Source organism: Bactrocera dorsalis, chromosome 2, assembly GCF_023373825.1.
Source record: "Bactrocera dorsalis isolate Fly_Bdor chromosome 2, ASM2337382v1, whole genome shotgun sequence".
NCBI lineage: Eukaryota > Metazoa > Arthropoda > Insecta > Diptera > Tephritidae > Bactrocera > Bactrocera dorsalis.
This window is the reverse complement of record NC_064304.1, coordinates 19,736,057-19,876,127: the sequence shown is the minus strand read 5'-3', so window position 1 is coordinate 19,876,127 and position 140,071 is coordinate 19,736,057. Positions and strand designations below refer to the sequence as shown.

At 36.1% G+C, this 140,071-nt stretch overlaps 13 protein-coding genes across 13 annotated transcripts; 8 read left to right on the top strand and 5 right to left on the bottom strand.

The window, feature by feature from the left end:
* Window positions 1-19,914: 19,914 nt before the first annotated feature.
* Window positions 19,915-25,976, top strand: LOC105229873 (probable LIM domain-containing serine/threonine-protein kinase DDB_G0286997). The gene is made up of 3 exons (XM_049447119.1): window positions 19,915-20,095; window positions 21,441-22,170; window positions 24,931-25,976. Exons 1-3 carry the CDS (start codon window positions 20,081-20,083, stop codon window positions 25,155-25,157), a joined length of 972 nt encoding a protein of 323 aa, XP_049303076.1. The 5' UTR covers window positions 19,915-20,080; the 3' UTR covers window positions 25,158-25,976.
* Window positions 25,977-35,877: 9,901 nt separating this feature from the next.
* LOC105229874 (putative uncharacterized protein DDB_G0268364) lies at window positions 35,878-37,826 on the bottom strand. Its single transcript, XM_011210363.4, has 2 exons — window positions 37,355-37,826; window positions 35,878-37,274 (listed from the first exon to the last, which is right to left on the bottom strand). Exons 1-2 carry the CDS (start codon window positions 37,376-37,378, stop codon window positions 36,120-36,122), a joined length of 1,179 nt encoding a protein of 392 aa, XP_011208665.2. The 5' UTR covers window positions 37,379-37,826; the 3' UTR covers window positions 35,878-36,119.
* A 9,082-nt stretch (window positions 37,827-46,908) lies between these two features.
* On the top strand, window positions 46,909-48,808 carry LOC105229875 (uncharacterized). The gene is made up of 2 exons (XM_011210364.4): window positions 46,909-47,054; window positions 47,462-48,808. Exons 1-2 carry the CDS (start codon window positions 47,037-47,039, stop codon window positions 48,725-48,727), a joined length of 1,284 nt encoding a protein of 427 aa, XP_011208666.2. The 5' UTR covers window positions 46,909-47,036; the 3' UTR covers window positions 48,728-48,808.
* A 1,509-nt stretch (window positions 48,809-50,317) lies between these two features.
* LOC105229876 (RNA-binding protein 14) lies at window positions 50,318-51,412 on the bottom strand. Its single transcript, XM_011210365.2, has 2 exons — window positions 51,343-51,412; window positions 50,318-51,270 (listed from the first exon to the last, which is right to left on the bottom strand). Exons 1-2 carry the CDS (start codon window positions 51,355-51,357, stop codon window positions 50,452-50,454), a joined length of 834 nt encoding a protein of 277 aa, XP_011208667.2. The 5' UTR covers window positions 51,358-51,412; the 3' UTR covers window positions 50,318-50,451.
* Window positions 51,413-71,207: 19,795 nt separating this feature from the next.
* On the bottom strand, window positions 71,208-72,171 carry LOC105229877 (uncharacterized). Its single transcript, XM_011210366.2, has 2 exons — window positions 72,040-72,171; window positions 71,208-71,935 (listed from the first exon to the last, which is right to left on the bottom strand). Exons 1-2 carry the CDS (start codon window positions 72,052-72,054, stop codon window positions 71,282-71,284), a joined length of 669 nt encoding a protein of 222 aa, XP_011208668.2. The 5' UTR covers window positions 72,055-72,171; the 3' UTR covers window positions 71,208-71,281.
* A 15,479-nt stretch (window positions 72,172-87,650) lies between these two features.
* On the top strand, window positions 87,651-88,689 carry LOC105229878 (uncharacterized). The gene is made up of 2 exons (XM_011210367.4): window positions 87,651-87,805; window positions 87,901-88,689. Exons 1-2 carry the CDS (start codon window positions 87,791-87,793, stop codon window positions 88,519-88,521), a joined length of 636 nt encoding a protein of 211 aa, XP_011208669.2. The 5' UTR covers window positions 87,651-87,790; the 3' UTR covers window positions 88,522-88,689.
* Window positions 88,690-96,038: 7,349 nt separating this feature from the next.
* LOC105229880 (uncharacterized) lies at window positions 96,039-97,062 on the top strand. Its single transcript, XM_019991644.2, has 2 exons — window positions 96,039-96,096; window positions 96,155-97,062. Exons 1-2 carry the CDS (start codon window positions 96,082-96,084, stop codon window positions 96,899-96,901), a joined length of 762 nt encoding a protein of 253 aa, XP_019847203.2. The 5' UTR covers window positions 96,039-96,081; the 3' UTR covers window positions 96,902-97,062.
* Window positions 97,063-99,953: 2,891 nt separating this feature from the next.
* On the top strand, window positions 99,954-101,083 carry LOC105229879 (uncharacterized). Its single transcript, XM_011210368.3, has 2 exons — window positions 99,954-100,061; window positions 100,132-101,083. Exons 1-2 carry the CDS (start codon window positions 100,047-100,049, stop codon window positions 100,963-100,965), a joined length of 849 nt encoding a protein of 282 aa, XP_011208670.2. The 5' UTR covers window positions 99,954-100,046; the 3' UTR covers window positions 100,966-101,083.
* Window positions 101,084-103,727: 2,644 nt separating this feature from the next.
* LOC109579801 (CCR4-NOT transcription complex subunit 3-like) lies at window positions 103,728-104,885 on the top strand. The gene is made up of 2 exons (XM_049447120.1): window positions 103,728-103,867; window positions 103,936-104,885. Exons 1-2 carry the CDS (start codon window positions 103,853-103,855, stop codon window positions 104,746-104,748), a joined length of 828 nt encoding a protein of 275 aa, XP_049303077.1. The 5' UTR covers window positions 103,728-103,852; the 3' UTR covers window positions 104,749-104,885.
* Window positions 104,886-107,884: 2,999 nt separating this feature from the next.
* On the bottom strand, window positions 107,885-110,251 carry LOC105229881 (putative uncharacterized protein DDB_G0282129). The gene is made up of 4 exons (XM_011210371.4): window positions 110,013-110,251; window positions 109,766-109,928; window positions 108,241-108,930; window positions 107,885-108,162 (listed from the first exon to the last, which is right to left on the bottom strand). Exons 1-4 carry the CDS (start codon window positions 110,013-110,015, stop codon window positions 108,032-108,034), a joined length of 987 nt encoding a protein of 328 aa, XP_011208673.2. The 5' UTR covers window positions 110,016-110,251; the 3' UTR covers window positions 107,885-108,031.
* A 4,575-nt stretch (window positions 110,252-114,826) lies between these two features.
* On the top strand, window positions 114,827-116,999 carry LOC125776185 (uncharacterized). The gene is made up of 3 exons (XM_049447123.1): window positions 114,827-114,959; window positions 116,457-116,583; window positions 116,829-116,999. The coding sequence occupies exons 1-3, from the start codon at window positions 114,945-114,947 to the stop codon at window positions 116,918-116,920; spliced, it is 234 nt and encodes a 77-aa protein (XP_049303080.1). The 5' UTR covers window positions 114,827-114,944; the 3' UTR covers window positions 116,921-116,999.
* Window positions 117,000-120,333: 3,334 nt separating this feature from the next.
* LOC105229882 (serine protease Hayan) lies at window positions 120,334-126,382 on the top strand. Its single transcript, XM_011210372.4, is given in 7 exon segments — window positions 120,334-121,046; window positions 121,115-121,230; window positions 124,133-124,242; window positions 125,563-125,727; window positions 125,802-126,010; window positions 126,013-126,053; window positions 126,120-126,382. Coding segments are annotated over 7 exon segments (1,413 nt in total). The 5' UTR covers window positions 120,334-120,463; the 3' UTR covers window positions 126,309-126,382.
* LOC105229884 (uncharacterized) lies at window positions 126,327-138,427 on the bottom strand. The gene is made up of 15 exons (XM_049449397.1): window positions 138,271-138,427; window positions 137,920-138,123; window positions 137,770-137,846; window positions 132,063-132,175; window positions 131,836-131,985; window positions 131,683-131,771; window positions 131,440-131,597; window positions 131,196-131,373; window positions 129,111-129,320; window positions 128,944-129,020; window positions 128,758-128,870; window positions 128,328-128,480; window positions 128,166-128,251; window positions 126,650-126,807; window positions 126,327-126,573 (listed from the first exon to the last, which is right to left on the bottom strand). Exons 1-15 carry the CDS (start codon window positions 138,320-138,322, stop codon window positions 126,415-126,417), a joined length of 1,977 nt encoding a protein of 658 aa, XP_049305354.1. The 5' UTR covers window positions 138,323-138,427; the 3' UTR covers window positions 126,327-126,414.
* Window positions 138,428-140,071: the final 1,644 nt, after the last annotated feature.

Sequence of the window (140,071 nt, the reverse complement as noted above, 5' to 3'; positions counted from 1 at the left end):
GCTTTCGAAATTATTTAAATCTATTTTTGATTGGTGTCCGTCATACCACCCAAGTACTGCCAAGCAACGCGGCGCGTCCGTAATTGTTGCAACATCAGCAGAGAGCGGAAGATACTGAAGCGTTGATTGCGGCTGCTAAGTACTCACCAACACATGCACATGTGCTTGTAAGTAGTCAATTAGTTATGATGTCTCATTTAAACCGTTTCCTAATTTTCTTTCTAACACGCACCGCGCTTCGCCCACTTGTAGATTCATTAGCCGCATTGCAGAGGAAAGGCGAGCGCTGCTCTTAATTGCTTTTAGGCCTATTTCTGCTTCGTCAACCGGTCTCTTATCGCGTGTTCTCTATTTCAATCTTATTTCGCTCATTTCTTGTATTTATTTCAAAGGTTTGTTGCTTGAGTCTTTTGTTGGCTGTCTTTGTGGCAGGTCAGTGCCATGTGGCTGTGGCTTTTTATGCTCACATAGCTGGCCATTAATAGGCTTTTATTTTTATTGTTGTAAGTTTTTCTCTTTAATGCTTATTTGTGAAATTTCGGTAATTGAAAACATGACAGGCAAATAAAATTAAGTTGATTTATTGCATGTTACTTTCAGGTAGGCCTTAAGCTACTTTACTTGTGTAAGCGATATGTGTGCGGGCATAGGTGTAAATTAATTTTGAGGTTAATCAATGCTGAAATTATCTTTATTATTTTGACCCTTTTTTTTCTTTTGGTGCCAATTATGATGTCGGTCTGTGACTTCAGACTGTTATGTTATTTTGCATTGTTAATCCGCTCATTGGTAAAAATTCAAAGAAAATATTTTATCCCGATTTGACAACTCCAATACCTGATACAAAAAATCTTGTTCCTGTGAAATCAAGTACCCTCTCGGACCAGCCATCCATCGCGGAGTTGATCTGTATCCAAGCATTCCGAATTAATTCTAGAATTTTAAACCAAATTACTCATCATCTCTGAAGATCTCAATTATTGAATATGAGACTTAAATCTATTAAAAATAAAGCAGATTTACTGCCATCGGGATTAAAACAATGAAATGGATTGGATGCCACCATCGTATATTCGGCCTCATTAAACAATTTGTAAAAGCTGTAAATCATGAGTACGAAGCTTCCAAATATTTGAACACATTTTTTTCAATATTTTCAGAAGCGAAAACCTGTTTGAAGGCCATTAATTGAAAAAATATGGATTCTGATATATTTCCGAAGCTACTTAGCATAGTGGCGAAAAAAGCCTGCAACATTTATATGACAGTAATGTATTGTTTCCCTTCAAACCATAAGGCTAACGACTATGACGAAGTGGTCACTGACATAATTACTAATTTCTCCATCTTTCTATATTGAATGGCTTTTAAGGTGCATATGTTACATTCTGAGAACGAAATATAGACACCGGGGGACAGATCTGGAGAATACGTTGGATGCGGAAGCAATTCAAAACCAAATTCATGAAATTTTAACATCGCATTCACTGTTGTGTAAAAGAAACAACACTTACCTTTTCTTATTCAAATGCCCCAATGACCAAATGTAGCGACTGCCACGTTAATGGATTTTCCCCTTCAAAGACAGTCGTAGAATATTATACCACATGCATCCCAAAATACTGGTGTCATATCCTTTCCAATCGCCTTTTGCGCCTTTCCGGCAGTTCACTCGGCTGACCATCTATTGGACTTCGGGGTGAAATAAGGAAGCCATGTTTGATCCATTGGCACACATCGATGAATAAATTCGATTTTATTACTATTAAAGAGCTTCAAACACTCCTCAGAATCACCAATTATGTTTTGTTTTTGATGGATTGTGAGCTCACGCATCACCCATTTTGCACAGAGCTTTTGCATACCTAAATATTTAATCAAGGGATATTCCTTTGATAGAGAGCATCTGAAATTATTTTGGGAATTTTTTGGATGTTTTCGTCGGTTACAGTCTCTTTTGGTCCAAGGTGCCCACTTCGCCTCGTTCAAACTTAGAAAACCACATCTCAGTGGTTGATTTACCTGGTAAAGACTCAAAATAATGTTGTTAAATCTAAACTGTATTAGTATTTACCCAAAATTTTGGTCGATTTTGTTTTTGCAAAATTCGCTTTTCCATCACTTCAAAGAACTGGTATGTCATCATACAGAGAATCATATATAGAACAAGCAAACAAATTTGATAGTTATCGGAGGGCTTAAACCAACCGGAAAAAATAATTTCTCCACTATTGCACCTGCGTCAGAAATCATAAGGCTGCCTATTTATTTGAGCATCTGGTATAGCTAGTTCGGATAGAGAGTAACGCTTGGCAAGGCAGCTAATATAACTTTTGAATAAACATCTTTGTGTGTTCGTATCAGAGGTATCGTACCATCTATTAGACCACTTCTCGATTAAAAATGGTAAAATCGTGTCTGCGTTTCTGACACGAAGAAGCCTATCGTGAAATAAATCAACTTCTCGAAGGCTGCGTTAAATTAACAGCTTTTACTTTATAATTATAACAAAACTCGTAATTTGCAATTAAGCAATGCCAACAGAGATTCAAGTAGTGATTACTAACAGCAAATAATTTTTCTACTTTATCAATTTATGCATCATAACCCTCCTCTCGCAAAATTCAAGATCTCTCGATTAATTCCGGCAATACTTAATACAAAATCAAACGAACACAAACACTTGTGTATACACCACAACTTATCGCTAATGTAACAACAAATGAATCCAACAGCATGAACGGAGAAAAAATAGGTTTCGTATTAATTGCGTACGCAAAATATTTGAACGCAATTGTGGTGCTGAAACAAATGCCGATGATTTGCGGCAGCATGCATGTTGACCTTGACCGAAAGCCACGGCACGAGCAGGCTGTGCATGCGCAGCTGCGGTCAGCCCACTACCGCTGCAGTTGGTCGGATATGGGTCAATGTTTTGGGGGCTGCAAGTGCAATATCACTTCACTGTTGGCCGCAGCGGATGCAGCTATTTGATTACGACTGCAATTAATCAAGCGCAAATGCCATCAAGCAGCCATACAAGCACACATATGCATACATATATACATAACAACGCAACAAGCCGAGCCAAGAGGAAATCAAATGAGAAAATACCGATGGGGGCATGCGCACGCAGGCAAAACACGCACCAACGCTGAGTTACGCCGCAAAACAAAAACAACAAGTGATATGTGGATTTATGTGCGTAACTAAAACACGCATCAGTAGTCTATTAGCTAAACAGTAATCGTATTATGCAAATTGCGTTGAAATTTCATGCGTGATTTTTTCCTCCGAAAATCAGCGGCGGCGGCGCTACTTGTCAATCTCCGTTTTATTACACTCTATTTATGTGTGAAATGTGCCGACTGAGGCCGATGTTTGATTCGTCTTATGCGGCACCTAAAGTGACAGCTCGACAGCCACTTCTCTTTCCGATGTGTAGTGTCAATCAATCTCCACTTGGGTGGTAATTATGAAGACGTTTTACAATTCATTGAGACAAATGAGAAAAAAGCTTTTAGGCATACATATGTAAATTGTCTTTAAAATATGCAGGAATGCGTAAAATTTGTTGAAAGGCCTACACCTTTTATTTTGATTAACGATGCATAATATTAGACTTTAATAACCTTTGATGACTTCCAAGTGCGAAACTATTGCAATTTATATACTTAAAGTATAAAACTATTTAGTTTTGGTCTCTAGTTGCACACATTGCCGACTACATCATCATTAGATTCGTTTGAGTGCCTGGCTGTAGCAGAACCGCTGACAACTACAAAGGCGATAAGCTAGACAGAAGAGACATCCTTACTTACATAGTTTTCGTTGGAATGGGTCTGACGTGGATTGCCACTCGCGTCTTGCGTTCTAGCACTAGATCTCGCGTACACTTAGCAGGGGCTGTTTGATGACCCGCTCCGGTGAGACTGCAAGGGGCTTTTGGCATAAATTAGATCATAGGATATCTTCTGTACTTACTACTTGCCCCTAAAAAAAATTCATATTGATGCAATGGTTGGGGTTCTTACTGGACACTGTCCAATTGGCATTCATTTGGTAAAGATAAAAATCTTGACGGGCGCAAGTTATCAAAGTTATGTGGAGGAGGATGAGGTGAAAACATCAAAATACTTTTTTATCCATTTTCCAGTCTTTGCAAGGCTGAGGATGAAACATCTCGGCATTCTTACCTTCCCCGAACCAGGAGACATAGCCGAAACAGACATTAGCCGCCTCAAAAATTTTGTTATAAGCTCAGAGCGCTTTGTCTATTTGTAAAGGTTTTATGATCTATTATGTCGGAAGAAATGGTTGTGATCGGGACACTATAGCATATACTTAGTAACTGTAAAAAAATTGAAAAAATTAAAATTTCGTAGATTAAATTAGGTATTCATATAAAACGGTTAATTAAAATAGGCTTTATTTTGTCCTACCATTTCTAAAATAGGGATCAAAAATGTTAAACCAATATTCACATACATTTTTATAAATCGATATTTCCTCAAAATCTATCGATAATTTAGCTTAGTACTAACGATATCATGAAGAGTGTCATTTACATTTTGTTATTTTAGATTACTAAAATAGGTATTAAGTTAAGTTTTTTCTATAAGAAGTCCATCGAGTTATATTTTGGTTTACCAATAAATAAATATGTAATGAGAAACCTCCAACAAACTCACCACCACCATTACAGTTGGTCTGCAAAAGCTGTCTCCATAACTGCATTTAAGCTAAGTCGTACACCAATAAGCTTTCATTGGTTTGTGTATTGAGTTTTTACCGTTTTTTTGGTGCTGCCACACGTACAAACGATGAAAAAAGAGTGGTGAATTTCTACGCTAACCAAAGTTTGAAATTTAAAAATTTATTTTAGTTAATAATTGGTTAAATAATAACAGACGACTTTGCGTGAAACATTTACTTGGACAGCTACTAAAGCAGACTTACTTTAGAATATGAAATTTTCTGATAGCACACTTGTCTTCTGCAATATTTTTTCGTATATCTGCTTATATAGCTGTCCCACAAAGTGAAAAGGAAGTGTTGATGAGAATATATGGTAGGTACAGAGCTGGAATACCATATCCTACTTAGACATATGTATATATATATGTTGGTAATGTATTGAGTAATAGTAAAGAATAATGGACACGAAAATACAACCACAAAATTTAATATTTTGAATTAAGCTAATTTTTCGCACTTCTGTAAAATTTATTGAAGCCTTTTGAAATCCATGTACGCTTAAAAATATATATAAATTTGAATAAGTGTACTTAAAACGCTATTGAATTTCCTTATGCCTTCGCAGAGACATCCATACGTACATACATATGGTTACGAATGCGTATTAATGAATATGAACATGAATAATCTGCCGCAAATGCCTACAAGTCTCACCCTACCCATAATAGCTCTCTTACACACATATACATATGTGTTTATGTGTGTGTGTATGTAGTTGATGCGTTGAAATTTTGAAGCACTGCACTTGACGCAAAAATAATTTATGCAAATAAGCGTTATGCACAAAAGCTATAAACATTTAAGAAATATCCATAAAAAATTCATTAAAAAATTTTGTTTTGCATTTAAATGGGTTTTTGGGAATGAATGATGTGTCAAAGCGAAACAAAAACAAAAATAAACTTCATGCAACCCGAAGAAGCGATTATACATACACATGTGCATAAGTCTTCAGTTGATTTTCTACAAAGAAGCGGCAGCTACTAGTATTGAGATGCAAAATTTAGTGAATAGCCGTGTTTTGGAATTAATTGTTCGAAACATGAAAAGAAACATAATTATAAAGGAAATCAAATCGTTAGGCAATCGTCTCATACATGCGTGATCATAGGCATTATAGGAATATCTTTAAATACATACATATGTACTCATATGTACAAAGCATGCGCAACTGTATAATGTCTTTTGACGCCTCTGAAGAATAGCGGCTGATAAAGTTATTAACAATTTAATGATATGATTGATGTACTCAGCAACGTCAGTCTTGGTTTTTGAAGCGCAAAACTTGAATTTTTATTATAAGAAATATATTGTAAGTGGGGAACAATAGAACTGCGCCTATAAAAAAAATATATGACCGATTATAAATGAGTTTATAATAAACGAATTAAAGAGTAATTAAGTTAAACAATAAATCCGAATATATTTGTGAAGACCTAACAAATTAATTTAATTTATTTTTTATTATATAAACTTCTGTTATAACAGGAAAACCCGTAAATTCGTTTGCACCAAGAACTAAGTAAGCAAAGAGAACCAAAAATGTATGCAGTTACGAAGTATGACAATTAAGTAATGAGACTGATTCCATAAATACCGTTTATTTCAAATTATTCTACAACTCTGCCATCCCCTTCAAAGTAGTCCCCTTGGGCAGCTATACAGAGATTCCAGCGCGTTTTCCATGCTTCGTAACATTTCAGGAACGCTTCGAGTGGGATGTCCGCGAGTACCCTCGTCACGGCCGTCTGGATGTCCGTAATCGACTCAAAATGGGTTCCTTTGGCCACCGATTTGTTTTAAGAAACAAAAAAGTCACAGGGTGACATGTCGGGCGAATAAGGCGGCTGCTGCAATACGGCGATCCCTTTGGAGGCCAAATACTTGGACACGCTAAGGGCGGTGTGGCACGGCGCGTTGTTGTGATGAAGGATCGAGTTACGAGCGATGTCTGGGCGCACTCTGTTGACTCGTTTTCACAATCTTTTGAGTACTTAGCAATAGTAGACAGTTGATTCACAGTTTCCCCCGGTGGAACGAGTTCTTTGTGGACGATTCCAAGGCTATCAAAAAAGGCAATAATCATCGTTTTCACCTTCAACTTGCTCATGCGAGCTTTTTTCGGGCGGGAGGCGCGCGGAGACAACCATTGTGAGCTGGGCACGACTAATAGTACTATCGCCATACACTTTTACAATTTTAGCGTACGTTTCCAAAGCTGTTTCGCCCAATCTGGCGCAAAATTTTATCGCGACGCGTTTCTCTTGGTTTCGTTTTTCCATTTTTGTGACGAACACTACAAACACACGTCTACTCAACTTGACGCAGCAGACGAACTAAACAAGCTAGAGCGATGATACATAAATCAATGGAGAGGGGAGGGATGCACACAGATTTAGCACAAGAGCGGCAATAAAATAAGTCTCATCACTTAATTGTCAAACCTCGTATAACTGATTAGCGTGACAAGCTAGCCATGTTCGTATGATGCTGTTTTTTTTTTTTATTCATTATGCCCGCTAAAGATACACCTACTAGTACTTATACATTTCGGAATCACGATCAGTTAGAATTATCTAACCTTAATGAAATTGCGGATCAGTAGGCCTACGTACTAAACTCCGAATACTTCAGCTAGTATTTGCAATCCTTTTCCCAACGACCATAACAGCATCTTCGACTGGTGTTCCAGCAAGATAATCACACAGAACACATATAAAAGTTAGTAAAAAATGGTTTTCAGAAAAAAGATTAGCAACTTAAACTCCACTACGTCGAAACTTGAGCGTCTACCTTACTCTCCTCTGCGTCCGTACTTAGCCCTGCCTTACTTTGCTAATTTTTTTTATAATTTAAGCAAAATTTTTAACAAATTATCACTTTTCATTATATAATACTTACTCATGGCTTACTTCTCTACAATTATCCCCCAACCAATCAAAAGCTTTTGGCAGCGAAATATTACAACGCTAATTGAGCGACACCGAGACCAAAGGCTAAAACTTGAAAAAACTTGATTATCGCAAAAATGATTTTTTAGTTTATTTGAAAATGAAATTTGGATTCCATCAAAAATGAAAGTAATATTAGACCAACAAATCATTTGTTGTAATTCCAATTTCTTCAAACAAAAAGCTGGGCAATAAAATTAAAAAAAAAAAGAAACAAAAGTAAACACAGCTGCGGGCATAGCTCTTACGTAGGTTAGAGAGCCAAATAAATAGCCCCAAGGAGCAATTTTTTCATCCAGTGGCCGAATTCGCTCGCTGAACAAATATATATGTACATAATATAAAAGTCAAATGAGAAGTAAACGATCATAATTTGAGTAAATAGAAGTATTTAATAAAACCATAATATTACAACTCAATAAAATGATTTCATACCATAAATATTCCATCATTCAAAACCGTGTTAACTTGAGTACTCAAATCCCTCACTTACATAATTAAGTTATACTTGTTTTTATAGTATTTTATTGGTCTCTGAATCACTTGAGCTGCTGTGCTCATTCAACAATCGACTTTTGACAAACAATAAATAATAAATTTTATAAAAACAATTATTATTATTATTTCTTTTTTTTTGGCTTTTGTTTACATTTTTATTTTCAAAAGACATTGTGTGGGCGCTTTTTTGCTGTTGTTGGCTTACTCCAATGTATACCGTTCGAATACGTGTACTCCTCCTTATTTTTGGGCTTAACACATTTTTTCCGCCTTTGTTTGCAGCGATCTCGACAACGCAAGTACTTATTGACTTGTCGATCTCTCAAGCGTGTGCTGGTTACGTAACGATGATTAAGCGTTTTCGCGCCACCCTCGTCTCAAATTTTGGTTTTTATTTTGCTCAGCAGTTTATTTTATTTTATTTCTAACTTTTGTTAAGTTGTTATGTATTTATTCTATTATTTTATTTCTCTCTTGTATTTCACTATGTGGACAATAACTGTTTGTTTTGTGGTCTTTCATTGATCGTTGGGGAAAACGGGATTGAATATGTTCGGTCTAAATCATGGCTCGATTATGTGAGGTAACAAAAAGAGCGTGTGACAAAGTAAAACAGCTGACTTTGACGTTATGAGGTAAAGAAAAAGCTAAACATCCATTGTTCGATGTAATCGTGAATGGATATTAGTTATATGAGATCTATGAAAATTTTCCAGCCGGTAGTTCGAAAATCTCTCTATCTCTTTCTTAAAAGTTTGCAATAGAAACTGGATCCACATATTCGGTGTCTGGAAGCTTAACGATTAATTTTAAGGGATGCAAGCAATCATTGGGTGAACAAAGCTCAATAAATATATGACATATACTCTAAAGCAACATTTTACAAGAGTATACGAGTTATTTTTTTTTTTTAATATTTGTTTTCGACTTATATACTTACTTCACAAATAATTATCCCTAATTCTTTTCGTATATATTGGGGTGTTTCTAATATGATAAAGTAATCGATTGTTATCGCTCATAAAGTATTATCAATAATATAAGCATTCGTTCTTACTAATTTTATGAACTTTTAGAATTTATTCATTGTTACAGGTATGTTCCAAAGCATTCGAGAGAGAAGCCTGAATTTAACCGATTTTAATTCAGAAAAAATGGAATGGTAATGAGACATAAAAACCGTATATTTGAAAATTATTCTACAACTCTGCCATCCCCTTCAAAGTAATCCCCTTGGGCAGCGCGTTTTACATGCTTCGTAACATTTCAGGAACGCTTCGACTGGGATGTCCGGGAGTACTCTCGTCACGGCCGCCTGGATGTCCGTAATCGACTCAAAATGGGTTCCTTTGACTACCGATTTTGTTTTAGGAAACAAAAAAGTCAAAGCGTGACATGTCGGGCGAATAAGGCGGCTGTTGCAACACGGCGATCCCTTTAGAGACCAAATACTGGACACGCTGAGGGCGGTGTGGCACGGCGCGTTGTCGTGATGAATGATCCAGTTAAGGGCGATGTCGGGGTGCACCCTGTTGACTCGTTTTCGCAATCTGTCGAGTACTTGGCAATAGTAGACTTGATTCACAGTTTTCCCCGGGGGAACGAATTCTTTGTGGACGATTCCACGGCTATCAAAAAAAGCAAAAATCATCGTTTTCATCTTCGACTTGCTCATGAGAGCTTTTTTTTTCTTACAATTTTAACGTACAATACCGAAGCTGTTTCGCCCAATCTGGCGCAAAATTTTGTCGCGATGCGTTTCTCTTGGTTTCGTTTTTCCATTTTTGTGACGAACATTACAAACACACGTCTACTCAACTTGACGCAGCAGGCGAACTAAACAAGCTAGGGCGATGGTACCTATATCAATGGAGAGGGGAGGGATGCCGAAAAAAGGAAAGGGTCCCAGGTTTACCAAATCGCGGCAGTCTCATTACTTAATTGTCAAACCTCGTAGGTCCTTTTCAGACAAGTTTCTGTTACTTTATTCCCCAAAATAATTCGGAGTACCTTCTTTATGTTGTTTTGAGAGGCTATAAGCATTAAATAAAGTAATTTCTATAAAAAAAATAAAACAATTTTAACAATTGGATTTTTTTTCAAATTTGTGATTTTTGACCACCCTCATACCTATACTAAAACTCAATGTTTTATGCTTTATTTCACAAAAACAATTAATTTAAGAACGATTAATTCCCTCATTTCCAACCTCAATTTAATAAGCCATTTAATATTCATGACTTAAGTATGAAGAAATAAATGAAAAATGCCGCAAATAACCGGCCTGCCGCATCCGAAGCTCAATCAAAATTGTGCGTTCATTTTCAGGTGAACCCCTTATTACTTAACATATGAATAGGGGTTATGTAATGGGTTTATTCACTGCTTTTATTTTGTTCATTACTTTTTTTTTTTTGGAGAAAAAGACGAGGATTTTTTTCTTCCCTCGCTACGATTAATGAGGGTGTGTCGCATAACAAAAATAAAAAAATCACATCACACACATGCCACTTCAGTTACAAGAAACGTAAATATGACAGCATAACGGTAGGTACATAAGAGTTTTTATGTGCCTAAGTGCGTAGGGACTTTCTCGATTTCAATGAGATGCTTGAGAGCTGCTCCAGCGATGCTTGTGAACGCTTGAGTGGGATAATAATAGGTGAGTGCACATATAAAAATACAATCATAAATGTGTGCAATTTTTTAAGAGCGGGAATCCCAATATTGTCTGGTCGAAATTTTTGTAATTAAAATTTTTTGTTTTTTATTTGTTGGTTTTTTTATATTTTTTTTGCATATGAAATAAGTATGATATGAATAATTGTTGCCCCTTCAAATGATTAATTCTCTTTCTTGCTTAGCTGCTCTGCGGTCAGTTCAAAAATGTATCAGCCGAAAAGCATTTCCTGCCAAAATTGCACACGTTTTTCGGAAAAAAATCACACAAAACATTGTGGAAAATATTGAGCAATAGATATTTTTATGGCGCTTAGGCTTATGACGTTTTCGGTTTGCTCCCATTCATTGCTGATGATCTCGGCTCTGAATGGCTCAAATTAGCAATTGTTGCGGTCATCTTTGTTGCGAGCGTTTATTTGGACCATTTGCGCGCTTGAAAATAACGTTAACCAAAGCGTTATGCGCACTACGCAATTAACAACAATAAAAACAAAGTTGAGGTTGCATTAATTTCGCTTTTGCCCCTAATTAAATACTACAATTAAGTCAGTGATTTTTTTGTAAAAAGTAAAGAAATTAAAAAAATCGCCTGCAATAAAATTTTGGCAATGGTTTTGTTTCAGTTATAATTAATACTAAAATTAGGTTGGGGATTTGTACTTGCTTTTATTCCCAATTAATTGCCATAATTAAGATAGCGATTTGAATGGCATAAATAAATAAAAAAAAATAAAAAAATCTCATGTAATAAAAATTAAAAAAAACTCGCTTTTCTTCCCAGTTAAATGCTACAATTAAATCATTGATATTTAAAAAAAAATAAAGAAATTAGAAAAAATCGCATGCAATAAAATTTTTAAAAGGTTTTTGTTTCAGTTATACTTAATGCTAAAAATAAGTTAAGGACTTATTTATATTCATTATTAATAATAAAATAATAAAAAATCGCATGCAATAAATTTATTTAATTTTTTAATTTATTTTTCTTTCCAATTAAATGCCACTTTAACAGGCATTAAAAAAAAGAAATTAAAGAAATTTGCATGCAATAAAAGTTTGAAATATTCGCTTCCCAATTAACTCTCCACTATTAAGACAGAAATTAAAAGAATAAATAAAGTTAAAAAATCGCATGCAATAAAATTAAAAAAATTACTTTTCTTCCCAATTAACTGCCACAATTATGAAAGCGATTTGTTTTATATAAAGTAATCAGTTTAAAAAATCGCATGCAAAAAAGGAATAAAATTTTGAAAAAAAGATTACATTAATGCTACAAATAAGTCAACCAAAAAATAGCATGCAATAAAATTATGAATGCCCACTTTTGTTTCAAGTTAAATGCTCCAAATTAAGTTTTTTTTCATTAAAAACAAATAAATTTAAAAAAATAGCATGCCATAAAATTTTTAAAATGTTGCGGCAGACAGTGAACCCAATGTTAGTATGTATATGCCATTTTGCTCCGCATTCCAGCAAAATATTCGCACCTTTTGTTTGCAAGTGTTTATATAAATATGACTTTGTTTCAGCTGTTGCCTCTATACCTAAATTAACATGTCAAAAGCAAAATTATTGACAAACACAACCATTAAACAATGTTTTTTTACGAAAGAAAGAAACAGCAAAGTTTTAAGCAACTAAGCCGCTGTTTCCTGCATGCAAATTTGAACAAGTAATAATTACTTGGCGCTCGTCATATTATTATAATATGTACACACACATATACAAACATATTTCTTTGACGCAATTGATATGCGCTTCTCGTATATGTGCGTGTGTGTGCCTGTTTCATTAGTGCATCTTCGTTTATGACTATTTGTAGTTTGTTTTAAATTGTTTTCTGCAGCATCACTATTTATTAAATATTTGCTCCCAAATGTATCCCTTCACGTTGTTATGTAAGACTTTTCTCCGTAACTCTGAACTTCAATCATCCATCAAAACCTGTAATATTTACGTCTGTCGTTATACAGACTTATCTACAGCGCAGAAAGTAATTGTGTTGAGTTCACTGTCTCGCAAAAATCTGCTTTTGTTGACCTCTTTTTGAGCGCCGCTCAAACACACATCCATACACGCGTATATATGTGTATATTTCAGCGACTTATTGAGCCGACACCGAACACCAGCGGGTGGCTTGCCTAACCACATAAAATTTGCTGGTTTTTTATACACCTTTCCCCCACTTGCATGAGTTCAGTTAACAACTGCAAATTTGTGTTTTGCTTTTCTCTGCGCCGATACATTTGTTCAAGCCGGCAATTCATTTTCTTAATTTCACAGCAGATTAGTATTGATTTCTTTAAACTTTTGTTCATATACAGGGTGGGTCTTTGGCAAGCATATATCAGCTTGAATTGAATTTTTGTATTATAATTGAAAAAAGACTTGGGATTACTTGGAGAGTGACTTAATTCGACAGTTAGGAACCCCATACTTAAGGAGCACGCCTATGGATGGTGAATTATGGGAACATGGAACGCGTTGTGGTGTGAAAGCCGATAAAGTTTTGAGCTCATATAATCGACTTGAATCATAGCTCCCAAATACTCTTTATTATCATTTTCATCTCTCCGGCCGACGTCATATAAAACATCAAATAGTGTTAAAAGATGTGAGTAAAATTAAGGGAACATGATTGATGTACTTACATATGTACCTTTCTCCATTATTAATATCATAAATCGGTTCTAAATTTCTTTTAGTACCATCTTCTAACTGTAAATAGTTCCTAAAAATTGGGAGTCGCTGTCTTTTAATTCGTTGAATGATCAATGTCGTCGTATATCTCTTACATCGCTCCATCGCTCCAGCCGTGGCCAATGTGCATAGGACAATACATTTTCCGCTAAACCTTTCTCTCGAAAACTTGTAACGTCTATTCTGGAGAAAGCAGAACTAACGGCGCGGTTGTTGAGGCCAATGATATCAATATCATTATCCTACACCAGCAGCTGTACACTCTTATATAAGATTTAGTTCTGCAGCTCGAATTATTTTCTCCAAAAGTAGAGTGAAGAAGTCGGCTAGTCTAAAACCACGTTTGGTATCGAACTGCTCGGAAATGCCTTTCCCGATCCTGATGGAACTTTTGGTATTCCTCAACGTCGATTTACACAGCCGTATTAGTTTTGCGAGGATACCAAATTCATACATAGCGGCATAAAGGTAGCTCTTTTTCGTGAGGTCGTAAGCAACTTCGAAATCGACGAAGAGGTGTTGTGTGTCCATTTTCTTTTCACGGGTTTTTGTCAATATTTCGTTGTAGATCTACTTTCGTCCGACAATATTCTACAAAGAAGCTTATGCAAACTCCTCATCAGTATTTCGCCTTCGTATTTGAATAGCTCGGTCGGCAATCTGTCGGCCCCGGATGGTGTCATGTGTAGAAGTTCACGCAAGTGAGGAAGGTTTTCTGAGCGGCAACCACTTGGAAGACGATTCTTTAGAATATGGCTGAATCACCTCAAGTCTTCCAGCCTGAGTAGCCAAAGGGGCTCTGGGTTTGAAGGCGAGCTAATGTGAGAAGGCGAAATATCCCCTCCACAGGGTTGTGCGCTGGATTTGGAACCCGCCACGTAAAAACGCTCCCAATGAAAATTGCTGCTATGTTCCAAAATAACAGCCCTTGGCCGTATAAAATCCTGGTCAATTCTTCTAGCCTAGAAGCTTTTGCGACCAACCCAAACCGGGTTACATTACTGAAATTACAGCCCTTGGCCGGTTTTTGCATACTGACTCCCTTACAGAGAATGGCGTTCGCGAGGTTAAACCAACACTCAAAGCAGAAGAGGACCACGAGACTGTTCCCGAACTTAGAGCGACCCTATCGTAAGTTTATTCTGGATTCTGGTACAGGTTATATTGCAATCGATTATGGACAAGTAGGAGGTCCATAGTCGACTCCCACATAACAAACATATGTCCTACAAGCATTCCGTCTCCTCGCATGGCTCTAACCTTCATTTTGCATCTCGTATGAAACCAACTTCTCCACTTTGGAACCAACTTCTCCCTGTGGCGCGGAACCATCGAAACTACACGGCTTCTGATGGCAATTAACTTCCCCTTATTATCCGAGTATGGTCTTGATAACCTGCACAACAACAATAGCCTACAATGGAGGGTTTATCGGAAAGGTCTTTTAATAGTCAAGTTTATATCTTAAGGATCGTAAGGTAATATGAGGCTCATAGACTCATTTAAACTCAAAGTATATAACAGCAGTTTGGGGCTTCCTGTATATTGAGTAACAACCTTCATTAGTCACCAAGTATTCGGCCGACTCATTATGGAAACTTCACCACCAAAGTCAAAACCATTGAGTCAAAGTCAAATACAACAAAAATTTATTAATTAAAATACTAAAAACAAATGCACCAACATATAAATATATATAACATCGTAATTTTAGGTCATTTGCTTTAATGAAGTAATATTAGATACTCATTCATAGACACATGTACTCGGCTGAAAACTTTTTTTGATTGTTTGATGGGTTTTTTATTTCCTCTCTTTATGTCGATAAAGTACGAAAAACCCAAAGCTTGTGGGATTATTCAATCCCAATGCAACAATTAACTTTTTTTCTAGCGGAAGTAGACAACAATTTTCACGAGTTGATTTCTAAAAACTCATAAGACTGAATTCATTATGGTTTTCGAAATAAATGATAAAAATAATAACCAAAGCTTAAAATCAATATACAAAATTTTTTCGTCATTTCTGAGATATTTCTGTGGAACTGTAGAAAATCTCTTTTGATTACAAACATACTAATCCCAACACGTGTTCCACGGTTCCAATTATCTAATTTTAAGCAGCGCATTGATTACTTTTTTCCATTATAGTATTTTGTTGTGCAATTAATCGTATTTATTTACAAGCTTTTCGTGTTTAACTTCAAGTCTATGATTCCTAAGCAACACCCATCCACTTGTTCGTAACCACGAGAGGGTCGCTTCACAGCAGGCAAAAAATAGCATACCGTGTTTATCACACTAAAGAGATCAAAACAGAGATGTTGGCAATGCGAACAGCTTAATCATGTGTCAGTGTCAGTAAAGAGTTGTCATTGACAGCGAATCGGGTCATTTCTTCGGCGATAGCCATATTTGCAGCCACGAATTGTTTTAATAGCAATGAACTGCGGATAAATTGTAGTTGAAGTGTGTTATAAACAAATTGGCCATAAGACTCTAACAATAAATCGTGTTTGATTGTATGAAATAATGTTATTTTGACCTTGAAATGCACCGTAAGAGCGCAAGCTCATGGAATTTAACTAGTAATGCTAAGATGATGTTCGGAGTGCTTGTATACCGTTAGTTATAAACTCACATGCATTCAAATAATCACTTTTGCTCGTATTGCTATACTATTTTCGAACATAAAAACACAACTGATAGCATTCGGCGTATATTCACTAGTATAAATGTAATTCATAGCTAAGCAAGTTTGAAGGTCTTTGGTAAACTAGTCGCTCTAAAATTTGTACTTATTTGTCACTTGAATTATTTTTTATTTTCCGCATTAACAATTTAAGTCTGAAGAGTTATCTGTAATTTGCAATGATGATGAGCAAAACTTGATGAGCACCATTAATTGGTGTGAACTAAACTTTTAGTTTTATGGAATATGAAACATGAGCATAGCTGATTGTTTTGCTAAAATAATTCATTGAAGTCCAAAGTCATCTTAGAGAAATGAAAATTATTAGATTTCCTTAAAGAATTTTTCTTAAAGATAAATAAAAATTACTACGTGCATGGAATAAGTATATATAAGATATTACTTAACGGCCACTTTTCAAACAAAAAACATTAATATACATATACAAGTATGTATACTAGGGTGATTCAAAAAAAAATTTTTTTTTTTTCAATTGGTACTCGCAAAAATAGGTTCTTAGTCACCTCTAAGAAAACCTCTCCAAATATGACATTTTAATTGTAACGGGAAGGTCCTCCGCCTAACGGTTTTCTATTTTTTCTTATTATCAGATAGAAAAATTTATATCTCGCTTCCAACTACTTGAAAAAATATCTTGTTAATTAGGTTTTGTAGGAAATTGAATGCTCTAAAATATGGTCTCTTATGATTTTTTCGTAAACCCAACCGTTTAAAAGATATTAACGGTTGAAATTTGACTATTTTTGGAAAAATTCTTTATTTCTTATTAATTTTATAACTCAATGAAAAAAAATTATTACGAATAGGTTTTTGGAGAGGCTAACTTAGAGGTGCTTAGGAACCTATTTTTCAGAGTACCAAACGAAAAAAAAAATTTATTTTTTTTGATCCACCCTAATATGCACTGATTTTTGACGATGAATATCTCGTAAACGCTTAACTTTATCGAAAAATTACAGTAGACCATTTTTATAGAGCAGTAAATTTTCTACAAACTATGTGTTTCATCATTCATTGCCTTAATTGTCGCTTGGCTATCGACGCTTATATCGATCATCTTCATATTCAGCTTGTATTCCGGCAGCTTGAAGGGTCGCCTGAGATTCTGTTCCGAGCAATAGATTCCGGCTCGAACGCGACAAGGATCGGAATTTGACTTCGGAAAGGTTGATCATGGTTATGAACCTCTCTACTCCATGCGGAGCAGCTCTTGTATGGTGTGGGACACCACCGCAACACATGATTATGACCCATCATCTTAGAAGCCTTAGAATAGTTCGGTGGTCAGTTCATCCGGTTACCCCTTTATGTCCAGGCACACAGATCAGGTGTGCACGGTTGTAAACTGATAGGCTTTTCAGTCTTTTTAGACAACATTAATAGCCATTTAATCTCATAAGCAGAGTTCGCGTTTAGTGTCGCTTGACTTTAGCAGAGTATAGTGATACGGTGGTTTAATAATAGCAAAGCCTTCTGTTTGAAAATTGTTCGGAAACTTTCCATGGGTATGGGAATCTTGGTATGCGGTCCCGCATTGCCTGCTCCATTTCCCTCCGGTGTCTTGGAGCCGTCAGTGTACCATCGAATAGTGCTGTCTTCAGTAGTAGGTCAAGTGTGGAATTACTCTTGCTCAGCATTGTCCTAGAGATGCAGACACTGAGAATTCTTTGCTGCTTCAATAGTTGAAGACCTTCAGTATCTATCCCTCCATTTGTAACGATAAGCCTCACGATCATGGTATACATCCACCTGATGATACTTGGCTTACATCCGCAGGAACCATTGACCGGGCATATGCACACCATGAGTGCTTTTGTAGATTTAGATAATGTTATTTAAAAATGGGTTTTCAACCGTGTAATGTGAGTAAATTGGCCAAAGTTACTTCTTCTTCTACTTTACTGGGGTAGACACCGTTTTCATTGGTACTGTTTTTACGTGGTGGGTCCCAAACCCAGCGCACAACCCTGCGGAGGGAAGGTTTCGCCTTCTCACTTTAGCTCGCCTTCAAACGGATGTTCTTAGGCTACCCAGAGGATACTTGGTCAAAGATCGGAAGTCGTGAGCTGCTTGAGTCATATGTAAAAGAATCGTTTCTGGCCACTCCCAAGTGAATGGCGATCAGAGAACTTTCCTCACCTGCGTGAACTTCTACACATGACTCCATCCTCCAAAGCCAGTTACTATATTGACAAAATTTAATAAAATAACCCATTGCTATGTCAGCATTGGCAATAATTCCCCACAATACGCGCCAATACCCGTAGTTAAAAAGTAAAAGAAGAGTTTAAAAATTTTCATTTAGCTTCAGCCATAAGCTTTCATAATTTTCATTTTTGCCCTATAATTACAAATTTGTTATTAATCATATTCGTAAAATTATTAACATTATGCAATATCACAAAAGCTCGAATCAAGTTTAAGGTGTTAAAATCTTAAGTATGCAAAAGACACCGCCTTCGAGTGCAATTCATCTCCGACAAGTCATTACCCTAAATCAGCAGATTATGTCATAGACTGTTATGCTCAATTTATAATTTTTGATATATTTTCGCAGCAACACCAGCAACAAAACAAAAAATACAAAACCTAAATTGAATGCCGTTGAGCATTTACACCTCAGAAGAGGAGAGCGCGACTGTGGCCATTCATTGAAGTCAGCGAAAACCCACTGGACGGCTTGCACTTGGCATCAATTTCCGTATCAAAATATGCTGATCGTTCCGCCTCATTTACGAAACCAACGCCACTCCGCTCATTATAAAGTACTTGATTGTAAAAGGTTTGCACCGCGCCGGACACCCACCGGGCAAACGCGTTGGACGCCTTGGGCGCCCTACGGTGAAGCAACGCTGCAATTTAGGCGCTTGAGCAGTGTTAAACGCGACGATCCTCTCGAAAGCGGGCGTAAGCATGCAAAGTTGAAAATAATCACAGTCGGTGCAATTAAATTCGATACAGCAGCGGCCAGCGCATGGCGGGCGGTTGCATAAGCGAACTTGGCAACAGCAGATTGGCCTTTCAAGGCGATAATTGCATATGTGATCCGGGGAAGAGGCGCTCCTCAACGCACCCAAGGTGGGAAAATTAATCAACTCGGGTGTTTGTCATTTCACTCAGCGCAGCGCATCCAAAGCGCCAGCGCTCGTTGGTTTGGCAATTGGACTTCCGGCGGCAGCGAGTTGCAGCGGTAGCCTTAATTTGTTTACATTACATTACCGCCAACATTCATACATAAGTACTTATGTAGTTATACGGTAAATTATCACAAATATTCACTCAAATACTGCTGGCGCTTTGCTAAAGTCTTCAGCAGCGCTTGTTAACTGAGCTTTTTCGCGCGCGCACTCTCCGCAGCAGCTGCCAAGCGTCGTCTGTATTTCTTATTCTTCTTCTTCTTTGTTACTCTGCTTTTTACTACTTCTTTACACTGCATTTTTTGGCGCTCATTTTAGGTACTTTGCATCGCACTCTTGATCGGCGCGCTTTGAGCGCCATCTGCGATTTCATCTCCCGCTGCAATGGCCAAACTATGTGACACGCTTAGCTTTTTGGCCAACATCTGTACTTCGCATATATTGTTGTTGTTGCTTTAGCGTATCTTGGGTGTCGAAGACGTTGTTGCTGCTTCACTTTTTGTCTGTGATATAAAAGATTGGCGTTCAACTGATTAGCATTTAGTTGATTTCTGCTTGTCAATTGGTCCAGTGGTCGGTTGTGTTGAAAATTTGTGTCGCGTACGTTTTAACCAAAAATTTATTTGTGCTGTAGAAAAAATGCGCGCTTTTATTGTAAGTGGATAAAGTAATATAATATTTAAAATGCGTTAAAAGAAGAGTTTGAGTTACTGTCTAAAATAAATTATGAATTAAATTATGGAGCATAAACTGACAAATTTTAAAAATTAAAAAAATAATGGTGTTACTGAAATAGTGAGATTAAAAACGCAATGTGAGAAGGACCACAAGGACTACAAAATGGAAAAGTTACATTCACTAAAAAAAGTGAAGATATTAATTTTGTCAAAAACATTTTTTAGAAATAAATTTAAAGGGTCTAAGTATACCAAAAAAAGTACATAAAAATAAAAAGTTATTTCAAATAGCCGATTTTGAAAGAAAAAATATATATTTTACTCTTATACAAAAAAAAAATATTTTATTATTCATTGTTCTATATCTCATTCTCTCTAAGAATAATATCACAAATTTTAGTTTTTTTTTTAATTATGTATTAATTGATATGTTGTATTTAATTAATTTGCTTTTTCAAAATCAAAAATGTTATGTGATGATTTAATTTAAAATTTTTTTTTAAGCAGATTACAAAAAACATTTCTCAAAAAATTAATCATTAGTTTAGAATATTTTTTGGAAAAATTCTTAAAAAATTATTTTAAAATAAATTTCTAAAATATATTTTCCAATTATAGTTTTCAAACTTAAATTTGCATCTTTATCTTTATTGGATTTTTTATGTAAGGAGTTTAATTTTATTAAGGAGTTTAATAATTATTTTGAAAAAGGCCCCTGCAGGGAGCTCTCGCTCAAATTTACTGACCTCTTAAGGAACTCCTGGGCTATTGCTTAAATTAGCAGCAATAAATCGGTTTCATTTGATACCTCACCATACCGTATCGTCTGAGGATAAAACGTCAAGTTCGTCACAACAGTTCGGAGAATACTTAACTGAATTTAATTTCGATGTAAAAGGCATCTTAATATAATATTTAGCCCTTTTTGAGGGGCTTAGAACATAGACTCTGGTAAAAAATTCAAAAAATCATTAAGAAAACAAATTTGGAAAAAATGTCAGTACAAATTTAGTATAGATATAAGGTTGTATCATACAACTTTAGACGAGATTCAAAGCAAAACTAATATGTAGAGCAATCAAGAACGTTTATATAACTAGTTCCTGCTCGACAAATTGATATATAGAAGAAAATATACCATTGTTAAGTAAAACACCAAGTATTTAGGAAAATTATCTATGAATGTGACCCTTATTTATTAAGCCCCTAATTAAAATAGATTTCAGCGGTTATACCAGATACAACTTACTCAAACTTCTTCACTACCAAGAAGCGTTTTTAACCAACCTCTAATGCAAACTCGCCACTTTTCACCATTTCAGACACTCTGCCTGCTTGCGTCGGCGTACGCGAAGCCACAGGGCTACAGCTACCAGAACCAGCAAAGCAGCTACCAGAACCAACAGAGCACCTATAGCAGCCAGAACCAGCAGAACGGCTTCCAAATAAAATTGCCTGGCATTAGCAGCACTTCAAGCGCACAAACACCCAGTTTCCTACAACAAGCGCTGCAAAACACCAAATTGACGCAATCGCTTATCAGCGCACCAGCCCCCGCGCCACTGCCCAGCGTTGCCACACCAAATAACTACTATCAGCCACAATTTCAGTCTAACTTCCAAGCCAGTCACCTGCCAGTCCAGCAACCCGCCTTTGCCACCTACCCACAACAACAATATCAACAAGGCGGTGGTAGCTTTGGACCAGCACCATCATCGCTAGTCACCAAAGACATCTATGTGCATGTTGCGCCCGAAGAGCAAGAAGAACGCTACCAACGGCCAGTGTTGCCACCACCACCACCACGTAAGCACTACCGCATCGTTTTCATTAAGGCGCCATCACCAAAACCCAGCGCAGCGGCATTGCGTATCAATCAAGCGCCCACCGAGGAGAAGACCATCATCTATGTGCTCACACGCAAACCGGACCCACTCGATTTAGAGGCGGCCTACCAGGAGGCAGCGCCCAAACAGCCCAGCAAACCGGAAGTGTACTTCATCAAGTATCGCACACAAGAGGAAGCGCAACATGCACAGCGCACCATCCAAGGTAGGTCACAATCACCACAATTTTTTTTTTTGTGGTTTTTTTGTAGATTGGCAACAGGTTGTCTTTCCACTGCGCGTCCAGCGCGCGCTGCGAAATATTTGACTTCGCAAAGTTTATTGCTTTTTGCCTTTTATTTCCTGTTCTGCGACATTTGTTATGCAAATTCAATGCGCCGTCTAATAGCAGAGAACGTCATCGAAAATTTGCCAAATCAACGCTGTTATGATGAATCATTTTCACACCTAGCAACAACAACAACAAAAATATGTTGTTTTATTGACTTTGTTATTTTATTCAGTTTTCTTGAATTTGCTTTGATTTAGTTGCACAATCTCGGCATTTAATGGCGCTGCCAACGCTCACCAAACCATCTCAAGCAATTTATGTAAATTTGTTAGTCTTTCCTAAATTTATATGCAAATCTGCGGCGCGGCGTCTCTGATGTACCTATAAATAGTATGTATGCAAGCGTTTTTGTTGCTATTGGCATAGGTCGAAAGCACTTGCTTCCCCGCTGACTGAAACAATCGAATGATGCTCAAGGCCGTTGGTGGTTCTTTGGCCTTTTTTTATTATGACACTCATATATTCTTTTAACGAACATTAAACGAGGTCAGATTCCACGCATTCTGATTTTATTGACTTCGTGTTCAAATTAGAATAAGAAAAAAGCATATTATGTTAATGAAAGTTGTATGATTCTTTTTTTATATTTTTTTATTTTATATATATTTCTTTTTTTATTTGTTTCAATAAGCTTTTGACTTTTATTAGTTATTAGTTAGATGAAAGCAAATTAATTAGAGGCTATTTTGACAGTCCTTTAATTAAGTTAGTTATCAGTTTTTTTCGCAATTTATTATTTAGAGCTTTCACCAATTGTTCAAATTAAGGTGTCTTCATGAAATATTGAGATAATGACTATGCTTTCTTAGTTCATTAGCATTCCTTAGAAGCAGAGAGGCAGCAACTGTAGTGACTGCATATAAACTGGTTTTCAAGTCATAAAGAAATTCCTGGAAACGAAATAGCTGATAAGATAGCCAAATGAGCCATCCGCCAGGCTACCTCAGCACTACAGGAAATCAAATTACCGAAAGGGCTTACAGACGGATCAGGGCGAGATAGAGTGCCTTAGAGACATAAAAAATCGCCAAGATCATGGCAAGAACGCCGAAAAAAACACGCATGCTTTTTGCGCAAACGGTCCCGAAAGGACTGCTTAACTGGTGTTGGTCTTATGACACACATTCCGGATGGGCATAGGTAACGACGACACATGTAGAAAGTATAAGGAAGTAGGCAGGAAAGGCGTGCTGGAACACCTCCTATGCTTACGACCACCATTATCTAGGGCTCTTGTAGAAGCTTCGCAGTTCAATCGACTAGATGTTGTATCAAAATTTGATACACAGTCATTCTTGCAATTCAACGTCAACGCTTTCCTGTATGACGAATACTTCAGCTCAAATTAAACTGAACCTCCGTCATTACTAAGGAAGGGTATGTCTATGTAAGGCATGGCAGCACTTCTGTACGCCCTAACCTAACGTATTAAAGCTTATTCTTCTCATTTGGCTCTACAAATGTGGCTGTGGCCCGAGAACACAAATCAGTTGTGTATATTCTTTGCGAAATCAAGCAGGTTCTATATCCCAAGTGTAGATATATACCCATGCACTTCCTCCTGCCATCGGATGCGTGGGTGATCTGGCTTCGGGGTCAAAAATTCGTACGGCAAAGAGTTATTCTTAATGCCCCAAGTGCCGTCTCATGTCGGTTCATCATTGTTCATATTTTTGCGCCGTGTAAAGGACGGGAATTATAAGAGGCTTAAATAGCGTAAGTTTTGTACAGAGGACTAGTTCTTAAGACGCGAGGAATCATTGGGTATGCCTATTATTATTTTGGCTTTTCCTCGTTCACCACAAAACCAACCACTTTCACTTCTTTCTCTAGACTGAAAAAGAATGCGCTAACAGCTCTATGGTTAATGCAAAGCTAAGAGAATTCTAAGTGTCGAATATTTTAAGCCGACATTTTTATTTTGACTATGTGACATTTATTTACCGAAATAACGACTTGAACTTCGCCAATGATCTCGATTATTGTAACTTGGAAATATAATTTTTTCACCGAAACTGTTGAACACAAAAGACCTAAAGTAGTGGTGTTATCATTATCTATTTATCGCAGAAATTGTCGATTTTCATCGAACCTTTCAAATCTATTATTATTATTTCATAACGGAAACAAAAAAATATACATAAGACCGACCATTACTTTCACAAATAGGAGAATCTTCTAAAGTAGTGAAGTCTCCGAGAAAACTTTTAAGGCATCCAATTAACACTCAACGAAATAAGTTCGATCGAAGAACAAAGATTAACGATCACAGACCTTTGAAAAACTTAGAAATATAAAATTAGAGATTTGAAGGTTTGAAGGTTTGGCTGGTGTTTTTGGAAAGAGCTCGGTTTTAAACTCTATACCTAGATTTCAATTAAGTATTCAACTAACTAATTATCTCAATTATTTTATTATTTAATTATGAATTTAGAGATAAGAAATGTTACTTTATTGCCATTCCAAGATTTTTTTAATATTCTCCTTAAGATTATCCCCAAAAAACCTAACCAAACTTTGTTCTCATTAAATTTCATAATTTTCAACACAAAATCATCAATCTTCCACAAAACTACTCTACTACAATATATGTACTTTACACGTTAACATTTAAACTGAATTTCCACTTTTCAGAGCAATACGACCAACTAGGTGGCACCACACAGGTTTCCGACGAGGGCATCGCACCGGTAACCTCAGTGATAGGCTCGCTGGATCCACGTGGCGCAAGCGCCGGCGGCAGCATCAGCAGCTCCAGTGCATCGAGCAGCAGCAGCAGCAGCGCTAGCAGCAGTGCCAGCAGCAGCAGCAGTGAAGGTGGCAGTTTAGGCAAATATTTGCCCCCAATTACACAACTTTAAATTTAGTTAATTAAACTTTTTAGCGAGATTAAATTAATCGACTGAAAGCGATTTTACGGCACAACAGAAGAAAACAAACGCTCACAAAAATAAGACACACGCACACAAACACAAGCCACATAAGCACAAAAAATACACAAGAAAATCACACACATACACACACAAAGAAACAACATTACACACACACACTCGTTTATAGTCGCTCCAACAATTTGTTGCTCGATTATGCTCGCTTGCATCGCCGAATGCAGGCGAATCAAATCAGAGTTGATTTTCGTTATTTTTCAATTTTTGCCTTTTTGGTTGATAAAGTCTGTTAATTAATTTTGTTGTTATTGTTATAAACTCTTTGTATTTGTGTCATTATGCTTTTAAAAGCTTCGAACACAATGCGCGATTTGTTGTTGTCTAATTTGTTAATTGATATTTTCGGCAAAATATTCTTTTGTTGATTTATTTATTTAGTTTTCGTTTTCTTTATTATATTTTTGTTATTTACTGTTAATTTAATTTGTATCGTTATGTCTTTATATATACACATATATAATAACTGATCGCCTCACTGCTGCCGCAGCCGGCCATCCGCCGCTAGTCGATCGTCAAGGTCCGAAGCGCCAAATGCCAACTAAATTATAAATATACATATCTACACATATGAATGTAGTTGTAAGTTGTTATGTAATAAATATGCATTTTGCCACTTTTTCTACTATTTCATGTAAATATGTATGTTAAATAGAAAAACCGCCGTCACGCAGCGCTTCATTGTGCATAAATGAAATAAAAGAAATAAAATTATATTTTTTAAAAAAGCTCAAACCAGTTATTTGTTTACCTCCAAATTTGATATGCCATAATTTATGGTCGAACGCCGAATTTCGACACGGAGAAATTAGCATTGTGTTGAGTAAGCGTGGATGGAGGAGAGATGTTTAAGACGAAAATGTCGAAATGTCAAAGTCTTGAAACCTTCATCGATAGAAAAATATAACAACAACATTACACCTATATGAAAATATAAAAATAGTAAGTATAAATAAATATAAAAAGAGAGAAAGAAAAAGGCTGACTACCAGAGTGCTACTAACTGACCTGTCTTAAGACGATGCTACGGCTACCAGTGGATTTGCGAGTAAGCGTGTATGTTTGAGCAGAGATCTTTAATTAAATTTTCTTTTAATTGATTTTTAGAATTTAAAATAATGGGCCATAAAAGAGACAATAAAAACGGAAATATAAATGTAAGGTATTTTTTTTTTTCATTAAAACTTTGATCTGTGTTAAAGATTTATTAACTGACAAATTTTTGTTAATACATATAAAATTATTAAATTTCTAACTAAAACTTTTAGATTAAATTCTCTTGTTTTATGCCTAGGCAAGAATTACCGGGGATCTTTCCATATATTCGTTGGAAAACCTGAAAAAGTCGCTACAAAGCAAGAAGAGAGAAGTCCGCACAGAATCTGTATACTTTTTTCGTCTTTAATAGATATCGAGTTATATAGGGTGGGCCATATAAAATTTTAAATTTCGAAGATTTACGCCCTATCTTTGATTGAGTGTAGCGTTTGCTGTAACCAAATGTTGTCCAAGTCTTCCTCTTCAAATTGCTTGAAGAAAAATTTGGTTAACATTGCGCGATATCGCTCACCATTGATGGTACGGCGGTTCCTTTTTCATTTTCGAAGAAAAATGGGCCGATGATTCCACCAGACCAAAATCCGCACCATACAGTGATTCGTGCTGGGTGCATTGGCTTCTCGACGATTACGTGTGGGTTCTATGTGCCCCAAATGCGACAATTCTGCTTGTTAACGTAACCATCGAGGTGGAAATAGCCTCGTCCGAAAAGATGATTTTTCGGTAAAATTGACCATCCTCGGTCAAACGATCTTCTGCCCAATCTGCGAACTGTAGAATAGTGAATAGCGACCCACTTCGTAAATTTTAGACTTTATACTGAATATCTGTCACTTTCCGATTGGTATTTGACATTTCCAATATCGAAATATAGATAATTCAAATTTAAAACGTTAGATAGCCCACCCTATATAATACAGTACATACAAGTATATAAAACAAGTTAGGATGGTAAGCAAACTCCGAGAGTTTGTGATCTTTTCTAATACAATCAAGACCATTTCTAATCACCATTTTCTTCACTTTGTCAGTATTTAAAAACCAAAGTAGTGACTAATATGAGGGAAGTTTGGGTAACCATAACACTTTAGTTACCGATACATAGCGGTGATCCAAATAATGTAAAAATATGTATTGTTGAAAGTAGGTGAATATTAATTATCCTGCCATATTTTATTTTATTATTAGGCTCCGTTTTCAGGTTCAGTGTTTAACTTCCAGCTGAGATTTCGACAGCTGAATCCCGAAAAAAAATTAGTGAAATATAAACAAAACAAATCAAAAATTAAATTCGGTTGTTCCGAAGCTGTAATACATTTCACAAATGCAAAAGATTCCTTACAAAAACTTGGTCCTGATCGTTCAGTTTGCATGGAAACTTTGAGCTATAGTTATCCGACCTGAACAATTTCTTCAGACACTGTATTATTGCCTTGTAGAGTAGCTGGTTCGTAAAGAAAAATCGTTAAATGAAAAAAAATGTTTGCAAGCACATGATTCCGAATCCATGACACGCCACAGATGATTCTAGTGGAAATACTTTTTTCAATAGCCTTTTTTTGACAGAGCACCCATGATTCGTATGAGGCTGTCATGTTATTTTTGTTCAATATTGTTTGGCATTTCATCATGGATTACCGTTTAGAAATCATCCAATTTTATTACAAATTTTCTGTAAAGAATGTGTTTCGCTCATCGAGATCTTAAATTGAAAGCGTACAAAATACAGCTTGTGCAAAAACTGAAGCTGCTTGACATTTTCAAACAACATCACTTCATTTATAGGCTCCTGAAAAGTTCCAAGAAAAACCAACCTTTTCAAGCCACATTTTTTTCAGCGATGGGGACGAAGAAATCCGAGAGCTGCCATTTTATTCAGAAAAAACGACTTGGTGTGGTTTGTGGGCGTGGACTCATCGGTTTCAATAAGACGGCGCCACTTCCCAGACACCGCGTAAATCTATGGATTTATTGAGAGAACACTTTTTGTAAGTAGATAAAATCGCGTTTTGGGCTTCCGATTAGCCACCAAGATATTAGTGATGAGCGATATTTCACTAACGGTGATTTTTTCACTGTGATTGAAAAATCGCAAATCGCAACTGCGATCACTTTTTATAAATAGCAGTTCGAAACTGTGATTGCGATCGCAGTTCGAAACTGTGATCGCAGTTCGAACCTGTGATTTACGATAGCAGTTCGAACCTGTGAATTACGATCACAATAGCAAATAGCAGAAAAGTAACAACTTTCTTCAGGGTATTGTATATATCGTATATGCTATTTTTCGTCATAGCGTTTTGAAGTTTTGAGTGTAACGTTCTTATAATTTTTAATAATGGCAGGAAATGCATCAAGGAAAAGAAGTGAGGTGATGTTTGAAGTGGTAGATCAAAATATAATCAAAATGGAATATTTTAATTTGTTTTAATAAAATTTTTAATTTTACTTATTGTTAAAACCAAATTTGAAAGCTTTTTGTGATGAAAACAAGAATTGTAACTAATTAATTTCAGAAAAAATGATGGAATAAAAAAATTACGCGTTTTTAATATTTTCCCAAAGATTAGGAAACTCGCGTTAATTATTTGGTCTTGAAAATATTAAAAGCGGGTATACTAAACAAACAAATTATCAACCACACTAATGGTAATTCCTTCTAAGAAATGTGTGAAACCATCATACCAACATATAAATGTAGGAGACGTACACGGACGGACGACTCGAAGTGGACAGACATATTAATATTAATATGTCATTATATATATTATTACTTACCTACATTTTTCTAACTAAACAACTATTACTTACATTTTAACTTAAACTGTATAATACGAAAGAATGCAACCATGCTATAGAAGCAATAGTCAATACCAACTTGACGAATTCTAAGTGTCAGGTAGCCGAACCACTCCAACATTTGCGAAAATGTAGTGAAAAGAAAGGCGGAAAAACTTGACTCGAGTTACAGGAGCCAGAAGAGAATTTGCCGCCAATAACGACAAAATGTTTCCGTCGTTCCCATGACAGTCGGGTCTACGTAAGTGGAACAGACCCGGACTTTTATTCGGGCAAACAGTGTCAAATTGGCAGAATCTGCCGCTACAAAAACAACAACGACGTTCGAACGTCGACTTAGTTGCGATCGCAATAGCAATATAAAATCACAGTGATTTAAAAATCGCAATATCGCTCATCTCTACAAGATATACGAGTAACACCTTTAGACGTAATAATGTGGAGATATGCACGGTCCAAAGTCTATGCGGACAATCCCCGCAGTCGAAATGCTCGAACGAGTGATCAAAAATTGGACTAACGGATGGACCATCTTAGACGTAGTCACTGCCAATATTTGAAAGCGATAATCTTCAAAAAAAAAAGGGAATATAGTCGAACATCTTCTTTTACTCGTTTGGATATACTATATAAGATAATATTATCAAGGTTGCCTTCTTTTAAAAAATTATGCACAATAATAACAAAGTATCTATTGTTTAAAACAACTTTTATATTCTGCATGTCGATCTTTCGTAAGAATGAAAACAAGATTCATGTTCTAGAAACACGTCTCATAAACTGACCGTAATTTCAATCAAATTATTTAGAATAATTTTCAAATTTGCAATTTTCTGGAGGCCATCCAATAGTTCAACTACCTTTTCGCGATTTTGCTCCGGTTTCGAACACTTTGTTACTATTTGAGCTTTTTCCTGCATAATATCAATATATCAGCACATAATGGAACTGATGTTCATCATTTGGCGTTTGTAAGACTAGACCACTTAATTAGCGTCTCATTGAAAACAAAGCTTTTAAATATTATTTGTATGGAAATGGGAAAACTAAAATCAAGTCGTTAGCGAAGCAATTATATCGAAACGTCCAAATATGTTGAGAAACCCCTATTACGGTAATGCGATATTCCCCCGCATCTATTGTATTTGTGCATCGTTATCTCCAAACGACATATTTACATTTTCGGTTACTTCAGTTAATTTTGGTGCTTTGTTTTAAAACTAATTTTCAAGTCATAAAAAAAGCTACAAACACGCAAACAGCAACAACAAGACTCAACTCACCGTTTGAACTTTTGCAGCGAACAAATCCACACATGCATAACTAAAATCATTTCGTGTGGAATGTTCGGCTGTCGTGTCGTATACACGCTATGCTTTTCGGCAAAGAAATTTGCATTGTGGTCGCGACAAGTTGCGGCTAAGTCCATACAATGGGTCAATGTCACACCTCAACGACTTAAGAGTGCCATAAGGAAGTTGGCGTCAATATATGCATATGTTTGTGTGCATGCTGTGGCTAGCGAGCGCCTAAAACCGACTGTCAGTAGCTGGCAGTGATGACTGTGAATAATCTGAGCGTAACTGAGGAATATAAAAATGACACCGAAAATTCATACATAACACCTCTAAAATATTTCCATAAAGTTTAAAATTTGCTATGCGCAAGAAAGGCTGAGCTGATGGCTGACGTGTGGTAAAAAATATGAAGGAGGTGTTTTGGTTGACTTGACTACATGAATATGCATCTTCAAAATAAATTGACTTTGGCAGTATTATGTCATTCGTTGGAGTATTGCAATATACATAAGTAATGGCAAATAAAACTGTTCATTTACTTAATTGTTGGGTGCAGTGAGAGGCAGGTGTGTCCTAGCAACTCTGGGTGGCTAATCCACCAACTCCTTGATTGCGTCAAGCTTATGATAAAATTATTTTCACAGTTTTTTCCTCAATTGATTGACAGATTGTCTTGATTGCAGACTTTTTTCTAAACAAATTTATTGCACAGTAAATGGTCAATAAAATAGTTAAATCTGGCATATATTTAAATTAAATTAACTTTACAACGTTTGTTCAAAGAGGGAAACTCTGTTTTGAGTTGCAAGTTCTCCACGTTTAGAGGAAGCAATCGCACTGCAAAAAAAAAATACTTTTTTTTTAAGATAACGGGTGATCTAAATAGAAGTACTATTTTCAATAGCCTTCTTTTGACAGATCGCAGGTTAGTCGTGTCAACCTCATGTTATTTTTGTTCAGTATTGTTTGGCATTTCATCGTGGAAAGACTTACGGCTGAACAACGTTTACAAATCGTTCAACTTTATTACGAAAATTCACGTTCAGTAAAGAATGTGTTTCGCGCGCTTTGCTCAACTTATGATCAGCATAATAGGTCCTGCTGAGAGTACTATTCGCAACATCATCATCCATCTTGAGACCCAGCATTCATTGTTGGATAATATTCGACCGAATTGACCATGTCCAGCACGAAGTAAAGAATATACATATAGCAGCCGCAGTTGAGAGTGTCCACAAAGACCGTGGAGAGTCAATTCAGTGCCTTTCGCAGCAAGTCGAACTGACGCCTGGAACGACTTGGCGCATTTTACATGAAGATCTTAAATTGAAAGCGTATAATATACAGTTTGTGAAAGAACTGAAGCCCCTTGACCTTTACAAGCCACATCGCTTCGCTCCTTGGGATCTTGAAAAAAGATCCCACGTTATCGAGCCAAATTTTGTTCAGCGGTGTGGGCCATTTCTAGACCAATGGGTATGTAAACAAGCAAAATTGACGCCTTTGAGGCAAAAGGCGACCTGTAGAGATTCAAGTTGGTTCCCTTAACAATAATTGCTGTCACCAAACTTCCTTATTTCGCAGTTTATATATTATTTATATGTATTATAGTATTTTAGTGTCACACAACAAAATCGCGTCATCACTCAGCTACTCGATTCGCCCTATATACTTACGGCAACTATGAATATTTATTGAAATTGCAGGTTTTAAAAATTCCACATTTTATGATGTCTTTGTAACATTTACGGTACAAATATTTTGTATGTGTTATTGCGAAAGTGTGCAAAGGGAGTAGCCAAAATAATGCAATAAACTTGCGTACGAATACAATTCCGACATAAACGTAAAGAAAACACCGGTGCCGGCGTTGGCGTATAAAGACGAATAAGACGTAAGCTAAGCCGCTCAGCGGTTAAAATACGCAACAATCGTTAAAAGCAATGAGTGACTGCCTATCAGCGACACCAAACTTTAGAAGTGGGCAAAACAGCTAAAAAGGTAAAGACATAAATAGCAAATTGAAAGAAGCTAACAGCAACATAACAAATACATCAGTGGTCCGTGCACAACAACAGCAACAATAACATGGTAACAGCAATACGCCAACGCTTATTGCGCCAAACGATTATTTCGACTAACTATTATATTATTTATCGATTTTGTGTTTCAATTTCGAATATTTGTTTTACAATAAGCACTAATGTGCTTTCAAATATCTTTTGACACTATTTCCATACCATATAACTGTCGTTTTGACACAACTAATGTCCTCTAACCATTAATCACAAAAATATTTTGATTTTATCTGCTTGCTTTTGTTGTGATTGTTGGAAGATTCTGAGCCACACAAAAGCCGTGTTTGATAACTTTTATGTTCGTGTTTATATGTTTCGCACAATTTGAATGAATTGGATAGATGTACAAAAAAAACCGCTTATTGCCTTCGATTCGCCGCTTTTCTAACAGTTGTGATCGCACACAGCCGTTCTCTTGGCATAAAAATTACGTGTGAAAGAAGCAACTAAGCTTTCTTGCTCAACTCGATGCATAAAATATTAAGGGGCTAGATAGAGTTAGAAGCACGAAAAAAGCAAATTTTCCAGTTTTTTTTCGGCTTTTGAAATTTATTGTTTAAACTATATTTTAAGACATAGAATTAGTTAAAATATTTATTCGGAAAGGAAATACAGCTGATCTCCGGGAACTCCTCTCCAAAAAGGCGTTTTGTGATGACCAATATGTATATCTCTGAAAGGAATCCTCTGCAATTAAAAAAACCAAACAGATTTCGTTGAAGTAATGTTAAATATAACAATTAATCGAAGGAATAAGTCAAATAAATTTTTTTTGACAAAATGGTAGTTTCTAAATATAAAAATCAATTTTTGATCAAAAAAAAATATATATATATTTATGGGTGAGAAAAAGTTTTCGATTAATAAGTAAAAAATATACTTAGAAGCTCGTGTTAAAATTTGAAATTAATCGACCGACTTTGAAAAGATCATTTTGAGAAAAATGCGTGTAAAGTTTGGAATGCACTTCCAAGCACTCTGAGATGTCCTTTTAAATTTACGTGTAACTTCGAAAAATTCACTGGAGCGATATGAAATTTTCTTTGTGTATTCATAAATATACATACATATATACATTAAGAAAATAAAATCGAAAACAGCTTTCATTCAGTATAGTATTCTGCAATTTCATGATTTCTTTGGTACAGATTGTATATTTTACAACATATAGTATAACATACGTTACGTTACATAAATTTGAATTATGAATTATCTTTTATTATTCTTATTTTCTAGCCGTTACGAATTACCTCTTTTATCTCTTCGGTGGTAAAAGCAAAAAGTTTTCTTACTAAGTTTGTAGAGAAAGCGACAGCAGCAAACTAACAGCCGCAAACTAAACTCCTTAGCCACAACTCCCTAAGCAACGATATAGACACTAGAAAGAATTTCAAAAATAAAACATCTATTAACTATAACAATTCCTTAAACACTAAATATTTCTATGATTTCACTTTCTGCTTTTCAAGCCACCTTATACGTACCTTATATTAAATACTATAATTAATTATATAAAATTAAGTCAATATCATGCGTTATTCATATCAGAATTTCGAAAATACTTCTTTAATAAATATTAGTGATTTAGTAATCCATATTAACTATTAATTCCCTTCATTTAACTCACGCTAGTGGCGACAAACTAAATTTCAAGACAACCAGCCTAAAAGTATGCATAAAAGTAAAGAAATGTATTCATTAAGCTCGTGTATTTCCGTTGCTAAATTTTGAAATTTGGCTACGAAACAGCATAGCTTTCGTGACTGTATGTCAGTGCTTTAAAATGTCGCTTTTATTGTTATTTAATGCCCGTCTCTTAAACTGGTTTATTTACCAATATATTTTATATTATATTAAAGATTAGTTTCGGTTATGTTGGGGATGGATCAAAGATTGCCCGTGGTTTACTATATGTAGTCCTTTGTGAGGCCATAAAAAAGAAGAACTGCTGTGTTGGATCCTATGAATTATCAAAACGCTTAGTAGCCAATACCAATTTGCACAGGCGTTTAATTTCCATTCCCGCCTGCTCGGGTGGATGTCTGAAGGTATGCGCTGCCAAGTGTTTAAGGCTTGACCTCCCAAACGCAGGACAGTTAAAGAGGAAGTATTGAGGTGTTTTCATCTGTTTCCATACAGCTTCTGAAGATGGCGTCCCAGATTCCCAGCTTTACTGCATGGACACCATTGAGCAATGAATGGCCTATTAAACGCATCAAAACAAGGGAGAGGCTAGCCAAACGGGGGGCAAAGAGATCACTAGATCTCTTGCGATCAATCTTGGGCTAAAAGGATTTTGCATGTACCGATGATGGCCCAGCCCTGGACAAGCTTCCGCGAAGTAGTAGAATACAAGAGGATACGGGAGTACCGACCTGCTCCCATTCTACTAATAGCGGTTTTGGAGCATCTTTTCTTGCTAACTAATCAGCTTTACAGTTTCCTCCGATTCGCTATGGCCTGGCACCCATACCAGTCTTATAACAAAAACACTCCATGCTATTGATAGCGACGTTAGGTACTCCTCAATCAACCCTAAGCACACCGGAAATAAGTTCAAGGCTGGTATCGCCACTCTGCTATCTGAGTGAATGATCACTTTTCTGAAGGAGGCTGCACTCCGTAGCATTGAACTGACTGCTACCTTAATGACTGCAACCTTTATATTATTTTATACAAGTATGAGCTAAAATGAAAACTAAATACATAATTTATAAATATTTTGTCTTTAGTGGCATCTTTCGGCTACATTTTTGTTTAGAATATTTTATTTTATGTGATAAAAAAGAAGCTGGGAACTAAACGATCGAAAGGACAAGGTAACATTGATTTCGCGACTTGGCAGTCATAACTTTGAGGTCGTAGATAATTACGTATATCTTGGAACCAGCATTAACACCAATTATATCGTCAGCCTTGAAATCCAACGCAGGATATCTCTTGCCAACAGGCGCTACTTTGGAATGAGTAGTTATTTGAGAACTAAAGGCCTCTTTCGGCGAACAAAGACCAAACTCTACAAGTCCCCCTTCATTCCCGTCCTGCTATATGGTGCAGAGGCATGAACGATGACATCATCTGATGAATCGGCCTGAGGAGTGTTCGAGAGAAAGGTTTTTCCCATTGGTAACCGCAGTCGATAGAACGATGAGCTGTAGGAGATATACACCGACATTGTACACGATCTGGAATTGGCGCCAAACAGCGAAGAGAAGAAACGAAAAAAGATAGGGATTATGGTCTCTTTGTTTGCTGTAGAAAAATCTTGCAAAATCATAAAATTTATCACTGGTTGAGTGCAAGACGACTTTTAATGAACCTAACCTTATAAACGGAGGTCAAGTTCTCCTGAGCTGTGATGGATTATAAATATACATTTGAAAGAGCAAACAACTGAATTATAAAATCAAAAAATATTTTGGTTTATTTCATTCAATAAATTAATACAAACTATTTGTGTGTGAATGGCGAATGAATAATACGATTGTGGGGCTCGCATGATTCAGAAGAGAAGTAAAAAAGAAGCCATAATAGAATGTATAGATTGAAGAGAGAATGTATGAACAAGTCAGAGAATATGTGAGTGCCTTAAAAACTATGAACTAAATTATTTTGTAAATTTCTGCAAGTTCCAATGAACCCATTTACTTCTTCTTGATGGGCAAGTATTTGTTGGTGGGCAAATTATAGTTGCCGGCCGACTGGAAGTTCTGCTGCACGAAGGACGAATGTGAATGTTGCTGGCCAATGCTGCCACCTAAGTTCAGAGAACCACCAGAGACGGATGTAAGGGGAGCAATGCCCTCATCGGAAATGTGTGTAGAACCGCCAAGAGCATCGTATTGAGCTTGGATTTCCTGTTGGGCGCGTTGAGCCTCCTCCTGAGTCTTGTACTTGATGAAGTACACTTCTGGTTTGTGAGTTTTCTGTTCACCTTGAGCCTGTTGCAATTGCTGTTGCACCTCGGACAAATCGGGTTTCTTCGACAACACATAGATGACGGTCTTCTCTTCGTTAGCATTCTGAGCATGTCTCAAAGCGGCGCCGGCTAATTTGATATTGTGTGTTGGTGCCTTGATGAAGACGATGCGGTAATTCTTGCGAATTGGGGCATTATCGAATTGTTGACCGAGCAAAGTCTCTTCTTGGTCCTCGGGTGCTGAGTGGATGTAAATATCCTTAGTGATGATGGCAGTCTGTTGGCGTGGTTGCTGGAATGATTGGAAGTTCTGTTGGAAACCACCTTGACCGCCGGAGGGGAAGCCAAAAGCACCGCCACCCAGCTGTTGTTGTGGTTGGGGTTGAATTGGCTGGCTTAGTTGCGCAGCACCAAATTGTGTTTGAGGCTGAATTGGCTGGCTAAGTTGCGCAGCTCCGTATTGCGCCTGCTGCTGTACCACTTGTTGTTGCACAAATTGTTGCTGATGGCTCTGTGAGATTGATGACACTCCACCGTTTTGGAGTGGTGGCAAGTAGTTTTGTTGTGGTGGCGCTTGTGGCTCTGGCAATTGGATCTCTTGTGCTGGTGGTTGCAATGGAATCGATGGTGATGGGTTGAATGTTTGCAATGGTGGTGATTGCACTGGCGAGTACAGTGCACTTGGTTGTTGTGGTAGTGGTGCTGGTGGTAAAATCGGACTGGAAATGGGTGCAGCTGGACCTGCTTGCGGTACTGTATGATGATGATGGTGATGATGCTGATGACTTACAGCTGGTACAATGGGCGCAGATGGTCCGGCTTGTGGTTGTTGATACTTGTAGCCTGGTTGAGCGCTAACTACGGCGAGTATGGTGAAATACTGTGTGGTGAATTTTTTTTTATTATTATTATTGATGATAATAAGTTCATAAGCTCATCCTGCCTGAGCATAATACCTACCAATGCGACACTAATTGCCTTCATGTTTGAATATTTTTCGTTATTTTTTTGCGCTGAGATGTTCCTCACTTTCTCTGACAAGTTCAATTGCTTGACTGATGCCTAAACTTGAACCAGTTAACACTTTTATAGTCGGTGAACCGAATGGTAATCGAAATCTTTCTCAGCAAACTGAATCAAATCGCATTCGAATTAATCTACCAATTTGTAGCCGCTTTACATCCGTTATTGCCGTTATGCGCAAGCGCACCACGCCCGTGTGACCTTTACATGTATCACCGAAAATCGTCACATAACCGCGATTAGCACATCGCGGAATCGACCGCTCGACCGGTCCTCTATTCCGTTTTAAAATGCATCTCACTTAGCATAAGGTCGTTCGCTGATATCACTTTAATCGATTATCTAACAAGCCAAGCCAGCATTAGCTCACCACGCGTTCAATGGACCGCAGACGCGCCTTCGCACTCTGCAACTGTAAACTTGTAAACCTTTTTTCCGTTTGCTTCAAGTTTTATTTTTCCAGTTTTTGTCCCCGAATTATGAAATTGCTAAAGTCGTGTTGCTTATGGTTAATTTAATGCAAAGTTATTATTATTATTTTATAGTCTTCGTAACATCTCTTTAATAAAAACACAAAGCTGAAGAAACAAAAGATCCAAAAGCGCAACGCAACAAACGCCACAAAAGTCGGTATTCGAACAATTCTAATTTGCATATTGCCATTCATTTCTTTTCACTTTTCCTGTTTGGCCGTCTGCTTCGGCGTGGAATTGTTGGACCAGACGCTGATGCGACGCAGCGCTGCTCCCGCCGCCACTGCGTAGAAACGGCTTAGTTGCCCATTAACCATGTTTAGAGGCATTAAATATGGCCCTCTTATAAAGTACAACAACAAAATTTAAAACCAAGATATCACAACATAACTACGCAGCATCGCTTGCCATGCTCTTTCGCTCTCACGCTGTTCAATTCTCTCGTGCAAGTTGCAGAGCATTTGAAGTTCAGCAACATGTTGCTGGTTACATACTGCAACATCATGCTATCGTTGAGGGTTATTAGAGTGTATGTGGAACTATATATGTATTATGAATAACGGTTTCGTTAGGTTTGAAAAAACGTATTATTTATTGTGATGAGAAGGGTTAGGTGCATAAAGATTATTATTATAAAGTTTAGGAATATATTATTGAAATCAAATTCCCATTTCTTTACTTCTGTTAAACCATTATGTTTCTGTAAACAATTAAATAAGTGACCCTTTTCAAAATCTTTGGCTTGACAGATTCTTGTTGTAACATATTCACGTCTGAGATTGATTTAAAACATTCTCAGAAAACTGAATTCCATTCTCTTGTTTTTCGAATATTCAAAAGTATGTATGAATATTGACACGTGCTGCTGAACTGTGTTTAACATGGTACATTCTCTGTACTGGTAGCAAAACTTGATATTAAAATATGGAAACTAGACTAGCATCAACCCAGTTTAATCTACTTTTGCCAATAACACATACTATTAAGATGTCTCATACTAATAAAATGTTCCTTGGGTTTCATAAAGTACCTCACTTACTATCACCAATCTATATTGAATAAAGTCAGCTGGAAGTTCGAAAATTTTGATAATAGTTATATAAGGGCTAGGTCAAGTTTTCGCCCAATTTTATCCATTTTATCCAAATAAAAGAAACACTGTTATGAGTAAAACACGCTCTCTCAATTTTAATTAGATAATTCACATTTTGGTCAATATATGGTATGCGGAAGTTCGAAAATCTTTATATTAGTTATATGGGGGCTACGGGAAGGATTGACCCGTTTCAATCCATTTCGTATACACAGATATATTATACTATTATCAAAAAAAGATTCTCTCAGAATTTCAATTTTATATTCCCTACATTGACTGATACTTTCAGTCAAAAGTTAACTATACATAGATACTGGGGTATTAGAGCGGTAGAGTTTTTATTGGATTTGAAAAATTTTTGGTCTTAAGGTGGCATACTTTAAAGACGTTATTCGTGAAAAATCTTATTCCGTTATGTTAACTTGCTCTTGTGGACTGGAAAGTGAAAGAATCAAATAGAATTTAAAGTAATATTATATTAGAAGTACGGGTGGCTGCAATCCGATTTCGCCCTTTATAGCACGGTAACATAAAATAGTCAAATGAATCTAACGTACTAAGTTTGGTTGAAATCAGTCTGGCGGGTCTCGAGATATGTGATTTCCCCAAAAAGTAAGCGGTGCCACGCCCATCGTCCAATTTAAGACCTCATATATCATGTCGAGAGTAAAATTTATTATTTCTCGATATATTAATAAATAAATGCGCCAGGATTTCCATCAATTTTTGTGATACAGCGGCGCAAGCATTAAATTTCACAATTAAAATTTTATGGGAGGACTTTATAGGAGAAGGTATTAAAATTGGATAGCGAGCATGGCACCGTCCACCTTTAAATGAAATCATATATCTCTTCAGCTAGTTAATCAATTTCAACCAAATTTGTTGTTTGAGGTGACTTAAACAGCTCAACACGCACCACCGACGAAAAGTGTCAGGTCTCTCTTTACTTGTTTTTCAAACTTTTTGGGTTTTCTATACATCACATATTATAATATAATTAGGTTTATTAGAATATTTGCCTCAAAAAAAAAATATTTAATTTATTAATAACTTAACAGCTTCGACTTTATTATTATTTTTTTTTTAATTTTTAATATGCAGCTCATCACTGTGCACCTTGCATTTTCATGCTGTTAGTTCACTCACGCAACTTACTAGGTAATATGATTTAAGTTCACGCTAAAATGTTTATGATGGCTTATAGGCTTTCAAATATGAATATCAAGTTATATAGGTTGTCTTTGTTATATTACATTGAAAAATATATAATAACTAATATTTTATTATTTTATTTTCATTGTGGGCGGGGTATTATTTTTGTATGAACTAGACTTATGCAAAAAAGAAATAAATAAAAAAATAAAAACCTCACATTGTCATTGAAATTGAACCGGATTAAATTTTTTTTTTAACAAGTTAAAGCTTTGCTTTATTGCTTAATAAAACGAGACTATTAAACAAGATTTTTTAGGTTAAGTACCACACATAATGCATCATTTTATGAATTTGAATCTATAAATTAACATACAAACATTTATCGCAATTCATAATTTATTATAATTACTGTATTGATTTATGGATTTTAAAGTGATTTTTTTGAAATATTATCAAAAACGTCAATAAGCCTACAGGTATTACCACAAAGGTTCAACTTAGAAGTCTGAAGGCTGCAGAAGAGGCATTTCAATATACTAACACTACTATTAATATATGAACATAATTAAATTAAATAACAAGTTATTAATTAACAAACTAAGTTGACTGACTACAATAATTACAGTGTTAAAATGCAAACACCAGATGACGGATGCCCAAATTCAATCAAACAATTAATTCACCACTTGTACCTTCAAAGCAAAGCAACGCTTACAAATGCTCACTGGTGTTTCTCAATAATCTAAAACAACAACAATGTAGCTCATTTCAATACTAACAAGACAACTGATGATAATGGAGATTTGTCAAAAACTTATGATTAGTTAATTTATTTCATTGCACGTCATTGTATAATAACATAATCATAAAAAAAAAAATATTTTTGTAACTTAATCCCCAGATGGGCTATCGAAAGAAGATTTCGAGTATTTACAGGGTGAGCGGTTTTTTCGAAAAGATGTGAAAAGTTTTAACTTTAATCATCTGAAATTTTCAAGACATGGAATTTACGTAACTAATCTATTTATGAGGGAATGTAATGAAGTAATCCAAACATATGGAGCAAAGTCAGCCAGATGTTCGAAAATCCTAGTAATAGTCATATGGGGGCTAAGTCAAATTTTTTCCCAATTGTAACTATTTTATCCACAAAGATATACTGTTATGAGTAAAACATTGCCCCTTATAAGCGGTATGAAGTCACCCGGAAGTTCGAAATTCTTTTTATTAAGTATATGGGGACTCAGGGAAGTATCCGCCCTATTAACCCATTTTTGATACATGGAGAAGCACTTCAAAAAATCATTTTTTTTATCTTCTTCAGCTCCTCCTTCGATGCCATCTTTATCTCGTCAAGAGAAGCGTAACGTCGTCCTTTCATGGGCCTCTTCAGTTTAGGGAACAAGAAAAAGTCACAGGAGGCCAGATCTGGGGAATACGGTGGCTGCGGCATCATTAGTGTGTTGTTTTTGGCCGAAAAGTCGCGCATAAGCAACGATGTGTGAGCAGGGGCGTTATCGTGGTGTAATATTTTTGATAGGTAAAAATCGAAGACGATCCAAAACACGTGCAAGCAAAGCAGCTGTCAACAGTTAAATGAACATTCAAAATGGCCGAGCTTGTCGGCATAAGTGAGAGACATGAGTACCAACATAACGCCACAAAAAATTCGAAATTCGAATATACGTAACCCGCGAAAATTCAAAATTCGCGTTACTTTTTGAACACACCTCGTATTTTCAGAGATATATTCTCTTTGAATTTTTATGATATATCCCTAAGATTGGCATATACTTTCGGTCAAAAGTTAACTGTAGATACTGAGGCCCACATATTCAGTACCAAGGGACTTGAACAGTTTTGGTTGGATTTGGGCAGTTTTTTTTTTCATTTCAGTTCGTTGGCTACTTTACGAGCTCTTCGCGCAAATCACCGTCTTCTCAGATGAGGACAATTTCTGGTTTAACGGTGTACGGCCTCATGCTTCACGTCCAAATACAAACCCAAAGCGTGCAAGGTTAGCGGTCAGGTGATTTCTTATCTTTCGTTTTTTTTAACGAAACCCCCACCATCATTCTCGAAAAGACTTTCCCAACCTCAATGCCCACGACTGTTAACTTAGTCAGCAGTTCAACTACACTAACCGCTACCTATTAACTTTGACATCGAATTATACAACAGCTACGAACCCATCGATTGACTTTAGTGTCATTTCGATGATCAACAAAGAGTTCATGAATATCTAATTTCATTTGAATTACAATACGAACAACAAGTGGCCAACAATGAGCCGTTTATTGGCCTACAAAACAATAGCGAAACGCAAACAAAAAATCAACGGCAAATAAAAATAATAAAAATAATTTTTAAGCGGATTTATACAATTTATGCGTGATTTCATGCAAATGCAAGCGATCGGCTTGCGAGATTCACAAATCGTTATCATAATTCCAAGTGCTGTCGACGCAAATTGCACGGAGCAGATATTTATCTATTCATTCAAAACGATCATTTTATTGCACTCAACTGCCTTGTTATCAACTATGTTTTTGCTATTGTTGCTCTTTTGTGTTGAACCACTGTCGAGTAGGTGAAATTTTTATGACTTTATTTTTTATTGTCCATAAATATTTAACATAAAATGACAATCAATTTGGTGCGGTTTGACAATTTGCACAAACAAACACAAAGCAACAGCTGAAAATCGAAAAAAAAAAACAAAAACAAATATGTTTGGAAATGCAAATGAAACGGCGAGAAGAGCACAGATGCAGAGGGGGCATTGCACAGCAGGGTTGAACCTTTAAATTATGGATTTTATTGTCTGTTTGGCGCCATTTGACAGCTGTGCACCACACTAATGACAACTGACATTTATCGTTTGCAGGAATTTCAGGGCTAATCAAGATTATGTCATATGAAAAGAAACTAGTTCGCCAATGAGAGCAACTGTCTCCGCTTACCTATATCTAGGACAGACAAAAGTTATTTCATTTTGCAATAGAAAAAAGTAAAAAAGTGAAATTGTGAAAATAATTTAATGAATTCGCAGTGACGCAATAGGGGATGCTGCACATACGCATATACTTATACGATTATAGATATTGAATAAATTTGTAAGTGAAATATACATACTTGCATATCGAATATCTCTCTATTTATCCACCATCACCACCATATCTGCAGACCCTGAAAATTATTAATCCATTCAAAAGACCATTCAATTTACTTTGTTTACACCTACATATTTATCATAAATATGTATTATATGTTTCGACACAGCCAGCTACCATATTACGATATCTTTAAAAATCGCTTAATCGAATTTCACTGCTACTTAATTATGTTTAGACCATTTTAGGCGCTTTCGATGGACTGCAAACGTATTATGTATGAATACATCAAAAATGCTCATAAATTTTATTGTCTTCTCTTCTTAGAAATACACAATTTGTCGCTGTGGGTTTATGCAAATGTTGTTGACCAGATGTAACCTGAGTATGTTTGTAAGCGGCGACATACAGAGGCGTCTGCGGTAACGTTGAATTTGAATTAAATTAGGTTTGTTTTTCATTTTGACGCTTTGTTTAAAAAATTGAACTGTTAGCCCCATAGTAACTTAGGAATCTGGTATAAATCGATTCATATTTGTTTTGGTCGTTATCGGATGATAACCCCGCTCAATACCCATATAACGCTACTGTTCAAAACTACTAGAAGCGCAATAAATCAATAACTAATTACACCAAAGACATTAAATATTACATCTTAGATGATATGAGAAGTTTTGATGGACTTTTTGGTGAAAACACATATATCGGGACCCGACTAACCGATTTCGTCTAAATAAAGTTCGTTGTATTCTTCTCATATTCTTATAGCACAGTGCGAAAATGGACGAAATCAGACTCCAACCACGCGTACTTCCTATATAACACTATTTTAAATTCCACTTGATTCTTTAACTTTCCAGTACACAAATCATGAAGTATTTAATATATTGTATTGTTCAAATTCAAGCGAACTGTTCATGAAGTAGCATACGAGGTATGACAATTAAGTAATGAGACTGATTCCATAAAAACCGTATATTTGAAAATTATCCCAGTATCTAAAAGGTGCGCTCCCAAGCAAACAGGACTTAAAGAAACAAAAAAACAGTACAAATGGTTTTTTCGGCAAAACCAATTTATTTTATTCACAATAGTCTCCTTCTGCTTCAACACAGCTTTTTGCACGGTCCAAAAGAATGTCGAAGGAGTGTTTTAGCTCCTTGGCCGGTATGGCCGCCAGTATGCCGGTGCTAGCCTTTTCAATGGCCTCTACGTCTGCACACCGCTTTCCTTTCATGAGAAAATGCATTTTTCCGAAAAAGAAGAAGGTCCCATATCAAGTGCATACGGGGAGTGGTTAATGGTTAAAATGTGATCTTTGGTAAAATAATCGTCCTTCGAATGTTGGATTATGAGCAATTTTTGGTCGTCAGTCAATTTGTGCGGAGCAAACCGTGCATACACCTTTCGTAAGCCCAAATGTTCAATCAAAATGCTATAAATCGATGTTTTGGAGATGTTCAATTCCATTTCCATGAATTTCAATAATGATTTCGGCTGATTTTTGATGAATTCACTCACAGTTTTGATGGAATTTTCGGTGACCACGGATTTTGATTGGCCCACATGTTGATCGTTATATTTGTCCTCACCACTTTGAAATCGGTGAAACCACTCGTGCACTCTGCTACGGGATTGGCAATCACCGCCATAAACTTGTTTTATCAATTGAAACTTTACAGTAAAAATTAAATTTTAAAACAAAATTTAATGTTGTCTCTTTGTTCGATACACAAGCATACTGACACTTAAAACGCAATAACTTCATTTCCAAACTATGAAATGTCATGAAATACTCACTGGACAATCGATAAAGATTCTAACGCACTAGTCGACATAGAGAGGGCGCCACCAGGGGGCGTTAGATTCAGAAAATCCTATTTACTTTGGAAAGAACCTTGTTGATTAAGTTTAAAATTAATTAAATCGAAATAACTTAATTTTTATTAACCAGAAATTAAACTGTATAAACTAGAATTAAATAGAATAGTGAGGAATGCTTGTATATTCTAAGGCTAAGGCTATTTTTTCAATTATTATTAGAATTTCATATTTTTATAGGTATTATAATATTATTCAGTATACCATAAAAATATGCTGATTAAAAGCTTTGTACCCCATTGCGAACGCCTCTGTTAACAATAGCCAATAAAGTCCAATAAAACCGATTATACAAAACCAAAGAACATGCGATATTAAATTAACATAAAATATTATCGAATATGAATAAAATCGACAGAGTAAATCATTTGCAAACATTAAGCCAGGTAAATACAATGAACAGTGTTTAAAAGTAGTATTTATCAAAAAAAAAAAAATATTGTCGATCTCAAATAATAGTATTAAATTTTTCTTTGAAACTCTTTGAGTTTGATATTTAAGTTGAAATGAGTTTTAAATGTGTTATTATTTATTTATTAAATACTTATTTCGCTCTTGAACAGATACCCAGCCGTGGCACCTATTTGTGGAAAATCAACTTTGGACACATTCTAACTCCTTTCGGAACATCCTTTTTATAAATTTGACAGAAATACATAACTTCAATGAGGCATTCTTCAATCGACCATAATCTACAAAATGTTGGATATCTTCACCTTATCAACACTACCTTTTTAAAAAAGTTCTGACGTTCATCTCACGGTAACCGCTGCTCAACGAATGGACAATCTAAGATGTAACCGCGACAAACATTTGAACGAGCTAAACTTCAAAATATAAATAAAAAATAATAAAAATGTACTTTAAAAATGATAATAAACAGTCTCCCTTAAATATGAATTTTCTGTGTTTTTTCTTTAAAAAAGTAAGGTACTTCGAAATGGAAATTCTTTTTTATTAATATATAAAATATGGCCTCTATTAAGTCTGAAAAATCTACATGCCAGAATATAAAGATCACACATTTTTAACCAGAAAAATATTATATGCAATTTAATCGGTATTGCACCACTGTTATCATCTTCAGCTATTACCGAAAGTGTTGCTGCTAATATTTTTCCGCTCAGCAGGGCTCGCGCGTCATTTGCTTGAGCAAATACACATACTCAAATACACACAAAGAAAATTATAACTTATTATGCATTTGGTTAAGTGGAGCTGGACTACGTTTGGTTATTCACGTCAACGCCCGCTTATGCTGATAATTCGCTGTAAATTGCTAAGCCACCGAATTTGGATTAGTAGCAGGCTACTCTTCACCTTTCAGCATGCTGCCCTGTCTCGGTTGCATTCAAAAATTTTGCTAAATTATATGTCTCTGGTTTTGACCACAAAATTAGTTTTGCCCACAAAAGAGATGTTCATGCGGAAAAGGGTGTCTATGTGGATATATGTAAATCCATGTAATATAAAAGGGTATATATTATATGGGTATATATTATATGTGGACATATATGTGTGGGCACAAATAAAGCACAAAAATGATGTGATATGAAAATGTATGCATTTTGACGCTCACCATTACTGGCTTATTGATCACTCGGAGGTCGTTTAAGCTTTGTTTTTGTATTTACTAGGCTTTTTTTAGATTGCGGGTTTTTATTTGTATTATTATTATAATTTATTTTTGTTTTCAGTTTTTATCATCTTGGTTGTGATTGGGTCTGGATTTCTATCGCTTTATCGTTACATATCTCGTTTCCCTAATTTGCCGACATATAAAAGTGTACTATTGTCTCTCTTGATTAACAGTTACATTTTAAATTTCACGTTGTAAAGACTTGCGGAGGGAATCTTCGCAGTTTGCACGGGTTTTCGACAAACACTCAACTAAATCGATGATGCGTGTGTTAGTGGTGAGTGTGAAAATTAGTTTAGTGATTTCGAGAATGTGTGTTGTTGTTGAAATATAGAATATAAATTTCACAGACTGAGTTCTAGTGATCGTCATAAAATTGTGTTAAATGTTAAAAGTTCCCAAAAAAAATAAATAAATAAAAATGTACAATAATAATAATTAAAATAATTGAATTAATTCAATTAATAGTAAATAATTTCGTAGTGATTGAAACTTTCGGCGTTGCCACTTTCTTGAATGGTGATCTTTAACAAATTTGATTTTGAATCCTCTATTGTGTCAAAAAACTAAATTTCGAATCCTCTTTTGCGAAAAAAGAATAAAAAATTAAACTAAGAAAAGAAAAACTTTTTCAGTATTTTGGTCACAATTCCTTATATTAATTATACCGTTTTCATTTTGCAGTTTTCACTATTTGTAGGGGCAGCTCTCGCGGCGCCGCAAGGCTACAACTATCAATTAAATTACGCTCCGAATTTTGGCGGGGCCTTGACCTATCCACAAGTACAGTTACTGCAGAAGTTCGCTGCTAAACAGGAACAATCCGTGATAGAACAACAAACCGTTACAATTTCCGAACCACAAGCTCATGTTCAGAGTCAAAATGATGCACCAGCCGGTGGCTCGCAATTCGCCAATCAGTTAATACAACTGGCAAGTTATGGACAACAGCAGCCACAAGTACAGCTATCGCAGGGGATTTCGGAAGTTTCACAGACTCAGACGCTGGGTTTCTCCCTTCCAATCCAACAGCCAATACCTTCAGCTGAACAACAAGCAGTACACCAAGTCTCAGTCCCGCCAGTCCAAATAAAATTTCCACAGCCAGCTCAACAACAGCAAACCTTAGCACAGCCACAAATTCAAACAGAACCCCAACCCCAACCTCAACTTTTACTTCAACCAGAGCCGCAGCCGCTGCCTCAACCTCAACTTCAATCACAACCACAAGTTCAACATGAATTTTTCCCACAATCTCAACCCCAACCTCAACTTGTACCGCAGGTCCAGCCCACTGTACAGTTACAGCCACAACCTCAACTTTTACCGCAGCCACTGCCCCAGGTCTCACCACAGACTCCTCAGCCCTTATCACAACCAGCTCAACCGGTACATATCCAGCACGCATCTCCACTCCCTCGCACACCCGAACCCACATACTACAATAAGGAGTACTATTATCTTTCTGCACCACAGGAAAACTATGAACTGCCGCCAGACTTCAATAATCTATTGAGCAAAATGAAAAAGAACCTTCGCGTCGTGTTCATCAAAGCGCCGGAACAGAATGGCCTCACAAAGACAGCTTTGCAATTGCTGAAGGATAGTCAGCAACCAAAGACGGCCATTTATGTGCTAACGAAGCAACATAGTGCCGCTGAACTGGCTAAGAAATTACAACAACAACCCGGCTCAGCCCAACAGAAACCTGAAGTGATATTCATCAAATATCGCACACGCCAGGAGGCTGAGCATGCGCAGCGCACTATTCAATCGCAATACGAATCATTAAAGGGTCCCAATCACTTTAATGTCGAAAGCGTCGTACCAACGCAAAATTTTATCGGTTCCACTGCAGGCATAGAGCCACGGCAACGTCCGGCGGAGCAGAGCGTCGTTACAAGTGCGACCACGCCGTCGCCATTGGACTATCTGCCGCCGGCGGAGTGAAGGAAATTATTTTTATTTGGTAGTTAATTTATATTTTTGTATATATGTGATTAGATTTAATAAAAGTTTTGTACATCCATTGTGGTCTTAATATTTATTTTCCAATAAAGCAAACTGCATAAATGGGTAAGTATGAAAATCAAATTGAAAGAAAGTGAGTCTACTACGACTGAAGCTTTTGCCAGCCCAGTTCAATAACTGCTTTCAGATTGGCAGATATGTCTGCTCGATCAGTCGATTCCACTTCACTAAGTTTCTGTGAGTCTGAAGGTTAGATCTTCCGGTAGATAGGCACTGGTAGGTAGGTAAAAGCCTTATAGTCTGTCTACCTCTCACACTAACCGAAAGTTTTTTTATGGTACCCCTGGAGTTTGTGGACAGAAACTAAGGGAATTTCTGTCCACAAACTCCAGGGGTACCAAAAAAAAATTTAAGCATCATATTAAATAGCCTACTGAAGTGACTAACGAAAATTGTTTCCCGGTCTTACCAGAGTGGTCCAAATCATCTGCAATTTCCTTAATTTTATATCCAAATGAGATTGCCAGTAAAAGGCTATTGCTATATTTACAGAGCCGTACAAAATCCCGCTTTAACATTTGCAAGAATGGTACTTCACCTTCTGGGAGCTCTTGATCCTGTGTCTACTTCCCATTCTCAGCCTTTGGTGAACTGTAAGATTCGGTACCATAACTTTAACATTGAAACATTCTTCTCCGTTTGGATAAAGAGTTGATTTGTGTTATCTTTACAGATGTTGTTTTGTCTTGATTGAGTATGGCCTCAAGGAACCTTAACAAGGAAGTTGTCTTAAGCTAAAAATTATTTCTTAAGTCTCTGGTAATATAAGAGAACTGGTTAACTTTTGGTCCGTCTTTAATAAGTTGCTTGCTGTTGACAGAAATTTCCACATCCAATTTTTTTTTCGGAGGTCCGGAGGGACGCGTAAGATATTGAATAACCTGATCTATATAAATTAACATGACTCCAATGGATCCAATGGATCACTTAACTTTTTGCTTGAATCTAAGGATATCAACATGTTTCAAAAGGACCAACGGAGTTTATATAAGGGGTTTTCAGTAGGAACGCTACAAAAATAGACCGATAGGGATAGAAAAAATTTCCACCCATAGGCACAGTACAAAATGATCCCGTGCCAGTGAGACAAATAAGCACCCGTAGTATCGGGAGTATTGATCAATGATAACCGAATATTTTTGGCCCGAATTGGATGTTATGAACTTGGACAATATGTTCAATATGCTTCAGCAGGACGGCGCCACAAGCCACGCAGCGATTGTCATAATCGATTTATTGAAAAACAAGTTTGGTGAACGTGTTATCTCACGCAATGGTCCAGTCAATGGGCTGAAAAAGCCAGCGACGATTGATGATCTTCGCACGAATATCGAACATGAAATTGCAGCAGTAACGGTCGATTTATGCTTGAAAACCGTCGAAAATTGAGTTTAGCTTCTGGACTTCTGCAAGCATAATAAATTTCAGCGCTCTTATTGAAAAACCCGTTATATACAATGTGATAGACAAGTTCGTTGTAATAAAAATTCTCTAATTTTAATATGGTATTCTTAAAGATATAATTTTTTATTTATGAAGCAACTTATACATTTAGTTAACAAGGAACATCAGGACTTAATTAATATTTAACGACTTGTTTGATAAATCCTACCATTAGACGCTAGGACATATCAGTGAATTTATTAAACCTTGTTTGGTGGCAGATAAGCACCATCCACGCTACCGATTGGCTGCTGAGCTACAGGAGCGGCTGGCTTTGAAGCGAAATCCAAAACTGGAGCAACACCACCACTGAAGCTGCTAGTATTACCACCCAAATCGTCGTATTGCGATTGAATTGCTTGCTTGGCATTCTCAGCATCGGCTGGAGTACGGTACTTGACGAAGTGTACTTCTGGTTTGTAAGCATTACGATGATCGACTGAGTTCAGTTTGTTGGCCAAATCACCGATGTCAGCTTGTTTGTTCAGCACATAGATGGCAGTGCGTTCCTCAACAGCGTTCTTAGCCAATAATTGCACAGCGGCATTCTCGAGTGCAGAGTTCTGTGGTCCCTTAACGAAGATAACACGCACGTTTTTCTTCAGCGCATTAGCGATGTCACCGGCATCACCAGCATCATTGAACTCATGCTCGGGTGCAGTGTAGCTGAAGAATTCCTTGTTAAGCTCGGGAACTGGAGCTGGAGCGCTGTAACTGGGACCAGCAAGAGCTTGTCCGCCATAACTGGGTCCAGCAAGTGCCTGTCCGCCATAACTGGGTCCAGCAAGAGCTTGTCCGCCATAACTGGGTCCAGCAAGAGCCTGTCCGCCATAACTGGGTCCAGCAAGAGCTTGTCCGCCATAACTGGGTCCAGCAAGAGCTTGTCCGCCATAACTGGGTCCGGCAAGAGCTTGTCCGCCATAACTGGGTCCAGCAAGAGCTTGTCCACCAAGCACGGGACTGCCATAGTTGTAGCCAAGGCTTGCGGCGTATGCAGCAGAGACGACGGAGCACAGGATCTGCAAAGTGATTAGAGAGTGTGAGTATAATTTTCATTCGAAAAGACAGTGTGACAAACTCGTAAGTCTTACCAAAAATGCACGCATTTTGCAGATAGTGTTGAGGTTAATTGACTGTATCGGTTTGCAGTTCAGTTGCTTTCTGTTCGTCTAAGCTAAACTGCAGCTAAATTTATACAAGAAAAATTTCGGTACCAAAAACGCGAAGTATTTTCGAATGCAATAAAATTTTTACGACCAAATTTACCAACTAAAAACAAAACTAATATTAATAATAACTACGTGTGCAATCGAAAATGCCAAAATTCTCCAAAAACCATAACACGAAAAATTGTCGCAAACGCGAGCGCAAACACACACACACCAACAATGCTTTAGAGGTCAAACTGATATTATTCGATATTTGTACATATGCAAATATGCAACGGAGCCTGTGGTGCTTCATTGTAAGTTGTTGGAGGTGTGAACGCTGTCAGAAAGCGGAGCAAAACATTTTTGGCATTAGTCAGTCCATTGCAATGTGTTTGACTTAGTTTCAGTTTAAAAAGTGGATAGATCATTTCATTTATCATCGTCTCAACGCTCCACCAGAGCCATAAAAATCAACAGAAACAGCAAAAAACGTAAACTCTTATGGTTTATCACGCTCGCTATTGGCATGGCGCGGAGTTAATTTTTGCATTTGAATGAGAAATGCAAATTTATGTGACAATAGTAGGCGGATTCATTCAGGTTTTTAATTTTACAGATTTTATGCAAAAAAAGTAATTAAAAATCCATTCATTTGGTAGTTACCTGCATCCTTTCTGGTTTAGGTTTTCTCACTATTGCGTGGGCGCTCGCTAAGTGACCTCGCAAGATTTACAGCAGAATATTTTAATTTTAATTTCTATTTTTATATTTATATTTATATTTATATGAATTATATATTTATTATTATTATTATTATTATGAAGCTAAAATGATTTCTGAAGGAAGTCTGTCGAGTCACCCCGCATGCTGGAGTGCTATCTCCACTCCTACAGAAGCGAATAAACGGTTAAGGTATTTAGGGCCGTTTTCTCAATATCTGGTTAAAGGCCATCTATGCATCAATTAAGTTCTGGTTAACGTAGCGATAACTCTTTCCTTAAGTCACTAACCTTTTTTTAACCAGAACTTAACTGACAGTTACCGGTTAACAGCCCTTAGACGGCAAAACGTCCAAGATAGTGGCAAAAGCAGACATTGCCATCTCAATAAGGGGGAGAGTCATACACACCATTAGCAATATTTTCTTTAACACTCTCAGTGGAGAATTGGCCATCACAAGCGGGTTGACTCAAAAAAAAAAAAAACTGATCTGATTATTTCATTGGAAATATTCTGCATAACCGGAGCACTTAGCTAGTGCTAAACCTGCCACACAAAGCCCTCCTCGCTGAAAACTGTGCAGCAAAATCGGCGCGACAACTACAGGAGAATTTACATATAGAAACTTCGGGCCCAGCACAGTGGGTAATGACGGTTTGGCAAGCCCTTGTAGTACCACTTTTTAATTAGAAAACAAGGTTCAGAGTAAACATTGAGAACACACATGATTAATTTATGCAGATCGCTCAAAAAAAAAAAAAAACGGAATAAATAAATTTACGCATTAGCGAGCCTTTTAAGCCGCCGGACCATAACAGTATATGTCTAATGAGATTTTTGTTATTGCGAAAGCCACGGAGCTGGCCTCTAATGAACCTGCCGGCAATTCCAGAGTCAAAATCTACGTAGACAGCCAAGCAGCAATCCAGGCGGTAACTTTTCGCATTTCGGCCAAAAGTGTTTTGGGAAGCAGGGCAGCAGTGTGTCACCAAGAACAATAGAATTTACTTGTACAGAGTACCAGGTCACAAAGTCAATGAGGCAGTGAGTAGTACAGCTTTCATCCGAAAATACCATCAATATATAATTATTAGCTTACAACATTAATCGTACTTCGCCTGTACTTATTATATCATTGTTTTTGTTTGTTTGTTGGTTGAGTCAGTTTGTTTTTTTGAAAAATAAAAGTTCTTTTTTTGCCATAAGTACGAGTACATTTCAGAATCCTAAAAAATGTATACAGCTTTTAGAATCTCCCTGTCTAGGAACACGTATATCTATAAGCGTGTTACAAAAATACCCAGAATCCTCATAGCTGGCAAAGGTCCTCCTAAATAAGCGAAGTTTGGCGCAGTAGTTGTCATTTTTTTATCAAAATATTATTAAAATAATCAAAGTAAAAAATATTCGACTACTTTTTCTTTGACACTAGAATATATAATTAGAATTAGGGCATTTTTAACCTTAGATCTGTCTCAAGAAAATCTCCACAGTACGTTCATTTTGAATTTAAGCAAAGAAATACTAAATTCTCCATTTATTTTTGAAAGACATTCATCCAGATAGCTTTGAGTTTGCACTAACTCTCCCTCATATTCCTATTTAATTTTGGAACAGAAAATATATGGTTTGTTATAAGTAAAGATATATAACTTTTGCTTAGTAAAGGTGTGTCAAATACAAGCATCTCTTTTGTGATCTGAACTTATGGTTCTAATCTCCAAAAACAAAAAATTATATTTTCTATATAGTTTTAGTAGGTTACTTTTCCCAACCAAGCCATTTTAATTCCTGAAAACTTTGACTATTTTGGAGCTGTGTCTACGCCATTTGCGGTTGGTTAGTTTAATGTGTCGATCGTGTTACCATCTCCAACAAAAATTGTATTTGACAGCTTAAAATTCTAAAGCTCCTCTATATTGATAATAACATTATATACTAAATCGAGAATGTCACAATTTGTTGGAGCGGCTAATACGAATTTCGGTATCACAGCCGATATATTTCCACCTCAGTCTTGAAAAAAACTTGACAATAGATTGGGAAAATACCTGGATGATTACGCCCCACCTTCATCCTTCCAAGAGCCTTACCGCATATAATAGAAAATATCAAGTATAAACTCTTAAGATTGCAGCAAAAAGAACCTTGTTAAGAATAAAAATAATTCCGTGGATATCCTGCGATCCTCTTCAGAACAAAAGGATCATTTACGTATTTTAGACAAATTTCTATAATCTCAGTTCTTGCCGTTTCCATGCCTCTTTCTTTCAAGTAAATATAAAAAAAAAACTATTCTCTCATCTTTAAAAAAATTACATCCCGCAGTAGTACCTCTTTATATTCTACTTTTCAATATCAAATCATTTACTTAGAAATATTCTCGTCAAAAATTCAGAGTTCATACACAGAAAATCACACTAATATTTTTAGTAACTTAATTCTTACAACAAGTTATTGGATTTTAGAAAATGTAATCCTTTATTTTGAATTGTAGATTTCAGCAATTAACTTCATAAAGATCGATTAAAAGAAAATATTTACTCCCTCAAACTATTTTTTTTTTGCGCACCACCACACCAAAAATATCCACTCCAATCAGCTTACGATCGTTAACGGTATAATTCTGGTAAGATGACCATTCCATGTTGGGTAAAAATTGTGGAAAATATTTCGCATTGATCGTAAAGTTACGTATATAATATAAATGATTCTGAAAAGATAATCTGCTATTAAACCCACTTGGAAAGTATTTGCTATTAAAGTGCTTAATATAGTATTATATATGAGAGAAAGTGGCGGATATGACAACATGTGGATCTGATTTCGTACACAACATTGATTCTAGTCATCTCAATAAGCTTTACCTCCTTTATAATGATTATCATTGGATGTTAGAAAACAACTTCTTTACAAAGAACTCGTTGAAAATAATTTCGAAATACTCACCTTATTCAACGGACACTGTAACGGCAAATTCGATATGCGATGTAGCTCATCTAAAATCATACGAAAGAGATAAAAATCAAAGCGTTCACTCAGTGCATCACAAATATCCATTTCTATATCAAGAAACTTGGTAATGGTGCCCGAGCGATTTAGCCAAAATTTGTTTTTTAACTTCAAATCGGTTAGCGGTTGCGTCAGTTTTAATTCGGCATTGAATACTCGTTCCTTGGTTATGGCATGCTCAGTCAAAGAGCAATTGAGAGACTCTACGATGGTTTCGTTATAAATTCGGCAAACAACGCGACTAAATTGCGGAATCACTTGATGCTAAAAGCAGAGTTATTAGTAAATAAAGACTAAAATTTTGCGGTTATTAGAAAATCCTTACTTTTTTGGCGCTGTCGCTCTCATGCATTGCAGCAAGGAGTACAAAAAGTGTTATAATTAAAAAGAGTTTATTGAATTTGACGCCCATTCCCAACTAGTTGCGTGTTAACTAATAGTTCTAAGTAAACTAACGGCGTTTTAATTTGATTTCACCTTCCTATTTATGATATGGAACACGCAATTGTTTTTCAATACATATATATACCCAGATCATATAATCGGTTAAATCATGCGTATAACGCTGAAAAATTATGCAACAAACGCGACTTAGGTTGACCCCTACATTCACAGGGTGAACCAAATAAAGGTACTTTTTTCAATAGCCAAATGAGAAATGACGCGAGAGTCGTGTCAACCAGTCATGTTACTTTTGTTCAGTATTGTATGAATTTAAAACATAAAAGGACTTACGCCTGACCAACGTTTACAAATCGTTCAACTTTATTACGAAAATTCACGTTCTGTTAAAGATGTGTTTCGCGAGCTTCGCTCAACTTATGGTCAACGTAATCGGTCTACTGAGCGGACTAACGTAAGGAACGACTTGGAGCATTTTACATCGAGATCTTAAATTGAAAACGTACAAAATACAGATTGTGCAAAAACCAAATTCTCTTTGGTCTCTTGAAAATTTCCAAGAAGATCCGACGTTTTCGAACCAAATTTTCTTCAGTGATGACTCAATGAGTATGTAAACATGCTCGTAATCTCGGCAACTTTTGATTTCAACAAGACGGCACCACTTCCTACAATCAATGGATTTAATGAGAGAACACTTCGTGTGATATCACACCGTTAGACTTTTTCCTGTGAGGATATGTAAAGTCTAAAATCTATGCAGACAATTCCGCTCCGATTCAGGCCATGGAGCAAAACAACACACATTTCATTCGCCAGTTCCCAGTCTAAATGGACTGACCGGATGGACCATCTGTGACGTAGCCGCGGACACCATTTGAATGAGGTAATCTTCAAAAGAATGATAAAAAACAATCCTCATTTCTGTTTTTTTTTTTTTTCTTTAAAAAGTGGAGATTGTCGAAATGGATCACCTTTTAATGATTATTATTACAAGTTTAGTAATATTGAAAAAAAAAAATCCAACCTCCACCAGAAATTATTTATTAATTGCAAAAAAATTACAACAATTATGAAAGTAAAGCCAAATAGTTTTATGGAAGAACCATAGTTTTGAAAAATTTCCTATAAATTACAAATTATAATAAGATTATGGTATGTCGGTAAATCTGTTTGGTCATTAACTTTCCAAATTGGCTGCAAATGATATTAGATAAACAAAACAATGATCATATATAATATTTTAAACTAATTAACATAATATATATTACATACATAATCTGACGAATACGGTAGCAGATTGATGACTGTCTCTTTGTGTTTAATCAAAAAGTCAGTCAAGATCATCTCGGAATGTGACGGTGTTTTCAGTTATTTTGGTACGAGTTCAACACTAACACGTTTCATACCCAAAACATTAACCAAAATGTGTTGATTCAATCCATAAAAGGCGTTGGAATCTTTGGCCATCTTTCTGGTGCCACCACGCTATGCGAGAATTGTTTAGAAATGTGCGAAATATAAAAAAATAAATAAAATATTTGTGGCGATCGAGCAGTCTTAAAACAAAAATGTGAGTACTAGTAAAAATCTAAAAATGCATTTTCCAACAGAAATTACTGAAATCAATTTGCCTGGAGTTTAATTCCAACATAATTCGTATGTGTCAAATATATTCAACATTGCCCCTTAGAGACAAATTTTTCCTAAACGACAGCTCTTACTGTAGATGAAGTTTTCACAAGATTTTGAGCTCGTTGAGGACGCTATGAAAATGAGATACGATGTGAAGTACAATCTAAAGAGGAGACCAAAACCGAAGTATATGACGGCAATATCTCCAACTGTGAAAGTAGAGTCACAACTACAAAAGGAGCCATAATTTCTTGTACAACAAAGATAGATATTTATATAAGCAAACAGAAGTAAGTGAAGAGTTGGAAATGTCCACACCTTTTTCATATTCTTACAACCTGTTGCTACAGAGTATAATATTTTTTTCAACTAACGGTTGTATGTATCACCTAAAACTGAGCAAAATTGATATAGGATTATACGAGGTATGACAGTTAAGTAATGAGACTGATTCCATAAAAACCGTATATTTAAAAATTATTCTACAACTCTGCCATCCCCTTCAAAGTAGTCCCCTTGGGCAGCTATACAACGATTCCAGCGCGTTTTCCATGCTTCGTAAAATTTCTGCTTCGACTGGGATGTCCGCGAGTACCCTCGTCTCGGCCGCCTGGATGTCCGTAATCGACTCAAAATGGGTTTCTTTGACCACCGAATTAGTTTTAGGAAAAAAAGTCACAGGGTGACATGTCGGACGAATAAGGCGGCTGTTGCAACACAGCGATCCCTTTAGAGGCCAAATACTGGGACACGCTGAAGGACATCCGCCTGGATGTCCGTAATCGACTCAAAATGGGTTTCTTTGACCACCGAATTAGTTTTAGGAAAAAAAGTCACAGGGTGACATGTCGGACGAATAAGGCGGCTGTTGCAACACAGCGATCCCTTTAGAGGCCAAATACTGGGACACGCTGAAGGCGATGTGGCCCGGCGGCGGAAGAATCCAGTTACGAGCGATGTCTGGGCGCACCCTGTAGACTCGTTTTCGCAATCTTTCGAGTACTTGGCATTAGTAGACTTGATTCACTGTTTTCCCCGGTGGAACGAATTCTTTGTGGACAATTCCACCGCTATCAAAAAGGCAATAATCATCGTTTTCACCTTCGACTTGCTCATACGAGCTTTTTTCGGGCGGGAGGCGCGCGGAGACAACCATTGTGAGCTTTGGCGTTGGGTTTCTGGGACTAAGAGCCCTATCGTTATACACTCTTACAATTTTAGCGTACACTCTTACAATTTTTGACTCGCTGTTGGATCGTATCACAGAGATTTCCATAACGAAACGGCAAATTTTACTGAAGAAAAAATATGGCGTTCTTTGCTGTCCATTTTGGTTTACTTCGGTAGCGCTTCCATTGAAAAACCCGTTATTTAACATAATATTTAGAATAATTAAAGAGAGCGTGTAGAGAGTATTGCACATAAAGAAGGTTCATAAAGATAGTATAAGAATTATATATAGATTTTTATAGCTAAGGTTGCCAAATAAAATGAGATACTCAATTATATATTGACAGTTAACTTTTCAATTTCCAGAAAGTTCCAGAAATCATGTCAAAATTTTATATATAATAACTCTATTTGTTAAACAAATAATAAGATCTACACATATTGAGTAACTATAACATTTAAAATTAATTTGTTTGTCACAATCGTTCGATTTCGCATAAAACCTTTCCATTGATTTTAATTATAGGTGTTTACGCTCCAGCGAACCAAACATGTAGAAACCAACCACAGTATAATTGTGGACACTAAAATTAGCGTAGGATGACCAATTCAAGTTGGGTAAGAATTGGGGAAACAATTTCGAACTGATGCTAAAATTACGCGCATAGTATAATTTATTCTGAAAAGAAAGTTTATTGTAGGAATAAACTGGAGTGTTCTTGAAATACTCACTTCCCTGAGCGGACACTCGAATGGAATATTTGATGTGCGATGCATCTCTTGGGAAATCAGACGAACCACAAAGAAATCGAAGCGTTTGTTAAATGTCTGACAAAAATCACTTTCCATCTGATGAAACTTGGTAATGGTGCCCGAGCGATTTAGCAACAATTTGTAATTTACCACTAAATCGGTTACCGGTTTTCTCAGTCTGAATTCGAAATTTAATACCAGTTGCTTAGTTATGTCATGCTTAGTCAAGGAGCAATTAATGCTTTCTATGACAGTGTTGTTATAATTTCTACAAACAACGCGCTTAAATTGCAGCATCAGTTGATGCTGAAAACAGAATTATTAGTAAATAAATTGGAGGATTTTATTATTATAAGGAAAGTGGAGATTCTTACTTTTTTAGCGCAGTTGCTCTCATGCATAGTGGTAAGGTGCACAATAATTGCGCTCACCAAAAGTAATTTATTGCATTTGCCTGTCATTGTGAACCGGTAAAGAGTAAACTGTAGATTAATATAGCGAATCGGTCGCAATATGTGCAATACTATCAGTAAACCAATCAGCCAATGATTTAAGTAAAAAGTCTATTTTTGTTCATATAAAATTGAAATTTTCCACGAACACTCTAATCCCCTACATTTATACAAATATATTTCGGATTCCTATCATAACCTTAATTTCTATTATATAATCAATATTTCGTCTCCTTTTTTTAGACCAGTTGCTAGTCGAAAAGGAAAATAGTTTTAGTGTTTTTTCGGAACGGGAAAATTCGGCTAAATTAAATTGAAATCGATCCCAGTCAAGTTCTTGTTTGGAAAACTTGCTTATTTACAAGATATCTCCACAAAATTTAATATAGATTATTTTCTAAAACAATCTCCGAACATATTGTTCAGATCACTATTGCATATACCATAGCTATCGTACAAACTGAGCGATCAAAATCAAGTTAAAGATCTCTTTAGAACCATTTGTGCTATAAAAGTTCAGATATTATGGCTTCGATGCAGCTGAAATTAATGTGTATTCTAGTTTCCATTGAATTAAGACACGTAAAATCGGTCCAAGGCGATTGCGGAATATCAACCAAGCTTTCACATACCAAAATTTTCAATAACTATGTGCTAAGACCACCCTTTGATATCTTCGAAGTGTCATCTATTTAAATCAACTTCAATTTAAGGTAATCGAATACCATTTTGAGGATTTTTTTAAACTTAGTACACAACAGCTTCGTCTACAATAGCAGCCAGTGGAAACTTCGTCTTCGATTTTCATATGACAAACTACCACAGAGTGCTCACATCTCACGAACCAACCAACTGACGAACTCAAATTCCTTTTATAGAAATTATTTAATATAAAACAATATTGACAGCTCGGTATGTGAGTTGAGCGTTCGTTTGTAACTTGCTTACGAAAAAGCGTTATAACAAAATGATTATTTAATATTCTTATGAAATTATGAGTAGGGTGAATTTAGAATACTGGAATTAATAACACACTTATGGCGGTGTATTCTCCTTCATCAATGACAATTAGGAAATTGCTGTTATACTATAAATTCTTTTTCCGGTTATAACTCTATTAATTGGCTACATTTACGGGACGTTCAAGTTGTGCGATCAATTCGCAATAAACCGTTTTTATTATTTTTTTTTCAAAGTTGGTCGACCTTTTTAATGTGTAACGTCCCATATAAGCAAAATGAAACAGAGCTGAAAGTGAGTTGAAGACAGTAGTGCCGTGACTTGGGTTCCCCAGAAGCAAAATAGTCACCTCATGAAGAGGAAATGTAGTAAAACGCTGGAGGATATCGGAGGATTATTCCAGCAGTATAGACTCCCAAAATTCAGGCACACAACACAAATCACATGGTACCACGAAAAAATGGAACGGCTTTAAACTTAACAGCGCTACACTAATCTCAGAAATTGAACAGCATGACCTACCAAAGAACAATAGAAGGGATATGAGGGAAAGTTTAAAGAAAACAATGCGGCTAATAACGTAGGCATGCAATAAAAGAATGTGACGCACCCAAGACAGGAGACAAAAACGCGCTGCATATTGGTTGATAGAGAGCATTGCGTATGTAATAAGGACCCGGTTTCACTTGAGATGAGTTTACACTGAACAGAATAAAATGCTTGGATGCACCCAAACTTAGCCCTTGTATACATGTTTACTGATGACTGATGTTTACATATGTCATGATGAGTGTGCTCAAATTGTATCGGGTTGAGATATTATATAATACGGTAATATGAATGTTTTTTTTTTTTTATTAAAAATATGACGGGCAAAAGATTTTCAGGAGTTCTATACAATTAACACATTGTTAACATAAATGCATATCTGGGTAATGACTACGTATATAAGGCGATTGAAGCTAAACTTCCCTGGCGTCATTTTCCAAATAGCTCTAACCGGTTTCGGAACATTAGGTTTAGTAAAATGATAGCCTCACTTGATGAGTGGTAATATTCTTAATTCTCGGTTTTAAAGTCATTACAGATTTGCAGAGCTTACCTAGGCGTTATGATTATTCGCCTTTGCCGTTGCTTTGCCTGGGTGGCTAGGTTTCACATATGGCGCTTAAATATTTCTGAAATACAAAATAATCTTTTAACGTCTTTCGGCTTCAACTCCTATGGTTTTCAACTTCATTGTTTTTGAGTTAATGATTGCCCGGGTAGAACATGTTAAACATAAATTTGCACCAAAATACGATGGTAATAAAGAAGATCTTTTTGCAAAAATGTTTTTTTAGGCACAAAGCTCAAAATATTAGTATGGAAGAAAATTAGCTTCAAATTGATGACATATACTGAAAAAGATGCACAAGGTTAGTAGGCATGATCGGCATATTGAAACAATGGAATAATACCGAGTTACGCCGCTCTTGGCAAACCGCTCGAATACAGTTATGGATCCATTAAATTTTACTTCGCAAATGTAATTATTTATTAGTAATCCGCTTTTTATATCAAAATAAGTAGGATTCGAACACATTTGGTGAAATTTATGAACGATTTAAGACAACTAAAATAACGTCTTTTTTACCTTTTGTCGTTAGATCTTAATCAAGGTGTTTAACTCTCGATTCCGGTATATTGCATCGCTGTGAAGAAAGTATCGGAAAATTTAGTAATAAAACGAAAATTTTTCAATCATCATCCAACTTTATTTTATCGCCTTCAAAGTAACATCCATTTGAAGCGATGCACATGTGCCACAACGCTTCTTCCAATCGTCAAAACATTTTTTATTGGCACTTTCCGGGATGGCCTTCAGCGCTCGCGTCGAATTTGTTTTGATGTCTTCAATTGAGTCGAAGCGTGTTCCCCGAAGTGGATATTTCAGGCTGGAGAATAAGAAAAAGTCACTGGAAGCCATATCAGGTGAATGCGGTGCTTGCTAAATGATATTTGTTGAATGTTTGGCCAAAAATTCATTCACAATGATGGCTTTGTGCGTATGTGTCATTATAAAATTCGACAAACCTTACTGAGGTCGACTGACATAAACAACTGCTGTGTGAAAGCCCAAGCCTTATCACAGATCCGACCCAGAACACTTGAAATCCATCGAGCACCAAACCTTGAATGGATGTCTACAAAACATTAGTAACTTCATCGAAACCACAAACGGTCTGAAAAAGAAGATGAAACGTAATAGCAATAACATAAAGGCGCTAGCGCACCAAAATTACACAGCTAGCGCTAATTGAGCCCAAAATACAACAGAGCTGCATCATGCCTTCCTACTTCTGAACGATGGTTCATAAAGATAGTATATGAATTAAATATAGATGTGTATGAAATGAAATAACCAATTGTATGCCCCTTTTTAATTTCCAGAAAGTTCCAGAAATTTTATAACTGTATTTGTTAGAAATTAGATGTACACTTATTGAGTAACTATAACATTTAAAATTAATTACTTTATTATAATCGTTCGATTTCGCATATAAATTTTCCATTGACTTTATACATGCTCAAATTATAGATGTTTACGCACCAGCGAACCAAACACGTTAAAACCAACCACAGTATAATTGTGGACACTAAAATTAGCATAGGATGACCAATTCAAGTTGGGTAAGAATTGGGGAAACAATTTTGAACTGATGCTAAAGTTACGCGCATAGTATAATTTATTCTGAAAAGAGAGTTTACTGTAGACACAAACTAAAGTCTATTTGAAAAACTCACTTTCTTGAGCGGACACTCGAATGGTATATTTGATGAGCGACGTATCTCTTGGGTAATCATACGAGTGACAAAGAAATCGAAGCGGTTAGCAAACAAATTACAAAAATCAGTTTCCATCTGATGAAACTTGGTAATGATGCCTGAGCGATTTAGCATCAGTTTGTAATTTAGCACCAAATCGGTTATCGGTATTCTCAGTCTGAATTCGAAATTTAATACCAGTTGCTTAGTTATGTCATGCTTAGTCAAATAACAATTAATGCTTTCTATGACAGTGTTGTTATAATTTCTACAAACAACGCGCTTAAATTGCAGCATCAGTTGATGCTGAAAACAGAATTATAAGTAAACAAATTAGAGGATTTTATTATTATGAGAAAAGTGGAGAATCTTACTTTTTTAGCGCAGTTGCTCTCATGCATAGTGGTAAGGTGCACAATAATTGCGCTCACCAAAAGTAATTTATTGCATTTGCCTGTCATTGTGAACCGGTAAAAAGTCAACTGTAGATTAATATAGCGAACCGGCCATAATATGCGCAAAACTAACAGTAAACCATTTAGCCAATGATTTAAGTAAAAATTCTATTTTTGTTCATTAAAAGAATGAATAAATTTTAGTTTTTCCACGAATACTCTAAGCCCCTACATTTATACAAATACTCGTATGTATATTTCGTCTTCTTATCATAACCTTAATTTGTTTATATAATCAATATTTTTTCTCCTTTCTTTAGACCAGTTACGAGTCGACAAGGAAAATAGTTTTGGCGTTTTTTCGCAACGGGAAAATTCGGCTAAATTAAATTGAAATCGATCTAAGTCAAGTTCTTGTTTGGAACACTTGTTTATTCTGCAAGGTATCTCCACAAATTTAATATAAATTCTGGTCTAAAGCCACGCTACAATCTCCGAACATATTGTTCAGATCACTATTGCATATGCCATAGCTATCGTACAAACCGAACGATCAAAGTCAAGCTAAAGATCTCTTTAGAACCATTTAACCATTTCTGCTTTAAAATACAGATGTTATAACTTCGGTGCAGCCGAAATTAATGTGAATAATGATCGCGGAATATCAACCAAGCTTTCGCATAACAAAATGTCAAGATCTTTCTTTGATATCTTTTAAGTGTTAATTCAAATAAACATTTTTAGGATTTTATTAAATTTTTGTCCACAACAGATTCGTCCACAATAACTACGTCTTCGATGTTCATATGACAATCCTGTACAGAGTGCTCATATCTCACGATCCAACTAACTGACGACTGTAAATTCAATATCACATAATTTCCTTTTATAGAAATTATATGAACTTCTCTGCCTGACCACAATATCTGAATTGAGCGTTCGTTTGCAACTTGCTTACCAAAAAGCGTTATATAAAAATTATTATTTAATATTCTTATGAAATTATAAGTAGGATGAATTTTAAATACTCGAATTAATAACACACTTATGGCGGCGAATTATCCTCCATCAATTTTAATTGAGAAATTACTGTCATATTATAGATTCATTTTTCCGGTTATAACTTTATTAATTGGCTATGTGTACAGGGCGTTCAAAAAATGACGCTTTTCTTTTGCGCGATCAATTCGCAATAATTTTTATTTTTTTTGCAAGTTTGTGATCATTTTTATCGATCCTTTTAATGTGTAACGTCCAATATAAGCGAACAACATGAAACAGAGTTGAATGTGCATAGAAGACAGTAGTGCCGCGATTTAGCATCCCCAGCTGCAAAATATTCATCTCAGGAAGAGGAATTGGGAATGGTTTCGTCTGAACTAAATGCAATCTCTGGACCATAATAAACTTCTACTAAGTACCTAGCAATAAAATACGACTTCGAGCCAAATTAGACAACATTGAAATCAGAGTTAAAGATATCGAGCAAGACTTCATAATTGCAGCAGCTCGTAACTCAAAGCCTATTAAATGGGGAATGCGAAATGCCAGCCCGGCTGATAAGCTCGTCATGATCGTACTCAACAGGGGAGCTGCAGCAACATTCAGGAGACCAGGCTGCAAAGTCTACATCAGATATTAAGCTACCGACAGAGGGAACAGCAAATGTAGTAAAGCGCTGAGATATTTCGGAGGATTATATCGGCACAAATCACGAGTATACACCTCTAAAATAGACTGCCTAAATCCAGGCAGAACAGATCACACGGTACCTTGAGAAAATGGAACGTCTTTAAACTTAAGAGCGATATACTAATCTCAGAAATGGAATGTTACGGACCCAAGGCAAGAGAAAAAGAAGCAAAAAGGAAAAGTGGTAAGAGCTCCGATATGAGCTAAACATGCACTCGTGGGGGGCTAAGGTGCAAAGTCGTTATGAAAAAACTGGGTGGAATAATTTTATCTAAATACAATACAGGTCAGAGTTCAGAGATCTGACATGCAGATACATGATACAGTAATCTAACCCGCACTTTCAAAACACTCATTGAATAAAAAGGCTGAATTGGGCGCAGGGAAACATCAATCGTGATTGGAGCAATGTCATGTTCACAGATGATTCAACTTTTGTAATGTATTTGGCTAAGAAAAAGGCAAACTTAAGTATATTCAAAGCAGTGTTAAGTGTTTTGGAGATGTTCAATTCATTTTCCATGAATTTCAATGATGATTTCGGCTCATTTTTGTTGACTTCACGCACAGTTTGGATGGAGTTTCCGATAATCACGGATTTTGATTGGCCCACATGTTGGTCGTCATTTATGCCCTCACGACCACTTTGAAATCGGTGAAACCACTCGTGCAGTCTGCTACGGGATAGGTAATCATCGCCATAAACTTGTTACATCAATTGAAACGTTTCGGTAAAAGTTTTACTAATTTTAAAACCAAATTTAATGTTGGCTCTTTTTTTCGAAGCTCATTTTCGCACTAATAACACAGACATACTGACACTTAAAACGCAATAACTTCACTTCCAATCAATGAAATCTATCGCGCTAGTCGACATATAGATGGCGCCACCAGGGGCACTAGATTCAAAAAGTTCTGTTTACTTTGGAACAACCCTTGTATAGTTGATTATTGCCCACGATCGCGCTACAATATCCGAAAATAACGTTCAGTTCGGACTAATACCTTTAACATATTGCCATGCAAATTGGCCGACCAAAGTGAAAATTTTTATTATCTTTTATTCTATAAAAAAAAGCGCCTGTGAAAGGTATTATAATTTCGGTGCAATCGAAGTCAATGGAAACAGAGCTTTCGCTTACCAAAACTTTCCCGCACTGTTTTTCTAATATCCTATTTTGATGATTTTAGGAGGTTATTTGTCTGAGTCAATCGCAAGTTTAGGTAGTTCGAATAAGTTTATTTATTGAGGTATTCAGCCGTAATAATCTCTTCTTGAAGATCGCTGGCTTTTTCTTCGATATTTATATGAAAAAACCACGAATATTGCTCATTTCTCATGAAGCAATTGACTTACAATTATAAATTCAATACCACATACCAGCTTCTTCATATCCAACATACTAAAACTTCATTTTTAAACTTCGACATTTACGTTGCTTCCCAAAAAATGTTTATCCAATATTTTTTTTTTGGAAATTACGTGTAGAGTGAATTTCAAATATTAATAACGTTCTTACGTACTTAACGCAGCGAATTCTTCACCGTTAGTGTCAATTATGAAATAAGTATATCTATCTATACATTATATTTTTCCGATTATAAATCTGTTAATGGATTACATTTTATAACCGAAACTATGCCCATTGATATACACATATATGTAGTATATGAAGCGGGATCGCCTCTCAAGCAATTATCTTAAAAAAAACAACAAACATTTTAATATTTTTAGACGCATGCATTGCTGACAAGCTTAGCAGTTTGGGATGCCGTGATTTATATTTCTCTCAACGACTACAATTTCATACGTTTAAATGTTCCAAAAGCATCTAAAGCAATGGTGGCAGTTTTTTCGCTACTGAAGTTATAATAAGTCGACCATTTCATATCCGGTAGGAATTGCGGGAATTTTTTCGGGTTGATTGTGAAGTTGCGCATATAATATAAAAAATGCTGCGAAAAAAATAAATTGCTGTCTCTTAAGCAAATGGCGAAATATTAGATCGATTCCATACTCACGCCCTTTAGTGGACAATTCAACGGTATATTTGATTTTTTGAGAATTTCCTGGGTTACCATACGCAAAATAAAGGATTCGGAGCGCTGAGTCAACTTATCGCAAATATCAACTTCCAATATTGGAAAGTTCACTACTCGACCATTTGTTTCGTAGGCAAATTTGAAGCGTAACGTTACATCATGAACCTCCTTGGCCAATATGAGGTCGGTGTTTAGTAATAGTTCTTTCGTTAAGTCGTCTCTTCGCAGCGAGCATTTGAATGTTTGCACGATTTCCTTGCTGTAAGTCCGACATTCGACGTGCTCAAACTGCACGGATAATTTATTCTGCAAAATTACGATTTATTGTCAATATGGAAATTGTGTTTTTAACAAATATTCCGCTTATTACACTTACTCCCTTAACAGCTTCGGTGATATGTACATTCATAAATAGTAAAAGATAAAATTCCACAAAAATAATTAAGTTATGTTGAGTCTGCATTTCAGCTCGTTTGTGCGCGTTCGGCATTAGCTATCAACATACAGGCGAGTAAATACCAATAATCCAACCCACTTTATATGGACTCATAAATAAATTAAATTTTATACTTTTAGATAACAGTCGAAAATGGCATTATTATGTTAATTAAAGTATTTATCTTGCAAACGCTTTAAATATAATTATGCTAACATATTGTAATCAAATATCAGATTGGCAACTGCCGGAATCGGATGGGTTGAGTGCGTTGCTACTACCAGGTGGATGGTGGGTTCCGATCCTAATTGAGAGTAATTAAAAGTTATGGATTCAGCTTTGTGTGTGTAATATCACGAGGATATCTATAGATACAGTATTTGTGAAATAAAATACAATAAATCAATACAATGTAACACCTCCTCTGTGCCATAAGTTTTCCAAAGCCGTAATTAACTTCTTCAGCTATAAGAAAAACGCTGTGAGGCGCTTAGCAACCTAATTTTCCTACGCAGTTTTACAAATTACAAAACTAAGCTAACAGTAACTGCCAAAATGTTATGTCGAACTGAATACTTCATCGTTCATCTAAAATGCTGCTCACTTTTAGGCGCATAAATTGAATATTTGTGCCTTCATCTATGTATGCGTTAAGGTTATTAATTTCGAACTTGATGCCGCCAGCATGATAAGGCGCGAGACACAGCTACTAATCAAATTCCGAGATATGCAAATGGCATTCGACGATCGCCGACAACCGTAACATGTTCACCTGTTGAAATTTAGTATTTGTAACGCCAGTGCCTTGCCGGTCGTAAAAGACGATATTTACATTCTAATTTTGAAATATTTGTCTCAAAGCGCTGTAAACTAAATGAGATATTATTCGATATCAATTCGAAAAATATGTAGCTAATGAAAAACAATTATGTAGAGAACAATTTGGAAATACTTATTGGCTGATTATATCGACTGTAATTGTGAAGAGTGAAAATAATAAATAAATAATATTAATTACGTCAATGATTGAAACTTACTTTGAGATATTTGAAATCGATATATTTTAATTCAATTGCAAATCATCCCATTTCGGTCTCTCTTTGTGATTTGGATATATATACATACATATGTGTATATATATGTATGTATATAAATTCCTGTTTTATAAGGACGTTGAAGCTTTGTTGAATTATATTCGCTTTTACTTATATAAAAATTTTGAGAAACTGATATCGTTATTTGGATATGTTTATATTAATTTAATTTAATTTATTTATATAATATTTAATGTAGACAAAAGTTTTAATTTGAATTTTCTAGACAATTTTCGGAAATCTGAAATTTTCGGTCGTGAGAATATACATACATATGTATGTGTTGAAGAAGGTTTCAAAATTTAAAACTGGGCATTATTAAGCATATATGTATTCTTCCAGGGAAGAAAACAGTTAAGTTATTATTCGGGTGCTTAACGAAAAATTTTCTAAACAACTAGGCTACAGCAGATATGATCTTGACTTGTCGTGAAGTTTTCTCAAAAAATCATTGAATATATAATTTAAGTGTTGATTTAACTGGTCCTCGAGAGAAGTGACTGTGGGAACATAGTTGGAGTACTCATTGATCACAGTCTAGTGGCGGAGCAGAATCGAGATCAGACTGCAGGAAATACCAAGAGCAAGGCACCAAACGAAAAGAGCATCTCTTGTGCTTTTCTCACACATTAGTAAGGTTATGCATTAAGCATGAGGAGGGCTCACAGTATGAAACACTGGAGGAGATGACACCACAGATTCTGTTAGAATTCCCACCAATTGCTGGCATTCTAAAATATGAAGTCGTAAAAGACCAGAACTGGTCAATGCGTGGTTCATTAACATATCAGACTACTCTAACCTAAACTAATTATTCACAATACGTACCCTGTATAAAGGGTATTCCAAAATTCACGCAAGTTTTCAATTTGTCGGCCCTAATGTAGTAAAGAGTTGAAAACCCTAAAAATAAAAAACAAACCGACAGCTGACAGTTTAGCTAGCTTAGCAGAAATGGAGCGTTACACGATGGAACAATGAGTCTTGATTACTGAACAATATTTCAAAAGTAATGCAAACTTGGCGACCGCAGTTCGAAATACATTCATAATTCAGCTTGAGACATAATTAGACCAGACTTGTTTGAAAATGAGGTGTTTTAACACCACTCCTTATGAACCTTTTAACTGAACTCTTGTATCGCAAAAGAACAAAATTGGTCTATACGTGATGGCATTACCCCTAAATTATATGTGAAACACGCAAATACTGAAGTTTTTGGATTTTTTATTCTTATTTATTTAATACAGTATTATGTCCCAAAAACACTGGATTGCTTTTTTATTTAAAATATTAATGAGGATCCGTAGATACCGCTTACACGGTTATAGTTGAGTTTAAATAGTGTGCCAATTGTTCTTCATTTTCACTGTCAAAGTCTACGCCAATTGGAGATTTCAAGTGTAGCTAGGTCCTTCTCCATCTGGTCTTTCCAACAAAGTGTAGGGCTTCCTCTTTCTCAGCTTCCCCCGACGGGTTCTGGGACGAATTGTCGCATAGCTGGAGTGGCGTAGCAGTTGTCTATTAATTTGCTGATCTATGCTAATGCCGTCGTATATATCATACAGATCATCGTTCCATCGACTGCGTTATTCGCCGTTGCTAATGCACAAAGAACTCTTTCGCAGAAACGTTACTCGAAAATTCGTAACGTCGAGTCATCAGATGTTGTCATAGTCCATGCCTCTGCACCATATAGCAGGACGGGAATAATGAGTGACTTATAGAGTTTGATTTTTGTTCGTCGAGAGAGGACTTTACTTCTCAATTGCCTACTCAGTGCGAAGAAGCACCCGTTGGTAAGAGTTATTCTGCGTTGAATTTAAAGGCTGACATTATTGCTGGTGTTGATGCTGGTTCCAATGGAGCCCTGTCGCGAATGCGACTGTTTGTTTGATTTATTTCGTCTTGCCCTCATTCATTATCAGGCCAATTTGCTTCGCTTCTTTGTCCAACCTGGACAAAGCAGAACTAACAGCGTGGTTGTTATGGTCAACGATATCGATGTTTCAACATCATTAGTTTGTATTTGTTGAGTTAAGCCATACTAAGCCCTAACAATCTCGTTGAGGTGTTTCGAATTCATTTCTAAACAAGTAACAACATTTTTTTTATTTCCCACCTAAGTTGTCAAAAAAAACCATTCATATTTTATAAAATTTGTACATTTTTATTAAATCTGTACTTACAGCTGTTGCGATTCTAACAGCAAGTAGTTAACAGAACATAAAAACTAATAAAACAAGTTTGTATATTAAAACTAGTCAACAGTTAATCACGACATTCGCTAGAAATCACTCGTGTAGCTTAGAACCTTCTACCGGGTGGCAAATACGCTTGTGCTTGTGGTGGAATGTAGGTGTTGGCAGGGGCAGCGGGTGCGGGTGCGGCTGCGGCCAATGGAACTGGAGCTGGAGCTGGAGCAGCAACTGAAGCTGCAACTGCTTTGCTGGCGAAGTCCAAAACAGGCGCTGAACCGGCATTGTGATTGCTCGAAGCACCGGGCAATGAGTCGTACTGCGATTGGATAGCTTGCTTGGCATTCTCAGCATCGGCTGGGGTGCGGTATTTGACAAAGTGTACTTCGGGTTTGCTGCCGGTGCTCTGTACCGAGTTCAATTTGTTGGCCAAATCACCGATATCAGCTTGCTTGGTCAACACATAGATGGCAGTGCGTTCTTCGCCAGCCGATTTAGCCAATTGCAAAGCAGCATTCTCGAGTCCGGTATTCTCGGGTCCCTTAACGAAGATGACACGCAAGTTCTTCTTCAATGCATTGCCGATATTGTCAGCGGAGCCAGCATCATTGAACTCATGTTCGGGTGCTGAGTAAGTATAGTATTCCTTATTGAATTCGTTGACTGGCTGAATGGGTTGGGAGAGTTGAGCGGCACCCACTTGTGGCTGGGTATTGGCGGCATATTCGTATTGAGCAGCAGCAACAGCAATCAGACAAAGCACCTGTAAGTGATGGGAGGGAAAGTGTGTTAATATCAAAATTTATAATTTTTTGAAATAATTCTTTAGAATATATATTTTTCGTAGTGTTTTGCTTGACAACTCACCACAATCACACGCATTTTGTTGTTTGTAGAGAAGGTTTTGGCACGGAGCGTTTATTACTGAATGAGTATCGAACTGTTTATGTCCTAACAAAGCCACGCACGCGCTATTTATACTCGATCAGCTACGCATCGTTGCTGAAATATGCCGTCGCCGCCGCCCTACGCACTACACCAACACCACCAACACCGCCAACACATGTTGCGCCTAATTGCAGCTGCTTCCAGAGCAAAACTTGTTCCATCCAATAAACTAATTATGTTCAGCCTATGTTTGTATGTATGTGTGTCACCAACAAAGTTAATGGTGCATATTTTATTTCTTTTTCTTTATAGCAGAGGGTCTATTACAAAATTGCATCTAAAATATTGCCACAATTAAGACCACAGCGACTGTCAACACATTCTCCATGTGGTCAACGTGCTTCTTTATGGCATCGAATTCCAAAACCGCTGCAGGTTAAAACTGGAAATTTTGAGTTGCACTATTAAAATGCATTTTCAAAAATATAAAATATATATTAAAAAAAATTTTAAAATTTATATATTAAAAAATATATGTATTTAAAAAACTGGTACCGCATTTGCATTCAAAGTCGAGCACAGCAACAAACAACTCTTCAGCAACCAAAAATGCATAATTAGTTATATACATATTTATAACCAAAAGCACACATTTACACATTTAAAACAACAAAACACGACAAACTAAATGCAGAGATGCACCGGGTTTTCATGGGCTTTTTCCAATTTTAATAGCTCCCCCATGACATTGCTTCAATGTTGTTGTCATTCACATTTACTTTGCATGTGTGGGTGTGAGCGCGTGCGAGCTGCCATTTGGCCATAGTATTTCTTCTGCACTTTGCTTTCCGCTTCTTCCGCTTTTGCAAACAGTTTCAACCAATAGCGAGTTGGCGCTGCTTTCTCTGCTAATTTAACTATGTTTTTGCAAAATCGCTGTTTTGTAGATCCTAAAACTATGCTTCGATTTTAGTTTTTGCAGTATATGTAATTTGTTTGCAAAATTTTGAACATTTCTTGCATATATTCGATACCATGGCAATGGTTGGGGTTATAGCGTACTCAACGTATTGAAACTCCATACCAATTCCTGTAAGGAGAGCAATTTATTGTATACGTTGAAGTCAGATACTATAGCTTTTCAATAATAATCCCATATTTATCGGCTTGCACTGGGGGTGATGATATCCATTATATGTCTTAATGATGTTTCAATAATGAATTATTCAAATAATATTCACACAGACTTAAGCCTCAGTAAATTCTTTCAACAAAAGTCGTGCTCTGGATCCGAATGGCGGGGTATAATATACACAAAGAGAACATTCGAGGCAGTAGTGTGCACTGTGATGGAAAAAAGAAGAAAGTGGCTTCTCACAATGGAATTAGAGATATGCAATTCACCTACAACCCATCAATTATCCAGTTCACCTACTTCACCTACAACTCCAATTTATTCCAAAAATTCCGAAAATTATTCCGGCTTAACGAGATGGGAATGCTAAGAAGGAAAACTGTAAAAAGACACTCGTGACCAGAAAATTGAAAGAAAAGTAGTTTAATTGGGTTAAAAATAAACTTAACTGTACAGAAAAAAAATAGAAATATGTAATGTTTTCTGATGAGTCGAAATTCAACGTTATTGAACTTTATTGTTATCAAGCAGTTTGTCGCAGACGTGGTGAAGGATTCGCAGAAAATTGCATTAGTTTTACTGTGAAACATACTGGTCGGTGTTTGTAGAAGATCTGGGCACAAAATTCCATGTTTTAGCATACTTATTGCTAGCATAAACTTTTAGAGGCTTAATGTTGAATACTTGGTATCGCATAATTTACCTTCATACCTAACGAATCTGAATTAATTCAGAAAATCTCAATATAACCAGCTAACATTTCATTTTAAACATAAAGTCTTATAATTTTTGTTTAGACTACCCACCCGCCACTAGTTCGATTCACTAAACATTTGCTGGAAAATGAGACCCCTACTACAGACACCAAGTATGATGATTATTAAATGGATTTAGCAGCAATTAAGAGAGAAACAACTACAAATAAAGTTATAAACGAGCTCTTTAGGCCTTAAGTAGATATTTTGTCACTACCTTATGAATCGTTGTCAAGTGGGCTTAGGTTAAAATACATATATGTACATACATTTGTAAATAATACATCATATTTCCATTTATATAATATCATTATGACCATATTTAAATATTACAAATGGTTGGCAAACCCGGCATTTTTTAATTTCTTTCATAACTAATCAAGCGGTGATTAATTGCATTTAATGAACTCAAACTTATTTTTCGATATCTACTCATTTGAATTTCACTTAAGGCAGCGTTGTGTGGAATTCTCAGAATAACACTGCAAATGCTTGCAACTGGTGTAAAACATTTCGCAAACAACAATGAAACACCAATAATCTGATAGTTATAAAAAAAAACTTTAAATTGAAACAATTTATTTAGGTTAAAGATGGATTAGCGCTCGTATCAAGCGGTTTGTATATCATAAATTAATTGCTTAATAAACTACTAATGACACCCATGGTGAGAAATTGTGAAAAAGCCTTAGCATGCTGAGTGCAGTAGCCACCGAAACTCAAATATGGGTATATCATGACTAATGATCGGTGGCAGATGCGAAAGACTGGAGTGTGAGACTCATCAGCTGTTAGAAGAAAATTTCAGCGGAGTGCTTTGAAATCTATATAGAATCTGAATACATGTAATTAAAGGGATCTAAAAAGATTTAATTTACATTAATATGAATGACAAGCAGTTTAAGATAAAATCGGCATTAATCAAGTAAACAAAAACTCGGCCCAAATCCGTCAATGCTTTACACCTTTGTGTATACTTAGCTAACTTAGAGTCATTATTAATTACGCTAATTATCATAAGCTGTTAAAATTGCTTATTTTCCGCTGCAACTTAGACAATTAACTACACTCAATGAGCGCCAGGTATTATGTCACTTAAAACAAGAAACCATTTCTACTTCGGTTGCACCGAAGATGGAATACCCTTCACAGATAAAAAAAAATGCCATAAAAGAAATAACATGATTTTGATCAGTCGGTTTGTATGGCTAAAATATATTTTTTATTGTTAATTAATCGTTAAATTATATATACTTTTAAACTGAAAAAACCTTTCGCAAAATCAAAAAATTATTGCAAAACAATACTCAGTCTTCTGGGCTCTGAAGCCATGATGTTCAAAATGTCTTCGCTTAAAATACTCTCTATAGACATTAAAAAGAGCAAGGCTGTTTAATCTGTCTTCTCTAGTCGCACTCCGCTAGTACGCATTCAGCCTGCGAAGAGACGAAAACGATTTTTCACTGGAAGCAGCAGATACCGATAGATGTTCAGCGATCATAAGATAAGAACAACGATCCAACTATAGTACAAACAAAGTACAGTTCGAATCAAAAAGAGAATGCGTTAATTACCTTAATCAGTTGAGGGAAGACTTTGCATCAGTTGACTATCAGCGCTGGCATGTAAGCTAATTCGTTCGACAAGTGGTAGAAATGTAATGCGAGACTCGATGTTTGACAAAGGTGCCCACCAGTGGCACATATACAGCTTGTTTCGATTCTCCTTAGCGTTCCGACGGATTCCGAATATGAGCACGAAGTTTAACGAAGTGGCGAATCAACCGACCGGTCGACTCATTTCGTTGCCCTGATCATTTACATAATATGTACTATACTCGTAATTATATTGTATGTGTACATTTCACAGGGTATCCGATGTTTCCTTCTGGCTGTTACAAACTTCGTGATAAATTTAATATACTTTGTTCAGGGTATAAAAATTAAATAATAGCGTATCTATTTCATGGTAAAAACCAACATACATATGTACATTAGTATATATGTGTATATGCGATGTCATTATAAAATTAATTTTACATCACACAACTATTTTTACGACTATAATAAACAAAGCAAATTTTACGCTACCAAACTACACACTGAAAGCGACAAACAAAGAGTCTCCCAAATAATGGCGAACAAAATCAAAAGGAGATCGAAACACAAAAGATGAGACAAAGGCATTAAAAAACCTGACATATACATACATATGAAACTATGGCTTCGTAAGGGAAGTAGCTGAAGATGACCAAACTGAAAGACGATAAGTTGGAAAGCAAAACATAAATATTGCTCGATTACCTAGGGATTAATGGTACTGAAAACAGAACTCTCGGTAAAACTTATCCTACGAAGTCTGTGATCGAAAGTCATTTAATTTTGGTACAAAATATTATCATTACAAACATATTCATTATTATTATACATATGTCAGATTCTTAAAAAATCAGGAAAGAGATGCTTGATAAAGAAAAGTCGCCACCTAACCGTTTTTCTCTTAAGTTCCTTTTGCTTACACTCAAAACACAAATATCTAAATTCAAGGAAAAAGACTCACAGTCCCGACTGAAACTCTCTGAGGTTATCAGTCTCGCTATTATATGCGCAACTAAGTTCTCGCTGCTTTTTCAATGAAAGTTCAATTTTATATTAAGAAAATGGCCACAAATTAATTATTCGAAGTATTGGTCAGAGTTAGTCACAACTTTTTCCTATCTTTCTGGCAAAGCTCGGTACCGTAAAACTGTTTATCTTGTGATGATATTCATGAATCAAGCCATTTTCGATATAATCTTTTGAAAAAACTTCTTCCGAGATAGACAATGTATCATCAAATGAAACAAGTAACAATCGGATAGTATAATATTTGAGAAATATGGCAAATGGAGTTCGATTTCCAATTAAAACGTTTCCAAGTTGGTTTTAACAGACCCTGTAATGTAAGGCCGTGAGCTGTAATGCAACAGAATCCCTTCATGCTCCTCCTGGTATTGAGACCGTTTTTTGTGCAGTGTTCATCCTTCCCAGCTTTAAAATGGCTTGGCGGATGACTTTCAATACTGAAGCAACGTCTTCTTGTATTTAACTCGTCTCATAAGTTTTGAATCTAACTAGACTTATAAAACAGTTTCTGTGTAGCTGGATGTGGAAATCGTTTTTATTTTAAAATGGTTCCTTATCGGAATGGTATTTACGTGATCGGTATCCTTTTATTTTCCATTAACGTATATCTAGTATGTATGTTGAGGTCACACATTCAAGTCGCGTCCGTTCGCGTTTGTTTTACTTCTTTTTAATCACCTATGTTGTGTATTCGTAATTTAGCGATTTTATACATTCCTCAAAAGCAATAAAAATTTTTATGCTCATTTTGTTATGAAAACTTTTATTATTATTTTTTATTATCTAAGTCCTTCTTTTTTTATTTCTTCTCAAGCTTTTCACAATTCAGTCACGCTGTGTTTACGATCTAGATAAATTTTTTACATTTCCGTTTTGTTATAAATTGCTCTCATTTATTATTGATAAATGCAAATTCATGCGTTTAATTTAAGAATTCTTATCGAAGCCATGATTTTACAATCGATATTAATAATTAACCAATGCGATAGTATCTTGAATTTTTTATGCTTTTGTTTTAATAGCAGATCTTGATTCGGCATGCCATTCGATTTTTTCTTCAAGGATTCTTATGCTTACAGGTTTTTGAAGCAGTTATATAAATATGAATGGTTTTTAAAGCGCTGATTTCTAAAAAATAATTATATATTTTTAAACCTCAAGCTATAATATTTTTTAGGGAAACATAATTCTTAGTTTTATAGTTCAAAATATTTCTTCAAATCCCCCATAACTTAAACATTATTTTCCTGAGTAACTTTTAGTATCTTTTGACCAACTCTACCTAATCCAAAAAAAATTAATGAATTCTTAATCCTTTATGAAATTAAGTTTGGGCTTTACTTATCGTATATTGTTATTGAAGCACAAGTTGAGTGAAAAAATAGCAAGATTTCTGTCTTGCATTAGCTGATTGTACGATTCAAGATCAATGAAAAGTAAAAATAATAAATAAATTCTGTGCAGTAATCAGAAATGGAAAATAATCCAAATATAAGCTAACGGTTAGATTATTATGTAACTGTGACAATAACTTAAAATTCTTTGAAGAAAAATTATATCAAAGTCCTTAGCATGTTTTGGAGTATGTTTGAAGGTTATTAAAGAGATATGTATGAAAAGTTTGGATATTTCAACCGACAGTACTATTTTATTGATTAAAAATGTAAGAAGAAAAGCTTTGGATTTTCTAGAGATGCGATCTTATACAGAATTCTAAGCGACTAATGTCTAAATGTATAATTTCTAATAGAACCTCTCTTTAAATCATATAAGTATACACCCGCTCTTTGGTATTTTTTTTTACCAGAACCAACCACGGCGAGCTCTGGTGAGAATGTCTTGCTATAAATTCACTCAGCTACAAGTCAGTATATGCAGTACAATAACTGTTATAGTACATACAAACATATGTACTCACATACTTGTATATATTGATTATTTTGTATGCTCATCTCCCCTTCTTGTCTATGCTTAATGCGACTAAACTCACTTTCTATGCGCTGCACTCTGTTATCTTTTAATTCCGTGACGTAGCAGTCATTAATAGCTGGTGCCAGTATGACGCTTAACTCGCTAAGCGGCATTTAACTCGTTGTTATTAAGTTTTGGTTATAACCCATTATCATTTACATATTAAATATACATATACATGTAAGTCTATAATTGCTGTGGCATGGCCTAGTTATTTTCCAAGACCTTGACCTATTAACTAATGACAACAAATTTGAATGAAATATTTGTTGACAATTCGAAGTTTGGAAATTAATGTTAAGTTTCATTTGTTGAGCGTAAGTAATTAATAATGAAACCAAATCTGTTGGGCCGAAGCCGGAGTCTGCAGCGTTAGATAATTTCAGTTAACAAAAGCTCAAAGTAAAGTGGGGAAATTGAAGAAGTGGAATTATAGTTGAATATCGAAACTATTTGGAATATAATGCTTCAGATATATGTGCTCTAAGATAACTAAAAAGATTTCTTTGAAGGAAATGATTAGCTTTCTAATGAGCCTGAATCTCAGACAGTCATTTTCGAAACATTTTTAGATATCTATAACTGAAATCCTACCAGAACTATGCTTGGAATTCAAAGTAGTTTAGGGCTCTTATTTAGCACCTAAGCTTAAAGATGAAGCTGCCGAGATTCAAAATTAAAATATTTATGCTCTGGAATCTCATACAATATATGAACATCTAACAGAGTGAAGGATATTCATAAGTTAAGACAAGTTAGCGAATTTTTTTCTGTAACAATGTAAAATTATATATCAAAACCTTTTAATATATCATAACGGTATTAAACTATTATTTCTAAAAAGAAATATTTTATTTATATCAAATAAATAAAAACAGAAAAAATAAATAAATAAGTAAAACTGGTGACTATGCCTGAGTGGGTCAATATACTCATTTCCATTTGTTATAGATAATTATAATCCGCCTCTAAATAAGCAATTCACAACGCTAATTTACACATTCTTACTAAACGCCAGTCTAACTAATCATAAGCACAGTTTTGTTTCGTTTCATGCTTAACATTTGTTATTTATAGGTGTCTGGTATCACTTGCTAATTAACATCTTTAGTAGATTTATCATATGCTGGATTGGGTTTTTTCGTCGGCTTCTCAACGTTTGTCAACATTCTTGAAAAATTTGCTTTATAATTTATGACAAGACCCATAACTAAAACGATAATAATCTTGAATTTATGTGATGGTTAAGCTTCTAGGCAGCCAGGCTGCGCTGTAGAGTTCATGACTCAGGCGCTGGTTTGCATAATGCGCTCGAAATTTGAATTGCTTTGATCTCCGATGAGAGACAAATAAAAAGGTCACTTATAATTGGACACTAGCCTAATTAGAAGTTTTAGAAATTGAAAAACAAAAAGTCATGCAGACAATGTGGTATTGAAAAAAAACGCCAATTTCAGACAGTCTAAATTTGCCAATTTATATAAATGTGTAAAAAAACGGTTTTTGTTTTTGTTAATAAATAACTTAAAAAAAAGATTTGCATAAACGCGCATAATTAAACAACCAAGCCAAGCCAAAATTAATGAAAGTGAGCAGAGTTTTAAAAAATTTAACGTACATTAGGGTGTTGCTTGAATTATGAAAGAAAATGATACACTCGTACGACATACTCGGTTTTCCAATAAGAGTGATATGATTTCTTTTCAAAGAAAACACACTAATTGTTAAGGAAATTCAATTTTTTTTTATTTAATGTGATAATCAATACAAATAATTTCTGAATATAACAGCATTCAAATGGCCTCCACGACTTCTTTGAATTTTCAAGTACTTTTTCCGCTAAATACAGTTGATGGTATGAATAGCATATTCAATATTGACTTCTAAACTGGACTCTATTAGGTTTATTGCTTAAGATCAACGACTTCGTATAACCCCACAAGAAGTAGTATAATGGTGTTAAATCACAACTTCTTGGAGGCCATTCAGTGCCACAATTTCTTGAAATAATCACATCCCCAAACTTTTCTCGCAATAAGTCGGGTTTTGCACATGCTCTTCAAGCGTTATTGTTATCAAGTTGTTCCAAAGCAAAATCAGCCAATACACGACTTTTCCGGTGGTCTAATGTATTCAGTTCCTGAGTGAGAACAATTTTATATGGATTCTAGTCCAAATCCTTTCTAAAAATTCAGTAGGTTGTGGTTTAAGGCAGTCCCAATTCTTGAAATCGTGTTGGAATCGGCAAATAGAAGTCTTGGACACACTTGCTGAATCGGCAGCAATATTTTCATCACTTCGAGCTGTTCGTGTCTAACCAAAATTACATATGGTTGCCTATTGAAATATCAGGACCATAAACACTATTCACGTTCTCAACTACCACTTGCGTTCTCCCCTTTATCCTTATCTGCTTTGATGCATTTTCGAGCATTACCGAGTCAAGCGATCACAAAAACGTCTGAGAATTTTTGTAGCACGTATCATTTGTGGTAATCTTTACTTTAATTAAATAGCTAAAATATGATTCCTTATTAATTTTAGTAAATTATATTTTTATTTTATATTGTTATTTCCGACTGTCGTGACATTGATTACATACAAAGCAGTGTCAGGGAATGAGGGAGAAAAATGTTAGTTTGGTTTTCGAAGGACTGCCCTAATGCATCCAGGTATGTATGTATCTAGTAGTTCGGGTAGTATGTTATGTCAAATACTGCAAATATGTTGAACAAACTAACTGATATACGAATATTTATAATATAATTAAATACAATATATAATTAAAGGCACTGCAGGTGGTGTATGAAGAAAATTCAACAAAATTGAAAAATACTCAATTAGTAGTAACAAAAAATATAAATTTTAATAAAAGTTTTATATTTACTTCAGAACTTCAAACAAATTGCTTCTGTTGCTCATTCACATACACTTGAAAATGTTCTCCGTAATTTTGAATTTGATCCGAAGTGGGATTATATGTGATCGAAAGGAAAGATTATAAATTCTAAATTCTTGATATACATATCAATTCATAAAAACATATTTCGTTCCCTTCAAGGTATTTCTCCTCCGATAAAACGCATCTTAGTCAACGCTTTTTACAGTTCTTGAAACAGTCGGAATAGTCTTTTTCATGTATAACCTTCAAGCACATCTTCTATTCGGTTTTTATCTCCTCATGTCATGTGAAAACGGCGTCCCTACATGGCTCTTTTGAGGTTGTGTAATAGCCAGAATCCAACGAACACGATGATTGTGGAATGATACGTGTCACAAAAGTTGCGAAGAACCAATGCAGTATGACATGGGTGATGAAGGAACTATAGCATGAAATGTTCGCCCATAATTTCAACCGTTTCAAAGGAATAACTTGACAATATTTCTTTGTAGACTGTTTGGCCCTTACTCTTTGATCAGTATAGTAACAATAAATTCTTTCTTTTTTGAATATGAGATAATTTAGGCAGGTAGAGGTCCTCTTTGTGATAAAATAAAGAGTGTCTTCAAATTGTAATAAAACTCGTTTTTACTGACATGCAAGTAGAGGGGCTACATCTGTAAGAGATTAGAATATATATTTAAAGACTTTTTTAATTTTTTTTATCCTAATAGTTTTCATTGGATTGGGTTGAAGGCAATTTTCTTTGAAGCGAAATTAAAATCTTTTCGTCATCAAATTAAATTTAATTAATTACATACATTAAAAAACCAAATTTTATACGAGATTATCGCAAGTAATTTATCTACCATATATATCTATCGTAGATCACAATCTGTTTGGTTTGATGATAAATAAAGGAAAATAAATAAATAAATTTATTTGCAAAAAGAGTCTTCTATACACACTGTACCTTGTAAACAACCAAAATACCAACACCTACAACAGACAACACTAAAATTGCAGACGACACTCACGAGCGGCGCTAGCATTTTCGGAAAGCCACAAACACATTTGTATGCAAATAAACGAATATATAAATTGTCTACACACACACATGCAGACATGTCCCTAACGAAGGAGAAGAAAATGTTATCGGCAATTAACGTTATTTTGTTTTGATTGTGACAGCTGGCATTTAAGACAACTGTAGCTTTAAATAACATATTCCTAATAGAGATCAATGTTGCAACAACAGCAACACTATGCGATGCGGCAATGAAACCGGAATATTCACATTTGAATAATTCACAAGCAAAATTGGCCTAACGCGAGGAATTCCGTAACAAAAACAAAGCAATATCACCTATGAAATACACAAATAGAGGCAAAAATGTTACAACAACAAAACAAAAAGTAAAATCACTTTATCACAACAATAACAATCGCCGAAAAGACGGCAAGCAGCCGAGAAATTGGATGCTGACGTTAATCGGGAAGCCCAGTTAAGGATTGCCAACATGATTTTTATTTTTATTAAATAAATAAATGTTAATTAAATATAAGTAATTAAATTTGCTACAACATTTACGACTACGCAGAAGTAGGGGTATAAAAATCACAGCGCATAACGGCTTTACTGTTGAATGTCTTCTTCTCTATTCGAAATACAACGAAGTTCTAGAGAAGAGGCGCAGTGAGCCTTTGACGGATGAATCGCAGCTGAAAGAAAGTTTGGAAGAGGAAGATCATCAGAGCGGGAATACTGACCTTGCGCTTGCTGACAGTCCGTTCAAGTTAACAGGGTTTGTCCGGAGTGTAAAAGGACGGCGTCGATTTAAACATTTTTATTGAACCAATTGTTACAAATTTTTACAAACTTTCAAAATAGGCTCTTTTTGCGTCGATCCTGCGCCATTCCCAAGCACTGAAGAGCATTCTGTGGAATAGCGCTGCGAGCCGAGGTGCATGCTCCTAGAATCACCTCTGCCATCTCAAAATACTTGCCTTTCATCGGCCTTTTCAGGCAAGGAAACAAACAAAAACCGGGGAGCCACATCAAGAAAGGCGGTATGAGCCGGGGCATTATCGTGGTGCAACTTGTCTTGTTGGACCCGATTGTCCCTTCCTTTAAGTGTCTTGAGGACTTCCACATAAACTTGGAGTTGGCGGTTTGTCCAGAAGGAACTCGTTCGTTAGCTAGGAATGCCCTCTACCGAATACAATCGGTGCACGCATACTCCGAAGTCACGGCTGAAGAAAATCAGTCCAATTACTTTCCGGACAAACCATTTAGTAAAGGAGTAACATCAAGTTACTTCATGTTACTATTCGTTGACCGCGTTCATTCTAGCTCTGGATCTGTGAGCCTGTTTCTGACTCAGTGGAACGTAAAGGGTTCATTGAATTATTTGCTTGGACTGCAGTTTTAACTGAACTTTTGGTACATACTAGTATATTGTGAGTTGAAAGATTTTGATGGACGCAAGTTTTCAAAGCTGCACAGGTAAATATGAGTTGAAAACATCTAGACGAATTCGCTTCCACTACCCAGCTTTCGCTAAACTAAACTAAAGGTTAAAACATTTAGGTTAGTATCTTATCTATTACCTTCTAAGAACTCGAATTGACTGGAATTCATCCTTACCGCATCAACAAATTTTTAGCAGGTTCCAGGCACTTTTTCGGTTCAAAAAAATGAACCTGACTAGCTGTCCAAGAGAGATTATTCGCAACTTTGTTCACTCGATAATATGTTTAAAAGCTGATTATAAATTTCAAATAGTCATAAGAAGTACAGAACTTCAGTATTATTTACAATGCATCAAAAACTTCAATCGGATTTAAATTATGCCTTAGAACCTTCTTCAAACCGCGAAGTCATTATGTTTTGCAACACTCTCAACTTTAAACAATATTTCCTTTTAGGAACTTTTCAATATGCTCACAAAGTTTCGCGAAGGTGGCAACTCTAAGCACTTATGTACATATACAACGTATAGGTTATAGACGCTTTCACGCCCCCAACAAACGCTTTCATAATTGTTTCTTCATTTGTATGTGTGCATGTAAACTCGAACATCATTAGTCCTCACAACACATCGCCTCGGTTGATGTGTGAAGCTTTGACGCCGCAAAACAAACCAAATGACTGATAGCTTCGTCAATATCTGCTCACCCTGAATAACATTTATCATTTCTACCAAAAATATTGGAAAACGTTTGTTTTTTTTTTTATAAAATTTGTCTCATTACTGTTTTGCACCATAATTTACTAACTTAACTTAATGAATTTCTCTCAAAGTTAACAATTTTAATTATTGCCACCTTTTCAATGTTTTTATTGTGAACTAGTTTCGAGCTCCGGTTAGTTGATCGTTTCGGCATTGCATATTGCGGAAGGTTACGGACTTTCCTCTGGTTTAGTTTTAACTATTTTTTACGCATTTTTTTATGTTTTCGTTTCGATTGACGTAAAAAGTCAGCAACGTTGTTTACTAATTCGAGTTTAATAGTATTTAGCCTGAATTAATATAATATATACAGATAACATATATATGTCTAATAATAACTCGCATGATTCACAAGGCTAAACATTTTTAATACAAATTTATTTTGTGAAAGTTTATTTAAAAGCGCATGAATAAATAATAATGTAGGGTGACACTTTTATAAGAATTATTGAAGCCTTAATTCTTTGCGATTTGCCGATCATATATTATCACAAACCACTTCAAAGAAAGAGATGTAGAGAAAGTATAAATTCGGACGTGAGCCTAAACTATAGACAAAGTTCGGTAGTCCTTTTCCACTGACGGAAAAGTATCTACTTTTATTCGCATCTTCATTGTATCTATAAATAAACTCAAGCTCTTTATAAACAAATTTTACCTTCATATATTTTAAGTGATAATAACTGAATTCAATTTTCGTAAATTTCAACCGAAATATGCAAACAATTTCGAATTCAATTCAGCTTCAAATCAATTATTCGCTTCGTTATCTTCCCCCTAATGTGTTGCAAAAATCAAGTCCATTGTCTAAATTTCTATAAACGGAATTTCCGCAGATCATAACAAGGGAGTCGAACAAAAAAAGACTTAAAATAAACACGACTTCCATCGTTGCCCTTACGCACATTTCGGCGAGGTTAGCGAGCAATTTACATGCCCTGTTGGAAAATTATTAGACACGAAATAAATGGTTACACCACTTCAGCATTTTTAAAAAATTTGTTTTATTTGCTTGGAGATAACCTAGAATATGATATCTGGTGGAGATGGAAGCTTGTTAGAGTAAAAACATTTTTGAACAGAAAGAAATAATTCACGCAACGCCTGAAGTTTTTAAGTTTTTCTCAAAGCTGCTTTGGTACTAGCAAGATTTTAGCGTCCTTTTTTAAGGTTGCAGATCTAATTACTTATAAATATATTTGTAATATTTTAGCTAATTTATTTAATTAATTTTATATATTTAAAAAAAAAACAAATTTTCTCTTAAAAATTTAATTAAAAAAATAATCCTGTACAAATTGTTATAACTCTCTTGTACTTTTTGTATATATTGTGCCAATAAAAGAACCCCGAGTAAATGATATTTAAAAAAAATATACTTTTCTAAGTTCTAGGACTGTCCTTAATTATTGTGCCAAACATGAGCGCGATCTGTCAACTAGCTTGTTTAGAGCAGCTGTTTAAGTCGGTACAACTCAGTTTCATATTTACAATGGATCAAAATTTCGAATGAAGAATTTGTTTTAAATTTTGTATTTCTTACCGAATTTCGTCTGCGAAGTCGTTGCGAATGTTGAAAAAAGCCTACAGTAATTCAGTTTTATCAAAAGACAAACCTATGAATGGTACAAAGTCTTTAAAGACGGTCAAGAGATAGCTGAAGACGTGCCGTCTTCTTCAACTGATGGAAATATTAAAAAAAAAAATGAAGAATGTGGTGCTTGAAAATCGCAATCCATTGATTTTGTTGAATATTTTGGATATGAAACGCGTTCTTGCTCGACTCGAACCGATAAAGCTGAATTTTTTCGTAAACACTTTAGACAAGCTTGATCGTGCGAGTTCCAATCGCACTTTCATCGAGAGCCTTTTAACTGCCGATGACACATGCAAACAAGTCAACAATCGTCGGAATGGAACCCATTTTCAGTCGATTGAAGAGATAAAACAAAATTCGTTGAAGTAGCTGAATGCCATCCCAAAAAGGGCTTATGAAAAGTATATCGAGAGGACTCATTTCGTTGGCATAAGTGTATTACATCTGACAAGATCTCTGGAGCAATAAAATATAATGACGAGTGATGTATAATCTAAACGAACTAATAAAAGGTGAAAATGCTAAACGCTTTATAAAATCGCAGTGACTAAAATGGTTGAGCAACAAGAGAGCACAGAAGAAAGTTGTAGAAGCCACAGCATGCACCAGCAAAGCAAGGGATAGACCGCGATGAAGATAGATTGACGAACTCGAAGAAAACATGAGGAAGCTTGGCATACAAAATTTGAAAGAAACCGCAAGTGACCGGATGTCTGGATGTGACATGTGCAGCAAGGCTCACAAGATGCTCGCGAAGAGCTGTAGGGCCAAAAAGTGATAATGATGAGACCCTTTGCCCGGACAAGAAGCGGTGTTTGAAAGAAAGTCAGATGAGCATTTTTTCCAGTCTTCACGAAATTCTTCTATCAGTTCTTAACTGGCCTCAAAAACAGGTAAACACCAGGTCTCAATATATATTCGAATATTCAAGTGATCTAAAAAATCAAGAAAATAATTGAAAAATCGGTTTAACTCACGATTGAACGCAATTTCTTTGCCGGTATGAACTTTCTACAGTCACTGTAGTTTCGGCTTCAGATGGCGCCTGGCATACTGCTAAACGGAAAATTACTAATTTTTCCTCCAGGGTCATTTAAATAAATAAATTTTTGTCACTTCATGCGTATAACTGTGCGATTTTGCATTGGAAACTTTCTATGAAAAAATGTTAATCGTCTCCTTTGAACAAAGAGAATCAAGCTATTTTTATTATACTAAAATATTTTAATATTGTATCGATCGGCGTATTTTGTATTTTCAGTAAGATTGTCTTTGGAAACCTTCGTGCCACCAACAGCGCTACTCGTGTTTGTATTTTACATAGGTTGAATCACAATATCAAATTCACTGCTATGACGTCGATCAAGATAACGCTAGTGCAAAGCCTGAAGCGACTTCAACACTGGTATTTGACAACATCGAAAACTTGTTGCATTGGAGAGCTAAATGGTATAAAGATCGCGACGCGAACGAAAACTAATCATAATCAACTCGACACTCTTTCAAAACTGTACTTACTGCTGCAAGCCTGAAGATGCGTACATTTGTGGTAGGTGTACCAAGGATACTTTCAAAAGGATTCTGATTCCACCAAAACAGAGTCAACGAAAATTTCAACAATTTTTTTTGATTTTAAATTTGCAGGTTTTGTGCTTTGTTGCCGTCGCTTCGGCTCAATACAGCTACCCCCAACAAGGCGCTGTCGATCTCTCTGCTCCTATTGGTGCCGCTCAACTCTCCCAACCCATTCAACCTGTGAATGAGTACAACAAGGAGTTCTATAGCTACTCGGCACCTGAACATGAATTCGACGATGCTGGCGATGCAGGTCAACTTGCCAACTCGCTGAAGAAGAACTTGCGTGTTGTCTTCATTAAGGGACCCGAAAACACCGGACTTGAGAATGCTGCTTTGCAATTGGCTAAATCTGCTGGTGATGAACGCACCGCCATCTATGTCCTCAGCAAACAGGCTGATATCGGCGATTTGGCCAACAAATTGAACTCGATCAACCACCAAAACCAGAAACCCGAAGTGCACTTCGTCAAATACCGCACCCCAGCTGATGCTGAGAATGCACAACGCGCCATTCAGTCACAATACGACTCATTGCCCGGTCCATCCACCAGCAACAATGGCGGTGCTGCACCAGTTCTGAACTTTGCATCACAAGCGCCAGTTGCTCCAGCCCCAGCCCCAGTGGCACCAGCCAACTCGTACATTCCACCACAAGCGTCGTATTTGCCACCCGGCAGAAGAGTCTAAGCTTTGATACGCTCGATTTGATTGTTGATTAATTTTAAAGAATTCTTTGTTACTTAGATTATTTTTAGCTCTTAATATAAGATCACAGCAGCATCACAAAATACTAGAAAAATTTCCTGTTCAATATAGCAAATAAAAACATAAAGAAACTGAATTATAAAATGTAAAGCCAAGTTGTTTAATATTTCAAATTTATTAAGATATTAAGTAAGAAAGTGTGAAAGTTTTATGGTTCCCTTACATTTTTACCAAATAAGCTACAGAGCTGATCTTAAAATGAATGCTTAACAGTGTCGGAAAAAATGTCTAGAGTCCAGTTAGAACTCCTTCAAGAGGCACTAGATGAACTTGACACTCTACTGTGGGGAAGTGTTCGTTGTTAACCAACGGTTTTCGAACTCAGGCGAAGCTTTTAACTCAAGCGCTAAAGAACGACGGAAGATCGACTATTTGTTTTACAATATAATTTTGTGGTTTATGGATAGCAACTGCTGGCTGAGCTCATCCAGTATTAAGTCCGACTGCATCTGTTGGAACCACATATAGTCAAAGTCCATATAATCCAATTCGGGCCAAAAATATTCAGTTATCATTGAGCGGTTCCCAATCACAGTAACGTGCTCTTCTTGATCATTTCAGAAGAAGTACGGCCTAATGACTAATTTCGACTCGTTTTTGGATCGTATATTTTTCCATAATGAAACGGCAAACCTTTCTGAAGAGAAATGTCAAAAGAACGGAGAAATTATGGCGTCATTTGTTCTTCCTATCGGTCTACTTTTGTAGCGTCCCTATTGAAAAACCCATTACAAGAAATTCCATATTCTTGTATGAAGTAACTCATATCTGTGAGTACTTATTTGACAAGTAGGCCAAAATAAGTTGACGAAAAGGGAACCTTGAAGTAAAGAAAAGAATAAAAGTATGTGCAAGATTTGATCAGATCGTCAGAATCTTATATTGAAGAGCAAGCGATATTCTCAGACAAATTTAGGGTTAGACAACCTTCCGAGATCATAGCCAAGTGATCAGACGAGTTTTCTTTGAATGGTTTAACATAATTTGTGCGAAAATGTTGATATTGCTAGTTTCGAAAAGATTCAACTGGCAATAATAACAGAGAAGATTCCCGACTTTCAAGATTTTGATTTTCTTTTATGACATTTATGAGAATATAACCGGTAGGACTCGGTTATATATCCGACTAGTCACAATAATTACACAAACAATTCCTATTATTATCAACAATCCCTAAAATTATCAGAGGATTATATAACAACAACAAAAACTATAACAACAAACAAAACCACAATTGCTTGAAGCAACCCCTACTTTCGCTATATCAACAGTAACCGTGACCAATTACATCCATTTCGTGGGCTTATATCTTTGCAGTCGTAAATACATATTAGCATAATTACTTCTCTCTCATAAATAATGCCTGAAAAGCATAAAATTCGTATAACTTGTCGAAATGCACCGCCACACATAAAAAAGAAAACTTAAAGCTGACGCTTTCTTTGGATCGTGGGGTAGACATTGGCCAAACGGGCTTTGGTTTTCTAAAACCTCCCAACACATTATCAGCTTAAAATGGTGAAATGTTGGTTAATGATGTTTTCTTTTTTAAAGCGTTGCTAAGGCATATAAATTGACACATAAAACAGCCCCCGCGACAGTAAAAACCAAAAATAGTTTTTAAGCACACACATTGGCACATTACGCTTGGATTGCTATGGAGCGTGGACTGAGGTCGTGGAATGCGCTAATATTTGCTGTCGATATTTTATTATGTGGTTTTTTTGTTGTTTTAAACGAGAAATTCCAATGCACTCATAAAAATGCAAATCAGAGCGCTCAATGCAAGAGCAAACAGTCCCCATCCAGCTTCTTATTAACACATATGTATATATGTATGTGTGTGTTAAAAGACCGCGGGCCTAAAATATTATGCACAACAACAACTAGCAAATGTTCCAGCATTCACGCAGCTTTTGCATAAAAACAATACCGGTAAATTAAATAAATAAGTTAAATGTTGCGGGCACGTATTTATTTTTTCTTTTCAAATATGGTAGCATTAAGTCTAGCGATCGATAAAATCACAAAATATTGCAAGAGGAACAAGGTTTACTCATACATAACTAAATTTTCTGTACCTGAAAAGGTCTTCTTTATGTTATAGTATCAGACCAAAAATTTCACCTGCTGTCCAAAATCTCTGCTCCTGGAAACAGTCAGCGCCTAAGCGTCATTTGTAGGTACTGCCATATAACCCTAATAATTTCCACTATCGTGACTCTTCATTTCCATATTTTGGTGGACCTTGTTCGGTACCCAGTTTTGTTAGAGGATAAAATCTAAGATGTATGAAATATTCAGACATTCGCTAAGACTCTGTTCCATTATTCCTTTTAAAAACACGGTTGAGACGATAAGATTTCCATTTTTTATACCCACTCCACAAGTTCCAATGAACATTTATTGTGGTTGGAAGTCGGTAAATACTTTTTTTATATTTTTTTTTTTTTGAAAGGTCCGGTATTTAGTACTGAAATTTTAAATGACTTTTCTCTAAACTTTTTCTAATGAGTATTGAATAGTTTTCGTTTCGGATTTATCAAATGATTTTTCATGATAATGGAGATTTCTAAAGATAAACCTAAAAAATTGCCAACGTTTTACTCATATTCAAGAGAATATCAATAATGGTCTAAACTGCCCGAAGAATTAGTTATTTTCTAATGCATTTCGTGCTATATGATAATGCTAACATGATTTTAATTATTTGCCTCATGATCTATTTGAACATTTATAGTTAATCAAACTTTAGACAACGGACCATGAAGGAATTGGGAAAACCAAATAGACGTTTAGTCCACATTTCCTGTGAGCTTTAGTTACGTAGGTACGCTTTTTACCATATCACGGATGATCTATTTCGAGGTTCCCTACTTTTTTAAGAAAAAACACGGAATCTTCAAATTTAATCTGGATCATTAGAAAGAACAATATTTGTTCGAGCTTCTCGACTAGTAACTCGCGAATGGCGGGCATGAAATTTTGGTTAAAGATCTGAATCGAAGCGCGAGATTATTCGTATAGACTTTAGACTTTACATGTTCCACCGGGAAAAGTCCAACGGTGTGATATCACACGATCTTGAGGGCCAATCCACCGGCTCAAAACGTGAAACTACCTGCTCACCGAAGTGTTCTTTCAATAAATCCATTGATTGATATGATGTGTGGGAAATGTCGCCGTCTTGTTGAAAGCAAATATCGCACGAGCTTCAATTTCAAGCATCATGACGCGATAATGGATCTTCTTTGAACTTTTCAAGAGCTCATAGAGCAAAGCGATGTCACCTCTTCACTGCGTACTTGATGTGGTCTATTCGGTCGAATATTATCCAATAATGAATGCTGGGTCTCAAGATAGGTGATGGTGTTGCGAATAGTAGGCTCAGTATCCCGATTATGTTAACCTCGAAACATATTTTTTATAGAATGTGAACTTTCGTAATAAATTTGTGAACTTATATACTGAACATAAATAACATGACAACGTGATCCGTCAGAAAAAAGCTATTGAAAAAAATGCTTCTACTTGAATCTCCAGTTATTTCGGGATTTGGCTATCCTAGTTTTGCAATCTGGTAACTCACAACTTTATCGTAAAGTTTGACATTCATTCATACTCAGATTGTGTATAATTACGAGCGATATGTTCGTTGTTTACAGTAACAAACAAGGACCAAACAAGGACCAGTGTTGAGCTCGTAGATGACTGATGCTGTGATCTCACAAAAAATTATGACACTTTTGTTCTCTAATCCCGAAATTCATGAGATTATCTGGTTAAAGGCAATTATAACTCTTATAGTATTTACAAATTTACGAAATTACAAAATCCGTAATGAAAATGCACAAATGATAAAATTATCTATTCGTTAGCCCTTTTATCAACGCGAACAAAAATAGTTCGACTTACGGTAAATGTCGATAGATTTCAATAATCGATAACAATACTAATTCTCGATAACGATTAATATTACCCACCACTATGATATAAAAATCCACTATTGTACCAACTAAATGTGGGTCAAACAAACAAATTCACCTAAATTTGATTTCAACAATAAAAACTTCACTATTTTTATCTATCTGCGATTAATTGAATATTTATAAGCCATTAACGCATCCAAGTTGTGTATATGTACATATGTTTGGAATCATGTTGGTGGATGTGTATGTTAAAATGACACGCTCTTGTATATGTACATATGTTCATGTTTAGTAAATGTTTTGTTGTTGTCATTTGGAAAATCAAATCGCATAAATATGAGCAATGAAAATACTTGGCTTTAAATCCAGCAGTTTTGTTGTAATTTTATTTGTGGCTTGACGGCCGTTGAACCCATAAAACGCCGCGCAGAAGAACTCATCTGTATAAATGCTAATTTGTGTTTGTGGCTATGCACATAATTTTGAACATTGTTATAGAAAGATTTATGCAAATGAAAATCAATTTTAAACGCCTGTCATAATACATAACATTTTGCATTAGCAATTTGAGATCTTATCGCAAGCCAATTGACAAATGTTTAACTACTTCCGTTTGGCTTTGTTCGACAATTATAAATGTTTAGTAGCGAAGCTGATTATGTGTATGTAGTTGGTGATTTTGTGATTTGTTTGGAGTGTCGAAGCATGAAAAATGTAAAAATGTATAGCAAACCTTTTAAAGGCGAGAAATGTTAGTGTCTTAGGTATCTTAAGATTAGCTTTCTGTTCCACTGAGTGACGTATAACCTTAGATTAAACGCTTAAGATAGCTGACTCAAGCTTAGGCCAGCCAACCGTAAAACCAAAATCCATATTACGTATGGCGACTAGCAGGAGTATACATTAGTAGGCGACTAGCAAAGTAAAGAGCACAGCTACAACAAAATTTGTTTTATGCATGACCAGCGGCTACTATTCACAGGCAACTTGGTTTCCCGTCCCTATATTTGATTACTGATTACATCTTGTATCACTAAGATAACTAGACAATTTATTAAATTAAAACTACTTATTTAAAAATTGTAAAATTATTCCAAGTTTTTACACTACGCAATCTTTTTACAATCATTCAAAGCTTGATTGAACTGATGTGTGCGTTATCATGGAGAAAATATTCAACGAGTTCACTTGATATCTATTTCCAATGATACATTGAAAATGTTTTAGAGAACCCACTCATAAACACAAGTATTTAACTGTCACAAAGCACTCAGTGAAGATCGTGAAGTTATCGAAAATTTGCCTCGTGCGACTCCCCCATTCATTTCTGTTAATGAAGGCAACATAGAAAAAGTTAAAGAAATAATTCTTGAAAATTTTCATCTCTTAAGAATCAACTCAAAGGACTGTCCGGAAACGCATCACTACTAGTGTCAAGATGGGTTTATGAATATGACGTTCAAACTGTTCAATGATCTAGCGATCCAAAAATAAGCAAAAACCGAAAACACCCAAAATTTCTGAAGGCATTGCAAGCCATTACAGCAGGGGCTTATCACAAATACAGGTATATAGGAAATTCGATTAAGCGTTGGTAAACTTGTATTGACTCAGGGAATTTAAAGGCGATAAGTGTTCCACGGGAAGTGGGCGTAAGTGTACCCGATTTCGTTCACTTTAAACTGGACAGAGAAGATGTAATGAAAAACTTTTGAACTAAATATGGTGCAGCGTAGTTGGAACTGAGATTTCTCCAAAAAATAAGTGTAGTCATGTACATTGACCAAGTAAGTTCGCATTCCATCAACATTATAGAAAATATGTACATTAAAGCCATATATTAAAGATTATATTATTCTAGGCTCATTGTGAAACCATTGGTACTAAGATTCAATCAATCTGTTGTTTCCTCTCTGAACCACTCTATTCTTTTTATGAAGTTCATCACTACAAAAAGTTTTATCTGTGCATTTATTTTGCTATATTCACGTAAAATATTTATTATAGTCTTCTTTTCTTCTACCTCCTCATAGCTACTCCAATAGTCATTTTATATTCTCCCATATCTGCCAATTAGACAGTGATCTGTTACCGCTCCCACTGTTCTTGCTAGTACTCCTTTTTTAAAGCTTAAAATAAAGCTCATTAACCGTCCGGTTGACTTAAAACACGCAGAATGTGAAGGAAATCATATATGTATAGTATATGCCAGGCAAAGACTTACTTTATTTGTCAATTTCCATTTTTACATATTTTACTTGAAGCATGTTGCACGTTCTTTAATAGAAGCATATTATTGATCGACTGATGAGACAACACTTATCTTGACGGAATGTAATTGTTTTTACAAAAGCACACACAACAAAAGCAATGAAAAATTAGATGAGTTCAACAGTACATCAACTAATGGGGACGTAATCCCTGTAAGGGGCCAAAGTGTTCAACATGGTGGTATAACCGTATTACAAAATGCCTTAAAGAAATGGTAAATGCAGAACGTCTCTAGCTGCTATACACATGGTAAGGACAACAGAATATCAAGCATGTTTTGATTATGACGAATTATTGAGCATTGTCTTTATGACTATCCTGTTTTTAGCCGATTGCCATATTAACCCTAAATGATGGTGTATCAAATCCAGCGAAGTTTTAAAAAGTGTCAGAACAAGACTCAATCAGGAGCACCATGAAACTGGCTATGACTTCAATATCACTTCCACATCTATGGGAACAACCAACTAAATAAAAAGTGATTTTAAATATTATCTCCTAAGTCAAATACACGACACCTCACAACGTCAGTGCTCGCCTCTCAATTATAAACTAAAAATCTGCAGTCACGAAGCCCTCATATACTTATGTACTGTACAAAATATTCAAAGAAAAAGTTATTAAATGACCGTCTTTGGAATTCCACTCATTCATTTGCATGTGTAAATAAAAATTTCGTTTTCCTCTTTCATAGGTATTTTGACCAAATCCGCCCACCATTGTTGCATAAATTTGCACCCGATTTAAGATGCAACTTATTCAATATAACCGCATATTAATGAAGTGTTGTGGTTTTGTCAATCAAAGTTATGGCGATGACGAATGCAAACAAACGTCCAAAGAGAGAAAAATGAGTCCAAATGCAAATTTTGACGCCAAATTTGAATGGTTCCGTCTCTTGATGACGGCACTTGAGCGCTTAACAACTTACAACACAATTAACTGCGCATATTCAAGAAAACATATCTAAAACGCTGGGCGACCTTTAAAGGCAGTTAGTGTATCGGATATACATATATATAAATAGATATTAGTTTGCATAAATTTTTCTCATTTATACTCTGCATTATTGTTTCAAAAGAATTTTGGAATTTTCTCTTTTCGGTTATGATTGTGTATTTTTGGCAATTTGGATCATAAAACCTTAATTGCATTTTGAACACTTTTGCATATTTTCCCACAACTTGGTTTTGCTATATAATTGTCTGTAGAATCATTGACAGCAACAGAAAACACTAGACTTTCAAACTGTAACAACCATCCATCCGAAACAAACTACAAAATGCGTGTATTTTTGGTAAGAGAATTTAAAATAACAGCAACAACAAACAAATACTCATCGGCAATATTTACAGGTTCTGTGCTCCGTCATCTCTGCGACATACGCAGCCAGTCTCGGCTACAACTATGGTCCAGTGCTTGGTGGTGGATTAAGCGGTGGCCAAATTAGCGGCCCAAGCTACGGTGGTCAAGCTCTGAGTGGCCCCAGCTACGGTGGTCAAGCTCTAGGCGGTCCGAGTTACGGTGGGGTCAGTTATGGTGGTCCCAGTTATGGCGGACAAGCACTAGGTGGCCCCAGTTTTGGCGGCTTTGCTCCTGCTGCCCCAAGCTACAGTGCTCCTGCTCCCGCTCCCGTTGAGGTTAACAAGGAATTCTATACCTACACAGCACCCGAGCATGAATTCAGTGAAATCGGTAATGCCGGTGATATCGCTAACGCCTTGAAGAAAAACTTGCGTGTTATCTTCATTAAGGGACCTGAAAACTCTGGACTCGAGAATGCTGCCGTACAATTGGCCAAATTGGCTGGAGAAGAACGCACCGCCATCTATGTACTCAACAAACAGGCTGACATCGGCGATTTGGCTAACAAACTCAACTCGCTCAACAATCAACACGCCCACAAACCCGAAGTACACTTTGTCAAGTACCGTACCCCAGCCGATGCTGAGAATGCCAAGCAAGCCATTCAGTCTCAATATGATGGTTTGGGCGGTAATACTAGCCGTTACAATGGCGGTGTTGCACCAGTGTTGGACTTCGCCTCAAAGGCACCCGCACCAGTCGGTAGCATAGAGAACACCTACTTGCCACCAAACTAAGTGGTGTAAATATTCGTGTTGACTATTCACCGTTTGGTTTGTTGAATGTTATTTAGTTCTTAAAGTTCCTGTTCATTTGTTGTTAAATCTAACCAAAAATACATAAATAAATGTTAAGTTTAATAAGTCTTGTATAACTCAATCATATTTCTAAAAAAAATTAGTGTTTCGTATGAAATCGAAAAGTGTTTGAAAACAGTTTGTCAGGTGAAGGGGAGCAAGAGATTTGAGTGATTAAAAACGAATTGAATGGTAAAGTTTTAGGTATTAAAAAGATCTACAACTTTTAAATGTTTTCGTGTAGTATATTTGAACTTATGATACAACGTCTCATAAAAGCATTATTCGATAACTTGTTGTCATTTTGAAGAAACGTTACTGTTCTAGAGACCCTCAATCTTATTGGCAAGAAACTGGAGTGGGCGATGACAACATCTCATGAGTCGGCATTACAAGTTTTCGAGAGAAAGGTTTTGCGGAAAATGTATGGTCCTTTGCGCATTGGCAACGGCGAATACGCCGACCGATGGAACGATGAGCTGTATGAGATATATGACCGCATTGACATAGTTCAGCGAATTAAGAGATGTCGTCCAAATGGATGAACTCACTTCAGCTCTGATAGAATTAGTACCCGTTGGAGGAAGCAGAGGACCTCTACTCCGTTGGAAAGACCAGGTGCAGAAGGACCTAAAAGGCGACTAATCCAAATTTCACGGTATCAGGCCTGTAAACTCTATTCAAACCCAAACCAAAACCAAAACTGTCTGAGAAGATTTTTGTAAAGAATCCCATCTTAATAACGTCATATAGTGTAAGCCGATCGCACGTGTACATCGCGAGTTACTAATAACTAAAGCCGTTTAACAGAAAACGTATGTATTTATTTTTTGCTACATCTTTTCATATGGTTTACAGTCTGTCAAGTCAGAGCGTGGTCGGGTTAATTTATAAAATAATTATTTTATGAAACTTTCATATTTATAGTACATATATACATTGTACACATTACAAACAATGATGCAATTTGGTCAATAATGTGTCCAGTCACCACCGACGTCGATAATTGCCTGGCATCTCCGAGGCATGCTTTCTACGAATTTCGTAAGACAACTGCTTCAAAGTGTATGTGCGTCTTCCACGAAACTTCTGTTTAATACATGCCCACACATTTTCAATAGAGTTTGCATCGGGCGACTGCGACGGCCAATCCAATGTAACGATGCCTAATTGAGTTTTCCACTGAGTACAGAGCTTGCTGCGGTGTTTAGGATTTTTGTCCTCCTGCAGAATTCAATCTTCATGTTTTCTGACCAACCATCGTTTGGCAGATAGCAGTAAAACCTTTTTGTAGATTTTTATCATTTTCTCGGCATTTAGGTTAACAGTTAAGAGCTACAAAGTGCCGAATCCCTGCTTTGAGAAGCAGCCCCAAAGATGCACCTTTATTCCATGTTTTACGGTCCGCTGAACAAGCCTATTGGTGGAAGTTATTCAGGCTCGCGTGAGGACAGAACGTGGCCATATAGAACATTCATCAGTAAAAATGACATTTTCAAAATCTCTATCAATATTCTCATGCGCCCAAGCGAGTCGCTTTGTCACAAGTTTTTCAGTCAACAGAGACTTCTTCATTGTGTTGCGCCATTTCAGATCATGAGTATGAAGAAGAGTTCGGATAGTTTCGTAGGATATATTTAAACCTATGCCATTAATTTTGCTTGACCTTGCCGCAGTGTTAAAGAAGGACAGATGCACTATTCTTTATTCATCTTTTTTGTTCACTTTTCCTATCGAACCACGTTCTGGCAAATCATCGTAATTTTTAGCCACTATGTACGAGTATATATCGCTGTATCCACTTCTGTACAAATGTCTTCGACTTTCTCATATATTTAGCAGCCGCTGATTGCGACATTTTGTGACCTTTCGGGTGGATACAAACACAGCCTCGTAGCGCGATGCGTACCTAGCATCCATGGCGTTTAGCGTGATTCTCTTTCAAAAGATAAACGACAACTGAACCTTTGTTGACAATGCATCAAGGACAAACCTTTCCTCTATTGGCTCGCGAAGGAATTAGAGCGAAATCTTTATTAACTGTCGGTAAAGTTCTCTTACTTGAAAGACTGTATGTTAGACAAATTTTGATCATCATAAAGATATTATGTGTGAGATTCTGACTTCGGTCTTAAGTCCGACAAAATATACCACTACCGGAATATAAAACTCGTAAAATTATATCCCGCTCTCCGAATCCAATGAGGACTCTGTTGCTTAGAAACCTAGGTCATTGCATTAACCACCGAGCTTAAACAGCTAACAAACTTGGATATACAACAACAACAAATTAATTAATCGAAATCAAACTAACTTACTGATTATCTAAGCTAACGAACTAAAACAACACCTACACTTGTTGCCGATGATGCGTTCGCTTCAACAGCCAATCGCTCAATGCAGGGAGAACTAGCTCTTCGACAGCATATATATGATTTTAATATATGTAAATCCAAGCCAAAATTAAAAATAACTGTGTAGGGATGAAATTTGGTTATGAAAGCAATTACTTTTTTGTTACTTTACCTAGTTGGCACCAAATAAACCGCGAATATTCGCGACATCTGATATTTTATTTAATTATTTTCGAAGATTTCTCTGCTTGTGGTTTTTCTTTGCAAAAAATATTCGCAAGCCGATCGAATTCGCTCAACTGATCCGTGCCAATTTTGAATTGCTTCGCTTTCGATTATCATCACGCATTTGAACATTTACAATCGAATAATGCAAAAACCGCGGAATATATTAAATATTTATATTTTGAAGAGTGTGACAAATAACAAAATATGCAAACTGGTCAATTTAACCGCCGTAGACACGACCTTCAATAGGTAGCCGCTCATAAGTGAATTTTAAATGCGAATTTCGCATTCATATTTTCATAATTTTTGCAAATATTTCATAACTTTTCATTACACTTGAGTTCAAATATCATTAAAATATCAAATTTTTCGCAAATTTCTTTTTTTATTTTTACATTTTTGCACAGAAACAAAATTCGTATAAATTTGTCGACAAATTTGTACAGATCAACAGTAAGCAGTTGATTCGCAAACTAAAGCCACAACCAAACCTAAGCTACGAAATGCGTGCCTTTGTTGTAAGTCAGCAAAGTGTTTCGATCTCTGAGCCAAGCTAACCCACACTGTTCAATCATTTTACAATTCCAGATCCTGTGCTCCGTCGTCTCTGCGACCTACGCAGCCAGTCTCGGCTACAACTATGAGATCAACAACGGACCAGCGCTCGGTGGTGGATTAAGCGGTGGCCCAAGCTACGGTGATCAAGCTCTAGGCGGTCCCAGTTATGGTGGTCAAGCTCTGGGTGGCCCCAGCTATGGCGGTCAAGCCCTAGGTGGTCCAAGTTACGGCGGACAAGCTCTTGGTGGTCCCAGTCTCGGCGGTCATGGTGCTTCGGGTCCAAGTTTCGGTGGTCATGGTGCTTCAGGTCCAAGTTTCGGCAACGTTGGACACGCTGGTCCAAGCTACAATGCACCCGCTGAGGTTAACAAGGAATTCTTCACCTACACTGCACCCGAACATGAGTTCAACGATGCTGGTGATGCCGGTGATCACGCCAACTCATTGAAGAAAAACTTGCGTGTTATCTTCATTAAGGGACCTGAGAACTCTGGACTCGAGAATGCTGCTTTGCAATTGGCTAAATCAGCCGGCGAAGAACGCACTGCCATCTATGTGCTCAGCAAACAGGCTGACATCGGTGATTTGGCCAACAAATTGCAATCACTCAACCACCAAAACGCACACAAACCTGAAGTACACTTCGTCAAATACCGTACCCCAGCCGACGCTGAGAATGCCAAACAAGCTATTCAATCGCAATACGAAGGTTTGGGCGGTCACACTAGCAGCCACAATGGTGGTGTTGCACCAGTATTGGATTTCGCCTCGAAGGCACCGGCACCAGCACCAGTTGCTCAGCAATATGGTGGATCACCAGTCGGTGGTGTGGAGAACACCTACCTGCCACCAAACAAAGTCTAAATGCGTAAACGCTTTGTTCGATGAGGGCGGCACGCCATTTCTGCCACTAGTTAGGTTGTTGAATATTTTCTAAGCTTCAGTGTTCCTTACTGATTACATTTATATAACAGCAAAAAATCAAAAACCAAAAATAAATGTTACGACAATTTTAAGTATAATTCGAAATAACGACATTTTGTTTCTATGGACGATCAGTCACCTATCGACAGCGTCAATCACCTATCAATCAGCGATCAATCAATACCTTGCATACTTTTAGGCTGAACAAAATGCAATTTAGTGTTAACACTAAATCTATGAGTAATCGGTTGCCAAAAAGAAGTAATAACTGTATACACAGCGTTCACAGGCATTATTTTAGGAAAAAAACTTTGATGCAGCCGAGCATTAGGTTGTCAGTGAAATTGGAATTAAAGTATTGTGAAATATTTTTGATGCCGTTGAAGGAGTATTGATATATATTATATATGATGCAAGTTTGGGACTTTGGGGGAAAAAATATTAATTCGTCTGCATTAATGCTGTTGCCTTCAAAATAGTAGCCATTTGGTTATGCTCTTGTGCCAAAGCTACTTGCAATCGTCGAAACTCTTCTCAAACTCGATATAAGGGATAGATGTAGACTTTAGCACCTTTAGCGATTTTCTATCTATCTGCCCTTCAATGTGCTTTTTATATTTGAAAAAAAAAAGGAAAAGGTGACAAGGACCCATATCTGGCGAATATGGAGGCTAGGGTAACGTAAGATTATTATTTTGGGCCAAGATTTCACAAATATGCAAAGTAGTGTGAACTTTTTACAAACAAAAATCGCGAAACTCATGAAATCATATCTAAACTTAACGGCTGATACAGACAAAGTAAGCAATGAATATGCCAAACACAACAATTTTATTGTACTTCTGGAGCCTAAAGGGCTGACATGGCTGACATGGCGGCCATGTTTTTTTACGGATTTTTGGCAAATTTTTCAGTGTATATAGTAAGGTTTGGCATTACATCACGTCACATTAAACTTTCGTTCAAGACTTGAAAATTGCCCAAGTTCACATTCTCCGGTGGTTAATGAAAGAGCTCTTCGCGCAAAACACGCTCTTCTCAAATGAGGCTCATTTCTCGCTTAACGGCTTCGTCTGCAAACAAAATTGTGGCTACTGGGGTGAATCAAATCTTCTTGTGGCTCAGGAAATGCAACTCGATCCTCAAAAATTGACTGTTTGGCGTGGACAATCAGAATGGCGGCATCATCGGCTCATATAGACATACAAGTATGTCAAAATGAGGCAAGAAATGTCATTATAATCATTAGAGAGCACGATGTTCGCCGTCTTTTTTCGCGAAATTTGATGAAATTTCCAAGAAGACAGTGCGCCGGCTCAGAGTAATATAAGGGTTTGGGGTAAGGATAGGGATAGAAATAGATATTTAGGAAAGATAATGTTTCCTTTTCTTATTCCTAAATATTTATTTCTTAAAAATAATGGAGATGAGATTAGACAGAGAAAGGGAGTAGAAATCATTGAAGAATAGAAACAGGAATGTGAACAACAACATAAATAGGGACTGAAAAACTAGAAAATTGAATAGGAAAAGAGAAAAAGAAATAGAATAGAGAATAGAGATAAATATGTAAAGGAAATTAAATACGATAGTGAATATGAATGAGGAGAAAATTAGGGACAAGTATAAGGAACAACATAATGATAGGGATAGTAATATTCTTACAAGAATTGGAATATCAAGATAGTAAAATAATATACAGGAAATTAGAAAGAGAAAAGCATGAATAGAGATTGAAATCGATTAAACCATAAATCATAACATCTTATTAAAACTGATGGAATGCGACACAAACAAATTGAAAAGTGAAAAAGTATCACTCGAAATGGTTACTGAAAAAAATAGTAAAATGACAATTTGTAGATATATGTTTTATTGGAATGACTCCATTACATTGAACAAAGTAGACCAAAACTCTACAGTAATTACTAAATTAAAGCGACCCGATGGAAAGTGTCAGGATAGGTCGCTATCTGGACCAAAAATTATTATTTTTTACAAATTCTCTTTCTAGTACCACTTTTCCCTTCTCTGTGTGCTCATGTCAACAGTCGAACGCCATTTAAGTCTTGGCGATCTTTTGAACTGGATTTATATACCTTTATTTAATTAAAAGTCAAACCAATAAAAACATTATACAATAAGCATTCAATAAACAAGGATGATATAATATAATACACACGTTTTCAAATTAATATCTCGCATGAATTCTCCAACTCTGTGCGCATAAATTGGCAATATATTTTGCATTGCAATAGTGACCTGAAAACAATGTTGCAAACTACTTTTTTTCTTTGTTTTATTCATTAATTGGCAACGCGTGAATATATGCTTTGTTGTTGACAAATTTGTATAATCAAGTCAAATGTCCAAAACTAAACTAAGTCAACGCATCTGCGAACGCCTCATTAAAGCCAAATATGAATGGTTTCACTTTAAAATTCATTCGGACATTTAACGACTTACAGCGACAATCGTACGATGAATATTTATAACGCCTAACGAGGTTTGATGCAGATAAGAAATATACAGATGGTTGTCTATGCGACAGTTTGACACGGAGATGCGACCTTGAGCTGATGGTTTTTTGGTAACAGTGCGAATTTCGCATATTCGTTATCAAATTTATTTAAAGAATATTTGACATTTATGTGTCCGTTATGATGATTTGATATTCAATTTGCAAACTAGTTCAAAAATGTATCGTTGCATTTCAAAATATTTTGCATTTCTATACGAAACTATTTTCGTATAAAATTGACTGCAGTTTGGCTGAAACAAACAGAAAGCAACTGAGTTGCAAGCTAAAACGATACCAAACAACAATATGCGTTCCTTTTTGGTGAGATAACTTCAAATAATACCAACCAAAGTAGAAACGACTAACACACACTTTTCTCTCGTTTGCAGATCCTGTGCTCCGTCGTCGCTGCCGCCAACGCAGCCAGTCTCGGCTACAACTATGAGGCCAACAGTGGTCCAGCGCTCGGTGGTGGTTTAAGTGGCCCAAGCTATGGAGGTCCCAGTTATGGTGGTCCAGCATTAAGTGTGCCCAGTTTTGGCGGACAAGGCCTTGCTGGTCCCAGCTATAGCGGCCCTTCGGCTGCTGGCCCCAGCTACAGTGGCCCTTCGGCTGCTGGCCCAAGCTCCTTCGGCGGTCTAGCTCCTTCTGGCCCTAGCTACAGCGCTCCCGCTGCTGCTCCCGCTCCCGTGGAGGTTAACAAGGAATTCTTCACCTACACTGCACCCGAACATGAGTTCAATGATGCTGGTGATGCCGGTGATCACGCCAACTCATTGAAGAAAAACTTGCGCGTTATCTTCATTAAGGGACCTGAGAACTCTGGACTCGAGAATGCTGCTTTGCAATTGGCTAAATCCGCCGGCGAAGAACGCACTGCCATCTATGTGCTGAGCAAACAAGCTGACATCGGTGATTTGGCCAACAAATTGCAATCACTCAACCACCGCAATTCCCAAAAGCCCGAAGTACATTTCGTCAAATACCGTACTCCAGCCGACGCTGAGAACGCCAAGCAAGCAATTCAATCGCAATACGATGGTTTGGGCGGTAATACTAGCAGCCACAATGGTGGTGTTGCACCTGTGTTGGACTTCGCCTCGAAGGCACCTGCACCAGTTGCACCAGCTGCTCAGCAATACGGTGCTGCACCAGTTGGTGGCGCTGAAAATGCTTACTTGCCACCCAACAAGCGCGTGTAAATGAATGTGTTGGAAGAATCTCCTAGAACTAATTTGTTAAATATTGTTTAAGCTTTAATGTTCCTGCGCAATTCTTTTGTGCAAATTGTTACCAAAAACAAAACAACATTGTTAAATTGTAAATAAATGTCGGAGTGCCTAGCTCCAAAATAATTCAAAGTAACATCTTTTAATTTCAAATATTTTCTTCCAGACACTTTTTAGCAATAACAAGGAAACTGATAAGTTGGAATTTATTGGCTTTTTGATAATTTCATAAGTACTTAACATTCAGCACTTTAGATGATTAAACTGGAGATATTTTTGGCAATTTGTATCATTTCTCAGACAGGAATTCACTAGAATCAAACGGAAATGGAATTTTGATCATAAATGATAATACTTTTGGGCTCTCTTCTGGCGAAGCAACCATTCGTAAGGGGAATGCTAAATTCCGTCGAAGACCATATGCACTGTGGACATCCAAAAGAAAATTTTATGGATAAGAATATCAATACATGATTTTAGATTACCCGAAAATAAGGTAGATTGATATAGCTGGTGCTATAAAAGATATCAAAGAAACATGCTGAACATACTCGTAGCGTTCTTGACAAAATTGGTATTCGAAAGCTCTCTTCAAGTGTATGCTACGTGAGCTCATAACCGACGGATTCCTCACGTTATAAATCAATGAAAGTGATAATGAAATTGCACGAAATTAGTTTCAAACTACTACCGCGTCCACTATATTTTCGGGATCCGATCTTCTGCAACTTTTTCTCTCCTCAGATCTTAAAGGAATGCTCGCTCTATGGAAATTGCCGAGATGGCGATTTTTACAAAGTTGACATCTAAAAGTTTCAAACTGGAAGGTGGATTATCCATTTATGCCCTATATTGATAACAAAATCGAGCATTGCATAATAAAATCACATTCTTTAAAATGAGACGACCCTACGAGATCTGTGTAAAATAGTACAATACCACTTCCGATTAAAGATTCGTTGTGGACAAGAGGAAATCCGTTCGGATCCCACTAGAAGAGCTGTAGTTTCCGAATAGGTAACTTTTGTCCCAAAAGTGGGCCGATTTTTGGTAGATAAAATAAAACGTAAAAGTAATGATATAAAGTAGTGAACAATAGACATATCAGTTCAATTTTGAATATGAATAAATTTTTTAAAAATCTATACCAAACGTCAGATGAAAATAATCATTTGTTAGTGCGGAATCAAATTTCTGGTGCTGAAACATTCAGAATGTTGGAAAAAGTCTTCGGTGTTTGTCGTGAGTAAGTAGTTTTGATTGTTACAAATTATTTAAACAGGGTCGGGAACGCGTTGACGACGAACCATAAACATCAACTGATGACTAATATGTCAATAAAATAAAAGAATTATTGATCGAGAATCGACAATTAACAGTCAGAGATCATATTGGCATCGTAGAAATATCGAAAGAGCCAATGAACACCATTTCGAGAAGTCATTTGGGCCTTGGAAAAGTAAAAGCACGATTGCCTTCAAAATCAATTAATTTTTTCGCAAAACTGCGTTGCATTAAACCTCTGAAATAATGCCTACCAGGATATCACGAAACATAATATTACTGGCGATGAGTCTTGGATTTATGCTTACGACCCAGAAACAGACAATCAATCGACCTCATAGCAAAGCCGAAAACCCACGTCAAAGCAGGTCAAAAATCAAGGTTATGTCGACAGTTTGCTTCGATTATTGAGGTGTGGTGCACTCCGAATTCCTTCCGACCGGCCAAACTGTCAACAACGAATACTATTTGATTTTTATGCGCCATATTCGTAAAAAGAGGGCAAAATTATGGGCCGACAACTCTTGGTTTTTTTCACCATGACATAGCTCTGTTGCATACTGCATTGATTCTTCGTGAGTTTTTCGGCAAATTTTCAATGCATTAAATTTTGTTTACGGATACGTTGAGGATGGTGTGAAAGCCTTTGGTGATGAGGCTATGTCTAAAAAAAATGTTTACAAGTGGTATAGTGAGTTCCAAGCCGGCCGTGAACGTGTCGAAGACGAAGAGCGTCCAGGGCGACCATCAACCTCAACCGACGAAGCTCACTTTCAACAAATTAAAGATTTGGTGTTGAATAACCGTCGATTAACAATTAGAGACCTTGTTGATGAAGTTGGTATATCGAAAGGCTCAGACAATACCATTTTGAAGGATGTTTTGAGCCTCAAGCGCGTCAAATCTCGACTGGTACGGAAAACATTGAATTTTTTGGAAAAAAGGCGTCGCGTTGAAGTGTGTGAAACGATGCTTTCACCAAAATCGTTCCACAACCACCGTATTCACCTGATCTGGCGTCGTGCGACTTCCGGCTGTTCCCCAAGCTCAAAAGACCGCTCCGGGGACACCGTTTTTATACAATAGAGGAGATTCAAGCCGCAGCGAAGACGGAACTGAAGGTCATCCCGGAAAATGACTACAACCAGTGTTTCGAAGATTAGAAAATCCGTTGGCATGAGTGCATTGTATTGGGAGGGGATTACTTTGAAGGGGATGAATTTGATTTCGAAGAATAAATAAAGAATTTTCAAAATAAATACAATGTCACCTTTTTTGGGCATTGTAGTATATCGTGCCGCAGCTACCTTATTCGTCTGATTTAGCTTCGTGTGACTTCTGACTATTCAGCAAACTCAAACGACATCTCGGAGAAAACCGGTTTGAGTCAATTGAAGGGATTAAACGTGAATCGCTAAACGCATTGCAGGCTATTTCGGAAATATACTTTAACAACTGTTTCGAGGATTGGAAAAAACGTTGGCACTGGATTGGGGCCAAGGGTGAATCATCAAAAGGAACTTAAAGAATGATGTTTTAAATTTGACAAGACATCCTCAAGAAATTGGGAAAGGATCGCTAGTACAATCTCTGAAAAAATTGTTTCGATCAGATCACTATCGCAAATTGTCAACATTCTAACTGAACAATCAAATTCAAATTCTTGTACATACAACTTTTTTTTATTTAGGAAGGGTATTATAGCTTCGGCGAAGCCGATGTTAACTTTTTTCTTGGCACCTTACCTTACCTTACTAAAGAGTAACCAACCATACCAACTACAACAAATAAATGGACCAATTTTCAGGCTTAACATACTAAATTTTATAATGTCTTAATATTAACAAACAACAATACTAATTATAAACAACAACAATAATACTAAAATAACATATGTATGACACTTAAACGAACAAAACGTAATCGGCACTGACGCTTGCGCAATAAATCAATTAATCAAATCGCCATGGCGCTAAACCAATTTATTCAGGAAATTGATTCGCTCCGGTTTTATGATGAACACAAATTGATTTATGGTGTAAGCCTTGTCCAATTGATCACGCATTTGGTAGAGCGCTCGTGCGTTGGTCGGGTTTCTGGCATCTGTAAAAAAGTTGCATCAACAAGTAATTAAAATTAATTAAATTACAAGAGTTTCACTTGTGTGCTGCTACAACAAACCTTTGGCCAACGGCGCTGGTATGATGTAGGCGTTCTTCTGCGATTTCAAGATCAAAACATCGGTGCTGTTAAGCTTATTTGGTAGTTCCAAAGCGCTTGGATTCGACAGCGGTGCCAGGCCAGGTGTTTCTAGTGGCGCTTCACCATTGGCTTCCAATAGTGTGGATGCTAAAATCCGCGCCGCCTCCAAGGTGAGATTTTGACTGGGCGTCAGCAGGGACGATGTGGGCTCTTCGACCATAAGCAACGGTGTATTGGCGAGTGGCAGATCGCTGGTTAATTGCTTCGTATAATCGGTGTATAACGATTGCTGTTGTTTTTGTAGCTGCTGTTGCTGTTGCTGATGCTGATGCTGCTGCTGCTGCTGTTCTTGTTGTCGTTGTTGTAGCTGTTGCATTTGCATTTGTGTTGGCGTTTGTGCAGCTGGTGAGAGGTGCTCCACCAAGGACTTGGGAAAGAGCGTGGGCAACGGAACTTGATTAGCGGCCAGCGGTTGCGAGTATAAAAATGGTGCCGAGCCGGAGGCCGGTGCTGCATATGAAGTGTAGAGATTTTTTGTGGCTTGCTGTGGGTTACTTAAGTTTTTGCTGGCAAACTGTTGTGTTGGCTGCTGGACTTTGTTCGCTTGCTGTGCTTGGTATGCGGTAGGTGGTCGGATTGTGTTGGAACTGTAGTTGATGGATTTCTCAACTGAAATGTGGAATAAATGATTTGTATTTTTTTACAATTTAAAAAAATCTCGTGTTGAAACAAAGATAGTTTAAGTAATTGAAGCTCAAAAAGTTAAATATTCTTGAAGAACGTGGCATCACAAAGGTTCTCCGGCAAAGCAGGAAAATGAAGGGAAAAATTAATAAAAAAAGAGAACTATTATAAATTTTTCGGCAATAATTTAAATTTTGTAATAATGAAATCAATTTAATTTTTTCAATAGGTGGCAACTCTGTTCGAAAATATATTTGCATTCATCATTATCTAAACGATTTTCTAAATCTTTTCCACACATTTGGTAATATTGTGCAACGTGGCAACTCTGTTTCAACCTATGCGTGAATTGAAGGTGAACCCCGAACTTAATGTGCTTTAAAATAATTTTCACCTGGCATCCCTAAAATAATTGGGTTCTTTTTTTATTTCTTTGAAAAGTGCTATAAGAAGGAGTGTCTAAACCGTCGCCTAATACCAGTTTATAAGAAACACATCGTGTCATCAATTTTTTAGCCGGATTTAGCCACAGTACCCTACACTCATTGCACTTTAGCTTTGTTGAAGGATAACAATGGCAATTTTGTGAAAGAGAAAAACCCTCCCAACGGTGCAGAACTTCGTCCGACATAGATGTGTTGGGCATATGTCAAGCGGAACTTTAAAAAGGATCATCGGGTTGCCGAAGACGTTGACGAATTTATACAAAAACTGGCTTAATACAAGTTCTGCCGTTAATTCTCTCAATTTGAATTATCTCAGATCTTTCAGCTTCTCCAAACCACAAATTTTTGCATCCGAAATTTCGGTTCAAACTCACCAATACCCTCCGTCTCCGTCGTAAAGGGTGGTAAATATTCATTATTTCTTTGTTGCGACTTCACAGGATGACTAATTCGGAGAGAGGAAAGTGTAGCGCCATAAGTAATCCATAAATTCTGATAGCACAGACACACAAACAGTAAAGCTTGCACAAGAGTGGCCTAAAAGGATATTATCATTATTATTAATTTTTTTATTAATATTTTTGTAAATATTTATTTTTATTTTTTTAATTTATTTTTTACCATTTTAGCGGAGGATTAAAAATTTATTGCAACTTTTTTTTCTTAATTTTATGAAAGCAACACTTTTATATTCCAAGGAAATAACTGTATCAACAAACAACGTAAACAGTACACGCGACCGAACCATAAATCATACTAAACAAATTTCCAATCATTGCAAAGGTTTATAAAACAAAACAGAATCGATGCGCCAACGCTCATCAATCTGGTTAGAGGAACTGTGGCCAAGAGGCGCGTTCACTGTATCGACAACTGAGAAAAATGATCTTCATCTGTCACTTACACGCAGTCGCCTTGTCCGGCACCACTTAACTCGAGGTAAAGTAGCAATTACAGCTGTTGCAGTACAACAACAACAACGGCATAGGGTTAGTAATGCTTGTGGATCGATCACTTAAACCCAAAGTTAATAAAGCAATTGCACTCGTCTACGCGAAGATCATTATAAACAATGAAAGCAATAATGAAACGAACGCAAATAGATCAAGCATCGCAATGTTACAGTAGCTGTGAGGTAGCAACAACAACAGCACCAAAGTGTAACTTTTACGGCCCTGGCATCCATTCATCACACCAGCGTGTATGTTATAGTACAACTGGCTTACCAAGAAAAGCTCATCAGCGAAGCATGCGGTGGTCCACAACAGCGTTGGAGACTTGATGTACCTACATATGTATGTAAATACATACATACATTCAGGTATCCAAACTATTCAATTTGAACGAAATTTGACCGCGAAGAAGAGCAACTGCGGCGTTGCGAGGCAGCTGCTTTTGCGGACGTTCATTGATCTCACTTGAAGCGCCGCGTGCAGTAATCGAGATGCTTGTATTACTTGTACATTAGTAATTGAAACAATATCTTAATATTGTTTTTTTTTTCACTGCTGGAGTGTACAGCGACCTAGCGTTGGTGGGCAGTTTGTAGAGCACACGCGTAAACACATCATTAATGGCAATCAGTAAACAGCTTGATGTATTCATAGCGCGAGACTCAAATGCGTCACAACACAATTGGTTGTCTAAGGCTGAGTACGCAGTGGAGCACAGAGCAATCATTATAGAATATTTGATTTAAAAGAGAAGAGAAATAACTGAATTTAAGGCTGTCTATGCAGCAGATTGGGTTGATTTACAGGGAGTCCAAAAAAGAAACGGAAAAATCGCGTCTGTGGAAAATGTTTTATCGATCATCCTGAATAACTTTGCTTAAGAGACTATGCTCTAAAACTGGTTTCGAATCGGCAACTTTTAAGGATCATAAATATTTGTTCGTCAGTTTTTGAGATATCCAAATGAAATTTCATCTATAGATGCATTTTGATATTATATTGCTCATTTGTCGGAATCGTTCGGATCGTACAACTATATCATATATCTGCCATATAACAAATCATTTAGATTTTTCACAATTCAACTTAAAGCTCACTGACTTGACACCTATTGTAGACCCATAGTTTATTAGATAGAGTGGTTCAGAAGAATTCGTAGAACATTTGACGCAGACGAAATTTTATAAAAAAACTCAACCCGTACTACTAAACACGCTTGTCAGCTTTTATGCCTCTCCTCTCAACTTAAAGTAATCATAAAAAACTTCTTCCATCACTCTGTTTCTAGCCTTATGATGTTCAGGTCTCATCTATGCGCATGCGCTTATTGTTGTCAGTAAATAGTTAGTATTGTTTTGCCTTCAGCACTGGCTGCTTAACTCAATTGATTGAAGTGTGCCTTCAAAAGAAAGAGAGAGTATAACATAAGTCAAAAAGAAGAAAACACGTTGACTTCTGCTGCACTAAAGCTATAATACCCTTTACAGTTGTATTTCTTATAGCTACTTTATGTTTAATTTAATCTGAAAATGTAACCGTCTTGGAAAATGTTGTCTTGTTATTTCTGTCATGACCTTCAAGTCGAATTAAGATTACTGAATAAGGAAAAAAGAACTTTATGAATCTTCATTTTAATCGACAGTTATATGCTACAATTCTCGGATCCGTACAATATATGCGGAGATTGCACCATTGCTATATACAATAATTCATGCCAGATTTCGTGAAGGTAATTTGTCAAACAAAAACATTCTCCATAAAAAAACTTTTTCCGATCAATCACTTTGCATTGCAGCTAAATTGATAAAATAAATCTTGAAAAATTTTTTTAGTTCCGTTTTTGGAAGAAACTGCCAAATTTACCATTTTTGGTTACTCAAGTCTACGAACATTAATTCTTACAGACTATTGGGAAATTATGATTTAAATAATAAAATAATAAAATTATAATTAAAAAAATAGAAAACTGAGCTGAAAAACAGAATTAGGAGTGTTAATAAAGGAAGCCCTAGAGTGAAAAAATCAAGTATAATTATCTCAGAGATCGAGTCACAAAAAGCACGCTTGAGAGAGGCGTAATCTGCTAGTTTAGTTTTTTTAATTTTTACAGTAAAATGGAGAATGAGGCTATTATGAGAAATATTTAAATTTTTCCTAACACGTATGGACAGTCCATAACTCCATTCATACAAATAAAATCGAAACCAAATAAAAGGCAGAGATCGGTCCACCGATTTTCAATTCACTTAACGTGTAATACAGGGTAGGCCATTTAAAGTTGACCCATTTGTTTCTAAAAAAAAAGAACAAAAGAAAACAATGTTTTTTGTTCATTTCAAAAATAATTTATTTTGGTCCAAGGGGATTTGTTTCAGCTAATATTTAAAAATTAGATCGCGTAAATGGGCACCTTTAGCTTTGACAGCTAAATGCACTCTTTTTTCGACATTTTCCATGACTTTGGCCAATGTTTCGGATGATATGGCGGCTGTTTCACGTCGAATGTTGGCTTTCAGTTGAGCTAAGGTCTTTGGCTTATTAGCGTATACCTTGGATTTCAAATAACCCCACAAATAAAAGTCTGGTGGCGTCAAATCTGGTGATCTCGGTGGCCAGTCAACATCACCATTTTTCGATATCAATCGCCCGGGGAAAAATGGTCGCAATAAATTGATTGTTGGTCGAGCTGTATGGCATGTAGCCCCGTCCTGTTGAAACCAGAAGTTATCCATGTCATTTTCGCGAATAATGGGTATCACAAAATCCGTTATCATGGCTCGATAACGCTCACCATTGACTGTTGTCGTGGCTCCATCATCGTCTTCGAAAAAATACGGTCCGATGATCATATTCGCGCAAACACCGCACCAAACTGTTACTTTTTGGTCGTAAAGAGGCTGTTCTTCAATTAATTGAGGATTTTCGGTGGCATAACTGGAGCACTTTTCACTTTATTTTTTTTGCGAAACGCACGTTGAGTTAACACAATTGAAAAGTTATTTTGAATATAAAGCTGAACAATTTCAGCGCGTTCGTTTGGAGTGTACTGTTCCATGGTATAAATTGTCTTCGAATGACGCTTCTAACGCGGTATGACATTAGCCGATTTGTCAGCGCTGTTAAAAGTTACAGCGTTGCCAGATGGGTCAACTTTAAATGGCCTACCCTGTAGCAATAAACGAGATTCATAAGATGGCATGGGGTCAACAAACTTTAAGAAGCGTGTGCAATTCTATAATATTCGAATAGACAATATGGTCTCCAGATGAACACAGCATATTCAAAGATAGAACGAACAAAAGATATAAACAATAATTATTTACGTATAGGAAAATAGGAGGCATTTCGACGGGCAAAGCCAATCACAGCAAACGATTTATAAGTTTCAGTTACTAAATCCTCAATTGAGTCAAAACGGTATCCTCGGAGTGGTCATGTAAATTAGTTGAATAGCCAGAAGGTACACGAAGGTAAATCAATAAATAAATGAATAAAATGTTCAAAAATAAACGTCTCGAAAGGATTTTTTTCACATTTGTGATTTGGCCACTTGAATTTGGATTTGCTTGTATATTATGTAGATTTGCATTATTGAGTATTATAATTACATTCATTGAATTGTTTCGTGAGTCATTATCGTTAGAGTGGAGCAAACAGCATTATTACCTTGCACATTTCTAATCAACCTTGATAGAGAAGGGGAACATGAATAAAAAAAAAATATTTGTGAATATGAAAAATCCCCTTGGGCAGTTTTTGGATTTTTGATAACATAATAGTGACAGGTCTTTCCGACAGTAAGAGTTTCAATAAGAAGCAATTTGATGACTTATTTCAAGAGAGTGTTACTTAATGTCGAAGCAGGTTGTACTAAACTAAAACAATTTTTTTTCTCTTTTGGTTACCGCTCATTTTATAGTCATTGAAAGAGTTAGTAAAATGTGAAGCGTCAGCTAACCCAAATGAACAGCAAATATTTAACAATCTCGCTGAATATACGCACGACTTTATACAGTGCAAGTTGGAGCAAGTCTAATGAAACACTAAAGAAAGTCTCTGTACAAGTTTTCGCCTGAAATTTTGATTAATACTGAAGCAAAAGCATAGAAAATATGTACAATGAAAAAGCATAATTAAATTAAAAGACGAAGCAAAAGCAAAATCAAAATGCTCGTTTTCTTCGGACCTAAAGCCAACAGATAGCCGGCACTACAGAAGACTCCGAACATTAATTAGTGCCAAAAGCGGTTAAATTTAAACAAAACTCGTAGCGTTTTTAATTAGAAAACGAAAATGCAGAACACGAAAAATTAACCACAAACTAGATTCGTAAAACTATTTTTGTTTGAATTTTCGCAACTTTAATGAAACACTAATCATGCACTAAACAACGAAACATGTTGATCAACATGAAATCTACATTTTAATGTTGCATTATGAGCAGCTGAACAAACAACTTTAGTTATTAATATATACATAAATCGGTTGCTAATTTGGTTGGGGGTATAAAATGAAGCTTTGATGTCTGGAGGCGTCTTAGTTGGCGGTGAATTGGTGCTTGGTAATAAGTGTGATAACAATTATATAATATAATAGCAAAATGAAATTTGCAGTGGTAAGTGGAATATTTTTGTGTTCCATAGAAGAAGGTTTCTAAATTCGGACAAACAAAAAATATGTATGTATATAATGGAAAAGAATTTTTACGAAAATTGTGTCAGTGAGTCAAAATGTGACATGTTTGAGTTACATAATAAATTTTGAAAAATCAATTTTAAGATCTTGAAGAATTTTATTCATATCAAATCTTCAAGTTTCAAAATATAGATTATAATTTTCTCAATCAAACAGCATATTTTTTTTGATATATGTATGTTTAATATAGCATTGACTTAAAAATTAATAATTTTTATTAAAAAAACAAAACCGTTATACAAGTTTCTCTGACCTCGGTCTATCGATCTATCAACTATTTGCTTAAAAATGTCATAAAAAAATTCTTACGAGTATTTTGTAAGCTAGTCTTGCAAAGCGGTCCGAGCTGTCTTTACTTATGTAACCTATTTCTAAGGAGCTAATCACTAGCGAACGTCAATTCCTCAAGTGATCACAGTTGCTTCATCCCGGCTCTAAGAATAGCAAAACTCCGCCCCAATTTTCCAGCCGAAGTAGTTGTTTTAGCTAATAAGCCTTACGCCATGCCAATCTCTGTGATCTCATAATTAGGGATCTCAATTTGGAGATTCGGGAAATGGTAAAGCAACATAAGCGGGCAAAATGAATAGAGCATCTGAAGTCTTGTAACCTCTTCATTTTATGAGTAAGCTTTGGACTATTGCCAAGACTTTGTCTAATCCGAAGAAACATGACGACCGAATTGAAATTTAATTCAATGACCATGCCTCCTCGAACTTGAAGAAGTACGACAGGTAATTTAACCGGCAGTTCACATTCCACTCTTCAGCAACTTACTTTCACCAATGGGGAAGTTCAAAGTAAGAGAGTGATATAAACATGCTAATGAATCTACTCCCGACGTGAGCAAACTTCCTAACCAAGGTGCTCCACCAGTCGCAGACTACTCGTCAAATACCGATGTGTGGAAAGCTACGTCCGACATTCACTCATGTGCCAAGTTTAGCGCCCAGCATGAATAATCATATTTCTAATCTGAATCATGGTACTGACTTGGAGCGATATTCATTTTTAAAGTAGATCTTGTCATTTTCACTTACCATTCTATCCTGAGAAATCAATAAATTGCCCTTTTATTTTTTAACTTTAAGAATACTTCAAATGAAGATGACATCGTATTGACCTTCAAGTCAATTTCAAGGATTTCATGCTATTAAATAACGTTTGACAAAATTTCAACTCAAACTGGTATTCGAAGTTTGAGACGAAACTGGCCATACATTTTTCGTACACGATTCTACAAAAAGTTTCTGACATACGCAGAAAGTCTTTCTGCCTTCAGATTATTAAAGCCGAAATGGTTCTCACTCTGTCTTTCGAAGTCGCTCAAGTGATTATAATGATTTATATGAGATCAGGAACTTATTTTCAATACCTAGAAATAATAAGCGAAGAAATTCAATTCAATATTTTCCAGCTCATCTTCGCAATCTTGGCTTGCTTTGTGCTTCTGTCAACAGCAGCACCAGCTAATGAACCTGGCGTACAATTTCTGAAATACAGCAACGATCAGGAGCTCGAGGAACTGCAAAAACAAATCATCGGTAAGTAAATTGTCTAATAATTCGCCATCATTAAATATTAAAATTATAATATTAAAATTAAGTGTCTTATATACATAATTTGAACGTATGTATAAATCAAAGCCGTTGACGATATTGAAATTAAACAGCTGAAAACAACCGGTTAAGTAAAGTAAATATATATGTACACAGGTGCTCATATTTTTTAATAATTTCGTGTTATACATCTGATTGAAATTAAAATTAATATTGCTTTCTCGTTTCAGCTCAATACGAACACCTTGGAGGCACGTCGCAATTTCATCAAATTCAAAGTGCCAGCGTTGTAGACCCGGCCACTTTGAGAATCAGTATCTAAAATGTAAATTAATACAAGTGTATATATACTGTTGTTGTTGGCTTTTGGAAAATCAATAAAAATCTGTTATATTTATAAAGGGTGATTTTTTAAGAGCTTGATAACTTTTTAAAAAAAAAAACGCATAAAATTTGCAAAATCTCATCGGTTCTTTATTTGAAACGTTAGATTGGTTCATGACATTTACTTTTTGAAGATAATTTCATTTAAATGTTGACCGCGGCTGCGTCTTAGGTGGTCCATTCGGAAAGTCCAATTTTGGGCAACTTTTTCGAGCATTTCGGCCGGAATAGCCCGAATTTCTTCGGAAATGTTGTCTTCCAAAGCTGGAATAGTTGCTGGCTTATTTCTGTAGACTTTAGACTTGACGTAGCCCCACAAAAAATAGTCTAAAGGCGTTAAATCGCATGATCTTGGTGGCCAACTTACGGGTCCATTTCTTGAGATGAATTGTTGTCCGAAGTTTTCCCTCAAAATGGCCATAGAATCGCGAGCTATGTGGCATGTAGCGCCATCTTGTTGAAACCACATGTCAACCAAGTTCAGTTCTTCCACTTTTGGCAACAAAAAGTTTGTTAGCATCGAACGATAGCGATCGCCATTCACCGTAACGTTGCGTCCAACAGCATCTTTGAAAAAATACGGTCCAATGATTCCACCAGCGTACAAACCACACCAAACAGTGCATTTTTCGGGATGCATGGGCAGTTCTTGAACGGCTTCTGGTTGCTCTTCACCCCAAATGCGGCAATTTTGCTTATTTACGTAGCCATTCAACCAGAAATGAGCCTCATCGCTGAACAAAATTTGTCGCGAAACACATTTCGAACCGAACACTGATTTTGGTAATAAAATTCAATGATTTGCAAGCGTTGCTCGTTAGTAAGTCTATTCATGATGAAATGTCAAAGCATACTGAGCATCTTTCTCTTTGACACCATGTCTGAAATCCCACGTGATCTGTCAAATACTAATGCATGAAAATCCTAACCTCAAAAAAATCACCCGTTAAAACAAAACATGTATTTATCAAATAAATCGGTACTCAAAGGGAAAGTTGTTCACGATTATACATATTATCGGTACCAGTGCCAATCTTTCGAAAGGCGCACATTTAAGTCTAAAATAGTTTTTTTATAAATTCAATAATAAGTCTGTATTGAAGTAGATTCATTACAAACATAATGAAAACACACTAATTTTGGTTGTATTCAAAAATAAAAAAGTCTGCATCTAAAAATCTGATTTTGAATGACAATTTTGTATGACAACGATATGATATAGTGCTCCGATCTCACCAATAAGTTTAAGGATTGTAGCATAAGAATATTATTTCAAAAAGATCTTTTTTGAATTTTGAATTTGATCGGTCACTTTAAATACCAACTATATGCCATCAAGAACTTGATTTTGATCGCACAGGTCAAATGACAGCTATGGTATGTCTGAACTGCGGTTCCAACGAACAAACAGCTTCTTGGGGAACAATTTTTGATCGATAGCGCGAAACCTAAGAAACTAGTTCTTGTTTGTACAGACTGGCAGACGAACGTCGCTAAATCGACTCAGTTTGTCACGCTAATCAGTTATATATACATTTTGGGTGTCCCACATTTTCTTCCTGGTGTTACGTTTACAAACGTCGTGTCACACTCTTGATTAGGCTATAGGGACAAATATTTTTTTGTTGGCACTATGAAATATTTAAAATGGTTTTTTTAATGCGTTATAAATATCTTAAGAAAAAAATTGCGTTAGAATAATAAAACTTCAACCGTTAATTTCTTATAATCGTTTAGGTTTACGTAAAAATTATAAAAGACTTTTATTGAAAGAAATAAATTTCCTAAATCTATGAAACGAAGAGTTTTTCCCCCTACAATTGAGAACTCATACTTAGAAAGACTCTAAGAAAAAAACGCTCTGACGGGTGAAATACATAACGGTTGATCCAAGTAGAAGATGTTTTTTCAATAGTCGCGTAGCTGAGAGTGTACATGAAATCCGTGATTTTGTGCAAGTACTGAAACCGCTCGACTTTCCCAAGCGACATCGCTTCGCTCTATGGGCTCTTGAGAAGTTCAAGGAAAATCCGACGTTTTCGAGTCAAATTTTGTTCAGTGAGTAAGCAAACAACCAAATTTCCGCAACTGGTAAACAAACAACGGTTTGGTGTAGTTTAAAAGCCGGCGGGATCATCGGTTCATATATCTTCAAAAATGATGCCGGTGAGCACGTAGCAATCAATGAAGCTCAATTTGAAGCTCGTGATCTTGGCGACATTTGGTTTCCCACACATCACATCAATCAATGGATTTATTGAGGGAACACTTCGGTGAGTAGATAATTTCACGTTTTGGGCCGGTCGATTGGACACCAAGATCGTGTGATATCACACCATTAGACCTTTTTCCTGTGAGGATATGTAAAGTCTGAAGTCTATGTGGACAATACCGCTCCATTTTGGCCTTGCAGCAAAATATCGCGCGCCAATTACCATTCACTTGGGAGTGGTCAGAAACGATACTTTTACATAAGACTCAATCAGCTCACGACTTCCGGTCTTAGACCAAGTATGCTCTGGGTAGCCAAAGGACACCCGTTGGAACAGGAGCTAAAGTGAGAAGGCGATTATGAAATATCGATCTGAAATTTTGTAAACACCTCTTTCTCTCTACGGATATATGTACTTATTTTCGGAACGGACGTTATCGGACCACTACAGCATATCCCTGCCTTACACACTGAACGATCGGTATAAAGTGCTTGCATGGGAAACTTTTTCATATGACCTAGGTTCATTTTCAGAATGCTGCCGAATTGGTAATAACTGCTTGGACAAATAACCAAATTGTTAGATAAAATTGAATAGTGTGGAAACGGTGATATTTTTTCTTACGCATGCGGCAATTGTAATACCAGCCATTAGCTATAATAAAGAGATTAGAATATTAAGGCATGCACAACCCAATGTTAAGAAAACAATTCATTAATGAGTAAAATCCACAAAGCGAACCAAATCCATCGAGAAAAGAAAGAATAAATAATAATAAATAATTAAGTTAAACAAAATAAAAATTGTTAATTTTTCATGTTATAATATTATATTGAGACCACCATACGCATAAATATACATATATATGTATGTATTGCCGTACTTTTGAATTTGTCAAAGAAGACCAACCGACATTAAAAATAAATAAAATTAATTAAAAACAATACAAAAGAAAGAAAAATATCAAAAATACAAAAACCCACAAAATGTTATTTATTATCTTTTACTCTCGAAAGCTGCCCTCCATCCTAAATAAATACACATGTATGTATGTTTGTTGGACTGCATAACCGTATCTACTCGGAACAGTCATCCGATAAGAAAGCAAGCGACAGAGAATCACAAATTTGTTTACGCTACACACAGTTCAGTGTTTCACTCACTACAGAAGTGCGCGGTTTGCAGATCGCTTAAGAACGTCTTTGTGCTCTAGCTTTAGTCACGCTGCAGAGCTTCGCGTCAATATTTGTCCATGAAGTAAGCAGGAAATGTGTTTTCAAACGGTAATTTGGTTGCTCGTAACCGCAACGGTTTTGATTCAAGTAAATGCGCAAAGACATTTCCCACCGAAACCACCACCACCAAACGATATCATCGAAGAATCGGTGACACGCATCATAGACTCGAATTTTGAAGTTGACATTGTTTCTATAGTGAGGCGATCAAACGTCGGCTTTCGACAACCAGATGGCCCACCACCACCACCAAATTTTAATCACAGAGAAGATAATGTGGGAATAATATTTCCGAGCAATTCAGATGAGCAACCAAGTGAAAGTCGTAGATCGGAGTTCGAAAATAATAATCGCGAATTTAAACGTAATGTGAGTGAAGATCAAAGGCGCAGAGAAGGAGAGCGTGAACGTGAACAAGAATTCCGTCGTAAAAACGGAAATGAACTTGAACCTGTAAACATATTTAATCAGAACGGAGAACGGAATTTTTACGCTGAAAATGTAAACGAACCGGAAGTGTTTAATGGCGATCGTCGACAAAATAGCGAAAGTTCACAGCAACCCAATAGAAATCAACAACAGTCAGAAGATAATAACCGGCGGCTCTGTGAAGTAAGTAAGTATACCTTGCAGTACACAAACGAGCATATATTATAAGTGAGCCTTAATTATTATTTTTAACAGAATATAATGAGTATGTTGCAAACATATATAGCAATGATGCAGAGACGACGGCGGATGCGAATGATACGGAGTTCGATGGCCGTGTATTGGCAACACCCGGTGAATACCCGCATATGGTAAGTTAGGCATTTATATATATACATATAGCATATCTAGAGCTTAAGTGGAAAAAAGTACCGCAGCAACGGAAATAATATCAATTCGTGGTAAATGCTGTTGACAATGGAATGCAATGCCATTCAAGAAAGATCGAAAAAAGGCTATAAAAACAAAGGCCAGAGATGTTGAATGCTTATATGATTGCGCATATCAAGATCAAGTAAAAAAGTAAAAAAAATATCAGGAGCGATCATTAATATTTTTAGAAAGTTCCACGGGATTTTTACCTTTAGAACTCTATACTTAGTTCCTATATAAGACAAGAATATATGAAGTATGCCACGAAGTTTGAAATATCTTGATACAAACGTTCGGAGAAATATCGGGTATAACTCTGTGTGAAAATCAAGATAAAGAACTGTTTATGCTCTACTACTGTGATCAACAAAAAGTAAGTTAGTGAGACTTTTTGTCGAAATATTTTTTTTCTAGGTTGGTATGACCGTCATGTCATATCTGTCTTTCTGAAGTACATAAAGTGCATTCGGAGATTTTTACAATAAGCGAAATTATTCTACATAGAAGTTCCACTCAATTTTGTGCGCGAATGGAATTTCTGATGCCAAAATGTTTAGAATGCTGGCAAAAGCTTTCATTGTAATTGTTTGTCGTGTGTTTTTGATTGGTACAAATTATTCAAAAAGGGTCGAGAACGCGTTGACGACGAACCACGTCCAGGTCGGCCATCAACATCATCCTATGATCAACACGTCAATAAAGTAAAGGAATTGGTACTTGAGAATCGACGATTATAGTCAGGAATCTTATTGACATCATTGGAATATCGGAAGGATCAGTGAAAACCATTTTGAAATATCATTTGGGCCTAAAAAAAAGTCAAAACACCATTGGTTCCAAAAACACACAATTTTTTCGTTGCATTCACGTCTGTAAAAGAATGCTTTCCGACTACCAGGGTGTCATGAAACGTATTACAACTGGCGATGAATCTTTGATCCATGCTTACGATCACGATCAATGGGCCGAATATCATGGCAAAGGTGGTCCAAAATCCAAGTTATCTGCACAGCTGTGGTGCACTCCAAATTCCTTTCCATCGGCCAATCTGTCAATAAACGTCAAATATGCGACATTTGTGCCAAGCTATTCGTAAAAATAAGCCGGAAATATGGGCCGACAACTCCTGGTTTTTGCATCACGATAATGCACTGTCGAATACTGCGTTGATTCTTCGTGAGATTTTCGCTGAATTTTTAACCAATATCGTGCCGCAATCACCGCATTCGAGGTTTAACTTCGTATGACTTCTGGCTATTCAGTAAATATAATATGAATTGTTGTCCGAAGTTTCCTCAATGGCCATAGAATCGCGAGCTGTGTGGCATGTAGCGCCATCTTGTTGAAACCACATGTCAACCAAGTTCAGTTCTTCCATTTTTGGCAACAAAAAGTTTGTTAGCATCGAACGATAGCGATCGCCATTCACCGTAACGTTGCGTCCAACAGCATCTTTGAAAAAATACGGTCCAATGATTCCACCAGCGTACAAACCACACCAAACAGTGCATTTTTCGGGATGCATGGGCAGTTCTTGAACGGCTTCTGGTTGCTCTTCACCCCAAATGCGGCAATTTTGCTTATTTACGTAGCCATTCAACCAGAAATGAGCCTCATCGATGAACAAAATTTGTCGATAAAAAATTTTCGAACCGAACACTGATTTTGGTAATAAAATTCAATGATTTGCAAGCGTTGCTCGTTAGTAAGTCTATTCATGATGAAATGTCAAAGCATACTGAGCATCTTTCTCTTTGACACCATGTCTGAAATCCCACGTGATCTGTCAAATACTAATGCATGAAAATCCTAACCTCAAAAAAATCACCCGTTATAATGATTGCTCCGTGGAAATCGGTTTGGTTCATTTGAAGACATTATAAGTGAATCGTTACGCTTATTAGGCATTAGGCTATTTCGGAAGTTCAACTGTTTCGAGGATCATAAAAAAGTTGGCACAAGTGTATTGGGACCAATGGGGATTATTTTGAGTGGAACGACAAAGATTTTAAAGAATGTTAAAGTTATGAACAAAGTCATACTATTGCTTGCTCATAGTAAAGGTAATGGAATCCATGATAATGTCTTTAACAGAGCTTCCGCAATCAAATTGTCACGAGATCTCTATTAGACAGAACATTTAACATACATTTTTAGACAAACGCTCAGTCGATTCACTTCCGAATAGAAATTGATTTGAAGTTGGCAAGAACATACCATCCTCAGAAACCTTCGGTCTTCAGTTCTAATGAAATTATATGATATTATACTACCAAACTAACATGAAATGGTAAACAGTTAATTGAAAGCTATTTAAAGCCATAATTAGACCGGGATAATCTTGTTAGGGTGAGAAATAATGAAATGCAACAAAAACACTTTCTATCAACTCATTTTAAATTCGCTCATAAACCTATTAACATAACAGTGAAGTCAAGTTTGCTGACTCATTTATAAAGCACTTACCATTATCACTAATATATTTCAATTAAAAGCTTGTCCGACAACCTTAATCTGGTAAACAATGACACTTTGTCGTATTGGAATGACTTTGTCAATCTTAAAATAAAATCTAAGATTGTTTATATCAACTTTGGAAAAATTTCATTGTAATTACGATTTTCTCTTTAAACGCAAATTAATTATTCAATGACATATCGATCTACATTCTTGGAATAATTCCCACAATAAATCAAAAATGGGATCTTCCTACTAAATTATGCAATAATCATTTCATATAAATATAGAACAAACAACGTATTCTAATCAAACAATATTAATAAGAATAAGTGATTAACTAATTTCAGTGTTAATTTAATTCTCTCACTCTCTTATTTACAGACAGCGCTGGGCTTTGAGAGGGAGGACCACACATACGATTATAAATGCGGCGGCAGTTTGATAAGTGAGACCTTCGTAATAACGGCAGCGCATTGTACCAATATAACAGAGTGAGCTAATTTACAATTATTTCAGTAACTTAAAACTCAATTAGGATTAATAATGAACACTCAAGTTGTAAGCATCCAATAGTGGCAATAGAGTCCCATGAAGCCAACGTTGAGACATTCCTTACGTAACTTACAAATGAAAACTCTTTCGACCAACACTTCGTCGTCATTATCAACTTTGTGTTTATTATTTCCTTAATATAATATCACATAAAAATACTCGATCAGAGGAAAAAAAGGTTTCAACTAAAGAAAGCTTTAATCTTTGAACTTCTATCGGTATCCTACATGCCTGTACAGCTGACTACATACAAATAGAATAGAAATTAATTGAGGTTTGAAACACGGCCTAAAGTACATTGTGACCTCTCTTCTTCTATCACATATATTCCCAAAAGCCCAGCACTCTGATGAATTCCAGACATTTTCGAGGAGCTACTGAGGTGATGTGACCACTATCCATGCCTTGCGTTTAGAAGTGTTCAGTATAGAAGGCGACTACTAGCCGAAATTTGTCTAGAAGGAAGTCAGGTCTATAAACTTTGCTTGGTTTTGACATCCCAATAGCAGTTTTGCATCGCGTATATCTATTGCTTACTGCCAATACCTTTCTTTGATTTCTTAGGACAACATTGCGTACAGCGTTCTGATTCCATCATCATAGAAGCTGCAGCAGAGCGGGCGAGTTCATCGGGTAGCTCGATGCGCTTACCCCTAATACATGCTGGTGTTTAACTTTGATTCATACTTTAATAGTAACTAATAGTACATGTCCATCACAGATCCACTAAAACCAGACGATGGAATCCTTGTTAGTTAGTTCATCGTAGTAAATTTACTTTACCGAGAAGCTCCCTGGACCTTATAAGTTTCAACACGGACTTTGCGACTGGGAAAGTACTTGAGAGTATCCACCATTCGGTTAATCTCCGTGATATCCAGCTATTCAAAATACCCTCTTGTAGCCACTCTTCTTTCTCACCTTCAGATTTCTAATAAAAATTTCAAATTTATGATTAATGTATATATCAGACTACGTAGAACTTTTAAGGACATCGTAAAATCATAATATCTTGCACTCAAGGAAAGTTACAATTTTATAATCAAAGATTTTTATCGACTTCCTTCAAATAGCACACTAGTACTCGTTAAACTCTTCATTTCATTCCGGATGCTAAATGAAAATAAGCATCTTTCTCTACCAAGGAACTACCAATATATTCGACCCCAAATTAGCATCGCTATATTTATTACTCACCATAGCTAATAAGTATTTTCTCATTTTGTGCAAAAATTCTTTCAACATTTTTTTCCTTCCAGCGAAGTACCGACGGTGGCGCGCATCGGAGAAATCAATCTTAAGGTGAATGCACAACATTTTGGACCACAAATATTTGGAATACAAAGTATATACACGCATCCACAATACGATGGCGTGACCTATTACAATGACATCGCACTTTTACTGTTAAATGGGAGTGTTGTGTAAGTAAAACAACAACACTTGTATATGAAAAGTAATTTTAAATATAATCGCACTTTTCCAACACTTTTCACAGATTCACCGAGTTCGTACGTCCAATCAGATTGTGGACACATCCTGATTTACCGATACAAACCGCTTTCGCCATGGGCTTCGGTGCCACCTCGTTTGCGAAAGCGCCCACCCAGCTACTCACCGACTTCAATCTGACTATTGTGGAGAACAGCGACTGCAATCAGCGTCTGCCACAGTTGGATGAAGTGCCGCGCGGCATAATAGAGAGTCAAGTTGTGCACAAGATTTTGTAATGCAACGCGATACTTGTCAGGTAAGCCGAACCACAGTTTAGAAGGAAGAATGAAGCATTGACATTTAATTCAAAAAATTTTCATAGGGCGACTCAGGCGGTCCGCTGCAGTATAATATTAGAGGAAGGCGACGTAGAAAGCGCGTACACTATCATTTGATCGGCATCACTTCGTTCGGTCTGCTTTGCCGCAGTCAAAACCCTGGAGTCTACACGCGCACATCCTCTTTCTTGGACTGGATTGAAAACACAGTTTGGAGGAGTTATAAGAACTAGGCTGTAGCGAAATTCATATTTATAGAAAATAATTTTATAAATTTAATTTTAAATATATTTTTAATACAAAATATAAAATTTTGAAAATATAAAAGAAAATTATCATTCAATTCGGCCACACAATCGGCTCGATCCAGTGGAGGTATTTGGACACCCTTGTATAAACGCCGGGCGCTTCCGTGGCGCAACCCAAACCAAATGATGTTATGCCAACCACATAGGGTATGTGTATATTCTTCAATATCAAAGGTCCACCAGAGTCACCCTGTAATAGTTAAATTTATAAATATATGTCAGCAATAATATGTCAATTTTAACTATGGTCATTTACACCAACTTACCTGGCAGGTGTCACGTCCAAACTGTTGATCCTGGGCACAGAACTGAGTATCCATAAGTCCTCTTGGCAACTCAACGGAGTCTTTATAAAACTTTTGACACGCTTTAGTGCTTACCACCAATAAATAAGCTTTTAACAGATCTTCGGATGACCGGCCACCTGGAAGAGCGGGTGTTGAATTAGAACTGAGTGGGTCATAGGTATACATATGCTAAGTCTGTTCAAAATGAAAAATTCTTAAATGTCTATCAAGTCAAGATTTGCACAGTAAAAGAAAGTTGAGAGAATTATAAATCTATAAAAAATCCAACCACTTTAAGAGAATGAAAGGTTACTTCCAGTAATTAATACTCGGGAGCATATACAAAACGATGCTATGCATGATTAGTATTGCGTTCAACAGTTATAGACGTGTAAACATGGAGTTCACTCACGCCGAAATTCGCCGCTAGAGAAACGATCCGTGAGATTAATGGTGTTTTGGGGGATGGTACTCTATCACTACGAACTGCGGAGGAATGGTTTCGACGATTCAGAGCGGGTGAAAACGACATCATGAATAAGTCACCCGGCGGAAGACCTGTGACGACGAATCCTGATCAAATCATGGAAAACATTGAGTTAGACTGGCATGTGGTATCTCGTGACATCGCCCAGAAGATAGGAGTTAGTCACCACACCATTTTAAACGATCTGCAGAAGGCTGGATACACAAAAACGCTTGATGCTTGGGTGCTACATGACTTGAGGCAAAAAATCCTTTTAGACCGAATCAACGCCTGCAATATGCTGCTGAAACGGAACAAACGTGACCCATTTTTGAAGCTAATGGTGACTGACGACGAAAAATGGATCACATACGACAATATCAAGCGAAAACGGTCGTGATCGAAGGTCGGTGAATAGTTCCAAACCGTGCCCAAGCCGGGATTGACGGTCGTTGTGTTTGGTGGGATCCACTATGAGCTGCTCCCATATATACATATGTTATCCAAAAATTCTAAGTTGATACGGTAAAGAATTTCGGTGAGACGAGAGTATTTAAAAAATAAATTTTACTTGTAATCGGCTCGCAGACTACACACTTTGCGAGGAGAGCTCTCGACTAGAAATTTTGGCACCATTGTCATGCTCTTAAGTATACGATTTTTGACCTAAAATTTGATTTTCTTATACTTATCTGAAGTGTAAATTTTTTCACAAAAAACGACTTTGTTTAAGAAGGCCATGATTTTGCCAAAAAGTAAAATGTTTACGAATATAGGTAGGTTAGAAAATGGAGTGGATGTTTGATGATACACTTAATCATTTTGGGAGGCAATTGTGAAACCAGCGGAACTTAAGCCCGCCGACTCCATTATGTATTCTCCGAACCCCCCTGTGCTCTTTATGCAGTTCATCAGTGCAAACAGTTTTATGTGTGCAACCTCCGAAACATTTTCAAGAAACCCTCGACCGATACTGCGCTGCTTTTTCTTGACAGCTTCTAAAATACAACAGTACAAACTCGGTCTTACCAAATTGCGTGTGGCCATAACCAATTGCCGTGATGTTTTCGTTATCCAATAAAGCATTTTCGCCGAGGCAAGCTGGTTGGAAATTTCTTTGAAAATAATTTAAAAATATTATTAATTCAATTAATTAATATAAATATCTAAATATGTGCATTTTGAACTCACACTATTGCCTGTTTTAATTTGAGCAGCGCTATGTCATTGTAAGCTTTCTTCGAATCATAATCCGGATGTATTAGAACATCGGCAATTTCATGCTTTTTTACCGAGTAGTCAGTCAAACTGCCGCCGCCAGGTAGTACTACCGAAGGTGTGGCGCTAAAATGAAGAAGAAGGAAAAAATTTCCATTAAAAAGATTTTAGGAATAAAGGTCTCTGAGGAATAACAAAAAATTGAGATTCTTAAAAAAATTATATTCATATGATCATTTTAAATTTTGAGTTGCTAAAAATGCTGATATGATGATGATGTGGATTTATTTTCAGGGCGAGAAAAATAATCGTATCAAAATATAAAAAGTTAAAAAAAAAAATTCTTGAAATAAGAAATATTTTGTTAATATATATCTTATCAGTTACAATTATCATTACATACCCGCCAATCCGCGCACAATGTGCTGCAGTTAACACAAAATTAGGCGCTATCAAAACACCACCACATTTAAACTCATAGAGGTCGGGCAACATTGTCTCGAACCCCAAAGCAACCTACAGATTAAAGGCACTTATATATAGTTTAAATATCAGAGTGAGTTCCTAGATTATTTATATTTTTACTTACCATATATGGAAATTCATTTGGTCGCGTGCTAAGGCCGCTAACCATTTGGTCGACTATGGGATAATAACTAGAACATGCTGAGAGAAGTAATAATTAGCAAAATTTTCAGTGGAAAATATTTCTGGAATTTCATAAATTCATAAATATTTACTGACATCATTAAATACCTCTCGTCGTTGCATACTCCTTGGGCACATCGCGACAGCAAACGATCTGCTCGGAGCGCTCAAAATAACAGGTTTTCACGCGCTCTCTGGAATCTAAGGCACTCGGACAGTATCTGATATTTCGACACATGCCTTGCTCTCCATCCGACAGAGTGCATTCACTTTCGAAATCATCGATATCAGGGAATATGATGCGATCCGGCATCTGCGCTGAAATTTATTAATTGTTTTTAAGCCTCTTTATGAACTTTACAGATTTTTTAAGTTACAACCTAGGATAGTGGCACAAATTCCTAACAACAGAAGCACTTCCAAACGCATTTTAAACATTTTTCAGAGTTATGACTAATAAAATTGATTAAACTAAATTAATTCGATGCAACGTTTGCATGACACAATTTCATTGAGACTGAACAAGCTTATGGAGCTAAAGCGTGGGGCTTCCAAATCAAAAATTAGATAAGAATAATATAAGACTGACACCAATAAAATATTTATTATAAGCAAAATTTAATTATTACATACTAACGCACATATAAATTTTTTTATGTATACATAAGTAGTACATATATAAATATATTTCATCTTCATTATCAGCGTTTAATGGACATCTTTACACAGTGTTTAAGAATAATGATTTTGTAGTCGAAATATTTGTAGTAATGTTTCAACTCTATAACTGTAATATTTTCTACAAATATTAGAAGTAAAATACTTCTAGAAATGTAAATTTAAATAAAAGTTCTAGACATTTATCACTCATTTTACTACTATTCATCCCTTAAATATGATTTCTCTTCATTTGATGAACCATTTGGAAGAGCTTTCGTAGCACTTTCATTCAAGAAATATCCTTGTTCACACACCAAACTTAATAGGAAAAGCTGCTGTCCTGCACTTAAAGCTTTCAGGATGTCGAAATACCGATGTCATCAACCTAAAGTTCAAAGTGGATGCTAAAAATATGGCAACCCTAAAAGCTCACACATATAGTGTAGGTGAATCCACAAATCCACAAATATTTTATAACTGTACAAGTATTTGTAAATGATTATGTTAATGTAGTTGTGAGTTCCACAACCCAGTAGTCAACTGGGAACTTGATTTTGAACGTTCAGTTCGTATGAAAACGATACAGTAGTCCGATCTGAAAATTTTTCGCAGATATTGCTGAGTTGTCTTAGAAAGTAATATGTGCCAAATTTTTTTAAGATATCTTGTCAAATACTTAAGCTTTCCATGCAAGTACTTGGTTCCGATCAGTTTGTATGGCAGCTATATGATATAGCAAAATGAGCAAATTTTGCGGGAATACCAAATCCCTTTTTCTTGAAATTTTGCATGGGTTCTTGCCTAACCCTGCTCCGTCATCATTCTTCAAAACGACGAGGCACTATAATATATAACCGCTATACAAACTAACGATCAAAGTTATTGTAAGAAATCTTTTGTATTTTTCTAAGGTAGTATTGCTTCAATTTAAACTAAATTCACGCTTTTTCTAGTTTTCTTTAATATATTTACTGTTCTTTGGTATATTCGCTTTTGTCATTTTTTCATTCATGCAACATAAGCTATGACAAATTCATTGATCATTACAGCATGTTCTCATTTCTCAATAAAATACTTAAAACTCATATCCAAAACAAGTCCAATCCATTAATGAGAACTGTGCTGATGTAATGCAGAAATGACAAGCACTGTTTTTAGCTGCGGGATTTACAAACTACACAATGAAACTGAACAATAACACAGCTTATGGAGAGTCACTTGCTAGTATTGATTGACAAATTTTGTAGCGCGATGAGCTGTAAATGAATAATTAATTGCTATAATAGTGTTTTATGACCTACAAAATATTATATATTAAGAGTAAAATAGCAAATCAAAACATAAAATAAATAAAAGCTAAAGTAATATAAATAAACTATTTTTGTTTAAATTTTTTAATAATATAATATTTTTCACAATAATCTCACAAAAAAAATTAATTAGATTTATTTTGATCATAAATTTTCCCAGCAATAAAATCCCATCTTGAAAGTATTGCCTTCTTCCTCATAAACTCCCCCCGCTAGTACGCTTAACCCTCATTCTTTCTTATAAAATTTGGCCATAAAATGGGCTCAATCCAATCCAAATATTTTGCCACATTCGTGTAAATCCCCGGCGCATCTGTGGCGCAGCCCAAACCAAACGAGGTGACACCAATCACAAAAGATTTCAATTTCTCCTTCAAAACTAGCGGACCGCCAGAGTCGCCCTTTAAAGTTAAACAAAAAAATATTTCAGTATAAATTCTAGCAGAGGGCCAAAAAAAGTCGCTTACTTGACAGGTGTCTCTATTGAATTGCAAATCTTTTGCACACAGGTGTGTATCCAACAGCCCATTTGGCAGCGCATCTTGATCGGTGAAAAAGAATTGGCAGAGAACTGTTTCAATTGTTTGCAAATATGCTTTGAGCAGCTGATCGGATGGTTTTCCGGCTTGAAAAAAAAATGAAAAAATGTTTGTTTGGTGATTAACTTAAAATTACTATATATAATGACATTTATAATTATCGCTACCTACCGAAAACGGTGTTTCCATATCCCACAGCAGTCGCATTTTGACTAATTAACGGTAAGTGATCGCCAATACAGGCTGGCTCGGTCTCGTGCCTGCTTACAAATACCTTGTATGAACTCATATTACTGTTTCATATGTTGAGTTACTCATACTTACGGTACTTCAGTCAGTTTGATGAGCGCAATGTCATGGTACGATATTTTGGGTTCATACTTTGGATGTATAATAATATTTTCAATTGGTGTTGGTGGAAACCTGGTACTTGTCAATTCAACGCCACCTGATAGAACGACAGCTGGCTCTTGACTGTTAGATTAAACATTAAACAAATTATATAATTGGGAACCAGCTACATATGTAAATTCCATAAAGGAGAAACTCACCCGCCGACGCTGGTGCAATGCGCAGCGGTTACAACCCAGTCATAGCTGATCAAGGCACCACCACATTTGTATTCATAAACATTTGGTTCGGTTGTATTCCAGCCAAGAGCGACCTAAAATTTTAACGGCTATTTAAAGAGGGATGATATAAAGTGTGAACTGAGCCTTATGGATCGAAAAATATGTATAATACTTTTGATGTTTTAGCACAAAAATAAGATTATAAAAAAACCTTTAACCAAAACTCATTAAACAACTTTATATTGACTCAGAACTGTATACTGGTATTATTTATTCTTTACTATTGGAATTGAGAAAAAACATTCATGAGGGATCGCCATAAACCGTCTAAATGTAAAAATTATGCCACATATTCATCTGGGAGTAAAAGTTTTAAAAATATTGGACTTGTGTTCGCTAATGAAGTCTCTTACCATATAAGGAAATTCATTAGGCGCCGTCATCAAACCATTAATTACTTCAAGTCGTGGGAAGTAGTATTCGGAACAAGCTAATTAGAAAATAATATTTCAAATAATTTCCACATTTGAACAAAGGAAACCGTCATATAACAAATCCTACCTATTTCTGAGGGCCGTGGCACACGACAGCAAACAAATTTCTCTGCGCCTTCAAAATAACATGTTTTGGGTTTCTCATTTCTCTCCGCCACTGCATTGCCACAGTCTATAAATCTTCGGCAGACACCCTGCTGGCCATTCGGTAAAGTGCAATTGTTGTCGAAGGTGTGATCTTTTGGAAATGTTATGCGTTTCGATAGTGCAACTATAAAAAAGGCACACAATTGATACAACTGATTACTATTTTTCAAATATAAAAGTCTTTACAAAAAAGGTTTTGATTCAGAACTATTTTTGTTTTTGTTTTAAAGCACACATTAATACACTGTCTCTTAAAACTTTTTTTGCTAACTTCACACCTTTAGCCTCTACCGCAGCCCAAATTAAAACAAAAACTGTAAATTTAAGCATTTCAAAACCGTTTCAGTCTACAACAAAGTACAATTGAAAGTTGTCAACAATCGCAGGCCTTTACACAAACGCGTTTTTAATGAAACTGTGTAAATCATTTCTCCGGTCAACATACCAGCCGCAGGTTTTTGTTATTCCCTGTCGGTAAAAAATACGCTGTTACTCGCGAAAAATGCTCTGTACTGTTTAGAAGTACAAAAGCTCCGCCTAAACTTGCTTAAAAATCACGCAAAGCTTTCCTAGCAAAGCTCGATGGTAGCTTATAATACTCAAGTAGTCATTCAACTAATAGCGGGATTCTGTAACCAGTCTCTAGTCTCTCTTTGAGACATACTGAGGTAAAATCTCAGTTTGTGACTAGTTACTATTCACTAAACAGTCTCTAGCGTTAGTCTCAAAATATTGCCTCAAATTTGAGACCTGGTAGTTAGCGGGTCACAAAACTCAAAAGAACTCTTGTCTGCCATTTTGTATATATTGAATAGAGATCATCATAGATATTAATCGATTGTCGTTTTTTTATATTTTGTAAGTAACTCAAACACGAAAAGGTTTAAAATAAATCAAGTTTACATAAATTTCGTAAATATTATGAAACAAAGTCAACATATATTTTTATTTTTATTGATAATTATGGTTTTTAACTATGTTGTAGAAAATTTAATATTTGTTATCGACATATTTATTACACAGTACAACAGTTATAATGGGGGGGTGAGAAATTCCAAGTCAGGGTGATGGTACTAGGTCAGTATAGTAAAACCCTCAAAGGGTTTGGCGTTCGTATGTGTCAGTTTTTTTATGACCTTTTAAATTTTTTCCTTATCTTGATTATTCGAAGTTAAAAATGAATGTATGAAGGGAAAAAAGTATTTTTTTCCTAAAAATTTAAATATTTTTTTTTAATTCATAAAAAATCCAGCAACACTGGTTCTGAAAAAAAAAAGAAAAAACAAAAAAAAAATAAATATATAAATTTATTAAAATAAATAAATATAATAAAAAAAAATTATAAAAATGTTTACTTTATTTTTTTAGTAGTTTATGGCCAGAAGTCTGGAGTTATTGAGGAAAATTTATAAAAAAGAAAAAAAAAAACAAATAGAAATTGTAATTCTTAATTTTTCTAAATTTGTTTCATCAAAATCGGACAAGTGGTTCGCGAGTTATGTTAAACTACGTTTTTGCCAAAATGTTACAACCAAGCGAAAAAACATCAAGGTAAGGAAAAAATGTAAAAGGTCATAAAAAAACTGACACATACGAACGCCAAACCTCTTGAGGGTTTTACTATACTGACCTAGTACCATCACCCTGACTTGGAATTTCTCACCCCCTAGGCAATAATCCCAAAAATGCTCCACAGTGTCATCATTCAAGTGAAAAAACATCTCCGAATAATGAAATGTAATAGACTTTGAGACTGTCACTTACAGAATAGCAAAATCGTCTCAAGAGTCAAAAATTGTCTCTAACTTAAAGTCTCAAATTTAGAGAACTGTGATCTGTATCACAGTACAGAATCGCACGGTAAGTCTACTTTTAAGCAATCTTTTTACGAAAGCTAATTTTTTTCATGTAGCTTGAACAAATCGGCAGCAACGGCTCCTTTTTTTAGCTAGTAGAACACAATATCGCTAAACACTTCACTGTATTGACTAGTTGTATTTATTTTTACATTATTTAATGAATCCCAAAAATACTCACCTGATAAGAAAACGAAAAATTCTAAAACATTCGGCTAAACTTCACCCTTAAAATATATACACCGATGCAGTCAGCAAACATTGCAATATTTGCATAGAAAAGTCTGGTCATAAGTCAAAAAACAGAAGTTCAGGTACCATATATCATGCTCTAAGAGCTAAATAATTATTTTATTAACAAGAAGGGCCTCCTGCAACTAGAACATGTGCACAGCCCATCAAACCCCAGTAAATTTTTGACCTTATGTCTTTGATCTTTATATTTTATTATCCTCTTTTGTTATTGTTATGCTTCGATATTCTTACATGAAAAAATTACCATATTATCAAAAGTGTACTCAATAATATATAAATTACTCAATCCATATTTAAAAAATAAATTCGCAAAAAAAGTATTTTTTTACATTGAAACCCTAACCCCTCCTTTAAGTGTGCTTTCATATGGTAAAATAAAAAAAAATAATTAGGCATGAAAAGTTTAAGTTTTTTTTTTATAATGGCGTTTTATTACACTCTCGCAACATGTTGCTTTAGAGGTTAGAGGTTGTTTGTATCAACTAAAACTAATCAAAATTGTTATGGAGTTAACAGTAGTTAAGTTAAGAGTTATAGTGAAAAAATTCGCTTATTGGCAAAATATTAACGCTGTTCCAAGAAAATCAACCATCGTGCTAAGTTTAGACGAGGTGAAATGAGCACTGAAAATGGGAAACAAAGGGGACGTCTAAAAGAGGTTGTTATCGCCGAAAACATCAAAAAAGTTCACAAAATAATTTTTGATAACGGTCTACAGATATCAAATAAACGTATATGTACATCATATCATGTGAGGCTCTAAAAGTGAATTCTTCGATTTTTACTATGTCTGAATTTACTGAACAAAGAACTGCTATCATGCACCATCTCATACTGCATTTGTTATTAGTCATCATTTTGCCAAATTTTCAATTAATATCGTGCCGCAACCGTCGCAACCACCGCATTCGCCTGATTTACCTTCGTCTAACTTCTGGCTTTCAGCAAATTCACATGACTACTCCGAGGACACAGGGACTCAATTCAGAATATAAAAGCTAAATCGAAGAAGGCTCTGATAGCTATCACGACGGAGGATTTTTCCAAGTGCTATGACGACCGGAAAATTCGTTGGCATAAGTGTATTGCAGCGGGAGGCGATTACTTTGAAGGAGATGAAATGGACAAAATTCACCTTTCAATTCGTTCACAGTAGTATATAGTATATCCGAACAAAATAAGTTATGACAAATTCATTACAGTATGTTCAATGTGAACTATGTTGATGTGATGTCGAAATGACAAGCACTGTTGTTAGCTGCGGGGATTTACAAAATGTACAATCAAACTAAACAACAACACAGCTTATGGAGGGTCACTTGCAATTGATTGACAAATTTGATAGCGCGATGAGCTGTAAATGAATAATTAATTGCTATCACAGTGTTCTATGGCGTACAAAATATATTAAGAGTAAAATAGCAGATCTAAGAATAAAATAAAAGAAACGGAAAAATATTATAAGAAATATTTACGTTTAGATATTTTAAAAATTTTGTACATTAAGGTAGATTAATTACAATAATCTCACAAAAAAAATAATTAGATTTATTTTAATCATAAATTTTCCCAGCAATAAAATACCATTTTGAAAATATTGGCTGCTTCCTCAAAAACTCCACCCGTAAGAACGTTTAGCCCTCATTCTTTCTTATAAAATGTGGCCATAGGATGGGCTCAATCCAATCCAAATATTTTGCCACATTCGTATAAATCCCCGGCGCATCTGTGGCGCAGCCCAAACCAAACGAGGTGACACCAATCACAAAAGACCTCAATTTCTCCTTTAAAACCAGCGGACCGCCAGAGTCGCCCTTTAAAGTTAAACAAACGATGTTTCAGTATAAATTCTAGCAGAAGCCAAAAAAAGTCGCTTACTTGACAGGTGTCTCTATTGAATTGCAAATCTTTTGCACACAGATGTGTATCCAACAGCCCATTTGGCAGCGCATCCTGATCAGTGAAAAATAATTGGCAGAGAACTGCTTCAATTGTTTGCAAATATGCTTTGAGCAGCTGATCGGAGGGTTTGCCACCTGAAAAATAAAAATGTAATGTTTGTTTGGTGATTAACTTAAAATTACTATATACTAAATCACATTTATAATTATCGCTACCTACCGAAAACGGTGTGTCCATATCCCACAGCAGTCGCATTTTGACTAATTAACGGTAAATGATCGCCTATACAGGCTGGCTCGGTCTCATGTCTGCTTACAAATAGCTTATATAAACTCATATTACTTAATATATATGTTATGTTCCTCTTACTTACGGTACTTCGGTCAGTTTGATGAGCGCAATGTCATGGTATGATATTTTGGGTTCATACTTTGGATGTAAAATAATATTTTCGATTGGCGTTGGTGGAAATCTGGTACTTGTCAACCCGACACCACCTGCTAAAACGACAGCCGGCTCTTGACTGTTAGATTAAGCATTGAGAAAATTATATAGTTCTGAAGAATGGTCATATGTAAATTTAATAGAGGAGAAACTCACCCACCGACGCTGGTGCAATGCGCAGCGGTTACAACCCAATCATAGCTGATCAAGGCGCCACCACATTTGTATTCATAAACATTTGGTTTGGTTGTATTCCAGCCAAGAGCGACCTGAAATTTGAAAAGCGTATTTGGAAGGAATGACACAAAGTGTGAACCACGTATTATAGATCGAAAAATATGTATAATGTTTTCGATGTTTCAGTAGAAAAATACGACTATAAAAAAAAACTTTTACCAAAACTCATTAAATAAATTTACATTAACTCAAACCATAAAGTGGTCTTCTATTCTTCACTACTGGAATTGGGAAAAACCGTTTATGAGGGATTACTATAAGCCGTTTAAATGTAAAAAGTTATGCTACATATTCAACGCCGAGTAAAAGTCTTAAAAACGCTGGATCAGTTTTCCTAATGGAGACTCTTACCATATAAGGAAATTCATTGGGCGCCGTCATCAAACCATTAATTACTTCATCTCGTGGGAAATAATATTCGGAACAAGCTAAATGAGAAAATAAAATTTTGAAAAATTTCCACAATTGGTCAAAGGTGATCAGTCGTAAAACAAATCCAACCTATTTCTGAGGGCCTTGGCACACGACAGCAAACAAATTGCTCTGCACCTTCGAAATAACACGTTTTGGGTTTCTCATTTCTCTCCGCCACTGCAGTACCACAGTCCATAAATCTTCGGCAGACTCCCTGCTGGCCATTCGGTAAAGTGCAATTGTTGTCGAAGGTGTGATCCTTTGGAAATGTTATACGCTCCGGTAGTACAACTACGAAAAAAAGAAACAAAATTTGTACAAGAAATCATAATTTTTCAACTATCACTGCAAAGAAGGTTCCCATTCAGTATTATCTTTGTTTGGTGTAAAGCACATCATTTCACTCTGTTTCGTAAAAATTTTTTGCTAACTTCACACCTTTAGCCTCTAACGCAGCCCAAATTAAAACAAACACTGTCATTTTAAGCATTTTAAATCCGTTTCAGTCTATATCAAAGTAGTATTCGAAGTTGTCAACAGTCGCAGTTCTTTACACGAACGCGTTTTGAATAAAACTGTGTAAATAATTTCTCCGGTCAACAGACCAGCCTCACGTTTTTTGTTATTCCCCGTCGGTAAAAAAAAAAACGCTGATACTCGCAACAGATGCAATGTGCTATTTAGAAGTATCTTCTTTATTTTATTTTTGCAAATACTAAAAGCTCCTCTGAAACTTGCTTAAAAATTTCGCAAAGCTTTTCTAACAAAGGTTGATGGTAGCTTTTATAAAAGCTAATTTCTTTCATGTTGTTGGAACAAACCGGCAGCAACAACTCCTTTCTTTAACAAGTAGTACACAATATCTCCAAGCACTTTATTGTTATATTAAGTAGTCATATTTATTTTTACATTGTTTGCTCAATCCCAAAAATACTCAGCTGATAAGAGAAACATTAAACCCAAAGCATTCTGCTAAACTCCACTCTGAAAATATATGCACCGATGTAGTCGGCGGAAATATAACAGAATTCCATGTAACAAACATGTATATCATTCTCTTGGAGCTAAATAATTATTTTATTAATAAGAAGTCCCAACTGCACCTAGGACATACAGGGTTTGACGGACGGACGGAACCGATTTAAAAAAATTTAAAGCAACTTTATTAATGCTATCAATACCACTTGTTGCACTTTCTGGAGTCATTTGCACCGTTTACACGTAAGGGCTGTGTAAGAGCAAATTCCCCTCTTTTATCTGAGAGAGTTTGACGAAACAACCACCGGTTCAATGAAATATCGTAGAAAATAATTTCCACCTCACTGAAAAGCTTTTAGAATCAGGGGTAGATTTTTAGCAAGCACCAAGCAGGTTGGAGTATTCTCCTATACAGCTTGTCATAAGGAAATTTAAAGGTTTAGAAACAGAAGAGAACAGCAAGATAATATTTAAAATTTTGCGCAAATAACTTAATACGAATGTACTAAAATGTATACCTTTTTCACTCGTTGTATAAATTTGATTTATCATTTGTATGTATTTATATATCAATGATAAATATTTCAAAAATCTGTTTGTCTCTCTTAGTTAGCTTTTTATACCAAATATTCGAACAATTTGAAAGCTAAATTTTCACACAACATAACAACCATATTTCGTAATTTGTGTTCAGTATTTTATGTGTCCGTAATTTACATTTTCCTATAAATAAAGTAAAAGTAAGTTTAAGTTTTGCTATAAAATTTTATATATTTCGATATTGGTGTATAGGAGCCTTGATTCCTTCAGACCGTATGTAATACCAATTACAGAAAAATACTGAAAATTAAAATGAACAGGCTCAGTACTGTTACTGAAAGGGAAACCAAAAAAAAAATACCAATAATTCATTACTGCTTGGTAACATTGCTGCTCTCATATTTTTAACGCAATATACGAAGTACTCCGTACTGTTACCAGTACTAAGACTTTTCGTCTCATCAACGCTTAGTCAGTGAAGGTTCATTAAGCTATCATTTATTGAGCGCTGTAAAGATATATATAATATATATATAATATTTTGCTTAAATCTGTCAGTCCTTACACGTATATACATAGTAGTTTCGTTTAAAATTTAACCAAAAAATTAACATATTCTCATTATAAAGGTTAGGTAAGGTTATGTTAATCTGGAAGGCTAATAAGCCACGAATAGACAAGTTTTGGTCCTTTGCGACACCAGATGGAACTCAGTTGTTAT

Excerpts from the sequence above, each read along its gene's own strand:
- LOC105229873 (XM_049447119.1), top strand. Across the intron at positions 22,171-24,930 it reads TGCACAGCGCACCATCCAAG|AGCAATACGACCAACTAGGT; the intron begins GTAGGTCACAAT and ends TCCACTTTTCAG.
- LOC105229874 (XM_011210363.4), bottom strand. The coding sequence starts at position 37,378 with ATGAAGGCAATTAGTGTCGCATTG. Across the intron at positions 37,275-37,354 it reads AGGCAATTAGTGTCGCATTG|TATTTCACCATACTCGCCGT; the intron begins GTAGGTATTATG and ends TTCACCACACAG.
- LOC105229881 (XM_011210371.4), bottom strand. Across the intron at positions 108,931-109,765 it reads GACGGAGACGGAGGGTATTG|TTGAGAAATCCATCAACTAC; the intron begins GTGAGTTTGAAC and ends TCCACATTTCAG. Across the intron at positions 108,163-108,240 it reads ACCAGCGCCGTTGGCCAAAG|ATGCCAGAAACCCGACCAAC; the intron begins GTTTGTTGTAGC and ends ACTTTTTTACAG.
- LOC125776185 (XM_049447123.1), top strand. Across the intron at positions 116,584-116,828 it reads ACTGCAAAAACAAATCATCG|CTCAATACGAACACCTTGGA; the intron begins GTAAGTAAATTG and ends TTCTCGTTTCAG.
- LOC105229884 (XM_049449397.1), bottom strand. The coding sequence starts at position 138,322 with ATGCTTAAAATGACAGTGTTTGTTTTAATTTGGGCTGCGTTAGAGGCT. Across the intron at positions 132,176-137,769 it reads CCAATGAATTTCCTTATATG|GTCGCTCTTGGCTGGAATAC; the intron begins GTAAGAGTCTCC and ends TTAAAATTTTAG. Across the intron at positions 128,481-128,757 it reads CATTGTGCGCGGATTGGCGG|CGCCACACCTTCGGTAGTAC; the intron begins GTATGTAATGAT and ends TCTTCATTTTAG.